The 118,401-nt window shown below is 41.3% G+C and overlaps 3 protein-coding genes and 1 long non-coding RNA gene across 10 annotated transcripts; 2 read left to right on the top strand and 2 right to left on the bottom strand.

Annotated features, from left to right (window-relative positions):
• Positions 1–3,551: 3,551 nt before the first annotated feature.
• Positions 3,552–13,998, bottom strand: Ctxn2 (cortexin 2). 4 transcript variants are annotated; one of them, XM_075963803.1, is made up of 3 exons: positions 12,778–13,293; positions 4,079–4,196; positions 3,552–3,989 (listed from the first exon to the last, which is right to left on the bottom strand). In XM_075963803.1, the coding sequence occupies exon 3, from the start codon at positions 3,930–3,932 to the stop codon at positions 3,687–3,689; it is 246 nt and encodes an 81-aa protein (XP_075819918.1). In that variant the 5' UTR covers positions 3,933–3,989; positions 4,079–4,196; positions 12,778–13,293; the 3' UTR covers positions 3,552–3,686. The 4 variants fall into 4 exon arrangements, with proteins under 4 accessions (XP_075819918.1, XP_075819920.1, XP_075819917.1 ...); XM_075963805.1 differs by having other exon boundaries at positions 13,015–13,293; XM_075963802.1 differs by lacking the exons at positions 4,079–4,196; positions 12,778–13,293 and adding an exon at positions 13,362–13,998.
• On the top strand, positions 13,451–16,811 carry LOC142845046 (uncharacterized). The gene is made up of 3 exons (XR_012909795.1): positions 13,451–13,495; positions 14,104–14,191; positions 16,018–16,811. It is a non-coding gene; the product is annotated as an uncharacterized LOC142845046 (long non-coding RNA).
• Positions 16,812–25,528: 8,717 nt separating this feature from the next.
• Positions 25,529–62,555, top strand: Myef2 (myelin expression factor 2). Of its 4 annotated transcripts, XM_075962012.1 has the most exons (17): positions 25,529–25,801; positions 32,748–32,956; positions 34,157–34,209; positions 35,608–35,615; positions 35,716–35,809; positions 40,060–40,251; positions 40,823–40,976; positions 41,427–41,476; positions 41,584–41,647; positions 50,506–50,607; positions 52,036–52,086; positions 52,347–52,415; positions 52,721–52,819; positions 53,102–53,173; positions 54,683–54,891; positions 55,073–55,124; positions 61,283–62,555. In XM_075962012.1, exons 1-17 carry the CDS (start codon positions 25,668–25,670, stop codon positions 61,444–61,446), a joined length of 1,776 nt encoding a protein of 591 aa, XP_075818127.1. In that variant the 5' UTR covers positions 25,529–25,667; the 3' UTR covers positions 61,447–62,555. The 4 variants fall into 4 exon arrangements, with proteins under 4 accessions (XP_075818127.1, XP_075818128.1, XP_075818129.1 ...); XM_075962013.1 differs by lacking the exon at positions 52,036–52,086; XM_075962014.1 differs by lacking the exon at positions 53,102–53,173.
• Slc24a5 (solute carrier family 24 member 5) lies at positions 61,947–82,413 on the bottom strand. The gene is made up of 9 exons (XM_075962010.1): positions 82,293–82,413; positions 81,523–81,702; positions 69,557–69,640; positions 69,364–69,467; positions 68,946–69,046; positions 66,926–67,206; positions 64,520–64,726; positions 62,806–62,907; positions 61,947–62,335 (listed from the first exon to the last, which is right to left on the bottom strand). Exons 1-9 carry the CDS (start codon positions 82,411–82,413, stop codon positions 62,013–62,015), a joined length of 1,503 nt encoding a protein of 500 aa, XP_075818125.1. The 3' UTR covers positions 61,947–62,012.
• Positions 82,414–118,401: the final 35,988 nt, after the last annotated feature.

The raw sequence follows: 118,401 nt of genomic DNA, 5'->3' as shown, positions 1-118,401 counted from the left end.
TACCCAATCTTCTTTCTCTTTTTCTGTTTTTACAATTGTTTGTTTCTGTGTGGGTGTGTGCTCACACATAGGTGGTATGTATGGAGAGCAGAGGACAACTTCAGGGAGTCGGTGCTCTTCTGCTACGTTTGTCCCAGGGTTCAAAATCACGTGTTCGGCCTGGCAGCAAGTGCCTTTGCCCTCTGAGCATTTGTCAGCCCTCATCTTCATAACGACCGCTCTAATAGAGGAGAATTATTCACCAAGTGAGGATTCCACCTGTCATGTAGAAGAAGGACTCAGCTTAAGAAGTTGTGGGACGTCAGATTCAGTCGGGGATGGGGGGGGCGGCTAGGCTACTGACTTAATAGATCAGAACACTGCCAAGATGATACTGGGACCCCAAGCAAGTTCCATCCCCTGTACCAGGATGATTGACATTACCAAGCCCTCGCGCACCGTCGGGACTCCCTTTCCTTATTCAATCTTTAGTCTTTTTCCTTCACCAGAGGCCGAGTGCCTCTGAAGCCAGTCTCTGCTTCCTGCTGCATGTTTGTCTGACTCCAGTGTGGATGAATTAGTTTCGCTCTCCGTCTTCCATCATGTAGACATTTTCATTCGAAGCTGTTATCTCAGACCTGGAAACGATGGCCTTTGTCCTAGAGTGGCTGAGGGATGTTTGGGGGATATGGATGAAGTGACACCATCCATAAAGTCAGCCTTGGATGTGAGCTTCATCGAAGCCTTTGCGGTAGGTCAGAGACCAGAACATGTTGTCCGGAGTACACTACCTTTCCTCCTGTTCTCCCTAACAGGCTCTGGAGTGTGGAACTGGGGCTGATCTGGGTATGATATTGGCTGCCTATTTGTAGGAACATTAACATTTCTTGAAGTTTCCATGTTCTATCCCAACTCTAACCAGCCATTTATAGTTATCACTTCTCACTCTGAAAATATAGATGATGACCATTCTCCTTCCCCCATCTTCACAAAAGACTAAGATGTACCAATAAAATAAAAATAAAAGCCACCGGTGAAGCACTTTCTGTCAGTGCATTCTCTTCCTAGTGAGACTGGGAATGGCAGTGTGCTGGGAGCTGATGCCCTGAAATGGTGCGTTCTTTATGAATGTGTCTGGCTTACCTTTCTTCCTTCCTTCCTTCCTTCCTTCCTTCCTTCCTTCCTTCCTTCCTTCCTTCCTTCCTTCTTTCCTCTCTTCATTCTTTCCTCCCTCTCTCCCACCATTCTTCCTTCCTTTCTTCCTTTTTCCCTTTCTTCCTTCTTCCCTTCCTTCCTTTCTCTCTTTCCCTCCCCCTTCTCCTTCCTCCCTCTCTTTCTTTCCTTCTTTTCTGCCTATCTCTCCTTTTTCTTTTTTTGAAATAAAAATTTGATCTTGTGAAATGGAAAGTCTTAGTGAATGATGTCTCTGGAACAAACGGAACCTCTGCATGAAGTTGGCCATGAATCTTAGAGAGCCTTTCAGAAGCCCATGTTGCAAAGATGATGCCCGGTGTTCGGGCACAGATACCTTTCAGCCAGGTCAGTTGAGCCCAACTTACTGAATTATTCTTGGGCCAGATTATCAATAGCATGTGAGGTATCTTTGTCCCAGCTGGGGCACCAAGAGCCTCCTTGATGTGAAGGCTTGACCACAACAAACACATAGGTTTTAAAATTCCACTAGGAGAGAAAACATCTAAACAACAACAAAAATCTCTACCGGGAATCTCTCTGTGGCTGCTGTTTTGGAATGCCACAGACTTGAATGGAAGTTTCGGTAAAAATAAATAAATAAATAAATAAATAAATAATTTTAAAAAAAGTTGTAGAGGTCAGGGTGTTGGTTCAGTGGGAAAAGTGCCTGCCTTGCAAGCAAAGGCACCTGAATTCAGATGCCCAACACCCATGTAGAACTCAGGTGTGGCAGAGGCACGTGTAACTCAGTGCTGGGTTGGAGCAGTAAGGAGACAGATAGAGGGCATGGTGTTTTTACATGTTCCATGGTTTCCCAAGTGCTTTTCTATCCTGTACATCTCTGTCCTCTTGCCAGCATCCCTTAGTGACACAGGATGAATTTCTCATCCTAGTTTCACAGATGTGGAAAGCTGTCTACCCTGAGATCACTTTCTAGGTTATAAAGCTTGATGAAGCTAGTTGTTGCGTGAGCCAATATCAGAACCCTGACTCCTGACCTAGAAAACTGTGCATCGTCAAACCTCATCTTGGCTCTCTGGCTTTCCAGGGACGCGTGCGGCATTTTTAGGCTGTTAGTTTAAAGGGCCGTTCCACCCCTCCTGTCGTCTCTCCCTTGGGGTCCACAGAGATTAGACAACTGGCTCAGGGTTGCATGGCTCTGGTGGTGAAAGGGCCGGCTGGCTGACTGGAGTTCATGCTTCCATATGCTCGCCCTGCCTACTGGGCAGTGTTGGAGTTCTCTCATGAAGGAAGATGCAGCCAGTGTCCCCGTGAGGCAGGACTGGTGGGCACGCTAGACTACAGCATTTTATTATGGAAGAGCTTCAAGCCTCAGAAAAATGCTGGGCATGCATTCTAAGAACCCTCAGATGTCTGCAGAACTGGAAGGTTTGGGTGTTGGTTTTTTGAATTTGCCCCACTGTGAACTTTCCGACCTATGACCTCTGTTTGAGAAATGACAGTCTTTCCTTTTGGGGCCCAGAGGCCTTTGAGCCCAAGTGTTGTATAGCAATTTCCTCTGAGATAAGGCCCCATCTTGGAGGAAAGTCCCTCAAGACATGGAATGTTCTAAGGGGAGGGAAAACATTCCTCCCTCCAGCGAAGCTTGCTAAGTTTAGGGAATAACCCAACTAAAGGCTTCAGAAAGGCTCGGAAACTGACCAGATACCCTAGCTCCTGACTTCCCCAAACTTATAGAAGCAGTAAAATCTGCTGAGAGGCACTGTCAGGCAAGCTGGGCTGTCTTCAAGAGGAGCTCTCCCACCTGTGGAGCTGTGTAGGCTGTGCCCCAAGCTCCCGGTTTCCAGCTCTGTGAGTCGTCACCCATGCTGAGGTGGCCCTTTGCTGAGAAAGCTGTTGCTGAGTCATTTCTGCTCCTGGAAGTGACCGTTCACCCATAATTCCTACAAGTAACCGCAGTCTATCACTGGCTCTCTATCTGGGGTGAGCAGACATATGTTCATGTCTCTCTAAGAAAAGCGTCACACACCACAGAGTTCGCTAAAAGCTATGCTGTGGCTCCGGTGTGGTGCATGGAGAGGCTACAAGGGCTTGATGTGCTGAAGCCTCCGACCAGCTCAATAGCATCCAGAAAGGAGCAGACAGCAAGGACAGATATTAGAGGAGGAAATGAGGTGGCGTAGAAACCTCCGCGGAGGCCGGGCGGTGGTGGCGCACGCCTTTAATCCCAGCACTCGGGAGGCAGAGGCAGGAGGATCTCTGTGAGTTCGAGGCCAGCCTGGTCTACAGAGCTAGTTCCAGGACAGGAACCAAAAAGCTACGGAGAAACTCTGTCTCGAAAAAAAAAAAAGAAAGAAAAAAGAAAAAAGAAACCTCCGCGGCGGGAGACCAAGAAGAGCACAGGATTTTACCCAGCATGGTGGATAGGTCAATCACAGATGTTTATTGAATTTCGTGAATGAAATGATCCTCTCAGAGCAGCACAGTCAAGCTAATTACGAACGTGTCTACCATGTGTCCCAACTAGAAAAAGCGTGAAGCTTAGGACGCCATCAGGCAAGGGCATACTCAAAGGTCCCTTTATCAAACTCCTCCACTTCGTCTTCCCACGTCGAAGAGGGCATGCTACTATATGGGTCTAATAGGATTTTGAAGCATCTGATAATAAGAAGCCCCAAGAAAATGCACAGGATGCCCACAAAGGCAAAGCCAGTCTTTTGCTCCAGGGTCAGGGAGAAGGCAGAGACTTCGTTGACGCTCATCTTAGCTGAAGAATTGCCACAGTAGATGCTACTCATCCTTCACTGGTGCATTGTGGGGGTTCTCCAGCGTCCCTGCAGGAATCAGTTCTCCGCCTAGACACAGAATGGACCCAGTTTAGTTTCCTCCTTGTGCAGCATTGGGCAAGACATTATAAAAGCAGGTATGTTCAAGGTCTCTTAACTCATCAAAGATGTTTGAAGGTATCAGATATAGACCAGAATGAAATTGGCACTGGAGATGCTTATTCCACTGTAGTAAGGGTGGAGTTGTCTATGGACACAGAAGTCCATGCCTGCACACTGAAATAGAAAGGCAAGCATGAAAGTGATAGTCATCTGATTAACACTGAACGCCTTTGATTCGCTGGTCCCTGCTTTTTTGATCTGAATTTTCACTGCATTTTTGCATGTAGAGATCATAGCACAAGTACAAAGAGTATAAGCTGTTCCTGTGGTTTAAGGTCCTTGTGTTTAGGATCTCTCTCCAGGGCCATTTTATCTGAAACAAAACCTGATCCTTTAAACAGCGTGATAGACTCTGTTTCAACTCTTGTTTTCATAGCTGCATGCTTACAGTATCTTATCTATTATATGTACTCCCTCCGTGTGTGTGTGTGTGTGTGTGTGTGTGTGTGTGTGTGTGCATGTGCATGCACGCGCAAGAGAGAAATTCTCACTCTATAGTCCAAACTGTCCCAGAACTCATGGCCATCCCTCTGCCTCAGCTTTCCTGAATGCTGGGATTATAGGCAAGAGCTGCCACACCTGGTTAAATTATGTCTTGAAAATTGCCTGAGTGGAGGCATTCCCCAACATCACAACTACAAAGAGATTAAGCACAATATTTGTGTGCACTAGCTACTTCCCAACCATGTACATTTGTTTTCTGAACCTCTGAGCCAGTGGTTCTCAACCTGTGGGTTGAGACTCCTTGGAGGGTCAAAAGCCCTTTCACAAAAGTCACCGAGATCATCAGAAACATCAGATATTTACAATAATTCATAACAGTATCAAAATTACAATTATATAATGAAAATAATCTTATAGTTGGAGTCACCACAATATGAAGAACTGTATTAAAGAGTTGCAACATGAGGAAGGTTGAGAACCACTTCCCTAAATAAACATAAAATCCAAATTAAAATTGTGTGTTCTTTGTGATTCAGCTAACTTTAAGACAACTCCCTAGTCCTTCTAAACAAGTCTCATTCTCATTCCCCTATCTATGACTGATATTCTAAAACTACAGCTAAGATGTTAAAGAAGTTGGCTTTAAATACAACGGAGCTCCTTATCCGTTTTCAGAAAGCAACTGAGGGAGCGGAGAGATGGCTCAGTGGTTAAGAGCATTTGTTCTTGCAGAGGATGGAGGTTTGACTCCCAGCACCAGGGGATCTGACTCCCTCTTCTGGCCTCTGATGGCATCAGACATGCCCATGGTGCACATATAGGTGTGCAAAACATTCATACATATAAAATAAAATAAACTTAAAAAAGAACACTGAGATAGAACAAGGGATAGGTGGGAATGTGTGGAGAGAGTAATAAGGCTTATAACTTTCAAACTTAGAAACACTGATTTTATGTTGTTTTTTTTTTATTATTGGTTTTTGTTTTTGTTTTTTACAAAAGAGCTCAGTCTTCAAACTACCAGTGACAGACATACTCCCTACTTCTGGCATTGGTTGGTTGACATTTTGTTCAATAAAAGGGAAAAACATTTTAAAATTCCTTTGTGGAGATTCTTTCTACACATTGATTTTAATGTCCTAGTAAGTAAAAGTGCGCTTTGCCTGTTTAAAAAAATTACCTTTGTAGGCTTACATAAGTAACTCAGAATGACCTTGCCAGAGGCCGAGTTCTTTTGTTATTTACCCTGTAGGAGGCATAGGATACAGGATCAAACGACACTTTCTGTTTTGGAATTTGTAAAATGCTGTCGAGTTCATGGTCCTTGTATTGTAAGCTACATTTAACATTTGCAAAGGGGTGTGGGTAGAGGAGCCAATAATACCCAGCAGTTAGGAATGGGTCCTACTCTTGCAGAGTGTCAAAATTCAGTTCTCAGCTCCCATGTCAGGCAGCAACTCATAAACATAGGTAACTCCAGCTTCAAGACATCTAGCGCCTCTGTCTCTGAGGGTGGCATCACTCATGTGCATATATCCACACATATTCACATAAGTTTAGATAATAAAACTAAACCCCTGGAAACAGAAGGACCGATAACATTGGTTTACTGCAGACTCCATGGTGCACCCACAGTGCAGGACTTGTTGCCTAGCAGCTGGCAGCGTTCCCAGCAGTTGTTATTCTTTCGTTGCATGGGTTGCCTCGGCTGCAGAGAGCTGCCCTACCACGGGTGTGTCTCCCCCTGGGAAGGATGCTGTTCACTGAGTGAGCGATGTGACTCTGACCATCTTGACTCAAAGGGGAAGATGCTAAAGATGTAGTCTAGCTCTGGTACCACTGGGTATCAGCTGAGGTTGTTTTGGTGCAGATCACAGCTCAACTTTGTCTACACCTGCTTTATCCTCCATCCATCTCCAGGTTAGGAGCCCAAGGGCATTTCTTAATAAACATTTAGGCCACTAAACTCTTCCTCTGTGTCTGGTTGAGGAAAACAATTAGCCTCACAAATGTTAAAACACCTGGGAAGGTTTAATGATTTCTTCATTTTGCTGTCATGTAAAAATGGCCTAAGCATAATGTCATAAAATTAGCTAAATATAGTTACATATTTTAAAGACATCATAGAGTAAACATATGTGAGGTGTCATAGCTGGTCACAGAAGAAGCCAATTGAATTGCCCTTGGGCTAATAATTAACTCAATAGCAGTTTTTCAAGACAGAGTTTCTCTGTAGCTTTGGAGCCTGTCCTGGAACTCGCTTTTGTAGACCAGGCTGGCCTCGAACTCACAGACATCTGCTTGCCTCTGCCTCCCAAGTGCTGGGGTTAAAGGCGTGTGCCATCACCGCCCAGCGACTTTGTTATTTAGTCAAACCTACCAACCAACTAAACAAGCAAAGCAACAACAACAACAACAAAAACATTTTTCAGAAATAGCAATCAAACACGCAGCTCATATAATTCTACTAAATTAAAACAAAATGCCTTCCTCATCAGAGATACAAAAGCCCCCGCTCGGGGCTGGAGAGATGGCTCAGAGGTTAAGATCATTGCCTGCTCTTCCAAAGGTCCTGAGTTCAATTCCCAGCAACCACATGGTGGCTCACAACCATCTATAATGGGGTCTGGTGCCCTCTTCTGGCCTGCAGGCATACACACAGACAGAATATTGTATACATAATAAATAAATAAATAAATAAATTTAAAAAACAAAACAAAACAAAAAGCCCCCGCTCTTCATACACAATTTAGCTAAGATATGCCATATAACACTTTGTTCTTAGATTCTTGGACCGTAAGTGAGTTAATGAATTAATAGGAAAAAAACACACTTTCTAAGCTGGCATATCATCTTTATTCAATATGTACTGAACTGTAATAAGTTAAATATGTTGTTGGATACCATCATTAAAGAACAAAGTTCTTTTTTTAACCTAATCTTTCAATATTCAGAGAACTTGAAATTTCATTTATTAGTAATTGGCATGAACAAGAGGAATTCCATTTGCGTTCAAAAACTAACCATGAAGATAAGCAACAGTATTCAACATCTCTGCCAGCATTCCTGCTCTCTCTGGTTAAACTGATGTAATGTGGCCTTCTCAAAAAGACACGAGTTTTTATAGTAACTCTGTGAATTTCCCTTTGTTTTCTCAGGAGACTATATCTTAATTATCTTATATAGACATTTTTCTGTACCAGAAAGCACAGATGACAATTTTATATTTGTTCTCTGTTTGGTTTTTTGTTGTTTGTTTATTTTTTTAAAAGATTTATTTATTTATAATGTATACAGTATTCTGACTGTATGTATCCTTGCAGGCCAGAAAAGGGCATCAGATCATAATAGAGATGGTTGTAAGCCACCATGTGGTTGCTGGGAATTGAACTCAGGACCTCTGGAAGAACAACTAGTGTTCTTAACCCTTGAGCCATCTCTCCAGCCCCATTCGTTTATTTATTTATTTATTTATTTGTTTGTTTGTTTTTAGTTAGCTTAAATTTTCTGGTGTAGTACTCCATCTTCTTGATCGAATCCTTCGCTGTCAGCCTTAGTAAGGAAGGATGCTATGAAACACTTCAAAATCTTCTGAATGGAGTAGGGATGTGCATGGTGTGTGGATAGACAATTGTTTGTTAAATGAAAAAGGTTACCATGACAACAAACCTACTTTGTAGCACTCAATCTCTCAATTACTAAAAATATGACATGAAATGCAGTGCTATTTGAACACATGCTGGAAAGTGACCCAAAACCTTTAGGGCAGTGTCGGAAAGTCTAACGTGTTAAAGGAGCTTAAGTCAACATAGAATATTTTCTTAACTTTTTCGTTGAGAAAAAAAAAGTAGAAACTAACATATGTCAGCATTTTCCTTGGTGAACTTGGTACCGATATGCCGTACTGAGCAGTATGCCTTGTGGCAGAGGCAGACAGAATTATTTTAAAGTCATAAATGACAAACACAAGACTCCTTAACCTCCTTTGGTTTTTATAGTGTGGAGATACTCTTTTGGAAATGACTGACCATGGGAAAGTTACCAGAGTTGTGAGTCCAGACGAACGTTTTGTTTTTCAAAGAGCGGAAGAGGAAATTCTGTGTTGGCGATGTGTAGCTAAAAGACACAGGGTAAGCAATGGTTGGCACCGAAGGCACTGATGATAACACGGGTGAGAGGCCATGCTGCACTGCTCCGCTTTCCACTGTAGGCAAACATCAAAGTTCATTCTGGCCCTCTGCTTTGACAGTTTCAGCTGTGGTCATGTGAGCCTGATTTTGGTTCTAGAATGTGGCACAGGAGGGCTGTTCACTTGGTGGTTGGAGGGAGAGAAGGACCAGGGTCTCACTGTACTGTTCAAGGTCATCTCCACAGTGACTTAACTTCTTTTGACAAGGTACACCTCTTCCTAAGGTTTCACTGTCTCCCAGTAGCCCTGTAGCTGTAGCTAAGAGTCAGGACTTAACAGAAGGGCCTTTGAGAAAAACTTCAGATATCTACAGCTAATTCCACTTTTTTTTTTACTAGTTTGATGTTAACATGATGAACGAGGGACATGGGACAGCATGGTTTAGTGACGTTGGCAATTCATGGACCTTCTATTGTAATCTCTTTGTGAGGAATATGTGAGATATGCCTGGCTTACGGTGTTTTATGTAGATTCACAGTTACTGAGCTATCCTAATAATTACAGATTCTACAGTCACGAAGACAGTCTGCAGGGTGGGATCACAAAGATCTAGCCTTACCTATATATTCTTACATGCTTCATAACGATGACTAGGTTGGAGACCTACTAAGTTTGACATAAAACTTGGCTGAAATTATATATAGCTCCCAGTGTTGAAATTCAAAAGAATTCTAATGACTTAAGTTCTGAGATGAAACCTGAACATAATATCTGATAGAAACATTTAGAAAAGTCTTGCATTTGAGAATGAATGAGAGAAATATGTTAACTGAAAATTGGGGCGATAATGCTTGATAATTTGCATGAAATAAATATTCAAATTGAAATTAATCAAAAATCCATATAAGTTGAAGATATGAAGTGGTTTCTTGAAAAGCAGAAACAATCTTAACTTGAATGGAAACAAAAGGTCCAGAAAGGTAATACCATCATTATGGCTCAGTCAAACACAATAGATTGCATCGATAGTCATCATACGCATATTCAAAATATTTACTGCAGTGCTGTCACATGGTAAGAGATGCGGCCTCTCTACTCAAAGAGCTTCCAGCTAGCAAGAGAGAGGAGCCATACTCAAAATAAAATAAAATAAAAGCAAATCAGTCTTCTACTTGGGTATTGAAAAGGAAAAGCAACCAAGTTCAACATTTACTGCCTTTCTCTTATATAGTGCTTTACACATATTTTATCTCCTCAGCAGCCATATTGGGTTAATTTTATAAACTTCTACATATTTAGAAGAAATGGAAAACGATGCTTCATGTGAGCAGCAATGAAGGTCTGTATGAATAAGTATAAGGAAGAGAGTGTAGGTTTGAAAGTTCTTCATAAAGCTAGGATGGAATGTGGAGAGCCTTGAAAGGAGGTCCATCAATGGTAGCTCAACTCTGTTAAGCTTGAACAAATGTAAAAACAGCATTTTCCCTAAGCAAAAAATAAGCAACATTAGAGATTTACAAAGTAAATGTAAATTTGGGCATTGTAAACTCACGATTTTCACGTAAAGAGTCAACCCAGATAATTTTGTGCAACAGAAAGTTCCTAGTGGGAAGAACACTTTAGATTTGGTTATCAAGTAAAACTGATGAAGATGAATAAATGCAAGATAGAGAGACCACAGTACATAGAAGTATCTGCAGCCTTCAAGTTAAGAGGAGGAGACATTATTGAAAGAGAACACTGAAGAAGACAGTAGATACGTCCAGACATCTAAAGTGTTTTCTAGTATAGACTTGTTCTAGACTGATTCAGGATAATTTTCTTGTAAGTCCAGCAAGATGCTGTTTGCTATTACCAGACAGGATTTGAACATAAGAAAAAACCCACTATCAATAAACCACAATACATACCCTTCTTGCAGAGGGAAAATAAGATCTCCCAGTGGACTTACAAGAAGTAAGGATCATGAATTAATCCATAGTAGCAATGCATACAAAACTAAGAAAGCCAAGGTTTCCAGATGGACCATTGAAAAACTGTCTAATTCTGTGGGACGGAAACTAAGTACTGGCAAGCAAGGCCTGGTATCAGAATTTTTTCACCATACTAGAAAGTTCTAGAAGGCTAATAAATCGAAGGGAATTTTGGTATAATGGCTAAAGAGGAGATAGAATTGGATGGTAATAAAATTTGACAAAACAAGTTTTACTTCTGTGGAAATTAAAGGAGCAGAAGGATAATGCATTCAAATATGAATTGTTCTCAATAAGAAGGATTTAACCAGATATTTGGTTTTTAAAAGCAAGCCTAAGTCGATCCATTTCATGTTTGAAAAACTGTAGATTACATTTTTAAACAACAATTGAATTGAGAAAGGTTGGTTTTTGTTAATATCTTAAAAGGGAAAACTTAGATTTTAATGTTCATCTTTAAACAAAGTGCCATATAGGAGCATAGTTGAAAAGGAGACAGACAAAGCCCAAAGAAGCCTGCTTATTGGTGCAGTTCTGTATAAGTAGGCAGATAAATACAAAAACAGAAGCGCGTTAGCTTTCAGACTTAAGAGCGTCAAAACCACTGGTATTTGAGGCCTAGCTTTTTCAAATAATTTCCAAAACTTTCCTATATTATTTGACATATAAAATGAGTACATTGTCTCATTTCAATACTAACTAAGTCTGAAGTTTTTGAGAACATATCACCAAGTTTTCTGAAGTATGTGCCTTTCCATTGGTGTGGAGTACATTCTATAAAATATTGGTAATAATCATATCATAAACAAACAGAGGTCTTCAGTTACAGCACTGACTACTTCCTGGTGAAAAAGGTTTCAAAATCATGTTCACCTATGGAGTAAAGACAAATTTTCATTTTCCACAATTGGGAGAGAGAGAGAGAAGTGAGGACTTATTTGGTTCTGTAGAACAGATCTTATGAGGCTTACCTCAAAAGGAAATTAATATTTTAATACCTGAGAAATAGGTTCTCTGACAAATAGAAAATGGATGCAACATGAGAGAAATGAATTACAAAGGAACAAAACTACTAATGGATAAAAAGCCCTTGTGAAAAACGTAACTGTGAAAAGAAGAAGTGAATTTTTAAAAGGAATTTGAATCCAGGTAAAATTTACTTTAAATATGATATACCACAAAAATGGACAACATCACGAACACCACTCAGCTTAAATGTCAAAATGCTTCCATATAATGGCTGAAGTATTAAACTGTGTTTTTATACTACTTTTACTACTGATAGAATACTGCTCGGAACTCCAACTACTGGAGTTAATGGTTAGATACTTTGGTAGTGAGCAGCCAGATTCGAAGCGTCTCTTTTCTCTCATGGCAAATGCCATGTTTGCTCTGTAAGTCCTGATGAGTCATAGCATTGGGCCACGGCAGTACCTGTAGATATCAAAAGGCCCAATGTCATGGAGTTGTTTTGTAGTTAAACTGACGATGACGACAACAGCAACAAAGCCTCTGGGCTCAGTTATTGCCATCATGTCACTGCGAGTGACCCACCAACGAGAGCCGCTTTATACCTGCTTACGCATGTAGCCTTTCATGTCCATGAATGAATGCGGTAGGCAATGCTTTTTTTCCTCCATGAACTATTTACTGATTAAGAGCTATCAAATTTGCTTTTTGCAAACAGTTATTCAACGTGCACACAATAACATGCAATTGCAGACATCAGTGGTAAAATGTAGGTACCTCCTGAAAATACACAAGAGCATCCTATATCTTTTTAAAAATCAACAGGTTTTCCCTTCATGCTTATTTATCTAGTATTAGCATCACCAACATCAAATCTGAAATAGTTACAATTGGGGTGCAATAGGATATTCTAGGGAAAAAGTATTTTAGTAGTAGCCACTAGACAACAGTCTTTAGTGAGAAGATACTTGTCATTTCATGAAATGAGACATGCAACCTCTAGCTTAAAAAATAATGAGCCCGTCTGTACACAAACAACAGACTCTGCATCAAATACAAGGGTTGTTAAAGTCTATTAAATTAAGGAACAGCAGAAAGCATTATTGAGGCCATATCTTCACAGAGCTATCATTTAGGAATGGATGTGTTGGAATCAAAAGGAAATCCTTAAATTACAAACCCAGATGTCTTCATCATGCTGAAGCACATGCATGCTGGATTCCTAGAGTTCCAGAACCTCTGGATCTTCACGAATCTACCCCCAAAGACCCGAAGACATCAACCTTGAGAGATTTTCCTTAAGAGAATATTTGGGTGGCTCCTCAGACAACTATTCCTTCCAAAGCACTGGTAAGCTTGATCTGGAAATTCTCAACCTGTCTCACCAAAGATGCCTAGACCATCGTTATTATTCTACCTTATGTTGACTCCGGTTGTCTTCTACATATTAAGCTGCAGGAAGCATGGAAACTTCCTACAAGACATCATGGGAGAAACATCAGCAATCCGTATATACACAACACATTTTCGTTCTTTTTTTCTTTTTTTGACAGCATCAGCAGCTGCAGAGGCATTCTTTCCTTTTCAGAATTTGAGCTCACCCAAACCTACAGACTTTCCCTGCCCCCCACCCGGCTCTCTTGTCTCTGAAATCCAAGAGAATAAGGACACCTTCTCCTCAGGACTGGCGCTGGAACCCAGTTGCTGAATGCTGAGGAGGGGGGAGAAAGTTACTTCACAGGCAGCAGGGGTGGATGGGCTCACCTTCCATGTTTGTTGCCATGGAGATGAATTCCAGCCAGTAGACTTGTTGGTAGGTTTGTCTGTGCTCGCCGATCGGTTCAATGTAAACGGCGGCGGCGTGTTCCAAGGACCTGCGTGGAGGGAGTCACAGGACCGTGGGTTGCACTTTTCTGGCCTACGTGTATAAATGTCTGGGTCTGGGTGAGAGACAGGACACAGGCAGCCGCGGAAGGGCGTGCGCGAGAGTGTTTGCGGGAAAATGTGTGTGCATGTGTGCATTTCTCTGGTGTGGCGATGTGTAAATATTTGCGAGCAGGTGGATGTGCGAGCAAAGGAGGTGGGACGCGAGATGGGGAAGGGACTCCAACAACAGCAACAGGGTCTGTTCTTCAGGTCTTAGAAAGAGCGGAGACAAGGGCTCATTTTCATTCACATCGCACCCTGGAGCTTAGCAATCAGGGTTCGTCACTATTTGTGCTTCCTAGAGTAGTGAGGGTTTAATTAATTCGTTGCGAAAATCCTTGCCTCTGCTATGTCTCCAGCTGTGCCGAAGACATCTCGCTGTGCGTGGAAACAGCGGTCGCGAGTTGTTAGAATGCGCTACGGTTTTTATATTTCCTTTGATCAGACAAAGGGGGAAAAAAAAAACGAGTGAAAGGTGTACTGGTTTAACCGAAAACTGATGCGTCACTTAGTCATTTAGTGTTCGTTTGCGCTACCCACGCCCCTTTCTTCCTAAGCCCCACCCCACCCCTTTCCGCAGACGCCTGGAGCTGTCCGCAGTGCTGAACGCGGAGGCAGACCTCCCTCCTGCGAGAAGACGCCTAACTAGCTGTGACAGAACCCTTCAGGTAGAGTAAGGTTGGTTTTCTAAAGCGTTGAATATACACACTGCAAACAGACAGAACTGAAAGCAAAAGCAGAGCACATCAAAGCAACAGATACCTCGAGGTTTCTCCACACTCAGTTTTAATATTTCTGGACTGTGACTGTCCTTTGACTCTATTCCCAGAACCTACCCTTGGCAAGCACCTGTGGATCCCCTATAAGTGTAATTGCTCCTCTTATGAACTATTGAATTGTTAATATTTATGAGGCATGTAGATATGGAATTTTGACATTATTATTTCTGTTGTTGTTATTTAGCTGAGAACACTTAAGTGTGAGTGTGACCAGATTTAGTAATGAAGACAAATTTTATGGTCACCTTGAGTATTATTACTTAAGACATTTAATGATCTTACAAAAAAGTTGCACAGAAAATAAGTCTTAGTGGAGCGCCCAGCCACAAATGGAAAATCTGCATCACCCCCTTCAAAGCTTATAGGCCACTGAGCAAGAGGAAAAGAAAAGATTATAAGAACTGTGGTGGTGTGCGCCTTTAATCCCAGCTCTTGGGAGGCAGAGGCAGGCGGATCCCTGTGAGTCTGAGGACAGCATGGCCTACAAGAACTAGTTCCAGGACAGCCAGGGTTGCTACACAGAGAAACCCTGTCTCGAAAAAAGAAAAGAAAAGAAGCAGAGGGTGGACCCGAGCAAAACAGTGTTTTCTGAACAAGACAACTCTCTGCTTACTCATGAGCTCACAGCAGTCACACAAGACCTGCACAAGACCAAGCCAGTCCATTCTAACACTGTGTGGGGGAGGGGATCCTGAGCACCCACCCCTAATTGATGAGTTATTGACATTTGATAGCTTCTGTGGGGGGAGACAGTTTTTAAGGGTGTGGTTCCTGGTAGGTTGATCAAATTTCTGTAGTTAGCCTCATATCTAGGTGGGGGAGTATGAGGTTAGCACAAATTGAACTCAGTGGATCTTTTTAAAGGAGCGGAGAGGAAGTGAGGACATTATGGATGGTGGGCCTAGGAGGAGTTGGGGAGGGAAATGAATATGGTCATATGTTATATTAAATTCTCAAATAAATAATAACAATATCTTATGTTTTTTAAAACTTGCACAAAGCATATTGGGAGCTCATAGAAGGCCATCTTTTAAAAAAAATTGTTGCCCCTTTAAATGTAAAACAATCACGACATCTTAAGGAGTAGCTGACCTAATTGCCTGCCGTGAAAGAGCAGAGGCTGTCTCTTCTTTCAGGGGCATGCTCACAGCTGTACTGACTTTTCCAGATGTTTTAAGGGCTGCATCCTTTCTTAATGCTCTGAACTAAAACAGTTGCTTGAATTTTAATGTAGCTATGAATTTCACATTTGTGAGAATCAGAAGATGCTAATTCAGTAGGTGTAAGGTTATGTCCCAGATTCTTCATTCCTAAGATCTGTTTGAACTGACGGCAGAAGCTTCTAGTCTTAAAACCATACTTCAACTATCCAGGTACTAGAAGTATTGCATTCTAGCAATGCACTTCCTTATAGAGTCTAAACAGTGAGATAATTTTCTCTGACCTATATTTTAAGATTATGTAGATGGAGGTTTCTGTCCTGCCTGGTACCACAGCCATTCAGTTCCAAATAAATGCACAGAGACTTGTATTAATTATAAACTGTTTGGCCTATTGGCTCAGATTAATTATTAACTAGCTTTTACAACTTAAACTAACTCATAATTCTTATCTATGTTTAGCCACGTGGCTTGGTACTTCTCTCAATGAGGCATTCTCATCTTGCTTCCTCTGCATCTGGCTAATGACTGACTCTCTGCCTTTTCTCCTTTCAGAATTCTCTTAGTCTGATTGCCCTGCCTATACTTCCTGCCTGACTAATGGCCTACTAGTGCTTTATTAAACCAATATGAATGATGAATCTCTACAGTGTACAAGAGCATTATCTCACAGCAAGATTATTTCACTGGCTGGAGAGATGACTCAGTGCTCGAGAGCCCTTGCTGGTTGTGATGGTTTGAATGTGACTGTTTCCCATAGGCTCATGTATTTGAATAGATGGTCTTCAGTTGCTCTAACTGTTTTGGGAAGGATAATGAGGTGGCCTTGTAGGAGGAGGTGTGTCACTGAGGGTTAGCTTTGAGATGTCAAAATACTCTTTCCATTCCCAGTGTCTCATACTTGGGGATCAAGATTTGAGCTCTCTGGCTGACCAACCCTGCAACTACCCAGGCCAGGGTCAGGATTATGAGTTGGCCCACTCCAACATCCACCCAATCTGCGATCTGTTGAAGCACGGGAAGGGACAGGTCCTGCAGACCCAAAGCTGCAGGATATCCATGACATAGGACAACAACAGGATAAGCAAGAGGAGCTCCAGTGAGGGCCCAGCATTGATGATGTAGCAGAAACCAGAGGTCTTGAACCAGACCAATGACTCTTTGCAATGAACACTTGCAAGTAAAGATATATGGATAAAAGGTTTTATTGCATGTCTCCCTATGTCACACTACAGCTTCCATGATGAAATTGATTTTTTTCTTTTTGTCTTCTCCTTTCCTTCTTTCTTTTTTCTCTTAAATTTTATTTTATTTTTTTTGGGGGGGTGTTTGCAAGGGCAGAGGGCAGATGCGAAGGGATGGGGAAATGAATGGAATGGAGACGCGTGATGTGAAAGACACAAAGAATGAATAAAAAGAAAGTTTTGTTTTTGTTTTTTTTAAAAAAAGATGTGAGTTCTCAGTAACTTCTCCAGTGCTGCCATGCCCATTTGTCTGTTATCATGCTCCCTGCCATGATGGTCATGGACTCTAACCCTCTGGAACTGTAAGCCCAGCAGGAATTCTTTTCTTTTTTTAAAATATTTATTTATTTATTATGTATACAATATTCTGTCTGTGTGTATGCCTGCAGGCCAGAAGAGGGCACCAGACCCCATTACAGATGGTTGTGAGCCGCCATGTGGTTAGTGGGAATTGAACTCAGGACCTTTGGAAAAGCAGGCAATGCTCTTAACCTCTGAGCCATCTCTCCAGTCCCCAGGAATTCTTTTCTTTATGTGTTGCCTTGGTTGTGGTGTTTTATCCCAGCAATAGAAAAGTTCCTAAGACACTGCTCTTCCAGAGGACCCCAGTTTGGTTCCCAACATGCACATGACAGCTCACAGTCAACTGTAACCCCAGTTTCAGGGGATCAGAATCCCTTTGCACACATGTACATGGGTACACACATAATATACACGAGTGCAGACTATATTACACATAACTAAAAATAAAAATGAATCTTAAAGAAGAGGCTATTGTAAAAACCAATCTATTTAAATAAACCCAGAAACTATTCTTGTATCATTTTGTTTGTAGACCATTAATAAAATATTTGTGAAGTTGATTAATCTTATTCTAATTTTTGTGGTATATGAGCCCAGACTATGTTTGACAACCCTCCTCGTGTGTGTGTGTGTGTGTAGTGGGGACAAATATCCCATGGTACATATTTAGAGGTCAGTAGACAACTTGGAGGAGTCAGTTCTCTTCTTTATGATGTGAGTCCTGCAGACTGAACTTAGGTAGCAAGGTTTGAGAGCAAGTACCTTTAAGCACTAAACCATCATGCTAGCCCACTCTGTATTTCCTCAGTGTTCTCAAGGGCTCTTAAATACACAATCTTTTTTTTTTTTAAAGCCTGGCTTAAAGGGTCAGAACCAAGTGACATGGATCTGATATAGCGTCAAACTTCATTTCAGGAATGATTATCATAGCTAGAGATTTTTAATTGTTATTTTATGACTTTAAATATAGTTCTATGGTAAATGCCCATGAAGCCCTATGTTAAATACCAGTATGCTAGGGTTAAGGAGGTGGTTCAGCAGCTAAAGTGTGTACTGCAGCTCTAACAACCACCTGTAACTCCAGCTCCAGGGACTCTGATATCTTAGTGTTTCCTCTGTAGTCACCCACATGCAGGTGGCACACACACACACACACACACACACACACACACACACACACACAGAGAGAGAGAGAGAGAGAGAGAGAGAGAGAGAGAGAGACGACATAAATAAATAAAAATAAATCTTTAAAAGCACTTGGATGCTACACATCTAATTCTCACTCAGTTATAGAAGAACAGGAGAGTATTTTTGTTTGACCGTTGATGTCACAAGTCCATACACAGGTTTTGAAGGTTGCTCTGGGTGGTTGTCTGCCCTTTTTTAAGACTTATTTTATGTGTATGAGTGTTCTGCCAACATGTATGAATTTGCATCATGCATGCCTGGGGCCCACAGAGGTTGAAAGAGGGCATCGGATCCCCTGGAGTCGGAATTATGGGTGGTTGTAAACTACCATGTGGGTGCTGAAATCAAGCCCAGGTCCTATGCAGGGAAAAAAAAAAATACTCTTGGCTGCTGAGCCATCTCTTTAACCCCCTGGTTTTCTATTTTTAAAAATTATACATCATTTAATACAATCCTTCCAGTTAATGTTTTCGAATTGATGCCAAAGGAAAGCTTTAACTGCAAATTAGGTTCTTTGGTGTTAGTTGGCACATGACCTTGATCTTTTTAAGCTAGCTGGAAGAAGATGATGCTCTCAAAAGTCTGAAAAGTGGCCCATTCAGGAGCATGTGATTAGAAATCCATTCTGTTCCACTTCCTTTGCTAGGTGCTGGGATCTAAAATAAATTAGATTTGTTATCTGTCCTTGAGAAGATTTGTTATTGTAAAGCAGTGCAAAACTTTTACAAAGTTATACTTCTATAGAAATTAATATACGACTTATATTTTATTCTTTATTTTTTTGCAAAAGAACTGGTGAATTAATGCAACTGCAATGAACCTGTGCCCTTCACATTCTTGCACAACTTCCATAGAAGGTACTGAGAGAAACGAAACTCACTAATGGCTTTCTGAAGTAATGGGATTCACCTATGCTTTCAGAGACTATGATCTGTTTCCAGAATAGAAGACAAGTTGTGATTGACATTGTACAACCCCTGACAAAAATCACCTTTAACATGCTTTGGTGCTACATTGGACTTTATCTACAAATATTCTATTGGAAAGATTCCTGGTTTACATAAACTGCTTAATTTTTTTATAGAGTTATTATTAGATATTAGTTGACATACATACACCATTAATTTTATGTGTGTGTGTGTGTGTGTGTGTGTGTGTGTGTAGTTAGTCAACACATCGCCTACTACTTTATCTTTAAGATGCTGTGCAGTTTAGAAAGCTTGGAAATTTCCCAAGAAGCACTCCTTGAAATGCAAATGGAGCACTCCTACCCACTCCTCATTTAAATCAAACCGGAGCAGGAGCTGTGCTTTTTTTCTCATATATTGTGAAGACTGTGTGACTGATTGTGTTTATTGCTTCTTTTACCTCCCAGGGAGACCAGAGTCAAATTAATAACTAAAAATTATCACCTCATATATTTTTTAAAAATTTGTTTCTTTTCTCTATTTAGTTATTTGTCTTTGAATTGTTTTTTAAATTAATTCTTAAAAAAATTCAGATTATGGTCACCTATAAAATTAGTGTCATAAAGTCAGAAGTGGAGAAATAACTTAAAGTCATTTACTCACAGCCAAAACAATGACTGTTAGGTGAATGTGTATGACAGGTTTATGTACATATTTATATAATTTATTTTAGTAGGATATTGAAAGATAGGAAACTACATAATCTAATTATTATGGAAATAAAAATCTAAATTATAATCTTAAATATTAAAATGTTTTAAAATTGATTTTACTGAGCTATACATTTTTCTCTGTTCCTCTCCCCTACTCTCCCCTCCCCTTCAGCCCTCTCCCATGGTCCCCTTGCTCCCAATTTACTCAGGAGATCTTGTCTTTTTCTACTTCCCATGTAGATTAGATCCATGTATGTCTGTCTTAGGATCCTCATTGTCGTCTAGGTTATCTGGGATTGTGATTTGTTGGCTGGTTTTCTTTGCTTTATGTTTAAAAAGCACCTATGAGTGAGTACATATGATATTTGTCTTTCTGGGTCTGGGTTACCTCACGCAATATGATGTTTTCTAGCTCTATCCATTTTTCTGCAAATTTCAAGATGTCATTATTTTTCTCTGCTGTGTAGTACTCCATTGTGTAAATGTACCACGTTTCCTTATCCATTCTTTGGTTGAGGGGCATTTAGGTTGTTTCCAGGTTTTGACAATGACAAATAATGCTAAATGTTAAAATGTTAAGTTGGCAGAAAAGAGTTTCAAATTTATAATTACAAATTAGCTTAACCTTAAAGCACAGTGTATTCTGTTTCTTTTCTAGACCCTAAATATTGTCTTTTAATTAAGTTAGAGATCAGAAGCATTAATTTCTCTCTCTCTCTCTCTCTCTCTCTCTCTCTCTCTCTCTCTCTCTCTCTCTCTGTACTCTTGGTGTCTTCATTATTCTTTATATTATTGTTATTAATTATTTGAGACGTTGAGACAAAGTCTCTTATTGAACCTGGAACTCAGACTCAGCTAGGCTGACTGGTCAATGTGCTTCAGGGATCCTCCTGACTCCCCCCCCTCAGCACTGGGGCTACAGACATCTACCATCACCCCCTGCTTTTGCATGTATGCAGAGGATTCAAATTCGGGTCCTCCCATTCACATCATAATTGAACTTTGCAACCAAGCCAACTCCCCAGACCTGGGAAGTGTTCATTTCTACCTTGTAAAAAGATGTGATAACTTACAGGAATTAGCAAGCACAGAGGACAGCCTCACTCAGAATGTAATCTAGCAAGACCACATTGCAATAAAAGAGAAAGCAAGACCTTCTTCTATTGAATCAGTCTAGGGTCCTTCCTAGGGAGGTCTTGCTTGCCTGGAGCCTCTTCACTGGTAATTTTTTTTTTCACTGGTAATTTTTGCACCCAAGGTTTTTATATTGGGATGGCTTCCTGGAGTCATAGTAGAGCCAAGATGCTGCTTTCTTCTTCTTTGCAGAATCCACATTTTCTGGTTGATGGCTGAAATATGTAGAATCTTCAAATGTAATTCATTTTATTATGTAGTACAGTTAACGCAAACATTGAGTAACAAAAATTAATATGCTGAAGAAACATATAGATAATTTTGGTATAGTTACTTTATTCAATTTATTTTTTTACATTTAAAATTTTAATAATCTTGTGATTTTTAGAAAGTATTTAGATGATCATTTGTATTTCGAAGTTGATTGATTTTAAAAATATTTTCCTCTCAATCTTGAATGTCATTTTTACCTTTACACTCCATAAATTATTTTAATCTTTTTGGAGGAAGGGTTTGGAATGTTTTTGAAATTTTAGTAAGCAGTATCTGCTACTTCTCCAAAAAAAAAAAAAAAGACACAATTGCAGATATTCTGTTCCCAATGCAGGCACCTTCTGTACTTTCTAGAGGTTCATTCCTATCATCCCAGTGTAATTCAAGAGGGCCAATTAAAAGCTTCCGCGACGAATAAATGGAGCAGGCGCTCATCTCAAGTTTCTCAGCTCAGTATAGAGTGCTTTAAAGTTCTGTGGGTTTTGTTGTTGTGTCTATCACACTATTAGCTTCCTTCCTTTCTTTTCTCCTTAGCCTCCTCCCCCCAGGTCATTTTAGCATCTGGGGTCTCAGGAGTAGCCAGTGCTGAAATGGGACGGGAGAGTTTGATAACGGGATGACTGGTTTAGAAAATGACCGTGCTGGATTTTGTCAACAGTGAAGAGATTATCCGGGTGGACTCCTAAGTGAAATGAGCTGACGGTACTCCCGTGTGGATAATGACGTAAGCCTGGCCTATCTGATGAGTCTCATTGACAATATTACATTTTGCTAGAAATTCTTTTGGCAAAGATAGATGCACCCAATGTTTCAGCTCCAAGTGATGATTAAAATGAAGTTTTATTCAATGGGTTTTAATTTTACTCTCCACATGCTTCTAAATAGTCTCATTTAAACCATAATTCAAGCTCTTTTCTATGCGCATTGTTAAATAGAATAATAGGTTACTTTCAACACAGTCTCTGCAAATTTTTGAGCCATGAATAGTAGGAACTGACTGAATTTATTTCAAAAACCCATCCTTTTTCTGTTACAGTATATGATTCTATTGTATCAGTCAGTTAATACATAACTGACAAGTGGGGATGGCAACAGATTGAGGAAAATCATTGTTTTTTCCCCCAGTATGTTATGTCTTGACTACCAAGTTAAAAAATAGCTGAACTCTAAGTCCAGTTACAGAGCCGAATGAGGTAAGCTCTGAGGATATCAGTCTGATGCCTAGGTCACATTCATGCATTCCCCTTTCCCCTCAGCTATCTTGAAAATTCCTATTTCATAATTTTTCCTTCTCTTTGTATGAGCTTTTCATACCTTATCTTCCCGTTATTATGTTTGTTCTTAGTCAAATTTGTGAAATCTAAAAACATCATAAACTCATTTTAGCTTTCATGATTTAATTATGTTACCACTAGCCTTAGTTTGTAAATGCCTTTGTGTGTGTGTGTGTATTTATATATCAGGAACTGTGCTAAGTGGCTAGGAAATTGGGCTACATAGGACTCTTGACGATTCAGCATTGCCAAAAATCTGTCTCTAGTTGTATTCCAATATAAATTCTGCCAATGAACAACAGTGTTGCAACTTTTTGAGAAGGGAGAGGAGAAGCCATTTGACCCCGCAGCTGCTGCAGGTAACTTAGTGGTCACAGCAAAGGGCAGATGGGGTGTTGCTGGGCAGTAGGGGTCTTCAGACTTTCACAGTTCACAGGGGCTAATGCTGGCGAGTCCTCTCCATTCCTGCCCCTTCTAATTCTCCAAGCTCTAGCAATAACTCCGCAACTTCTGCTCTCCCAGCCTAGCTAGTTGTCATGAAAGCCTATAGGGCCCAGAATGAGGGCCTTCCTCCTACGACATGTCTAAATGGCTGTCACCTGACACAGAAATGAGAACAATGGAAATACACGCTATCAAGTTTGCTTTTACTCACATCACACAGTTTTATATATTTTTAACATATTTAAATGGTCTGTGAGTTGAAATACATTGACATGAAATAAATTCAACCTACTCCTCTGTAATGCAGTACAACAAGATAAGTCACATCTGCACACTACGGTAAGACCATTGCTTCCAGCCAGCTGTACCCATAAGTATCTGTCAGTAATGAATGCCTCTGTTGAAATGACTGCGATGGAGCTCAACTCCTTCAGAAATTTAACTGTACTCAAAGAAAAGTTCTTTTGATCCCCAAACACGAAGCCTGGTTATGAGCAGTCAAAGGCTCTATCAGCTTCTAATGATTATTTCCAAATATTCAGACCAGCATAGGGATTGAACCTCGCAAATCATCATCTAAGAAGTATTATTTTCTCTTCTAAATGTTATAATTAAAAATTGAAAACAATGCTGTAAAAATATAAATATTTAAATTAAAGACCACAACAATGAGAGGTAACCATCTCTTGGTGCTCTTAGAGTGAGGGTGCTGGACAAAATGGTTACCATTTGATATCCATGGCTTGGGATGGAGGAAGCCCAATTCTCCCACGTGTTAGGAAAAGGGAGTGTCTCTTCTTGTGCAAAGGAAAGTGAGCAGGCCTCTCCAGAACTCACTCTAATCTGCCTTTGGGTGGAGTTACTGGGTGGCACTGAGGGAAAGGTAGGCTGATGTAAGCTAAGGCATTAGAAAGTGGTTCAGATGTTTCTTTCTGCTATTTAGTGATAAGCATCTGTATTTCCATCATAGTACGAACTGCAAAACAGAACAGGGTACAGTCCTGTGGATTGAACCCTGTTAGACAAGTGCTCTCCCACTGAGATATAGTCTTAGATCAGTAAACACTTTGTTTAGAATCTTAGTGCATTCAAATTCAACCATTTAATTTGTCATATGTTCGGTTTTGCTGATTGTGTGTGTGTGTGCACATGTGTGTGTGTGTGATCATGGTATGATCTTTCTTCTTTTTATCCCCACCCCCCCAGGCAAGGTCTCCACGCCCTAGTTTGCTTCTCTGTCTCTGTGATAAAACACCAAGCAATTTGGTTTACAGCAAAAGAATAACGGGATGATGAATACCTGGAAAGGTATTGCAATTTAACCAACTATTTAAGGGAAAAGGCTTCTCCTTGACTGAAACAATGAGTCTTAAGAGATAGAGACCGGAATACTGTAGCACTTGGCTCCTCTGTGAAAGCTTTCTTTAAATCCTTTCCCTGCAAGGGAGGTATTGCTATCCTCGCTGCGAGGGAGGTTGAGAAGCGAGGAGACTTACCCAAGATGGTAGAAGCAGAAAGAGCAGAGGTGGGCTCCAGCTTCCACTGTCCCAGCCTGACTGCAAACACTAGCCCCCAGGGTTGATGGGAGAGAAACACAAACTGAGCGCAGTAGCAACTCCTGTGTTAGGACTCTATGTGGACAGTGCCCTAAAGGCAGCATTTTACAGAGCTTTTCATCGCTTATAAAATACGCTTGCAGTATGCCACTCACTTTTTAATGGAAGGAAACATTTGGAGAGGTCTTTGCATTTTTCAACTGAAAAGATCACTTTAGTGTAAAGTCCAATTATAGCACTGAAGTTAAATTTGTGTTTTCATAAGGAAAAAAATCTATAACCAAAACCCAGAATGTACATTTGTAGCTAATCTTGCAAAATTCTTTGTTTCGAGACAGGGTTTTACTGTGTCACAGCGTCAACTGGCGTGAACTCGCTCCGTGTATCAGGCTGACCTTGAACTCACAGAGACCCGCCCGTCTCTACCTCCCGGTTGACGGGATTAAAGGCGTGCACCACCACGCCTTTATTTGATAAATATTTACTTTTATTCCAGGCGTGCGTGTTTTGTTTTGCTTGCTTCTATTTACACGCGTACCAAGTGCACGCCTAGTTCCTGTGGGGTCAGAAGAGGGAGTTGGCGCTCCTCCATGTGGGTGCTGGGAACCGAATCTGGGTCCTCTGCAAGAGCAGCACGTTATCCTAACTGCGGGGCTCTCCCTCCGGGCTCCTTGTACAGCAGTTCTTAAGAAAATTACAGATTGTCCACAGGCTGCTGCCTCGAGAATTTGGAAACTTCAACTTCCTAGTTGATTGCTAAGGTCTACAGAGATCTTCAGACCTCAAAGAAAGTAGTCAATTGGTGCGGCCACCACTCACGGAGGCACCGGACTGAAGGTCTCCGGGTGACTCGGGGGCACGGCGGCTACGTAGAGCATCCCTCACCAGAGACGGTGCTGGCGTACTTCCTGTATCCAATCGCCCCTCCCCCTGAGGACCCCCACGCCCGCGCCCCTTGGCTGCCGGCGCGCTCTCCGCAGGTGGCCGCGCAGGAGCCCCGCCCCCCGCTCGCTCCCTAAGTCGCGGGGCCTCGTCCGCTCGCTCTCGCGAGATCCGGGCCGCCGAGCGCTCGGGGCCTTTTCAAATCGCGATCCGTTACCGCTCCGCCGGCCGCCGCCATTGTAGCTCTCGGAGCCCTCAGCGCGGCCGAGGCGGAGCCCGCGGCGGGATGGCCGATGCCGACAAGCCCGAGGCGGCCGCGGGTGACGACGGTCCGCAGCAGCAGCCGGCCGAGCCGCGGCGAGACCCGCACCCCGCCGAGTCCGAGAAGCCGCCGCGCAGCAGCGCCAACGGCGTTAAAATGTATTGTCTCCCCGGGCGGGCGGAGGGCCGGCGGGCCGGCGGGCGGGCGGGGCGGGAGGCGCGGGCGGCCCCGGTGTGGGAGCAGGTGCGGCGCGGGCGGCCCCGGCCTCCGGCGCGCGGAAAACGGTCCCCTTTAAAGGCCCGAGGTTAGGCTCATCTCGGGGGAGGACCTAGGGATGACATCATCGGACCTTTCCTCTCCCGGCCCGGTTCCGAGCCCCGCTGGGGGCCGCGTGAGCCGTGGTGGTGTCTGAAGTGTTAGAGCTCACCGAACCCATTGTGTTCCCCTTGATTGGCGCTCTTTAAAAGGGGGACTCTGTCTCCTCCACTCACCCGATGATGTTTGCTGTCTATGCAGGCTTTTTTTTTTAAAAAAAAAAACCCCACAAACTCTGTGTATGGTGGCCTTCATTTTACTATAATGCAGCATAAGGTGATACAATTAAATTACTAGAATATAAGTGTATTGACAGAGCTGGAACGGAACCCTGGGCCTCGTGTGTGCTAGGCAGGCGCTAGGCCACAAAATGACACCCCCCAACCCACAAAATACAGTGTTTTTTTGTCTTTTTTTTTTTTTAGAAGAAAACTCTCTACTTTAAGGTCGGATCTGTTATCTGTCACTGTAGAGAATTCAGTTGGCGTTAATCTATAAATACGGCGGTAGGATAGAGGCATCTTGCATTTGCCTCTCCTTGTCACGTGGGGTGATGTGAAGGCAAGCATTTTCTATGTCCCGTTCTATGAAATTGAAGTTAAATATGTCAGTAATGTAGTGAAAACACCCCGCACCTCTCAGTTCTGCCTCGATAGAAAACAGTGAACTCATGCGCTTATGGGGGAACGTCTGGCCTTTTTGTGTGGAAATACTTGGGGTAGTGATGGTACCCTTTGGACCAGTTTCTTGGAATGCACTGAATTGAATTGATTGCAAATTAGATGGGGTAGCTCTCCTCAGCATCATTACGACAGTCTTGCTCTTTGGATGACATCACTGGATATTTTCTCTTAACCACTGACAGTGTATTTAAGAGGAATTATCCCTTTTCCCTGGGGCCCATCCTGAACTTTGGAAGTTCAGTGGTTGGTGTTTGCTGAAGCATATATTCATTTTTGAAATGATGTATGTTGAGAAGCATCTTACTAATGTGCCATTATTTAGAATGCATTGTGTTACCTTTGAGTTGGCTAGACATTAACTGGGGACTTTAGCTTCCCTACCCTCCTGGTGACATTTGGACAGGCAGCATTTTCAGAGCAGAACCGAGTTTAGCAGGTATCCAAGATTAGAACTCAGTGCAGTTTGTTCCCTGGTGGAATGTGTGCATGTTGCTCCACCATCGAGAAGTCAGGGCGCAAGTGAGGCTCAGAGCCTCACTTAGATCGTGGGCCTTTATGGACATGCAATTAAAAATAGAAAGAAAAAAAACATTGGAATAACTACCAATACTAGTCAGCCTGCATGTCTTTGGGTTCTGTCTCCATAGATTTGGTCATGATTTGAAAATACCCCCATATTGTATCTGTATGGAAAGTAAGCATAAGTAACAAAGAGCTTAGAGTATGTGCGATCCTGTGTTTTAAGTCGCATGTAAACACTGCCATTTTGGGTAAAGGTACTAGAGCTTATGTGAACTTTATCTATGGGGCGGAATGGGGCCCAGGGATGGCAGATGTGTATCATTAATTTCTGTCTTAAGCATGGGAGTGCCACCCCTTACTCTGGAAGAGAATAATTTTTGAGTCCTATGATGTTGGCACTTGTGAAGCTGGTCTGTAAAACCTCTATTAGATCTGAAAATATTCGCCAACAACAGTTGTATTGCAGGATGGGAAAAGGTGGGAAAGAACCATTTTCTAATTTCAGTAGACAAAATATGGGGGGTGGGGTGTCAACAGTAAATACAGAATGCTTCCATTTTCCAATTCATTCTTTCCCTTTCTTCCCAATGTTGAGTAGAGATCAGTATGCTCCTAAAGGATTTATTGTTATCTGATGGGCCATCATGAGATACTCACAGTGAAAAAGTAGGGCCTTAAATCTTAATGTCCATCTACTGAGAACCATAGGGATGGTTGACAACCCTAAACTTTGGGCTGATTGCCATGCTTTTTTTTTTTTTTTAAATTTATTTATTATGTATACAACATTCCTTCCATGTATGCCTGCAGGCCAGAAGGGGCACCAGACCTCATTACAGATGGTTGTGAGCCACCATGTGGTTGCTGGGAATTGAACTCAGGACCTTTGGAAGAGCAGGCAATGCTCTTAACCACTGAGCCATCTCTCCAGCCCTGATTGCCATGCTTTTAATGATAACAATTCATTAAAATAATTGTGATGACCAGATGCTGCTTTACAACATGCGCTGCTTAGAAGTGAACTAAGTGCTACTGTCATCAGGATTGAATTTAAATTAATCCATAGTCTTTTTCATTGTTGTACCTTGAGGCCTTAAATGTTAAAGATCCAGTGAGTATCTGTTGGAGACATACAGGGAGAACTTTTGGGATTATGAAACTCACGTAAAAGATTTAGTTGGCCAGGCAGTGGTGGCGCACGCCTTTAATCCCAGCACTCGGGAGGCAGAGGCAGGCGGATCTCTGTCAGTTCGAGGCCAGCCTGGTCTAGAAAAGCTAGTTCCAGGACAGGAACCAAAAGCTACGGAGAAACCCTGTCTCAAAAAAAAAAAAAGATTTAGACAGGAATTAAAGATATTTGTTTCCTTCCCAAAATTAAATAATTTGGAAGAAAAGCAGCAATTGTATTGTGACTCTTCGTTAGTTTTGTGTAATTATAAATGTGTTTCTGTTGTGCTACTTAAAAATATATCCAGCTTTGGGGCACTGTGAAGTGTTTACTAATAAAGCATCAGTTTTTTCATGAGTGAAGATCACAACTGTGATCTTTGTTCCTTAGCTTTGCTGAGTTATAATTAGAAAATAAAAACTGTATATTGAAGATAAATAGCATGTTTTGGTTTGTTCTAAACATTATATGATTATTATAATTGAGCTAATATAAAAGTGTTGCAAATATTTATGATGTGATGTATTCTCTGATTTTCTAGTGTACAATGTGTCATTATTAACTATAGTTATTGTACTATAATTGGCTCTAGAACTCACTTGGTAACTGGAACTTTATTTTCTTAGGCAGACATCTTATACTTCTGGTGATGATCGTTGTACTTTGATTTAGTTATCATGCAGTATTTGGTTTTCTGTGTCTGGTTTACTTCACTTAGCACATGGTCTTCCAGGCTTTCCTTCTAAAGACTGGGTGTCTGTCTGTCTGTCTGTCTCTGTCTCTGTCTCTGTCTCTCTCTCTCTCTCTCTCTCTCTCTCTCTCTCTCTCTCGTGTATGTGTGTCAGTTTGCGCCTGCGCCTGTATGTATACATCCAGAATATATACATTCTCACACCTTTCTTTTCTTTAACCATTAATTAACGGATTAGCAGACTTTTGGTTCAGTTTCACATCTTAAGTTACTGTGAGTGACACAGTATGAGTTCAGAATGGTGAGATGATTTTATTTCCTTTGTTTATATTAAAAAAGTGGGCCGGGCGGTGGTGGCGCACGCCTTTAATCCCAGCACTCGGGAGGCAGAGGCAGGCGGATCTCTGTGAGTTCGAGACCAGCCTGGTCTACAGAGCTAGTTCCAGGACAGGCTCCAAAGCCACAGAGAAACCCTGTCTTGAAAAACCAAAAAAAAGTGGGATTACTAGGTTGGTTATTTGATAGTTCGGTTTCTGTTTTTTTGAGAAACCTTTAGTTGCTCCCTGGTTATCCTTTAAGTAAACAAAAAATTCCTCAATAATATATTTTTTTAATGAATGACCAAGAGCAAATGGTTGTCACCGTCACTTAACCTTCAGCAAGATGAATAAGGGAGGAACTTAGTACTTTAGAATTCTGTGCATATTTTGATTTCATCAAGGATAAAAGCAGCTTGGAAGGATACTTATCAAAAGGCTAGATATCTTCTTACCTGACCCCAGACTGGAAACATTCAGTGAATTCAGTGGAAGCACATTATTATGCAGATAGTTCTTCAGGGGAATTAAAAAGAAAGGTTTGTTATGTCTGCTGTAGCTAGGAACCAGAGAAGAGGCCTTGTAAATTTTGGCTGCTTGCTTCTATTCTCAGAAATGCCACTCTGTTCACACACAGATGCATTCTAGAGTTGAACAATGAGAAGACACCTTTCAGGTCTTGCCATTTTTTATGAAAGAATAAGATTGATAGAGAAATGTCCCTGTCAAAATATAAATAGGTGGTGAAGCAAGTTTGGTACTAATGTTTCTTTTTTTTTTTTTTTTTTTTTTTTTTTTGGTTTTTCAAGACAGGGTTTCTCTGTGGCTTTGGAGCCTGTCCTGGAACTAGCTCTTGTAGACCAGGCTGGTCTCGAACTCACAGAGATCCGCCTGCCTCTGCCTCCCGAGTGCAAGGCGTGCGCCACCACCACCCGGCTAATGTTTCTTTCTTGATTGTTTGAGCTTTTCTCTTTGTTTTTGAGATCGAGATCAGGTCCTGGCTAGGTTGGGCTGCATAGTCCAGACTGGTCTTCAGCTCTTGGCAGTCTTTTTGCTTCTACCTCTTGAGTGCTGGTATTACAGTCATGTATCACCATTTTCAGTGAGTTTAGGTGTGTGCTTGTGTGTGTGTGTGTCTCAGGAGAGAGGTTTTTCACTGTACCTAAAGCTCACTGATTTGGCTATGGCTAGCCTGGCTGGACAGTGAGGTTCAGGAATCCACCTGTCTCTCCCCCCCCCAGCTGTGGAGTTACAGATGTGTATTTCCACGTCCAGCTTCTTATGTGTGTGAGGGAGAGCCAAACCTTGGCACTCAGTTTTGCATATCAAGAGTTTACCGACTGAGCCTTGAGCCATCTTCCCAGTCTCCAGAGTCTGGGTTTTTAACTGATAATAGGAAATTGCAGTTTATCCAGCACAAGTCATAGTCAGTCACCATGCTAGATACAGTGTGGATACCAAAGGATATAGGTTTTATTCTCATAGACCTTTATTTATGGCAATATTGTTACCCTTCAGGAGAGTGGTGTCTTAAGAAGTAAAATTCCCATATTAATGCTGTAAGAAGTTTGTTTATAGCTTTCTAAAATTGCTCATTTTAGACTTCATAGCCTAGATTATGATATTTGGTTTGTTGTTAGCATAATCCATTGTTTTAAAAAAATCTGTTTTCTTGCTCGTTATTCTTAGAGATTTTGACACATTAAAGTTTATAAAAATTGCCTTAAAATGGTTTTGTTCATCTTAGATTGACTAAAGCAATCCGTGAGTTAAATCCACTGTTGTTTATGTAATACGATTGCTTTCACTGCTTGGGGAGCTAGCCCAGTTGAAAAGTGCTTGCCTTATGTGCAGTGAAGACCTAAGTGTGAGCTCCAGTGTAAAGTTCTGGGCATGGAAGTGTATCCTTGTAATACCAGTACTGGGGAGAAGGATACAGGAGGATGCCTGCATCTCCCTGGCTAGCCAGTCTTGCCAATTTGGTGAGCATCAGTCCAAAGGCAGACATTATCTCAAAGACAAGAATGATATTCCTGAGGCTGTCCTCTGGTCTCCATACACTTGCTCATAGGTGTGCATGTGCACTTGCATACTTGTAAATTTATTACTATAAAAATATAAATTGCATTTTAAATCTAACCCAGATTTTTATCTGCAAGGATTGCTATATATATATATATATATATATATACACACACACATATATATATATATATACACACACACACACACATACCCATATCTTATCTATTTCTATGTTGATATGTGACATCATAAAACTTGCATTGCAAGAAAAGTCTTAAAAATTAATTTTTCCCAATTAGCCCCATTTAAAAAATTGGTAGATTCTGCCTCATGATGTGTTTAATTATCTCCCCCTCCTCAACTCTATCCTTGCATTATAAATAGCATTACTAGTAAAAGATAATTCTATCAAGTGTCCTAGCCTATGTTCAACATGAAGATATTAGGATACCTTTTACATTTTTTGTTTATCAAAGTAGGGAATAAATAAAACTTGACATGTAGTGACTATGAGTACATGCATGTATTAAATAGGTAGATAGAGGTGATTGTATTTTGATTATGATTTTACGGGAAGGAGAAAATTCTAGGGAAAACTTAGTAATCTGTAAGTAATAAAATTTTCAGTTAATCATTTTAGTTTGTTTATTCATTTATTTTCTTTTAGGGAGAGGGGTGCAGAATCTTGACTATATAGCTCTGGTTTGGCTGGTTAGCTTAGAACTTAGTGTATAGACCAGGCTGTCTTGAAACTTGTGGTAATCTTTCTGTTTCTGTCTCCCTGAGTGCTAGAATTATAAGTATCACCATGCATCAAGTAGGAGCTAGTTTTTAAATTTTAATTTAGTTAAAATACTAATTTTTTTTATCATTTTGCACAGTGTGTGAGTGGGGATGTTAGTATATATGATGTATGTGTATGACGTGTGAACATATTGACATCAGAGGAAAGATTTGTATAGTCAATTCTCTCCTTCCATCTTTAACATGGGTTCTGGTTTTGAACTCAGATCATCAGGTTCCTGCTCAAGTGTCCTCTTGATGGCCCGAATTGGGTTTTAGAGTTGAATGAATCTCAAAATTAATTCTTCCGTAAATGTGATGTTGAGATAACTCACATGCCTCTGCTTTAGGGTCTAATAATATTTATTGAATAGTATGCTGGGAAAAACTGGGTTTGGGGATGCTTACACCTATTAACAGAGAAGAAAACTGCCAACTGTTAACTGAAAAATTGATATGCTTGAACAGCATGGGGCCCCAGGCTGACCTCCAGCTTCTAGCTTAAGTGAGAGATTTGTGAAGCCATAGATGTGAGTGATTGAAGAGCTCTGTTCTTAGAAGTTCAGTTGAAGACGCTTTTATTTGTCTTATAATTCACAGGGAGAATGATGAATCAGTGAAAGAAGAAAAATCTGATTTAAAAGAAAAGTCGACGGGAAATAAGAAGGCCAATCGATTTCATCCCTATTCAAAAGATAAGAATTCGGGTACTGGAGAAAAGAAAGGTCCAAATCGGAACCGAGTGTTTATTAGCAACATCCCCTATGACATGAAATGGCAGGCTATTAAAGACCTGATGAGAGAAAAAGGTAACGATTTCTGCAGTAACTTACTGTTGTAATCGTCATCTAAGAAGGGGAGGAGATAAGCAAACTTTTTATTCCTCTTAGCCACACAGACTCAGAAAAAAAAAGACTTTTCTTTCTTGACATGTGAATTAATCTTTTCTTTTTCTTCCACTTGGCAATTTCGTTACAAGGAAGTATGGATAAATGAAGTACTTTTCTTTTTGCCATTTTAGTGGATAGTGAAGCCAGCATCTGCATGCCACCAAGAATTTTGTTAAAGTGATTGCTTTGTCTAGTTGAAGTTTTTATAGATTTTAAAGGACTGTTGCATTAGTTAAGCAATGCATCTCGCTTGTTAATGTATGTATAATAAGGTTGATTCTTTTTTTCCCCCAAAGATGTTTTTGGTGGAGTCTGGAATCTGGCTGTGGAATTCATTTTGCTTGCATTGTCACGACTGCCATGATGCTGTCTTTGCAGTTCTGTACTAAATTTGTGTTACTGCTGCTGCAGTTTTGTTTTCAGGATGACCTGAAAACCTTCATCTTATGCACATGCTTGGTTTTGGGGGAAAATAATTTCAATACTTGATCTTGTAAAAGTTAGTTCTGTTATCTCTTGAAAAATTGAGGTTCAACAGTCCTGCAAACTATGTACTTGGCTTTGAGGGTGATCTTCTCTAATAATTTTTTTAATTGCATTGGTGTATCTGTTGTAAGGTGACAACTATTTGACTGGTTTTATTCACTGACTTTATTTAGAAGTGTGTGGCTTGCTGTGAAGCATGACTTGTAAATTTAGTTTACTGATGGCAAACATGATTGAAGACATTCAGGTAGGAAGTCACCTTAAAACAGCTGTTGTGTGTAGGCTGACCAAAGCTATTTGAAAAGTGCTAATGTTGTTAATATGACAGGCTGAGGGGTCATTTGTATGTATATGTGCATTTGTTCACCAACCACATCATGCTGGCCAAATATGATCTGCTGTATGAATTGGGTTAATACGGTTGTTAGCTTTTTTAGAGAATGTGGATGATGTAATTTCTGAAAATTAGTTAAATTTCTATAGCTATTGATAGGAGGTACGTTGATCTGGTCCTGATTGCTGGTGAATAATAGGTGCTTTTCTGTAGAGTTGTGCACAGGTGTGCAGTAAAGCAAGATACTGGTGTTTAAATGTATTGTTTCTTGGTATCTTCCTTTTGTATGTCTTATGTAGTTGGTGAGGTTACATACGTGGAGCTCTTTAAGGATGCGGAAGGAAAATCAAGGGTAAGTGCTATGGGCCACAATCTGCTCGAGGTTTAAAAGTTCCTCAGCAGTTTACTTTTGTATAATACTCTATCAGACTTTTGGAAACTTAAGTTTCATTTTGTTTTACTTTAAGATTTGAGGTTTTTATACTAGCAAGTCTTGACATGCCAACCAAACCAGCTTCCTGAAAGGGATGATGGGTTTTGCAAATATTCATAAAGGGCATTCATTTTCCTAATGCTTTAAGGTATGCTTTTCTTAGCTAATAAAACTTTAATATAGTTATTTTTGTTGTATTTTGATGTCTTCAGGGATATTTTACAAGTCACTGAATTGATAATATTTCCAAGAGTTTCATGAGAGGCCTGTGGCTTAAAGGTGTTAATTTCGAATATAATTTTGAAACTTTTTTGAAAAGCTTAATTTGGTAGCCTTCAGGACCATACAAGAGGCAGTGCTCTGACCAATTGTTAGGATGATGTCTATGATTAAGTTGACCTAGAAGGCTGATGATAGATTTTGACTTAGCAGCATGTGCATACGGAAGAATATAATGGAAAACTCTTCTAGCGTCTCATCATATTCATAAAATGATTGGGTACATGAGAGATACAAACTTTGTCATCACATTCAAATGGCACTTTGAATAGTAATCACAGGAATTGTTTTTAAAGAATGATTTTGTACATTCCCTTAGCATGGGTAATTTGTTTTACATGCTTCCAACTAGATGCTCCTCAATTGTGTGCAGCCAGTTTTAATCTAATAGATAACTTTATTTAACATAAAATTCATGGGGGCTGGAGAGATGGCTCATCATTTAAGAGTACTGGCTGCTCTTCCAGGGGACCTGGGCTCAATTTCTAATAGCACATGGCAGCTCACAACCATCTGAAACTCAAGTTCCAGGGTATTTGACATCCTCATCCAGCCTCTCTTGGCACTAGACCCATATATTATGTATAGCCCTACATGCAGGCAAAACATCCATACACATAAAATAATAATTTTTTTAAAAATTCATGTTGATTTGCTAATTTAATTAGATTTCAATACATATTGTATGCATTGCATCTTTTTGAAATACTCGTGTAAGAACATTGTATACTGGAACCTTCAGTTTCTTCCTTTATTTACTGTTGATTAAATTTGTACAGTGGTACTAGTCTTAATTTTAAGCAGAGTCACTTGAAAATAGAAGTGTACTCCAAGCTTGTAATGTATTAGATGGATTTAAAAATTTGTAGAAAATGCATGGTCACTTGCCTATTACTTTCTGGAGGTGAAAAAAAAAAGAAAAGAAAACATGTTCTTGATTACGTGTGATGACTTAAATATTAGAGTCTTCCAATAACTTCAATTACTGACCTAAAATGTTTTTTTCTTTTGCATATATTGACAATCTACTGGATATAGGGTTGTGGGTAAGATTTTTTTTTAAAGTATCTTAAGTCAAATTAATCTTATGATTAGAATAAGAAATCTTTTTACATAAGCATTTCTTATATATTTTTCCCTATTAAGTGTGGTTGAATTCAAAGATGAAGAATTTGTAAAGAAAGCACTAGAAACTATGAACAAATATGACCTTAGTGGAAGACCTCTGAATATTAAAGAGGTGAGTTATTTTTTTGTATTTGGAATTTAAATATTACATGGACATGCTTCCTTTCACTTTTCATTTTTTTTCTCATTTAGTTCTGGCAACTTGTCTTTTAAGGATAGAATCTTATTAAAGAGTTGTAGCTAGTGATAATTTCTCTTATAGATGATTTGCTAGTACTCCTAATAAGAGTTATTCTTTATATTTAATTAATTTTGTGTCACAGCTAAATAGATGCCCCCAATTAAGAAAATAATCAGGACCCATAAATTTAAAGATGATAAACTTAAGATGAAGACTTTATTTTCTATAAACATTTTTAGTTTTAGACTATTGTTTAATTTGAAAATTCAATAGGTATTATAATTGATTACTGGTTGCTTGATAATACACTAGCTTGTGAATTTGAATAAGATTGGTGTTCATCTTTAATCAAATTAATTTAGATTCTATAAGATTAGCATATAGAGTCTAGGATTTAGAATAATCTATAATGGGAATTTTGTTGTAGTAGTATGAATGGATTGAAAAATGACCAGAAGGTACTTTACATATACCACTTATAGGAGTCATTGATCTTGGTAATAATTAGCTTGAATAACCCTCAATTTCATGAATTTTTTTATTTTATGTTGTTAATTTTACCATAATAGTTTGAACATAGATGCATTTGCATACATATCCTTACTAAGTCTGTATTGAAAGAAATAGGCAGCCCCGCGATGGGGTGCACACCTTTAATCCTAGATCTTTGTGAGTTTGAGGCTAGCCTGATCTACAGAGTGAGTTTCAGGACAGCCAGGGCTACATAGAGATATCCTGTCTTGAAAAACTGAAAGAAAACAGAAAGAAGGAAGGAAAGAAAGAGGTAATGTTATTTTGAGTATTTGAAATGTTGTGCTAATACTGATTCTGTTCGTTCGTTGACTGGCATTCAACAGGAGAATAGTGATTTTGAGTTCCAGCTTATCCTTTTCTTTTCTTGCCAGGTGACAGGGTATATGACCGCTCTTCTCTAGTCTCTAGAACTTATACCACCACCAATAATACCTATGGGAATTGTATGAAGTGTGATAAGTAGGTTGTAACTCATTCTCTGTCACTAGAACAGCCAGATGACCCAGGCAGAGCAATTCACTTAACCTTTGTTAAGTTTCCTTGTCACTGAGATAGGAGAAATATTAGAAATTCTCTGGAAGTGTTGTAAAGACTCAAAGTGTTAACTAGTGTTTTCTAATTACTATACTCGTGATATTATATAAAGCTGTTAGCACAGTGCTTAAAATAGTCTTAACTATATTGTAAATGTAAACTGTAAAAATTATTCCTGTTAGTGATTGTTGATATCTTGTTCTTTAGTGTGATGATAGTTTGAATGGCTTGATACCAAAATATTCGTGTGTCCTCTATTCTTTACTGGAATTAACTTCCAAATTCCTTGAATCCTGTTTGATCCTGGGATTATGATTATCCAAAAAAAAACAAAAACAAAAACAAAAAACAACTGACAGAGAGCTGAGATTTGGTAGGGAGTGTTTTAAGCTTTGTGCTTCGACTAGTCATTTATTTGCTGCTTTTATGAATAAGCCAGGGCTAAGGTTTTAGAAATGTGCTGGCATCCTAAATAATTTGTCACAATTTATAATCCTCTAATAATTTAATGATCATAATTTGCTATTTTATGGACCTGCTTATCTTTAAAGGAAACGAGTATTATTAAGACTCCATAGAGACACTATAGACATTAAGCATACTGTGTTTATAGTATCTTTCTATTTTTAGTTGACAAAATTGACTGAGTGTTAAAGGCTTAGGTCATGTGATTGTTGCAGCATATTGTAGAGCCCAGATCTGTTGTGGAAACCCTAGAATGAATTTGTAGGATACCTCTATTTTTAACTATTTTAGAAGGTTATAACAAAAGGTCAAGTTTAACTTTACTAAGTAATGAAGGGTTTATTTACCTCTTCAGCTAATGTTCAGTAAAGGTAGTCATTTTCCTGGGAATACCTGATTTACAAACTAGTGACTGATAAAACTGCTGAGGACTGCTTACATGGTTATCTAATGAAGGGGTGTTTGCAGCGTTCTTTAGCAGGTCTTTAGAATTCTATCCAGTTGCATGAAGATCAGTAGGAGTTGTTCATGTATTATTAGTAGATCCACTAATAGCATTAACAGTTAATGATTGGCAGGCTGGACAGCAAGGAGGAAAGAGGAATAAAAACTAAGTAAGATCATAATGCGATTTGTTTATGTGTGTGTAATGTATATATAGTGCTTACTTACATGTGACAAAACAAATGTACGACTGTTAATACAAACAATCTATGTGCTTTAATAGTTGAAGGAGCTTGCTCTCTTTTTAAATCCTCCTGTGTAGGTAACCATTATTCTCAATTTTTTTTTGGTACACGTTTTTCACTTTTTAAACCTGAAACATTTATGGCTGTCTTAATTTCTTTTCTGTCACTGTAACAAAATACTCGACTAAAATCAACTTAGGAGAATTTATTTTGGCTTTCACTTTGAAGTGTGGTCCATCATTGTGGGGAGTTGAAGGCAGCAGGAGCCTGCAACAGCCGAGTTCATAGTCAGGAAGCAGATATATGAATGCATGCTCTGCTCACTTTCTTTATTCCATGCGTTTCAGGAACCAGTACAGGGAATGGTCCTGCTCACAATTAAAAGCAGTTATTATTAGTCTAATCCAGTTTGTTCCCCACAAGCATGCCCAGAAATCATTCCTCGGGTGATCCTAGATCCTGTCAAGTGACAGAGTGAGCAGTAACAATCCCAACTATTTATTAACTGAAAGTTTTAGAGCATTCTTGGGTCAACAGTTTCTTTACTTTTGTATTCCTTTTAATTTCTTCATTATGAAGAAACACATTAGAGTCTAGCATACTTTTATTCTTCCGTTCATTCTTTTTCCTTCTTTTGTTCTTCCAACTATGCTGGAGAATTTCTTAAAGTTATCCTTCCTTATTTTATTTCACTTTTTTTTATCAGTATTTACAGACTGAACACAGCAGGAAAGATTTTGATAGAATATTTTTATTCTTTGAGAATCTCACTTAATGTATTTTGATCACTTTTACTCCCTTCTCCCCCAACTCCTAGATCCACTCCTACCTCCTTGCTCTCCCAGCTTTCTTTGTGTCCCTCCCAAATAATTTTTAAAACCTGAGTCTGATTTGTGCTAACCATATTCTCCTGTGAGTGTTTGGTGGTGGGGAGTCATCCACTGTTGCATGACTGGCCTGCCAGGGATTAGACCCTTTAAGAAAATTGAGTCTCTTCCCCAGAAGCTGACAGCTGCTGCTGATAGATCCCTCCTGGTAGGAGCTCTGAGTCCGTTATCCTTCCATGTTAGAATGTTGGCTGGACTGATCTTATACAGGCAAGCACAAGTGCTGTGAGTTCATGAATGAGAAAGTAGAATTTTTGGCATAATAATTTACATGCAAATGATAGCCCTCTCATTTTATATAGTCTTAATGTGAGTTTTGTTGTTGGCCTTCTACTTAGTGGAATGAGTGGGTGAAATATATTTGTATTTGCCTTTTGTTTTAATAAAAGATATTTCTTCTAAAAGTGAATGAACTAAAAATATTCGCTATAATTCCTTACTTGGATACTTGGCCTTCTGTTATTCCTCCTCTTTTCCTGTCACAGGTCCTTTTCATTGTTGAGGAAGCTATTATAAAATGGATTATTGTGTTTTGTTCAGGAGTGATGTTAACCGGTGATAGTAAACCTTCCTTTATCTCTGTATTCCTTAGTTTACAGTAGTCTGTTCTGCTAGGTAGAGGCTGTGAATTAGTCTGAATCTGACATTTTGACTATCTAGTGGTGAGAGTTCACTTTTGCTGTATTGTGTAAAGAGACACAGAGGCACAGAAAGTGTTTTGCTACTCTTTGAGTTAAGGGTATATATATATGCAGCACACTTCTGCATCAGTATAAGAACAAAACAAAACGAAACTAATTAACTAATTTCAGGTTTCTATGTGGCCTCAGTGACTGGAAAAAAGTACTTAAAACTCCCAGCTTTTGAGTCTGAAATCTTTTGTCCTTAGGTTTTTTTATGGGACTCACTTCCTGGGGGCGGGGGCGGGGAGAACCCAATAAACAAAACCTTAGTCCTCAAAGATGTCAGTACTTTGATCCAACAACTTTAGCTGTTGTTGAGTTTAAACCACTTGAATTATATATATTCACTGATGTATTTGCTAGCAGTTAACATTTAGTGTGCATTGTAGGATCCCGATGGAGAAAATGCTCGCCGGGCACTGCAACGAACAGGAACATCATTTCAAGGATCACATACCTCTGATGTGGGGTCTGGGTTGGTGAATTTGCCACCTTCCATTCTCAATAATCCGAACATTCCTCCTGAGGTTATCAGCAATTTGCAGGCTGGTAGACTTGGTTCCACAATTTTTGTTGCTAATGTAAGTTTAAGCTTTTGTTGTTCTGATACTGTATTGTATGCTGATAGGTTTGTAGGTCATTCTGTTTATTTTTAGCTTAAGTAAGTAAATACATAACTATTCTAAACGCAAACGTAAATTATGAAGTAGTCTGAGGTTAGACTTTAAATGCTAAGCGGTTGCTTAACATTTTAAGACAGAACTGTGGCATTCTTAGATATTTAACTTTAAGTCAGTTATATGTGTTTTATTCATCTTCATAGTTTAATTTTGTTCTTGTAGTCTTGGTGTTTTAAGTGCCTATTGTGGTTGGTTTGCCATTTGTTTTATGCTCTTGAAAGTTAGTGAAATGGACAATGTTTTCCAAACACAAATTTTCCTTAGTCAAAATAGATGCCAAGTTTCATGTGTACACAACAGGATAGAGGAATTTAAAGATTTGGGGAATTTCAATGAAGGTAGATATAGGTGAACTGATTTTTAAGCAAGACCTTTTTTATTTTATATTATTGAGCAAGAATTAGTTTATAGTTTTATAAGTTTGGAAAATATAATTTTGTTTGTGTGTAACTTTATACAATTTTATGTTAAGCTTGACTTCAAAGTTGGTTGGAAGAAGCTAAAAGAAGTGTTCAGCATAGCTGGAACTGTAAAGCGGGCAGATATTAAAGAAGACAAGGATGGCAAGAGCAGAGGCATGGGCACTGTCACTTTTGAGCAAGCAATTGAAGCAGTTCAAGCAATTTGTATCCTGATCTGTATTTTAGCATTAAATGAAGTTGATGAGACTTAATACCTTTGCATGTTTCTTGTTCATGTTCTGTAATGTTGCATCGTTTAGAAATTAGGCTTTTGTCTGCAGTTCTAGGTCTTGTTCCTAGTTAGGTACTAGAGTCCCTCTTCAAACTTGAACTAGTCATGCTGTCGAGGGCTGTATGATCTTGTTTTCTGCTCTTCCTTCCTGCTGCAGCATGGGTGTGTGCATACTTTGACACTCCATTGTATGTCAGTGCAGTGGCTTTTGATGAAACCTAGTCAGTCTTGGTGAATTAAGGTGTAATTCAGAGGAAGAGACTAGTATGAGTAAAGTCTAATGATAAAATAGTAGAGAGTTTCAGACTCTTTAGATATGAGGATTTTTCTGCAAGTATAATTTTGCTGTCATCTTAACTGGCTTTCCTTGACTGACTCAACAGCCATGTTTAATGGGCAGTTTTTATTTGATAGACCTATGCATGTGAAAATGGTGAGTTTCTCCTTCTCATCTCGGCCTTCATTGCTTCAGACGTGTTCCTAGCACAGCAGCTCTTAGGAGCTGTTTTTTAACTATAATAATTTTTCTTTTGTAATTAGGATGACAAATCTGTCCCTCACGAAGACTACCGTTCACATGATAGTAAGACATCACAGTTACCACGTAAGTAGAAACTTGTTAGAAAACAGCCGGAGTTTTTTGTTTGTGTCTTTGTTTGTTTTAAATTAAGTACAAAGCAGAAGTTTGTTTTTATGCCCAGATTGAAGTCGCTCTCACACTCCTTTGAGATTAGTTTAGAATTTTGCGCAGTTTGCTGCTTCTGATTAGGTAAAGAGTAAAAAGATAAATATGAGATTTATTAATGAATTTTTAAATTTTTTATTTGTTTGCTTTTGACCACCTAGTTAATAAGTACTAATGTATTTGGTGAGTTCATATACAAGAAATGGAAAGAAAAACCCTATAGTTTTACCATAAGATATCCACCATTTTTAACAGTTTTTAACATATATTCTTGCTATCTTATGTGTATGTATGTATATGCATTTAAGTAGCTTCAGACTATTATATCAGTTATTTAGAAGTTGGGCTGAACAATAAATTATAACCATTTTTCCATGTTGAAAATTCGTCCCAGATATTTTTATTGGTATTCTATGATCATTTTGCTGTTCTGTGTTTTACATGCTTTAACCTTTATTTCTCTAATAATCAATTGAGTATGATGCAATCTTATGAATATACTTTGCATTTAAAGAGAGTGAACTTTTATTGGACTTTAATTCCCCTCATGAACATTTAAGACTATTTACTTAACCTGTTGTCCTACTTTGTACTCAGCCAGATTTTTAACCTGTCTTTAAGAGAATAGTGCAACAACCAATCTTATTATATGTTGGATCTCTCATGCAATCAGCTTTTACAACTTAATCTACCTTTAATCTTAAATTTTGTATTCTTTCATGTCCTTAATCCAGAATAGTGTGTCTGTAGACACTGGTAATCGTTTCTGAAAGTAGCCAACAGGTTGAAATCACCCTTAAAACAAATATCCACCATAAATGTTGGAGCAACATAGAATATTGTTTGATAATAAATGTTTGCAGTGTTGTTTACTATTCTGGGTCAGTTAAGTCTCTTTCCTTGTACAAGTTCTGTTAAAGATTTCTGAAGAACCTTTTATCCTCATTCCATACTTTTTGTGTTGGTTGATGAATACAGGGCAAAAATCTGTGTTGAAGAAAGGCAGACATAGGGATAATCAGACATCAGAACAGTATTCAGACAGACACAGACTGTAGATAGTCTAGTAACTACAAACTACAGACAGGTGGAAGATACAGAGACAAGTGGAGAATTCAAATTTGGTCTCACTGTTGGTCAGATTAATTCAAGAGAAAGTCTGTGTTTTCATTCCTTAATGTGACATTGATACATTTTCTTATCTCCGAGATTATCTTAAATATATTAGCCAGCACAACAGTGAATTACACTTTTTTTATATAAAACTGTTATTTTTCATATTTTCTTTAGATGTCCTTAGCCATACCCTGCAGCACAGGCCTATGATCTTTAGGAGGCTATGGCAGGAGAATCTGAAGTCTGCCTCATCTGTAGAGTTAGTTCCAAGCCAGCCTGAACAACTTAGTGTGACCTGGAGCTGGACTCAGTGTAGAGCTAGCACTTCAAAGTGTCTGTCGGGATAGTGCTGGTATACGTCAATGGTAGAGCACTTGATTAGCGTGCATGGGGTCCCGAGTTCAATCCCAGTAGTGAAAACAAATCCTGGAGTAGATTTAGATCTACAGATTCTCAAGACATGCCCACTGATTGCTATATTCTAAAGCATTATAAAAGAGCAGTGTAAGCACTCTGTAGTCGCTATGGCTCTTGCAACATTACTGGACGTTGCTGTTTTTCTTCATGTTCTTTTATTATTATTATTATTATTAAAGCTTTTAACAATATTTTAAATATGCAGTCAGAAGTAAAATTATTTTTGTAACTCTTGTATGGCATACATTTACTAGATTTTTCTAATTAAATAAAATTTTATCAATAAACTTGAAATGCCCCAACTCCACATCCACTTCTCAATGTCTTCCTCTTAATGAGAGGACAACTCATGAATATGTTTATTATATAAATTTTAGTAATGTGAGTGCATATTTGTACATCCATAAACATAAAAATAGCTTCCCTGACTTTAAGATTTAGTGTAACATCATATGTTATTTCACGGTTCACTGTTTTGTGTTTTGTTCTTGATTCTGTTTTATTAATAAAGCTGATATCTTCATTTTAATGCATGATACTGCTTTTATACATTTTTCTGCTTTTCAGATAGATTTACATTTTAAAGTATTAGAAGTAATACTAAATTAAAATATTCTTTTTCTTTAAGAATTACCTATTTTTTAATATTTGCTAAAAATTGTGTAAAACTGGCCTTTACATATGTTTGGGGGCGACTTATTTACTGTTAATTTTTTTTTTTTTTTTTTTTGCTTTTTCGAGACAGGGTTTCTCTGTGGTTTTGGAGCCTGTCCTGGAACTAGCTCTTGTAGACCAGGCTGGTCTCGAACTCACAGAGATCCACCTGCCTCTGCCTCCCAAGTGCTGGGATTAAAGGCGTGCGCCACCACCGCCCGGCTACTGTTAATATTTTTTATTGCTGCTTGATATCTTCTATTTCTCTAAGGGTTTCTCCCACTTTTGTCTATCTTCAACATTAAAGTGTTTACTGTTTTAAACATGGATTTTGTGTATGTGCTTGCTGTGGCACATGTGGGGAAGTCAGAGGACAGCCCTTGGTAATCAGGTCTCTTCTAGTTTATGGGTTTCAGAGATTGAATTTAGGGTGTCAGGATTAGCAGCAAGCACCTTTACCCACTGATACTTGGTGTTAAACTTTATTAGTATAGCACTATCTTAAATTTTCTCTCTATTCATAGTTCTCTTTGCTCTTGATGAAGATGTTATTTTAATTATGTGTATATAGCAGTACGTAGGTTTGTGCATATTATTTTAGTGCTTGCAGAGGCCAGAAGAGGATGTTGGATCCCCTGGTGCTGGAGGTGCAGGTGGTTGTGAGTGGTACAGTGTGGGTGCTGGGACCCAAACTTGGGTCTTCTGTAAAAGCACTACGTGCTCTTTATGGCTGAGCTGTCTCTCTTGCCCAATATTGTTTTTCCATTTACTGGCTCATTATTAGAAATTGCCAGTTCATTAGTGTTTGTGAAGAATGAGCTTTGTTTCCAGTATATTTAATTTCTTTATTATTTCTTCCCTTCCTTTTTTTAGGTTTAGTCTAATTTTTGCCCTGACTCTTAAGTTGATTACTTATTTCACTAATTTTCATTCTCTCTTTTCTAACATAAGCAATTAGGATTATAAATCTAACTACTGTACCTTGGTCCTTCTATGGATTAATTTTTATTGTAGTTTAGTGTTTAAAAATTACTACTACAATATTCTTGCATCTTGTATATTTTAAAATATAAAATTTGAATTTCCAAATGCATGAGTTCTTTATTTTGTACTAGTTTCTAACTTAGGTTCAATACGGTAATATAACATAGTCCATATAATTGCGATTCTGTGAAACAATTAAATTTTACTGTAGGTGGTATACCATAGGCCCCTTTTTATGTCTTCTATGTTTACTAAGTCAGGCTTGTTAATCATTTAAATTGTTTTCTGTCCTTTCTCATAATTTTACCTTTTTGGGTTATCAGTTACTGAGAAGTGTTTAATGGTAAATTTCTTAGTACATTGATAGATGTACCATTTTTTTTCTTGTTGAAAATATTTTGAAGGTCAATTATCAAGTGCATCCAAGATTAGAATTGATGAATAGAGATTGGAATTGATAAATAATGAAAAATTCTTGGTGAATAAAGTAATTTATTATGAGGTAATTTTATAATTACTTTGTCCTTGTATAATATTCAATATAATAGTTGTGTGTTGTTTCTTCATTTTATTTTATATTACTGTTTTTGATGTATATGTATGTAAATGTTATAGGTATAATTATATTTTTGAGTCTTTATGTGATGTTGGATTCAGTTTCCTCACATTGGTCATTTTGTTGAATTTGCATTTTCTTATTTTGTGTTTCACTTTTGGTACTTAATAAATACTTGTCTTTCTCTGCTTTTGTTATGTATGTATAAATCTTGAAGTTAGCGTTCATGTCCTCTTACTTTAATTCTAATGGACCGCATGCTGTTATCATTCAGGGTTTTCATTCTGTTACTTTTTCAGATCTCATAAAGTAGATGTTATTTTTATTTTTTCTATTATCATTTCTCTACCCTTAGGCCTGGTATTGCTCACTTTCTTTTGGAGCATCTATTAAGCTTTTAATTTTGTCAGTGAGGAGTTACTATAGGTAAAGTCTCCCAGTGTTGACTGCTCTGTAAATGTTTCTGAAATAGTTTGACTTGTTAGAGGGTTTAAGGTCAAGTTTCTGTGTCTTAGCACTTTGAAAATAGTTTATTCTGGTTTCCATTGTTGAGAATTCATAGTTCAGATAAACTCTTTGTTAAATTGCCCCTCCCCCCTTTTATTGGTCTGTTTTTCATGGAGCTATTTTAAAGTCGTCGTCTCTGATAGACAGCTTCTCTGCAGTGTGAGTGTGACTTGCTGTTTATCGAGATTTTACAATGATTGAAGATTTAAAAGATAAATTCTGGAAAAAATGACCAACCACGTGTCGTTGAACACTGCCCTTTCTCCCTTTGTGAGGCAGCCTTCTTCCCTCCCAGTTACCTGGTCAGCGTCACTATACCTCCATCAGTTAGTTACCTGGTCAGCGTCACTATACCTCCATCAGTTAGTTACCTGGTCAGCGTCACTATACCTCCATCAGTTAGTTACCTGGTCAGCGTCACTGTACCTCCATCAGTTAGTTACCTGGTCAGCGTCACTATACCTCCATCAGTTAGTTACCTGGTCAGCGTCACTATACCTCCATCAGTTAGTTACCTGGTCAGCGTCACTATACCTCCATCAGTTAGTTACCTGGTCAGCGTCACTATACCTCCATCAGTTAGTTACCTGGTCAGCGTCACTATACCTCCATCAGCAGTAAATTGTAGTGCTCAAGCCCTGCCCAGATCTCAGCCTGGTGATTGCTGAAGGAGCACATGCACCCCACCCCAGCGGAGTGACTAATGGTTGCTGAGGAAGAGAAAATTGGTTTCCTTCAGGAATGCAGCCCCTCAGAGAATTCCCAGTCTCCAGTGGATGTCCTTACACCCACGCCCATAGATATGAAGTAAACAGTGGGGTTAACAACAACAAAAGATGTGATGTTGGGAGGGAAAAGTTATGGGGGAGTTGAAAGGCGAGTGGGGTAGTGATTTGATCAAAGCATGTTTATGAAATTCTCAATAAATGAAAAAATCTGTCCTATTATGTGTACTTTACATTTTTAAGCAATTTGTATTTTCTTTTCTCTTGAGATATGAGGTGATGAGCTTTTCTTGGTTTTTCGAGTCAGGGTTTCTCCCTGTCCTGGAAATAGCTCTTGTAGACCAGGCTGGCTTTGAATTCCCAAGTGCTGGGATTAAAGGCGTGTGCCACCACCGCCTAGCGAGGGGATGAACTTTAAATAGGTGATGATTTTTAAACTTTGTTCTGTTTCTTCCTTCCTTCCTTCCTTCCTTCCTTCCTTCCTTCCTTCCTTCCTTCCTTCCTTCCTTCCTTCCTTCCTTCCTTCATCTGTTTCACTCAAATTTTATTACAAATTTGCAAGTGGGAAGTTTCTCATTTCACATAACTCTCATATTAAGATTTTTTTCTTTGCTTTTTTATAACTCTTTGAGTTAATGTAATTACTGAGCCGTCAGAAGCGACAAAATGGTGTGAGCCTGACTGTGCTGTTAGGCGTAGGAACACATTTACTTCATATTGACCTGTGCAGTTTAAAATATGTGTCTGTATCTTTCTCATCCTCAAGCCCTAATTGCTACATTAGTGAGAATTTGAAAAAAAGACTCAGGTTAATTAAATAGCCATCAAGAATTTAGTTTTGCTATCTTTAAGCTGCCGTCAATCAACTTAATCCTCCCTCTATTCATAGCCAGAATTCAAAGTGGGTTTTATTGAGTCATTTTCATATATCTCTTGTCTCCCTTTGTTGTCTCTCACTCCTCCTTGGCCTCTCACTGGACCTCTTCCTCCCCAGATAGTCTCTTTCGTGCCACACCTGTGTGTTGTGTGTATGGAGAATTAAATTTGTACTAGACATATGAGAAAAGACCTGCAGTGTTTTATCTTTCACTCCCATTACTTCTTTTACTCCTCCTTCATAGCCCTCTTCTACTTCATATCACATGTTTATGTTTAAAATCTTCAGGAAAGAAAAGTGTATTTATTCGAGTCTAGTTATTTCCTTTAACATTCTAATGTCCAGTTCTGTTATCCTGAAAATAATTTCATTCTTCTCTGTGGATGAGTAAAACTTCATTGTGTGTATGTGCCATGCTTTTCATTTCAGCAAAAATCTCCATACTTTGTCTATAGTGGTACCGTTTTTACCTTGGACAGCACTTTAATAGAGTTTTAAGCATAAGGAGAAGCAAGTTTTCATTCTGGTTACAGATCTCTATCCCTTAAAAAAAAAATTAGCCTTTTTTTTTTCTAAATGAGTCAATGCAGTGTAGCTGATACACTTAGTGACTAGTCATATCTGCTTCCTTTTGTGTTAGTGACCAGCAGCATTACAAAAATCCCAACTTCCATAATCATTGTCTCAAGGGAATAACACATGCTGGACTCTGGGAATGCATGAATGGTTATTGCTGCCTCAGTGCACAGAAAGTTGAATCCACGTACACATCTTGAAAAATAGGAAATAGCTTTATAACCTCTTTCTTAGCTGATGTGTCCTTTTGTCTATACTCTGTCCCCCTTTGTCACCTAATATTACCTTTTAATAATAGGAAATTATTTAATGATAACATTATTAAGTATTTAATAATAGTTAAATATTCACTATATAATAATATTTAACTTATTAAATATTAAATATTTGATATTCTGCAGTTTTGACTTGACCCCGCTTACCCTGTCTACTTTGATTATGTTCACAGTATGGGCTGGGGTCTGCTGATGAGGGAGAAACATGAAGGGCTTGTTGTTCTGAGTTGGCTCACCACATTTAATATTAGACTTTACAGGGTCACCAGGTTTTTTCTTTCTCCAGATTTCATTTTTCTTTACAGCCAAATAAATCTCCATTGTGTATATTAGCATGTTTTTTATTATCTCTCTTTTGGTGGATATTTAGGCCAGTTCCTTTTTCTATGTTTATTTTCTTTCTTCCCATGGTAAATAGAGCAGTAATAAACATGGATGTGCAAGGATTTGAAGTTCTTTGGATATATGCCCAGTAGTAGTTATAGCTCCGGTTTTCTAAAGTTGGTTTTCAGTATCTTTATTTACTTAAAGAGTATCAGTACAAAACAAAAAACTTGAATTTAAATATAAGACATAAAATCTAAATTTAATCACATAGGTAAATGGCAGTGTCAGGCAACTTAAGGTCTCAAGAATTTCTTATATTTGCTTCATAGATATGAGAACATTTATTTTGTAAGTATAAATAAATGTTCATGATAAAGCTAGGCAATTAATATTGGTTTTTTTTCAATGTTATGGGTTTCTAAAAGATGTTTTATGTATATGGGCATTTTTCTCCATCAGCTGTGTACTTATCTGTGGAGGCCAGAAGAGGGCATCTGACCCTCGAACTGGAGTTATATGTGCTTGTGATCTGCTATGTGGGTGCTGAGAACTGAACCCAGGTCCTCTGCAAGAGTAACAAGTGCTCTTAATCACTGAGCCTGCTCTCTAGACCCTCATTATTAGGAACTTTAAAAGTGGATTTAGTGTTGGTTGTTTGAGACGGGTCTTGTTAATGTATCTCTGGCCAGCCCTGAACTCACAGTTGTCTTGTGTCTCTACCTTTGAGAGTGCTGACTAGAGGCTGTCTCCACTGCACGAGCTCAGTCTTAGGTCTTCAGTCATTGCCAACTTTTTCATTTGTACTATTTTGAAAGTAATACTGTTTTATTGGTTCTAAAATCTGGGCGAGATGCTCATTTTCTGGTGTGAAATGCCTGACAAATCTCTCTTCATCCCAGAGAGGGTACCAGCAATAGACAAATTTACCCAAAGACTTCACCCAAGTCTTATTTGGTAAATTGGTGAATTTAATTGTGGTTATTTACAGAAGCACAGAAGGAAGAGGAACTTGCCAGCAAGAAATTGTCATGTGTGTTATCCTCCCTTCCATTTCCCAAGCCAGTGGGTAACTTTTGTGGGGTATAAATGCCGTTTTGTGTGGTCTCTTCCTTACACAAAAGAGTATTAGTAATTTTGAAGCGTCTGCAGTAATCACAGTTGCTTTGACCTTAGGGTGCCGATGGCCCCGTCGTCCTGAAGAAGAGCACAACAATGGGGCACGAAGCAGTGTATTTCACATTTTCCTGGGGTGCGTGTGTGTGTGTTTCAGGGGTTAGAAATGAATAAGTGTGGAAGTAAGGCCAGAAAACAGCCTCCGGTATTTTTTTCTTTAAGCAATGTCTACTATGTCTCTACCTAGAACTTGCCAAGTAAGTTAGACTAGCTGGCCAGCGAGTCCTAGCAGTCTGTTATCTTACTAGCACCGAGAACACATGTCTAATACCATTCCTGGCTTTAAAAATGTGTGCATTCTGGGTATTTAAGTCAGGTTTTCGTGTTTGCAAGGCAAGCCCTTTACTTACAGAGCCATTTCCTCAGCCCAGCTCTTGCGAGTTTGTTAGGCCTCTCCCAGTACCTTAAAGTGGAACATAAGCTGTCCTTGCTTCATAAAATTCTGTTCATTTATAAATGATGTTACAGTCTTTTTATATGGTGTTTTGTAAATGAACACAAGAACCCCTGCTATTTGTATGTAACCTTTTAGGGTAAAGGTTAGTAACAGTTTTGTATGAGTCTCAGTAATGTTGGTGTTTGTGATTTAGGCGGTCTTGGAGGCATTGGAATGGGACTTGGTCCAGGTGGACAACCTATTAGTGCCAGCCAGTTGAACATAAGTGGTGTCATGGGAAATTTGGGTCCAAGTGGTAAGTTTTTTCCTAAAACATTTCTGATTTATTTGCTATTTAATAAAGCTTATATGTATTAGTTCCATTTTTCTAGAGAACTCTGTTTTAGAGATGTGGAGGATGTCAGTTGAGTTTGAAAAAGGAGATGAAGAAACCTTGAAAGCAGCTGACAGGAAAAAAGGGAGGATGCAGGTGGGGACTGCCTCTGGGGCCAGGCGTGGGAAAGCTAGCCCTGGAGCGCCAGGCATATTGAAGTGCTTTAAGGGAGATGAATTCTTAGCTTACTACTCTGCACATCGTGGAATACAGGGTTTGTGGGATAGGTAGCACCGTGCCATAGCACAGGCTGTTTGAATTGATTACATTTGGAAGGGAGCTTTGAAGTAGCTATTTGCCTGCTCCTTGGACCCAATTATCTTTAGAGATTGGTTTTCCGACTTTTAATTTTAAGTTCAGCAAACTTTATTCTTTCAGGTTTGAAAACTGTAACATGATTTTGCTAATGTTATGTTTCTGAATATTTACTGTATTTTAAAAAACTTAAAATTGTAAAAATTGACTTATTTAAAAGTCATAATTAACCCTGATGCCAATCTTAACCTTAAAAATTATATTTAAAGCATATAATATGAAACATGTAATTAACATAAGTACTATTTTTAAGAAAATAAAGTATTTCTAATAAAAAAGGAAGAGTGATTCTGTTTTTGGCATCTCTATAGTGTTTGGGTTAATGTAGATAGCTGTACTGCTTGCTGTGTCTGCATCTGTTTGCTGTGATAGCATGCACCTTGTAGTTTATGAGAGGATGAGAGGAAGCAGCCCTATAACCCAGCAGTATTTAGTCATGGAGTTTATTTTGATCTCTTGGCCTTTCAAAGGTTCCCAGACCATCCTTTGAGAATTACATTGCATTTTAGGGGCAGATAAACTTGTCATAGTCTTCTTTTTGTTGAGTTGATACATATTTTATAAATTATAAGGTAGTGATGGAAATCATTCTCATTCTGAGGCAAAAATCATGTTTTCCTGTTTATTTTAGGATATCGTGCCTTTCCCTTCTAAACTTAGGCTATTTGTTATTAATTTGACCAGCCTGTTAACTGCTGTGTTTAGAGGAGACTTTGCTTTGTATTCCATTGCTAAATCTGCTATCGTGACATCACTGTATCTGAAAGAGTGCACACTGGTTCTAAATGCTCTCCAACTGGGTGTTGTGTATGACCAGTAAACTCTTTTTTTTCTTGTCTGATGTTCAGAGGCCTGTTTTGAAGACTGGTGACTAGTCAGCCACTATGACGTAGCTCTATAAACCATCCTATAACCTGCACGTGCTTCTCTAGTGTTCCATTGTGACTAAACCAATGGTATTTATTTTGCTGTATTGTCATTAGTTAGTCACAAAGTAAGATTTACTGAAAGTACATACTGTGTATTTTATTTGAGGTATGGGAATGGATGGTCCGGGTTTTGGAGGAATGAATAGAATTGGAGGAGGTATGTATAAGTATTTGTTTTTGCATGTACTCATCTAGAAACTGTTGAGAAATCTAGAAAAAAGTTATAGTTTATTGTTGGCTCATGTTCTAAATGCTGTTGACCAAAATTGAGCGTAATATACCCTTAAAGGAAGGTGATGTGTTAAGTACCTGCAAAAGGTGGAATGGAGGAAGCACTTACTGGTGACTTAACATTTCTAGAATGTACTGTTTATCTACAGAGCTACACTCAAGTCTCAAAATTACTCTATTTCATAGGAGTTGGGTTTGGTGGTCTGGAAGCAATGAATAGCATGGCAGGATTTGGTGGAGTTGGCCGAATGGGAGGTAAGTGGATGTACTCAGGGAGTTTCTCTTATCTTTACTTTCCCTTTTACTGAGATATGTACCTTCACACAGATGTAGGAATAGATGCTGTAGGGTCTTCAAAAGGCAGTTTGGCACTAGAGGACACTTGCAGGGAGCGGGGTGGGTTGTGTAGTGAGTGTATGAGGTAAGTTGGTATGCTACAGACTGTTTTGTATTGATAACTTTTGCTTTTTTTTCTTCAGTTTAGCTTAGACGTATTCCTGAATGGTTTTCCATGCATTGATGTACTTGAAGAAGGGTTAATTTGTTGCACATCTTTTCAGAGCTATACCGTGGTGCAATGACTAGTAGCATGGAGCGAGATTTCGGACGTGGTGATATTGGAATAAATCGAGGCTTTGGCGATTCCTTTGGTAGACTTGGTAGGGCTGGTTGCATACTTTTTTCCTTTTGCAGGTCATATTCTTAAAAGCTGATCTTTTTGGTGAAAAATTTTTTAAAAGTTATGTACATAGTTTGTTACTAGAAGAAAAACACTTTAGGATTTTATTTTCATGGCTGTCTTTTATAGTATTTTAAATACTTGAACTCTTATTTCCAAAAAATTTCATAAATGTTTAGTTATTTGTGAGTATAGTACCTTGGGCATTTTGAAGTGTCATTATTTAAATTAATTAGTATATTATCTTTCCATCCTTGTTTAGGCAGTGCAATGATTGGAGGGTTTGCAGGAAGAATAGGAGCTTCTAACATGGGTCCAGTAGGAACTGGAATAAGTAGGTTTAAATTTTAATAGACCTTACTGAGTAGTATTTGAGTGCTTGCAAGGAATTTGCAAGAGTAGTTACTGTAGTGCAGTAAATGTGTTAATGTGTCTTATCATATTTTGAGAAACTTTAATGAGTTAAAACATTTCTGTTGTTTGAAAATTAACTTTGTTTTTGTTATTTCTCAACTAATACCAGAATGTGTATTCAGTAGCCAGTTCAAGAACTGTCTTTGCACATCCCGTGTCACAAACAGCTGTTGCTTATACACTGGCCCTACTTCTGTTTTATTTTGCACAGCAGCTACTAGTTTGCTTCATCTTTAAGCCTTATGCCTTCTGGCAGGTGGAGACAAAACACCAAATTTTAGGGACTTTCTGAAGTTGAGGGATAAAGATGAAGAGATGATTTTTTTCCTCTCTTAGAACCTTCAAAACCATGAGTGTGTTGCAGCACTAGAGAGTGCCAAATACCTCCCCTCAGTCCCCACGTAGTAAACCTCACATAAAGCCTGCACACATGACTGAGATCTACCTGGTATTGCCAACTTGGCTGTGCCTGAGAAATAAATCTCCATACCCTACTAACTTCCTTTGGGTGCTGAAATTTCAGGAAATAGGAAGCAAACTTACTAAACAGATTCTAAAATTCTGTCCGCTGGATACATTTGCTTACCATGTGCTTCTCGTCTTATTTCTTGCTCTGCCATCTTTCAACATTCATTTTCCTCTCAGTAACATCCTTCCCTTCCTCCTTTATCTCAGTGTTTGCATCTCTGTTTCCCCAGTTAAATTTGTTATCAACAGAAAACCAGCTGGAAAGTCACAGCACTGGATTTTCATGTAGAGATAATAGGTATGAGAACAGAGTTACATTTTGAGGATGCGATCAGGATAATTAAGGGAAACAGGAAGTAAACCCAGTACATAAGAAGATGAATGAGGAAATAAATTCTCAAGCCTTGTTTAAAGGAGAGTAATAATAGTTTTTGTTTTTCTCTTTGCAAGTTCTGTGTAATATTGAGTTACTGTTGTCTATGATTACTGAAAGTTGAATTGGTAGCAAAGTAGAAGTTGTGTGGGAAACAGAGGTGCACATACTGCGGTACAGGGTGAGCAAGGAAAGGAGTGATGTGTAGGGAGTGTGATGTGGGAGCAACATGTGTGCTAAGTTAACAATTTGTATTTCTAAATTTTGTTTTCAAGTTGTTATATTTGCTATTATTGCAAAAATAAATATAAGAATTAAAAGTATTACATGTAACTGATGGAGGATTTAAGTATTTATGTGATATTTTAAGATTATATTTTATAAAGGCACATATATTGTGACTAAAGTTAACTTTTCTCAACTAACCAAATGTATACCAAACTATTACTTGTTTTGTTTTCTGTTATAAAAATAAATTTTTCTCACCTTTTCAAAAACTAATTGTTCTTTTTCCTTTTGTCTTTCTTTTTAATTTTTTTTTTTTAAACTTGAAACTCCCAAATCCTCCTGCCCTTCCCCACACTGCAGGTGGCAGTATGGGCGGCATGAGCAGTGTGACTGGAGGCATGGGGATGGGGCTGGACCGCATGAGCTCCAGCTTTGACAGGATGGGGCCGGGAATTGGAGCAATACTGGAAAGGAGCATCGACGTAGATCGAGGTTTTTTATCGGGTCCCATGGGAAGTGGAATGAGAGACAGATTAGCCTCCAAAGGCAACCAGATATTTGTTAGAAATGTAAGCAAATAAATATATTGGAAAGTTAAAATTCTTTTTATATCTTTACACACACAAGCACACACACAAATTTGGAGACTATTGTTAATAATTGTTCATTTTATTTCCATATGTATGGAAAATATAAGTATTATGTAATATATATATATATATATGTTACTAATTTCTCTTTTCATTCCAGCTGCCTTTTGACTTGACTTGGCAGAAACTAAAAGAGAAATTCAGCCAGTGTGGTAAGTATACAAGTAGCTACAGATTATGCTGATATTTTGGGGGTGGGTCATTTTGAATCCTAAACTTTAAAACACCGTGATTAGATTTTGGCTTATCCCAGTCGTATTTTTGTCTGACTCAGCTTTAGATAAGTAATAGTTTTGCTGTCTGGTGACTTGGAACAAACAACAGGGCTTAGTGCAGACTTGGCAGGATCATTACCTGTTGTAAAGAAGTTTTGTTTATTACCATATTTTAAAGAGGTTGATATGTTTTTCCATTAGAATATTTTTTTTCTCATGAGAAACTTAGTAAAAGGCATGTTTACTTCCTTCCTGATGCATAGTTGACGGGACAATCCATTCTGTACGCTTCATTGCCTGTATAACAGGAACCTTAAGGTAGTAAGAAGCACAGAACCCAGCTAGACACAGATTTTGGTGGCTCTTCTAGTCCTTTGGAAACTCTTTTTGGCTATAAGGAGACTAGCTACAGACCTTAGTTATTCATTAGGCCTGTTTGTTATTGGCTGGTTTATTACTTTCAAATAAAGCCTTTTCTGTGCCATACTCATAGGTAAAGTGTTCCCTGTCCTCCCTCCGCTCCCTCTCCTGGTGTATGGTAATGGAGTAATAGTGTGATATGGGGTAATTGTGTGACTCACCCAGAGCCACAGTTTTCTTTCTAAAATCACAGTAAGATACTTCTGCAGTATGTTACATTGAAAGTAGTGCATTTCACCTCTTACAGTTAACAGAAAACTAAGATCTATTCGCTTGCCTCTTCTCTAGAGTTCTGGTATTAAAGGCATATGCCACCATGCCAGCATCTTTAGTATTTTAAGGCACAAAAAAAACAAAAGCAAAACAAGTTTAGTGTTCTTCCACAAAAGAAACCTTTCTAATTGATTACAGCCTGTAATTTCAGCTACTTGGGAGGCTAAGACAGGATGCCACAGGTTCAAGATGTGCCTGGGCTACAGAGTCAATTCAAAGTCAGCTTGGACAGTTTATTGAGATTGTCTCATAAAAAAAAACAAAGCACCAAGAGGGAATGGAGGACACTAGGAAAACATGGCCCATGGAATCAACTAAGTAGGGCTCATGTGGACTCCCAGAGACGGAAACAACAGACCTGGGGCATGCATGGGTCTGCATCAGGTCTCTGCATGTATGTTATGGTTGTTTGGTCAGTGTTTTTGTAGGACTCATAACGGTGGAAGCGGTTGTATCCCTGACTGTTTGCCTGCTGTTGGGTTGCCTTGTCCAGCCCCTATATAAGGGCTTTTCCCCTGCCTTGCCTTATTGTGTCTTGCTTTGTCCTGTTTGGTTTTTGTCTCTTGGAGGCCTGCTGTTTTCTGAAGAGGAAGTGGAGGAGGAGTGGATGTGGAAGAGGGAAAGGAGGTGGAGGGAAGGTTGAGGAATTGAGAGACTCTGATTGGGATGTATTGAATGAGAGAAGAATCTCTTCAATAGATAAAACAACAACAAAAAGTTACTCAGAATAAAAAAATTAGGTAAAAAAACCAAGAGAGACTGGATGTTGCTCAGTGGTAGGGTGCTTGCCTATCATGCACGAGTCTTGAGGCAGTTCCCCATACTGGAGGCAAAGAAAGAAAAAAGAAAAGAAAAGGAAAAAGTCTTTGTGGATTACTGCCAGGAATACTATTGCTATATATAGTTCTTTATATTTAATTTCCTGTTAACTTTTCTTATAATCTACTAATTTTCTTTCACCCTGGATGAGTCTCTTTAGGGTAATTCTCACCTATTTAAGCTAGCACTTTTTATTTCTGTACAGATAGAAGAGTTATAAAATGTTCATAAGCACTCTGATTAAATCTTCATTGAGTTACTCATTTACTCATTAAATCTAGGATCATTGGTGTTTTAGCAGTCTGCTAGACCTTTGGAGATGAACAGAATCAGATATTGAAGTTTTTAAAGAACTTGCACTATGAATCTGTCTAGGATGTTCTGTTGATGACCTTTTTACATAAACTTAAAATTCGAAGAAGAGACAGTTCTTACAAAAACCTTGTTAAATACAAGTGACTTGCCCGTTGTTCACTACTGAGAGAAAGCAGCATAGTGCATTATTTGGAAGGATGTTGGTAGCTTGTGTAAAGTAAGTACATATACTGAAAGCAGGCAATCTCTTGAGGTCAGGCAGGAGTAACATTGAATAGCTAGGGCTGGGGTAGCATTGACAGTAATGGAAGGTATTTTGTAAGAAGAGAAAGTATCCAAGTCTGCATTTAAAATAGTGGCTCACTTATATAGGACTCCTATTTCCCTCTCTTCTTTCCCTTTTGAATTATCTGATAGTTAAAAGGTTAATGAGTTTGGTCTTTTACTTCCAAATTAGTATAAAAACTGCTTTTCAATTTTATATTTAATGCCATGCTTACAAAACTCCTTATCATTCCATGTTCTAATAGGAGTTACATTGATGGCAAAGAAAATAATTTATAGTAATACAGAACTAAATCTCCATTATTGCCAGAGTACTATCTAACATGTTTGAACTGAACCATCTGTTTCCTGCCATCTTACATTATTTATAAGTATTAGGGTTTTTCTGTTTTAATAGTGTTTTTAACCTGACAAACAAATACTGACCTTTAGCCATAAAAGCAGGTTTGTTTGATTGCTGATTTGCTGTGTTTTGTTTTCCTGAGCCCAAGCTAGCTAAGTAAATGTTTTCCCTTTCTTATCAGGAATCTAGTGGTACTCTAGACACAACATCTGCCAGGAAATAACTCACTGGCAGGTGTCTTACTAACATAAACCCCAAAGGCAACATTCCAGATAGCAATGCCATAGTTTTATTTTGACAGATTTTGTTAATTATTTATGAATGTATTAATTTGGCTTATTTTTAGTTATGGTCTATGCCAGCATTTCCCCAAATATATACCATTTCCAAAAGCAATAGCCTGGACTAAATAAAGTGGAAAGCTTTCTTTCATTGTGTGCTAAGCAGTTCCCACACCTGCTCTATGACCACAGTGTGTCTGATCTCCTTATGGCAGAGCTTAGTCCTATACAACTGATAAAATGCTGGTCTGGTTGGTTTTGTTTTTCCTTAAAATTTTGCTAAACAGGCCATTTGAAGACTTCTTCAGCATGTAAAAAGTTAGGCAGATTAAGTTTAATTATTTGAAACTTTCCCTCCTAAATTCCTTTTTTTTTTTTAGAAAGAAAATACTTTAATTTATGTTTCCATAGGGTCAGAAAATGCAGAATCTCACCTCAGTGTGGCTGTGAATGTCTGTATTCTTAGCACTCAGAGTGGCTGAGTTGGGAAGGCTGCTTGGGCTGTTCGATAAATTACAGACCATCCTGGGTGGGCATGTTAGTGAGACTGTCTCAAAAAGTTAAAAAAAAAAAATTAAAACTAATCCAGAAGTTGACACTGTCACGTGGCTCAGCATTTTAGCATTTGCCTGGTGTGTGCATGGCCCTGATGTGTCTCAACCCCCAGGTTCTAGAAATAACCAAGCCAGCCAGCAACTTGGGATTCTTTTCCTTCTTGGGGTAGTCTAACAGTGGAAACAGGTGTGTAGGGGCTGACTCTAGAATCTAAGTCTCCAAACTGAGAAGGTTCTGATATCCTAGCTGAGAGGTCAGAGGGAAGGTGAAACCACTGTGAGATGAGGAGTTCGGATGCCTAAATGATGACTTCCTGAGCTGCGCCAGTTTAAGAGGAATGTGAAAGAAAATCTTGTCTGAATATGGAAAGATGGTTATGCAAAGAGATAGAAACTTGTTTTCAAGAATCTAGCTCAAGTAAAACCCATTGTTGATTATCACCCTATGCTGTAGAACTTAGAAAAATCTAAATTTTTAGGTAAAGCTAGCATAGCTTCAAAGCTTGTAAAATTATCCATGGCCCTTGGAGATAACTGTAAGTGCCACCATGTGCCAGAGCATTCTGCCTTAATGGAGTTGCTCCTTCCTGGGTGCCAGTTCCCTACATGCTGGTGGATTTGGGGAGTTGCTGTGTTTACCACTGTCTGTACTGGCTAATTTTGTGTCAACTTGACAAAAGCTGGAATCATTTGAGAGAAAGGAGCCTCAGTTGAAAAGTGAGTGGGCTGGAGGCAGCCATATAGGGCACTTTCTTAATTAGTAATTGATGTGGGAGGGCCCAGCCCATTATGTATAGTTTTATCCCTGGGCTGCTGGTTTTGGGTTCTATAAGCAAGCAGGCTGAGCAAGCTGCAAGCCAGTAAATAGCACCCTTCCGTGGCCTCCACAAAGCTCTTACCTCCAGGTCCCTGCTCTGCTTCAGTTCCTGTCCTGACTTTGATGATGAACACTTGTAGCATGACTAATAAAAACCCAGAGACAGAAATGGGGGTTAAAGCTGAAAGATCAGAGAAAGAAAGCAGCCAACCACTAGAGCACTTTTACCTCTACAAAATCTTCAGACTGAAAGAGGACATTTTCCTGTCTCATCCTGTCTTATCTTCCTCTTCAGTGCTTGGACTAAAGGTGTGTACCACCACGGCCTGACTTATATGATTGACTAGTGTGACTAGCTTGCACTCTGATCTTCAGGCAGACTTTGTTAGATCATAAATAAAATATCACTATAAATCAGTGATTTGAAAATACAAACTAAATAAATCCCTTTTCTCTCCAACTTGTCTTTTGGTCTTGTGTTTCATTGTAGCAATAGTAACCCTGACTAAGACAACCACTAATGTTTCTTTTAGCATATATCTCTCAGTGCCATTCTGTGGGGGGGGTTTTGTTTTGTTTTTCCACTAGAAAATAAGATTACCATTTTTCTTTCCTGTTTTATTAGTTGTGGGCTAAATATTATTTCAATCTACTTTAATTATGCATTTTTTCTGGGATTAGTATGTTTTACAACTTTTAGGGGTATACTCAAGAATTTTCTGATTTGCTTTATAAGACATGGTTTTGAATCAGTCTGACATTGTCTTTGCATATTTAGTGTTCAGAAGGTAAAAGATTGCTTATCAGTTCACTTTGAAAGGAAATGCAATAACAGGAAGTGAATGGAAACACAGAAGTAGCCTAGGATCGTGTAAATCAGAGTCCCTCAGCTCATGCCCTTAACAGGAAAGCAATCTAGCTTATTCATTCGGAATAATACTCATTTTCTTCATCTGGAACGGTCTTCACTTGACAGACCCTTGCCCTTTACTTTTCTCTTTCTTCTTTTTTATCCCTTTTGGCCTTAAATGTGTCTGATTGTCTGGTTTGATTGAGAGACTAAAATTAACACATAGTAATCTAGCTGCTGTAGTATTCAAAGTCTAGCATGATTTGGTAACAGGTACATCCTGGGAGGGGGAAGTATTACATAAATAGTGGTGCCCTTAAGTTACGGTCTGTTTGGATTGGTCATATGCATCCCAGTTGACCTGAGCTGTGGTTTTACTGCTCTGTCTTTGCTTACATGTGCTTATCACTCACTCCTCTTTCTTTACTCTTAGAAGTACTCTGCTTTCACTGATGGGTTTTCATGCTACTTTGTGTTTCAGTGTTACTGATGATACAGTAACTATAGATTTATTCTAGAGTTAGCAGTGATGTTAATTGTATAAAAACAGTTGTCCGGTTTCGTTGTCCTTTCTAGAACATCATTTTTAGCTTTACTGTTTTAAATCTGCTGTCTTTTATAACCATTTTCTTATTTGGTGCCATCTTTAAGATTTCAGTGCAAATTGTGATACTGAATAAAAAGTAGAATTGATGGTGGAACTTAGATTTATGAATATTTGCTCTTGTAAAGATAAAAGTGAAATGAAGATAAAAGAGAAGGAAGAAGATTCAGGAGTTTGAACAGTGAGCAACTGTATAATTTTGATTAAAAGTGTCATCTTGTTAGGGGCCGTAGTGAGTTGGTAGTATTTGTGCTACCTAGCCTTATTGTTGTAACATCCACTTCAGAAATTGGGGATTTAAAATCAAACTCAGTGTCCAATCCAATTTTATGTAATATATATGTATTCATAGTCATTATATAGGAATTGTATTCAGAGTATAAATTGATAATTCTCATATATATTTTTATATTATTAATATGTTTAACCAAATTACCTGTGATCTCCATTGCTATGAGGAGTTCAAAACTTGTCTAGTGAACTGACTGGAATCCATTTAAATGGACTAGTAATTGTGTAACTCTCGTTTTACAGGTCATGTAATGTTTGCAGAAATAAAGATGGAGAATGGCAAGTCAAAAGGCTGTGGGACAGTTAGGTTTGAATCCCCAGAATCAGCAGAAAAGGCCTGCAGAATAATGAACGGCATCAAAATCAGTGGCAGGGAAATCGATGTTCGCTTGGATCGTAACGCGTAATTTCAAGCATGGTTGGAACATTCCTTCATCTGTTTATTGAATCTCCTAGTAAAAGTCATTTTTTAGTAATGTTGTATGCTTACAAATGCTGTAAAAATGAACTTTTAAAACTCCCACCAGCTTTTAACAGTATAATGTTGAAAAATATATTGTGATTTTCGTTATCTCAAGTTTGCGTTTCTAAAGTCGGCAAGTCTGGTCATTCAGTTTCAATGGATGGACACACCATTTTTTATCAAATAAGCCATTTAATTGTTCCCAGTAGTAGGGTTTGTTTGTTCTAATTTTCCCAGTCTTATTGTAAGTTATCAGGATACCCTCACCCCCACCCCCAGTCTCTGCTCTATATCTAGTTATTAATGAAAAGAAAGGGCTCAGACAAATTAGGATGTGGTTTTGGTTTGGTGTGAATCACTTTTCTCTGCCTATAAAGAATAGTAGTTAAAGGTTACACTATAAAGTCAAGGGTGTTTTTTATTTGACCTAAATGAAGACATGGGGTTTTTGTTTTTTCTTTTTTGCCCCTCTACCAGTTCCACCTTTCCCACATAACACTATTAAAAGTATCAAACTCCACAGCCCCTTATTCTGTTACTTCCAATAATTCCAAGTTCATTTAGAACTGATAAGGTAGCAAGTCCTAAGTATAACATTAGGCAGACCACCCCCAACTTTCGGTCTAATTTCCAGCCATTAAAATGAACTGCTAAGAACAAAAAAATAATTGAAATGTTGAGAGAGATGGTTACATAAGTGAGTCCCTTGCTATTCACTTCTACAGGAGCAGATGCATTTGTAAATGCAGTCTTAATAAACCAGGGAAGACCTAGGCATAGCATATCAAACACATTGGATCCCACGATGTTAGATATAGCCATGTCTCCTTTACCTGCAAAAGAACAGCATGTTGTTAAAATGTGCACACTGATACTATATTTTATTAATAATCTTCATAAGAAAGACACTGGATACTTTTTGTTGGTTAGTTTTAGAAAACTGTTATTGTTAGAGCAAGACTCTTCCTGAATTTGTATTTCCTTGAGTTAGTATTTAAAGTCTTAACATTTATTTAATAATTACCTTTATTTATTAAACCATTTTTAATAAGGTATGCAGCTTATTTGTTGCTTTTCATTCTCATTTGACAATGAATTACCATCTAATGCACATTTTAGGTAAGCAGTCTTTGGGGGACTGGGTCCGTGGAATTAACCTGCTATTAAAAACTAAATGCTTCCCGTGAGTCACTTCTTTTTTCTTCAAAGTATGCTACTGAGGAAGTGTTATTTACTTTCACTTGCCTTATGGCAATCAAACTTAAAGGCCCAGCCAGTGCATCTGGGAGTCCTCCAGTCTTACCTTTTCTTGCAACTAACACACTTGCGACTGTGTCTGGTATGCTTGTACCTGCTGCCAATAAAGTAAGGCCCATTACTGTGTCTGGGATTCCTAGTATTTCCCCTGTAATAGGCAGAGAGACTACAGGTTACAAATCATAAATCTTATATGAACCAGTTTTTGAAGACAGCTTGAATGCTTCCCTATTCAGGAAAAATATTTAGGTATGTTTAGATTTTTGACCCAATATATGTTTGTGTGGCTTCTAAATGGTAAAGTATTGAAACAGGTTGATAGTTTGGGTAACCAGAGCAGCACACATTTTTAATGACAGATATCAGAAGATACCAAGCAACCAAAATTCTTCCAATGAGAAATCCTCATATTTGGTATCTGGGGGAAGCTATGGGTGTCACTGTTTCTTGCTGTATAGTGAAACTGATCTTTTACTTATTTTCTCTTTGCTTGAAGTTTCTTAAAGTAGTCGAGAGTTAAGTATCTTACCCCTCTTTATCCATTATTAGATTGAAGTGAAGACTTTGAAAGTGCTACTTCGTTTACTGGGGTTTTTGTTTGTTTTGTTTCAGGGATCTCTGAGGTAGACAGGGACCTCCTTTCCTGCCTGAGTCTTAACATATCCCCAATTTCTTAATACTTGTGCGAAATTGATAACAGTTCATTCTGAGAAATAAAACCAGAGGGCATATTTAAAGGGTGGGGACAGGTAACTTTTCTCTTAATATTGTAATAGAAAACATGGTTTAGAGTAAGTAGAGTGTTGTTTTTCATTTTAGTTACTCATCTGTGATCTTGTATTTGATTCTCCTCTCTTCCTTTTGTCAAATATTCTTGGATACAGTGAATATGCAAGCTACCTGGACATTCTTATCATTTCACAAAAAGAAAACTATTCAGTTTTTGTTTGTTGGTATACAGTTATAATAAAGTTATCTGGGAGAAGTCAAGGTCAGACAGTTTGGAGAAGGGGCCAGGTAGTAATTATTTCACCTTTGCAGGCTTTGTGGTTTCTGTTGTAATTCTTTAGTCCCACCAGTGTAAAAACAGCAGTCTATACATATAAGTAGATGACTGGGTTCAACTGTGCTCAGTGAGTTTCAGTGCTACAAACAGATTGGGTAACTTAGGCATGGCAGGATTGTTCATTTCTAATGTAAATTAGTTCAGGTTAATCTTTTTGAGAGAAAGACCCTCATTTTCTTTTCTATTTATAATCAGTATTTCATGGGGGGGGGGGGCAGAACATATGGCTAAGCATTAAAACTTATTTGCATAGATACTCGAAACCTTAAACAAGACTTAGTCACTTAGTCATCTGCATTGTATTGCCATTGCCATATTGTAAAACAAAAGAAAACACCATCTAGTTAAACAGCAAGCACCTACCTCTTACCCCAAACCCAGTCAGTTTCTTTCTCTCTTTTCCACCGTGAATCTAGAATTCAGTATGAAGAGTTCTTATAAACCCTGTGTAATTATAAAGATAGCCCATGAATTATACTCTAGACTGTGTAATAATGGGAAATGCCCTTGGTATTCAAAGCCTGAATGAACTTGTTGGGTTGTGATATTAACCTTTTTATCTTTTGTAAAACAACACCAGGTTTTAGTCTTGCTGAAAAGATGTGTGCTCCCTAGACTACTTTAAATGAATATTTGCAGTTTCTTCTTACATGAAGTAATTTTCTTGTTGTGCTGTTATACTTAAAATACATACCTGTTACTGTGACCATCCAAACCAGGATGTATGTGAATGCAGATATCCATAGTGCAGACATGAAAAAGGTTATCACAAAGTAATTTTTCCAAAACTTTCTTCTGCAATCTGGTGTTGTCAGAAAAAGTAATGTAATAATAGGAAGAGAGAGTACCCAAAAAATTCTTTTCAAGTCTGCTTCAGGCATGCTGAAAACACTTGGTGGATCTATTGTGGAAAAAAAAATTAAACAATTTTGAGTTTTCTCAATGAACGGTTATGTGAGAAAGGCCCATTTAGAGGCTGTGTTGAAATAATTTCACTGTATACGTTTTTTTAAAGACTGTCTACAACAGTGGTTCTCAACTTGTGGGTTATGAACCCTTTCATAGGGTTTGCCTAAGATCATTGGAAAGCACAGTTATTTATGTTGTGATTCATAATAGTAGCAAAGTTACCGCTATGAAGTAGCAATAAAATGTTTAGGGGTCACCACAACAGTGAGGAACTGTATTAAGGGGTTGGAACATTAGGAAGGTTAGAACCACGGATCCTAGAACGTTTGAATACTTCATTACTGTTATTGCTAGTCAAAAGAAGCTTAACTGAAACTACGCAGACAACATTAGCTGTGATGTTCAACTTCCTCTTCACTGAAGGCTTGACTTACGTCTTGAACTGTTTGCTGAATGTTCTGTGACATTGTTTACAGAGTAGGAGTTAAGACTCTTGCTTCACTGCTATGTGCATCGTTAGGATTAACCTGCCCCCAGCTGTTTCACCCCTCCCTTTTCCAAAATTGATGGGGCTTATGGTTTTTTGTATATTAATACATGCTTAGGGAATGTTCCCTCTATTTCTCATTGTATCTTATCATTTACTAAATTCATGCTTCACAGTTACTAGAAGGAATCTAGAGAAAGCTGGGCCTAGTAGTCACCTGGGATAGCTCCAGAGTGTGTGCTCAGGGGACAGGATGAAAAGAATGGATAAAAGTGGGACCAGGCTGTGGACTAATTTATATAGGGCTTATGCAAAAACTGGATCAAATCACACAAACAGTGCACCATGAATTTAGATACAATTTTAGCATGAACAGTTTGACTGGTGCTTTTGAGGTTTTGTTGTTATAAATCTCTTCTTCCTTAAAGATTGCAAAGTATATTTTGTAAGGATGAAAAAAGCCATGTGTCATTTTTTTTTTAAAGTGATAAACTAGAAGCGTCCTTCCCAATCACTGAACTGAAATTGGAATTGCTTTTATAAAGTTTTCTGGTCAGGATGTCATTGTCATAGTGGACATACCAAGCTCATGTTTAACTTCCGCTCCACACATTTCAGTCTCACCTGCTGTTTTTCTTTCTGTTCATCCCAACCATTCCCTTTTCCTCAGCTGCCGGTTGTTACAGAGATGGTCTCATTTTTCTCAGTGAAGATGCACGCCCTAGCCTTATGTCTTCTCCTGGTTCTGCCTGGTCCTCCTTCTTGCTGCTGATGTTGGGTGATGCTTTTCCATGGTCTCGCCTGGGTTTGCTTTGTCCCCACTGCCTTCTCTGTGTGGTCCATGTCCTATCATTTCAGTTCAGTACCCTGTGAACACTGTGTGCAGCTCTGTGACTTCCCTCATAACCTGCCTTGCTGTGCTTCCCTCCTCTCAACCCGTTCCTGTGCTTCCTCATTGTGCCTGTGTTGCCTTAGCTCTGTCTATGCCCGCGTGCAAGCAAGTCTTTCAAAGTGTCCACTGACCTCATTCCATAGAGCGTGCTCACATCCCTGGATCATCTGAGCAGTAAAGGTGCCAATTGTTGCTTCCTGACTACAATATCAGATTCTTGAGTTAAAACCATTTCTATCCTACAAGACCCAGTTCAAATGCTCTTTCTCCATGTGTTATCTAAGTTTATTTACTGCCTAATGTATGAACCATAGTAGTAACAGTTTATTTTTTATGGTACTTAAACTTTGGAATTTTAGCTGATTTTGGATCTGGGGAGGTGACTCAGTAGGTAAAGTGTTTGGGGCATAGGCATATGGAATTCAGCTTCCCATCACCCATGTGAAAAGCATGACAGCCCATCTGTGTAATCCCAGTGCTCTGACGGCAGAGACAGATTTCTAGAGGTCGGTGGCAGCTGGTCTAGCCTAATGAGTGAGCTCCAGGCTCAGTGGAAGACTGGTCTCTGAGGTAGAGAAGGACTGAGGTGCAGCATCCGGTACTGTCCTGACTTCTGTCCTCCACATCTGTGTGTATTCCCCTTCCCCCACACTTTTAGCTGATCGTAAAAATGCTTATTGGAAGCTCTTAAAAGGCCAGGATTTACACTTCATTATCTTTGACTCCAAAGTGTGTTTCATAAGCATGTGCTAATTACTAACTTGAAATGAGAACTTTTTCTAGTGGCTGGGTGGGCCGGATGTTGTCGTTACCTTCAGAAGCATGACTAAGACCATGTAAACTTAGAGAAAGTTGGGAGTAACCAGAATCTTCCTGAAATATTCCACTGTCTGTCCTTGATTGGCGACGAGTAAAGAATTGGCTCTCGTCTTCCCATCCCAGCAGTGTCTGTTGTTCACTTCTCTCCATAGTTCTGGCAAGGCAGGGACAGCAAGGACTGCATTTCTTCATGACACATCGGCTGATCTTAGTGTCAAAACACAGCAGCAAAACATAGAGCCCATAAATCAGCAGCAACAGTGCTCCTTCGTACCTATAAATGAGAAGTTTGTGTGTGATTGAAACCAATCTAGAATAATTTTAAACAGCATTTTCTAACAAAAACAGCATTCGAAAAATCAAGGAACCATTCTAAAACACTTTTATTTGCCTAGCCTTGTTTATACAAACTCATTGTTAAAAGCCTGACACTTTCTTTTTAAAAAAAGAGGATTATAAGATCCGGTACAGATTCCTGTTTTAAAAAAAATGCCTTTGAAAATAGAGATTTTTCAAACTAAAACTAAATTTATGGACATTTTCCAACATTTTTTCATTGGCATACATAATACCTTCCCCAGATATTTAATAATTAGAAAAGAATACACTGTTATATTTTAGTATGTAGTAATTTTGTGTGACATATTCAAAATATGTTAGATTTTAGATGGAACTTTGCTCTAGCGATCTTTAGAAGAAAGAGGTAGGGAATTGTTAGCCTTTGAGACAGGGTTTCACTGTATAGCTTGGTCTTGAACACTGTATACCTTTTACTGGCCTCAAATACTCAAATTCACAATCCTACCTCTTCTCCTTGTTTTGGGATTTCAGCTCTGATCCCTTTTGGTGATTTTTTTTCAAAGCTGAATTTGGCTTATATCACAAGAAATCAAAGATGTTTTCAAAAAATGAAATTTCGAATAAGGCACCAAGAATTGTCTATGACTTGGTTTCTCAATTTACTATAATTTCATCACATTGGAATATTTTTATTTTATTTCATTGCCAATGAATCACTTTTCTGTTGCAGCTAAAAAAAATTGTTTCTGATTTCCTTAATAAGAGAATGTTTATGTACTTGGATATTTTCATGGCCCCTGTCGCTTATAGATTACAGCTGAATCCCAGGGTCTGTGCTGTACTAGCAGCCTGGCTTTTTATTTATCTTGATTTTCTCCCTGTTTGGATACCCTCTGGACACATACACGTGTGGCCATGTGTGTTATATTTCTTTATTTTATGGTGCCCAACATAGTGATAAGCACCTAGGACCTTTTGGTGTTGAATAACCCTATCACAGGGGTCTCCTAAGACAACCTGCTTATCAGGTATTTACATTATGATTCATAACAGTAGCAAAATCACAGTTACAAAGTAATAAAATAATTTTATGGTTGAGGATCACCACAACATGAACTATGTTATGGGGCTACAGCATTGGGAAGGTTGACCATCGGCCTAGGAGATGCTTGGGCCTATTTGGGAAGTTTGTTTGCTCACTGAGTCACTTGCTCTTTTCATTTTCTTGGGCCAGCTGGATGTGGAGAGATTTTTGGAAAGCAATAGTTTTTTAGTAATGGCATGTAACATTCTTGGTTGTTAGCCAAGGCTGCGTGGTTCTTCTGTTCTGGGAGGATAGGAGAAATTGTAGGAATGAAGGGGCTACTACTTGTTCTGCAAGCTTTTATGGCTCTGAGCACTTCAAGGCCAGGCAAGCAACAATGTAGTGTAAGAGAACACCAGCAGTGCAGCTGTAAGTGACAGCAAGCAAAGTTGTGAGCAGGGAGGCCATGGTAAGAGAAGAGTGCTGTCTTCAGGGGCTAGGAGAGGGAAGCTGGCTGATGACGGGGAGGACATGACACAGGAGAAGGAAGAAGCCATGACTGGAGTAGCTGCTGAAGTGAGAAGTGAGTTGAAGTAACATTTTTGAAAAACTATCCTACTAAGCCATCAGGCTTGAAGCATTCTCTTTGTAATTATGTTTTACATTAGAGTGAGTTACTTGAAGCTTACCAGTAAACTCGGTTGTCAAATATTATGCCGAAAACTGCCCCAACGCTGACCGCATACACTGCACTGTCTCGGAACAGGGGCCAACATGAGAGTGTTGAAACCTGGAAAATGGTGGTTTGATTGTCTGCATTACAGCGTAAGTTATTCAAGAACAGTGCTTAGTATAGTAACAAAATGCTTGTATATTTGTGGGAATATATTGTTATGTTTTACATATTATATAGAGAAAAAAATTAAAAATTGTTCTAAACCTGTACTGACTTTATAAATTTGATTAATAAAAGGTATTTGTGGGTTAAATAAATTGAATAAATGTTTTTCTACTGGTTATTATTTTGATTGAATACATTTTCAGTGCTATATTGTTCATCCAGACAGTTTAATTTTAGAATCTGTCAAAACAATGCATCTTACTTACCATGTTGGATAGCAAGCCACAGGCAGCACAGATGCCAAGCAGATTGTAAATTGCAGATCCAAGAATGGTGCTGATACCAATGTCTCCCTTTGTGATAAAAACACCTAGGAGCAGGTATTAGGAGCTCAGTTAAAGCTGATTTGAAAGAAACTAAAATCACACCAAATAAGCAGCAAGTCAAAGGAATATTTACCCAAGAACGCAGTAACTAGTTCAGGGGCAGAGCTACCTGCTGCCATGAAAGTTGCACCTGCAACGTCCTGCGACAGTCCAAGGGCTAAAGACAAAGAAAATGATTACTTTGGCTGACAGAATGACAAGAAGGATACAACAAAGCTGCATACAGTAGTCAGAAATCATGCCTTTACACTACCCCAGTACTGACCAAAGCTGGAATGGGAAACATTTTGGGTTAGTAAATGGAGGAATCTTGTTTTCTTATGAATTCATGAAAGGAGAAGAAGGCAGGTGAGATGGCTCAGTGGATGAAGACGCTTGCCATGCAAACCTGGCAACCTGAGTTCAATTCCCAGTTGCACCATGACGTGTGTACATATACGCACACACAAAAATTAACATTAAAGGACCAGAGATGGCTTGGGGTAAGGTTTGCCACTAAAACCCTGATACCCTGAATTCTATTCCCAGAACCCACATAGCAGGAGATAACTGACTCTGCAAAATGGTGTCCTCTGACCTAAATACGTATGACAGCCTGCTTCTACTTCCAAACAAATGTAAAATAAAAAGAGGAGACAGAAAATTTGGGACTATTAGCCAGTTGAGAGTTGATGGCTTCCAGCACCTGAGCTGCAAAACAACTTCTTTGAAAAAGATTGCTAATTTAACTGGGAAGAAGAAAAGTTCTTAAGATCTACAATGAGTTTGGGTTGAGTTCTTTTATACACTTACACTATCTAATGGAAAATAAGGAGTCAATAAACTAAAAGCTCAGTCTAGTATTACAGGAAATACACAAAAGCAGGAGAAAGTACTGTGCTATTTGAATAGTTTGTGGGTATCTTCCATCCAGGTTGGCCTGCAAATCTGTTCATGTAATTGATGTTGGGAAGTCACGTGTAACTCTTCAGTATTACAGTTGAGAGACCTATTTAAGGAGGGAAAGAGAAAGCCATGTTGAATGAACAGCTCATCCTTTTTTTCAGAAATCTCTAGCACTGGTTATGTTTGCCAGTGGAGGTAGGTATGCTAGATGGTAAATACTTCAACTGGGACTCGGTTGTGCGGGCAAGTACCTGTATGTGTACATGTTTATGAATGCATGTGAAGGCCAATGTCCCTTTCAGGTGTCTTTCCTCAAACTCAGAGAGTCTCACTGAACCTGAAGCTCATTGCGAGGCTCAGGAAGCTTCAGGGATCCTGTTTTTCGCATCCCCAGTGTTGGGATTACAATAAGCTATAACACTCCTGGCTTTTCATTTGATCCTGGGGATTTAAACTCAAGCTTGTGTGCTAAGTATACCATCCCCAGCCACTAGAATTCCAATTTCTTTTTTTTTTTAATATTTATTTATTTATTATGTATACAATGTTCTGTCTGTGCATATGCCTGCAGGCCAGAAGAGGGCACCAGACCCCATTACAGATGGTTGTGAGCCACCATGTGGTTGCTGGGAATTGAACTCAGGACCTTTGGAAGAGCAGGCAATGCTCTTAACCTCTGAGCCATCTCTCCAGCCCTAGAATTCCAATTTCTAAGACTTGATGGCAGTCTCTCCTTGATGGTAACTCCTTTGACTGTTCCTGCTGCTTTGTGATTAGACCTTTTTTTCCTCATATTTTGGTGTACTTGGATCAGTCTGCTGCAGCTAACAGTGTTTCCCTAGGCTTGCCTATGAAGACCGCTCTTAAGTACACATTTCTTCTCTGCTGGGACATTGATATTTGGCCTTAGAAATACCTTGTTTGGAATGTAGCAGATTGAATTTTCTAAAACTCAAAACAATATTTCTATTCCACATCCTTTCTAATAACTTTTCTGTCTCTCATTAAAGACGGGGACTAGCATATGGTTCGGCAGTAAGAGCACCTGGCTAGCATGTGTGAACGAACACAGATGAGCCTTTGTGACTGCTTTGACTAATTGGGGCCATGCAGAGTAGTAATGTTTTCAAGGCCAGGACACTAAAAGATGATAGAATTTCCTCAAGTGTCCTCTCTTTGAGACAGTCCCACTGAACCTGCAGCTCATTGGCTAGACTGGCTGCTTAGGAAGCCTCAGGGATCCATCTGTGTTTTGCCTCCCCTGTGTTGGGATTATGGTTGAGCATTAGGGCTCCTGGCTTGGTTGGATCCTGGGGAATCTGAACTCCTCTTCAAGCCTGTGTGCTAAGCATACCATCCCCGGCCACATGTCCCAGTCGTGGCACATTTGTTTTGTGGTGCCCTAGACACATAAGTCAGGCTACCTTGAAACCTCCATAGAGGAGAGACCTCATGAACTCATATTGAAAGACAGACAAACTGTTAACATCCTTGCTTTCTTTTCCTCCAGGTTTTGAGTCTTCCAGACTTAGGTACCAGGCATGTGGTAGAGCAAGGCTTCATTGGTTCCCTATCAATCCTCCCACTATAACTGCAGTAGGGACCCTAAGCAGGAACCAGCTAGCTCAGCTCAGCACAACCCCACACACTATGAAGGACAATAAAAATGGTGCTTCTTCATTTTAACTACTAGTTTTGGAGGCAGTTTGTTAGACAGCTATAATCACCTGACTTTCACTGCTGAGTAGCAATACCAACTATGCCAGACGCTTGTGTGCCAGAACGTGACAGTGAACGGACAAAAGCTGCTGCTGTAGCTTTGTAGTGTGTGTGTGTGTGTGTGTGTGTGTGTGTGTGTGTGTGTGTGTGTGTGTGTGTGTTTGGGGTTAAGGGACAGACAAAATATGTAGGTTTTAGAAGCGGCAAGGAATGAAAATAGAGATCTAAAATGTCATGGAATGAAAAGTAACTTTGGAAGAGAGGCTTCGAAATGAAGGTTTCTTAGCCCATGCATGTGGGTAAGAGTATTATAGGCAGGTTAAGTGGTTATAGTATCGTGAGGCAGCATCTGTACAGCCTGTCTGTATATTTGAAACACCCAGGTCTGGAATGAAGCACCAAGGGAGAACAATAGGTGGTTAGAAGGCACATTGTGTGGACCCTAAAAGCTAAGGACTTCGGCTTTTCTTCCAAAACACAGAAAAAGTGGAAAGGCCCCAGCCACCATTTTTATCCTTTGGAACTATTTGTTATGAGGCTCTAAACAGCTACTCGTGAGTCTTCTGCCACCTTATAAGTGAGTTGTGAACAGGGTTGAGAACAGTTGGGAGGAGACAATGCCAGGCCCCATCTATTTCTATTTGTGTTTGTGTCACTTAAACATTTGACTTTAGCAAACAATGAGGGGACAAAAAAGCAGTGACCTGTGGGCTTTCATAATGTTTCTTAATGCTTAAGAGTGGCCTACATAGGGGACATATATAAATCATACATACTTATCCCTGTTCCCACAGGTGTCATAGCCTCAAATTCAACCACCCGTGCATCAAAAATATTCAAAGAAAAAATTACCTTCCTTCTGAATTGGACAAGACACTTATTTTCCCCTGAACAATACAGTATAGAGCTATTTGCACACTATGCATATTGTATTAGTTATAAATCATTTAGAAATTATGTGAAGTACGCAGGAGAGTGCTGAATACCATGCACGCAAAATAGACAATTTTATATGCCGGACCTGAGTGTCCTCGGAATTTGGTGTTCTTGGAGATGTCCCAGGACCAAACCCCCAGGGATCCTGACCTATGTTTGTTTGTCTTAATGTGTATCAACATGTACATATATAGATGTACACACATGTTGGAGGAGACAGCCACTTGGTTCCCGGCCACTTAGCCCTGAAATAACACAGAAACTATTCATTAAATCACTGCTTGCCCTCTGGGCTCTAGCTTCTTATTGGCTAGCTCTTACATATTAATTTAACCCATTTTTATTAATCTGTGTATGGCCACGTGGCTGTGGCTTACTGGTTAAAGTTCCGAGTCTGTCTTTGACCGGGCTACATAGTGTCTCACTCTGCCCTTCTTCCTCCCAGCATACAGCCTAGCTTTCCCTGCCATGGACTCAAATTAGCCAATAAAATTTATTAACCAATTATTTATTAACCAATAAAAGCAACACATAGAAGAACCTCCCACACCACATATACACAGACATATATAAATATATTACTAACTTGCTGTAGAATCTTAAACTTCAACAAAAAGGCAAAGCAAATTGCTCTATAACTCAACGTTTCATTTTAGAAATGAAGGAACTATTTTATAATATGGCATTCAACTTACTTTCATATTCATAATGTCAACTCTCAGATGTGAGTTTGGGACTTTATATTTTACAAAGAAACAGCATTTGCCTACTATGCATGAGTTCCTGGCTTTAATACCCAGCACATCTGAACAGAAAAATCAGGACCTGGGAATAAAGAAACAAAGTCTAGTCTTGTAAATTGTAAAGACTGTAAATGTGGGAATTAGGTGCAGATATGTGGGCAATAGAGTTGCCATGGCTTCATGCTATTGGTACCATTAACTCTATTTGATGCTTTTTTGAATATATGTGTGTTATACACACATCACATACACTCTTTGGAATGATCTCAAGTATCCCACGTTGGCCTAGAATTGACTGTGTTGCCAAAGATGGCCTTTAACCTCTGATCTCCCTGCCTCTGCCTCCCAAATGCTTGGACTGTAGTCAGGCAATACTGGATTGTGCAGTGCTGGAGATTGAATGCAGGGTTTTGTGCAAGTGAGGCAAGCACTCTACCAACTGAGCCCATCCCAGCCCCCCCACCCCCCACCCCACTTCTGTTCTTAAGTAGGAGAAAATTAGTTATTGGGAGCCAAGAACCCTTGACAGTTTTCCAGCCCATTTCCAAGAACTTAAAAATTTATGTCACAAATTCTTAGGCTTTGCCTTCCAAAGGCAGTGAGGAAGACCCTGGAGTGATGACAGCGTTTCATCCTACAGCGATGGTATACGCTCAGTGACCGCTCTTCCCTTACTGCTCCCTGAGGACTGCCTCATTACACAAACCGTTCCAGAGAGAAACGGTGCTGGATTGTTCTCTATCAAAGTGGGTAAAGCAGTGGCCTTTTGGAATTTTTCTGATCATAAAAGGCATTGTTGCTATTCCCTGGGCTCTAATTATAGTTATGAAAGGAAGGATTCTGTTAGATGGCTGAATAAAACTTAAAGGGTATTTTTACAAACCCTATTGTATTGTAAGAATATCTTGTAAAGTGGTTTATACCTCTGAACTTTACAGTAGATTGGCATTGTCTTTCTTGACCTTTGGGTAACATTTTCCTCTGCTGTAGTTTATTATTAAAGATAAATGGTTCGGTTTTCCCCCTGTTGCTATTATTCTTTTTCTCTGAAAGAGCAACCACATTTACTTCAAGATATAGTAGATATAGATGTCCGATGAAGCCTTTTTTTTTTTTATAGGTTCAGGTGCCAGCATATTGTTTACATAGTGTACAGCATTGTGGGAATGAGATGGTTTTAAAATCCACCAGATTTTCTCCTAAGTGTATTCTGTAAGGCCCAGTTGGAAATTCTGTGATAGTTTTTTGGAAATAAGCTTCCATATCATGTAGTACAAAGAGCAAAACTAAAATGGAGCCCCAGATTTTGGTGTTGCCAAATAATTTGATGGGAGACTTTAGAGAGGTCTCTTAGCGAAGCCTTATATTCATCACTTCATATTGTAAACAGTGAATTCTGAAATATATCTATAATGCTTTTAAAGGTCTGATTCTTCTGAAAAGAGATTTCCCCTAAACCACTAGCTGCTCATTACAGTACATTCACCTGTCCTCTGAACCTTGTGGTTACTGTTGCCCAAGGTCAGAGATGGAATAGGACCTGCATCTTTCTGCTGCCAAAGAAATGGTCCTTTTGGCCACTTACTGAGAAAGCGATTAGTACACAGCCCGATTTTTATCATTTCTGACTGCTCCTGCACCGGCATTTTGGAAGTACACAGAATACTTAGCTCCTACTATAGAAGCAGACGCAGTGCACGAATATCACAGTTCAGGGCAGAGTGGGGGGAAACACCAGTGGAGCTTCCGCCAGGCTCCCGGGAATCTGAGCTCACACAGCAGGGAAGCGGAAGAGGCTCTATGCTGCCTCTTTGTTCTTTGAGACTGCCTTTGCCTCTGTAAATTTCATGAGGCTTAAAAGCCAGATAATCCCCGCAAACAGTAGACTATCCAAATGTCAGATTCAGAGTTACTAAATCCTAGTATCACCAGTTAGAGTCGGCTCTATCTGGAATTAAAACTTACCTTTTTAAAAAATCATCTATCTCTGAAACATAGTGTAGAAACATTGGCAAACATTGATTCAAGGCAGAGGTAGTGAAAGTAATTTTTAAAAAAAACAAAAAGCAAATATTTGAAGTGTTTTTCTAAAACAGGAAGATCATTTTCGCTTAGAACGCGTTAGCATGGTGGGGAGATTAGATGCTGTAATTGAATAGCATCTTGGAGTAACATTCGAATGAAAGGTTTTATAGCTAGCTCCCTGGAATTTGGGCTGAAGCAAGTGACTATAAAGAGCTTCACTCTACTTTCCATGTAGCTATTTTAACCTGTAAAGGAAGGGGCTCAAGAGCGATTCTGTATACCGAGATGCCTGTGATACAGCAAAAGGATACTGCTTTTATACTGTGTTCTGTTTCGACAGAGATGCGTATCTCATTGGTGTAGACAGGAGAGGGATCTTAGTTGAGCTGTGTATTCATGTGTGTACTATAAAGATGTATGTTAGTTTATATTTAGAGATAGCTTTTTGAACAAAGATTACTAAAAAACAATAATATGATATTCAAGAAAAAACCCCAAAGGAACTGTCTTATAGTGTAAAGTTGCCACATAGGTTGTTAGGTAAAGGTTTTATAAGTTTGCATCTTGCCCTGTGAGACTGTCTGATGTTCTCTACCCTAAGATGGGCTTCAGGCTGTCATAGATGCACCGTAGATTTGGTATTTGCTCTAAGCATATTTTTATTGACTTATTTCCTTTCTACACCTTGATTTTTCCTTGGTAAGGAAGTCTTAACAGCCTTCTAAGTACATTCTGAGATAGCACTCAGTGGCTGTTGCCTTTGTTCCCTTTATTGATACCGCTCATGTACATAGGACAGAGTTCTTTGAACTAAACCATAATTGCCTGTTTCCCAGCTGACATACCCAGGGAAGACAGATGTTAAATCTTGCCCAAGAGCTAGCACCTTGCACAGCTGGGAGTTAGACTCAGACGTGTCTGTCTTCAGGCTGGATGCCTCCAGCCATTTCCACTCAAGAAATTATGCTGCCACTACATGTGGTCACCAGGGCTCCCCCTCCAGCCCTCCTGTATGCTCAGCAGTGTCGTAGGCCTTTCGGGGAGCACATGAGCATATAGGAGGAAAAGAGAGAGGGGAAAAAGCCCCAAGCAAGTAAGACACAGTTTCAGGTGAGTGTAACTAACTTCACAAACCAAGTGTGACAGTCATTGACATAGCTTCTTGAGCCAGTCTTACTTAACGACCAGATGCCACCGAGGCCCCATTCCTCCTTGTCATCTTGAGTCCCTTACCTCTTCGCTCTCTCTTGCATCCCCACCCACTCCTTAGCCTCCTCCAAGTCCAGATCTAGAAAGCATAACTGGTGGGGATGAGAAGAGTCTTTGAGGTTATGACATCATGTCCTAGTTCCTTGGCTCTAGGCTGAACTGATCTTTTACCTCCCTTTGCAGAGTCTACATTCTGCTTCTCCCCCACAGAAGCCAGGTCTTTTCTCCAGTTAAAACATCATGGACAGCTCTTCTCCCTGTATAGTAACGTAGCCCTCTGTGTTCAGAGAATCTTCTGTAATTCCCCTTACACACCAACCTAAATGAGAGGGAGAAGATGCCGAATTGGAATCCATGTCAGAATGGGCAGAGGAGGAGGGCGATGATGACAGTATCAGAGGAAGGGATAGAGCCAGCCGCACTTTCTTGCAGTGGTTTCACACAACCGAGATACCAGCAGGCTGTTTCTGCTGTCCAGTAGAGATAAATACATGTTTTTCTAGGGTTGAAGGTTATGGAAGGGGCTGTGTGGCTTTTATGACTCTCCTTGCTGGAAGTCTCTAGTGGTAGCAGCTCTAGGAGAAATTGCCAGCATACCATAGCTAGGCAGAATGAACAAGAGCACCTGTTGACTGGGGTCTTGCCATATTGTCAGGAAGAGGCTCTGTTTCCCATGGCTTCTGACCCTTCCTTTGTACGGAGTCTAGTCTTGAGGCCCCTACACTTTCACCTGACTGAAGACTGCTGCTATCCCAGGAACTCACTGGGGATTAGAGGAGAGAGAACACTGGGATGATGGCACTGGACTGGACAGGGGCCCATCACTTCTTCACCACGGCCTTATTTGAGCTATAGCATATATGCCAACAGGAAGTCACAACATTATATGTGACCATTCAACTCCATACTATTGTACAGTAATCCCATCTGTATTTTAGGCATCATGCTAGGTTGAGAACCTAAGATATCTTGGAAAATGTTTATAAAATTAATTTATAACCCTTACTAGGTTTCTAAGAGTCCAAATCTACTTCAGAAAACAACTCTTGCTTTTGTAGCGTGCTTCATAGTTACAGTGAATGTCTCAGACATTGTTTTGTTAAAATTTTCTGTGCCCTTGGGCAGAAAATTGCTTATGAAATTGTTCAAATAGAACTGGCCTTCTGAAACAACCATATGATGGTAACTAATCTCAAGAGAGGATGTGGAAAATCACAGCACCTAGCATGTGACATCATGCTTGGATTGTGGAACATGGGGGGGGGGGGGAGGGAGCTCTCTTTGTCCTGGCTGTGTACTTGGCTTCACTTTCCTCCTCAGCAGTAGTCCCTATTTTGTAAGACTTTTATGTAGCTGAAACCACACACACACACGCACGCACACACATACACACGCACACACACACATATACAACTGCATGCTGTGCTTGGGCTTCCAGGATTGCACCCTGACAGGTATCCGAGTAAGGGACTGCGCAGTTGAATGTGGAGTATCCGTGGGAGACTCTGAGGGTTGTTATTGCTCGTTAGCTAATGAGATGATTGGAAATGTACAAGTCTGCTTGTCAAGAAGCGTGGAGGAAAGGCTTGCTGACTCCGGAAGTCAGGTCCCTGTGGCTAGAAGCAAACTGTGGGGATTGTTTCTTAGGTCGCTCAACATTTCAAAGCAGACCTTGAAAGAGGAATGATAAGATTTTAACAAATGGGTTGGACAACCACTATTTCTATCTCATGTTGTTGGTGGTCATTTTAATACTAAAGAGCGGAGTCACCTGTTACAGCTGAGGAAGCCTGTCTTCTTCCTGTGTCGTGTCATGTGGGCGTCTATCGGTCACACATTCCTAATAGCTACTGTGCTGTGTGGCTAACACAGATTTTCTTGAGAAATGCATATTTGCCGAGGTTTCGAAGATTGTGCAAGGGGTGTTGTGGGCGTGTTATGAGAGATGGAGGAAGTCACCTCACCAAGAATATGTGAAGAGCATGATCTAACTTCAGTGCAGTAAGTTATGTCTTCTGCAGGACTGGATTTTTTTTTTTACTATTTTGCCTCTTACAGGCAACTTTTATAAACTGAAATCTTGCTAGATTTATTCCATCAACTCAGCTGGGTTATAGAACTTTACAGTTCTTAGTGGAGGTGTGAACAATATTTTGCATTTTCCGTTTTTCCCATTTTCTAATTAAATGTGTAGTGCTGACATAAAAATGAAAAGATTATTACAGTTAGGAGTATGGAAACATACATACATATACATATACACTTCATATGTGAGAACTGATCGAGTTTGTAAGATGATGTATTCTACGAAGATGAGGTTTGGGCTAGAGGACTAAATGTAGAAGAAAAACAAGTAAGCAGAAGCAGCAGCTTTTAGAGGCGCAGCTAAAGAGATCTTTTCATATGTAAGACCAAAGGAAAGTCAGGCAGGCGTCCTAATTTTAAAATATCTCAACTTCAACACTATGAATGCGTACAACTTAAAAGGAAGAGACATACTATGAAAAATTATACAAATTACGTTAGTATTAATATCTGTGTAAACTTTTTAAAATCCTGAACTGGAAAAGTTAGTAAGAAAAACAAGATAAATACTCCCCAACCAAATGCAGGCAAGAAAGCGCATAAGTAAGGCTATGGTTTTCAATAAACACAACCAATCTTACAAATGGGAGAATTACGAGTTCTATAGCATGAAGTTTTAGCTTAACATAATTAACAAATATTTTTAAAGTGATGCAGGGCGGTATTGGTGCATGCCTTTAATCTCAGCCCTCAGGGAGGCAGGCAGGCAGATCTCTGTGAGTTTGAGGCCAACTTGGTCTCTAGTGTGAGTTCCAGGACAGCCAGGGCTACACAGAGAAACCCTGTCCCAAAAAACAAACAAACAAAAAAGTTGTCCTCATTTCCAGGAATGGACAGTGCTGTGTGCTATGGAGGTTCAAATTGGCACACCCTTCATGGAATATGTATGGCAATGTTTATCACAAGGCTTAAATATGCATAGCTTTGTCCTTTAATTAAAAAAGAATCAGAATTGTGCTAAGAATTCATACAATATGGACACAATATTGTTTAAAGCAATCCTATGATATTAGTAGCTTAAAATGATAAATTTTCACTGAACACTATAATAAGTAAAATCTAATGTTAGGTTCTCAAATTGCTTATAGGATCATGGACTGTCATGCTAGCATTCAAAATCATTGTTTTGAAGATATGCAATATGGGAAAATCTGTACCAGAAAATATATAAGAAAATATATAGAAAAGTAAATACCCTTGAATGGATGGATGGATGGATGGATGCATGCATGCATGGATAGGCATATAATAGCAGTACTCAAGGCTGACAGAAAATACTCGTGCAAAATGGTGGGCTCAGAAATCCTTGGGGATCTTCAAGAGATGAAAATGTAGGTGGTTTGGCTTACTGCATTTCATTAAGTAAAAATAATGTACTAAAATGATCTACTATTAAAGTAATAATGTATTATCAACATGAAATATACTACTGATATAAAAAAACTTCACTTTCATCTACTTAAATATTAATCATTATGATAAGCTTCTTACTCTTCTTGAACAAATAGAGGTTTCATTCCTCTGCCGTTACAGGTACTGTTTTAGTTCTTAAAGATACTGCTGGTGTACGTAAAAGGGAAAATAATTTGTCTAACATTCCAGCATGTGTGGAGAATGGAAGGATGGGAAAAAGAGAATCGAGAGTTAGTGTGTGTGTGTGTGTGTGTGTGTGCGCGCGCATGTGCGCGCGCATGCATGCGTGTGTGGGATGGAGTTGGGGAGGATGCTGTTCCCTGTAGTCTTACAATAGGACCCAGCTCTTAACTTTGATTTTGTTGTGAGATGAAAATACTTAATGATTTAGCCAACTTTGAGACAGACTGCAGACACTGACCGTCACATAACTGCAGACACATAACCATTGCTTTCCCTTGTTCAGGAAAGAATGCACCGAATGCACCCACAAAAGCCTATGCTCAGTTCTGGGAAATCTACAGTGAGAGGCTCTGACTATCTCATCTTGTTTCTAGAAGCTACCAACACTTAATATCTAAATCTTTTGTTATCTGATGGCTAAGATCACTTTACATGGAATTTAGGATTTATTTATTTATTGGTTCATGAATATTCATTTTCTTAGTGGCAGGATGCCAGCAAAGGAGCAGAGAGTCAAATCTGCTTATCATCAACTCGGAATAAAAAACGAAGAAGGTTTTGACATAGGAAACTGAGTACCAGGAGCACATTGAGGACACATTCTTGGGGCCATTCTCTAACAGCCACCTAGGTTCTAAGACAGACAGGAAGCTTCTGGAAGTGGGCAGTGCATAATAACTGCAAGCTGCGCCCCTGCCTACACTCCCAGGATGAAGCACACAGGACCCCAGGAGGCACTCTGTAGCCAGCTGAGACGGACAGAGCTGTTACTGAGCTGTTTCGACCCCATCTGGATGACAGCCCTTCTGGAAGGTCCCAGGAGAGCGTCCCAGCCACTTACCATCACTGATGATTTCCAGGGAGGGCAGGAAGTACTTGTCACAGACGATAGACACTGCCATGAGCATGTAGACAATAATGAGGAAGTAGATTACTATGCCTCCGTCCGTGCTCTCCTGCCTTGTGAAGAACCCTGCAGGAAACTCCGATGCTGGGGAGGTCGCACACTGTGTGTTGTTTTCTACGGAGGAAAAGGAGAAGATGGCAAGATGTTGGAGTCACACATCTCAAGTCCACAAAGACCGAAGTGGGGCTTTTGGTTGGAATATGGAGAAACTGGTGGAAATGTGAAGTGTGACCATGATTATAATAAGCCTTACATAGTCCTTGAAAGACATTATTTCATGAAATGAGCTGGTCAGGGAGAATTAAAGGAAAGAATGCTTAGAGCGCTTTTGCGTGTTGCCTCTAAACGGTTCTTCTGAAACTGCCTGCGTCCCCAAGAAGAAACCAGAGCCCCTATGAATAAATATTTCTGGCCACTAGCCTCTGTCATTTTCTGTGTCAGAGCCCAAGCTGTCCTCAGACCTCCAAAGAGTCATCCCCTGCTGCAGAGTTTCTAGGAGAGAACGCTCTGATCATTTCTCCAACAAATCAACGTGCAGCGCAGTCTGCCCTGGTCTGTGAACGACCGCAGGAGAGTGGGGAGCACACCCTGGCTTGTCAAGAAGTGGAGCAGAGCCAGGAAGCAGAAAGACAGAGCAGGAGCGAGGGCATTCCCCTCTCATATTCAGATGTGAGGCCTGCGTGTCTAACCCACGGTCCACCTACCTGTGGCCCTTCGGAGGCGCTTGGGCGGGGAGACACCCCGGACAGGCAGGTGTGCGGAGACCCAGCAGATGCCCAGCAGCAGGACCCTTCTTCTCCAACTTGCACCCCATTTTGTCTGCATTTCCAGCGTGCTCTTTGCAGTGTGTGGTTCAGGAAGGGAGCAACCGAGGCTTATGCTGAATCATGTGAGGAGTGGCCTTCCTGCCCAGTGCCTGCCCGGGGGGTGGGGGGCACAGCTTAGGAGGCCAGCACAGGAGCCCAGCTCTTCTGATCAGAAGACCCAAGCCCCAGGGAGGTTGGAGGAGTTAGGGAGGGGCACAGACAAACGTCTACAGCTGTTTCCAGGCTGGGTCTCTGAGGGCAGGCCCAGAAAGTCTGTGTCTGTGCCCAGGATGGATCATATGTAATGTCTTCATACTGACTCTGCCTTTGACTTCCTCTAGACTTGTGAGAATCTGGCTTTGCCTGACGCTGCAGCCCTTGCTTCGAGGAATTGTTTGGGCTGGCGTATGCATACCTCTTGGCTACCGTGGCATCTTTTGTGTTTTTATTTGGATCGCTCCATCTTCATCCGCAGTTCCGCAGTTAGAGCTAGAGGCAGAAAGGTCAATAAGGAGGGGACTATAACAGCTGAACCGGGAAATGAGGGCGGCATGAGAGAAGTCAGCAGTGGTGGGGATGGCGGGAAGCCCGCACGCCACGAACTATTAAGGAGACAGAATGGATGCTGTTTGATCGTAGATCAGCTGTGCCTTTTTGCCAGAAGGAGCTGTATGAAACGCTAATTGGACAAGGCAGCCAGCATCCAAAGACACCCTGCAGCTTGCCAAGATTCTGGAAAACCTGTGGCAGGGGCACAACCTGTGGCTGATGGCAGAGGGCCTGGAGGAGACCTCACAAGTTAACTCTAGCAATGTTTATGAGCTGTGTGACCTAGGGCAAGGTAATTAACCTCTCTGTGCCTCCTTCCCACTCTCTGTAAAGCCCGTTTGGGCTGGGTGAGTACCGCATCACACATGCATGTAACCTGTTGAGGACATGTCTTTCGTGTGGTCAGTGTTCTGTCATCCTGTCACTGTCGTCTGTCTGTCTGTCTGTCATGATTTCTTGGGTTGAGATAAAAGCTGTCACAGAGAAATCCTGTAGCTTTGCAACTGCCATGGTTCCTTTGCTTAGCACATAAAAGTGGTGTGGTGAGAGTGTACCATATACACGTATGCAATTATCAAATAGAAAATTAACTGAAAAAGCTTCGAAAATCGATGTGCCGAGCCTTTGTTGGAGAAACGGCTTCATCTGGTGAAGAGAGCAAACCGCCTCCCGCTTCTCATGAGCTTGTGTTGTTTAAAAACACCCTGACACGCTGTGGCTTTGCTGGGAGCCTTCCTGGTGTAAACTCTCTGCCCCTCAGCTCTCCGGATGTGCAACGTGGTGCTCAGGCTGGGGTGTCATCCAAATGTCGACGAGAAGGGTCCGTTCTCCACAAGTGCAACAGCAGCTGCCCGCATGCTCACAGAAGCCGGACCAGGAAATAACGGGGGCGGGGCCAAGTCGTGATGGGGCGGGGCCAGGGAAGCAGGCCAGCAGGCGCTGGCTGGATGTCCTTAATGGCCTCTGAAACATACAAACCAGTTCATGCAACAAAGCCTCACTCACAGTTGGAGTGTCAGCGATAGCAGGAGCCCAGACACAGAGAGACCTTTCAGCGCATGTCAGCGATAGCAGGATCCCAGACACAGAGAGACCGTTCAGCGCATGTCAGCGATAGCAGGAGCCCAGACACAGAGAGACCGTTCAGCGCATGTCCACCAAGCTAAGAAAGGAAGCCAGAAGGTCCAAGCTCATGCATGACAGAGCAGAAATTCGTGGCACACAGTAGGCATACAGGGAACATGAGCTGGTTGCTCAAACACTAATGATTCTTGGGAAAAGTCCCAGAAACGTGCAAGTGCCCAGTCTAAATAAAGTAACCTATTAAACGTGAATTTACCAAGAAAAAGGCACTGGAGCTTAGATTTGCTTTAGATCCTTATTACTGCCTTTGCATTCGTCTAAAAAACCTGTGAACCCAAACAGATAAAGCCACAAAAGTAAAGTGTACAGCTTCTGTTATAGTATTATATATGACAAAGACCTAGGTGAAGAAATAGAACTTGGCAGTCACCCAAAGTGCCCCTTCATGCGCCTCAATGTGTGCTTTGCCAAAGAAACCACTCTCCTGATCTGTGCAATGGGTAGTGTGCGTGTGTCTAGTCAGCAGTATCATGCCCACTGGGGACACCCCCAGGAAGCCACAGTCTAGTCTTGTCTCCCTCAATGCCCTCTATGTGCAGTTTGGGCTGCTGCCCCCCCCCCCCTACAGCTTACCCAGCAGCCTCCCGTTGTTCTTACTCCGGTATCCGTGTGCCATCCTTCAGGCTGCTCCTGTGCGTGTCCTCGCTGCAGGTGGGCAGCTGCATGCAGAGTCAGCTTCACACGCACTCCCACTGTCCCAGCGGTGCAGAGGCGGCATGCTTGCGGGAAGCACACACACCAGGTCTGCTGCTGTCTGTCTCTGCAGCGTGAACAGCCCATTTGTGCTCATTTGTTAGATGCTGGAGTTCTTTGGAGTTTGCTAGAAGGGAAGGTTTCAAGATCCTGCAGCATTTTTCAGAGATGGCTCCTACTACCATCTGCTCTTTGTACCAAAAGCTGAGCAGTGAAAGATAAAGCATGCTCGAGTCTTTCCCGCCAGCCACTACTTCTCAAAACCTTTATCTTCCTCCAAAATAGCTAGCCAGATTAAAATGATTTGAATTAACTAATTCGTTTAGAATTGATGGGGTCTGATCAACTGCATTGGTTACTCCTTTTGAAGGCTGAGTTGTCTCGGCTATGGGGAGCCTCTTCATCATGCCTCAGGAAAGTCCTGACGTGGTCTCAACTGTGTTCGGTAGCTTCCCTTGTCAACTGGTAGAAAAAGATGTCCCAAGCTTACCTTAGAGATTGACCCTTTCCTCCAAAATGCTTTTTTACTTTTTCAATTGAACACATTTCAAGGTCAGGGGCTGGTGAGAGGGCAGGTGGTGATGCCTGCCACCATCCCTGATCATCTGACTGTGATCCTGGGAACCATATGATGCAAGGAGGGAATGGATTCTTCCGGTTGTCCTCTGACTGCCACGTGTGCACCGTGACGCACGCATATGCACACCGACAAATATTGCAATTGAGACAATTTAAGAAGCATGGCAAGAGCGGGATCTAAGTGTATGTTGTTAGAGGTGCTTATTGCTGCTTTGTTTCCAGTCTCTCTTCATTTTCCTTCTCTGTGTCTCTGTATGTATCTCTCTCACATGAAAACGCAAAGCCCTCTTTTTCTGTTGGTTTTTGGGACACAGGCTTCACTATGTAGCCTAGCCTGGCTTGTCATTTGGCATGTAGCCCAGACTGGCCTGGCACCCATGACCCTCCTGCCTTTTCTGACAACTCTGCTTTCTAATAAAGACACCCCATGACACCTCGCTTTGGGTTCACAACTAAAACTGTAAATTGAGTCTTTTCTGTTCTTATCTGTATGCCCCTTCTTTCATTTATATTATATTTTTTTATTGAGCTATATATTTTCCTTCACTCCCCTCCCTTCCTCTCCACCCCTCCTTTCCCATGATCCCCATGCTCCCAATTTACTCAGGAGATCTTGTCTATTTCTACTCCCCGTGAAGATTAGATCTATGCATGTCTCTCTTTGGATTTCTTCTTTCACAGACTTCTATAATTTCAGTAATTCTTATCATAGGTATTTGAGTACCCAGCCTTCAAACTTGCTCACTGATGCTTTCTCTTTATCTCCTTCTCCATTCTCTTCCCCACACTCCCTTCTGTGTTTTCCTTTCAGATGAGGTCTCCCATGCAGCACAGGCTAGCCCACTCGCTCCCCTTCTGCCTCTACCCTACTCTCCCAGTGTTGTGGTCCTGTTTTGTGACACACACTCATTTTGTTTACCTACCTTTCTCCTCTCTATTTTCCCTAAGATGGCTTATGATAGCGTCTGTTGTGTCTGTTTCTCTTGAGTTTCTTCTGGCTTGAGATTCATTTTTGAAGTCCTCCTCTACTTTTTACCCCACCTCATTTCTGAGTTTTCCTCTATCACATTCTGGTTCATATTCATGTCTTTTGATTTCTTTTGTGTCTTGGAGTGCAGACCCCACAGCTATGACTGTGCCAGGGCGTGCCTCTTACTAAGGCACTATTGCTTAGCTCCTATTCTCATACGTTTTGTGGGATTTCACCAGTTCTGGTTTTTTACACAGGACTATTATTTTCCCCTACACTTATAGAAGAATGTCTTTGTTCAGCCTGGCTTTTCTTAATTCATGGGACGCCCTCTTTCATTGTTTTCCTAGCGTGTTTATCTTGTTTAGAGAGGCCATCTACTGGAGCCCAGGCTTTCCTGGATCTTGCTGGGTAGCAGAGGATGCCTTTGGACTTTGGCTTCTTTTGCCTCCACCTCCCATGTGCTAGGATTACAGGAATGAACCACATCTCCTGGTTTATGTTCCGAAGCTCGGTCCCCACCTAGCTGGGGACACTGTTTGGAAAGGTTATGCAATCCCTAGGGGTAGAGCCTTGTTGGAGGATGTGCCTCATTGGATATGAGCTTCGAGTTTTTGTAGCCTGGTCCCCTTCCTCCCCCCCCCCCCCCCCCGCTTCCTGTGTGTGCATGCGGTGTGACCTGCTAGCCCCTGTTTCTGCCATTCCTTCCCCGCAATTGTAATCCAAAGCAAAAGCCCTGTCTCATAAAGTTCCTTTCTTTAGAGTATTTGATGACAGCCGCAGAAATGAACGATGCAAGACGTCACTGCATTTTGATCAGGTTGTAAAAGGGAAGGTCTTTTTTTTCCCTTGGTAAGAAAGTTATCAGAATTCAGGCTCTCTGCTCATTGATCTGTTTTGTATAAAGGCTCTGGGCACCTCACATTTACTGACGTAGAAAACCACTATTTGTGCTTGGACATCGAAGCCAACTGCTGCACGTTCATTAAGCAGGCGGTGCTGGTGTGTATTGCTCAACACCCAACTCTGAAAAGGAAAGGATTTCTCACTGCTCCTCAGTAGACATACATGTGACTTTGGAAACCACTGGCGATTTGGTATTTACTTAGGCCAACTGAACCAAAATTTATAAGGGGCCCAGGCATGAAGCTTAGAGTAAAACCTCCATGTGACATTAGAAGATGGAGAACTCCTGGGGTGGGCTTTCCAATCCTTGCTTCATGTGTGATGAGAAATCTGTTCCCTGAAATCTGAGAGTGCATTCTCCACATGGCAGTCAGGATGAGAACAAGTCCTGCCTGGTGCCAGAGTACTCGAAAGAAGACTGTCTTGTGCTCCTTAGTGATGAGCGTCGCCAGGGCAGGGCTTGTCTACTTGCCTTCCTGCAGCTCCTCGGCGTTCAGTCTGGTGCCCTGCAATTGTGGGTGAGCAAGTGAAAGGACAAATGAATTGGGTGATGCCCTCATTTCTCCCCGGGTTTCTCTAGAAGACATCCACAGGGCCTGTAGGAATACGTCAGGTCTTCCTGCCATTTATCTGACATAAAATGCCATCAGAGCTGTCTTTGAATTGTTGTCTGGGATGTCCCCTAACTCAGTGGCTCAGACAGCTCTTCAGCTCCACCTGCTGATGCATCAAGTAGGTGCTGGGCTTTGTGACGGAGAGCTGACTCACATGGAGGAAAGGTAGCACGCTGGTCACCCCTGCTTTTAGTACCTGCTCACTAGTCTCTGAAATGAAGGTTCTCAGTGGCTGCCCTATGACAATGAGGAATGAGCCAGGCAGAGGGAGGGGAGGTTATACCTATGTCTAAGCTAGATTCAGCTTGTTAATATCTCCTTTTTATTTCCTAACTCCTAGTTAGTATAGATAATGCATCATGTAAAAGGGCACATATTTCTTGTCGTTTGCTATTTAAACATGTGGATTCAAGACTCACATTTAATGTGCTGAGTGATTGTCGCCATGTCATGCCCAGCCTGAGAAGATAGATGTGGAGTCAGCCCTGAATGTAAGAGCACCGCTCCCTGGATCTTCATTGTCTCCACTGCTCCTTACCTGAAGCTCGTTCTCTTGTATTCTTCACTAGGAAGCAGCTTGGGTCCAGGATGAATAGGAGCTTGGGACCCGACTTCTCAGGATCTTTGATCCTTGTGGCATTGCTAGCTCAAGCCACAGCCAAAGCTGAAAGGGAGTAAACATTTCTACTCAGTGTTCACCTTCCCCAGACGCCCGTTCTTAGTGAGCTAGCCAGAAAACCCACTGACGTTGAGCCCTGACCTTGGGCATGAGTGAGCATCCACAGCTTGCAACTCAAAATGGGTTTCCTTGTTATGTCTTTGTGCAGTGGGTGGTAGTTAACTCGGAAACTCACTTCTGGTTACAAGTGTCAGTACACTGATGAGCCTTTAGTGGAACATCTGTACATCCCCCCCCCAAGGTTTAGGGACCATCACACAGGAGGGGGAACATCTGTACACCCCCCCCAAGGTTTAGGGACCATCACACAGGAGGGGGAAAATCTGTACCCCCCAAAGTTTAGGGACCATCACACAAGAGGGGGAACATTTGTACCACCCAAAGTTTAGGGACCATCACACAGGAGGGAGAACATCTGTATTCCCCCCCAGGTTTAGGGAGCATCACACAGGAGGGGGAACATCTGTACCCCCCTAAGGTTTAGGGACCATCACACAGGAGGGGGAACATCTGTATCCCCCCAAGGTTTAGGGACCATCACACAGGAGGGGGAACATCTGTACCCCCCCAAGGTTTAGGGACCATCACCCAGGAGGGGGAAGAAAGGACGAGAAGAGCCAGAGGGCAGAGAGAAGTGAAACAAGATAGCATCTTCTATACATGTCAGCAGGACAGGAGGGTTGTACTCAGGAACTCACAGAAGCTGTGGTTTCTCATACAAGGATCAAATCAGTCAACACTCTAGAATGGAGTGGGAGAGGTTCACGAGCCCCCACCTTGGAGGGCTGCAGACAACTGACAGTTTCTCTGGGAGAAATTGTACTCCAGCGATGGCCTCCCAGCTGTGAGCAGCTGGGCAGCACAAATTAGACTCAGTGGTGATGGAATCTGAACAGGGGGCAGGAAGCTGAGGAGGCCGGGAGGTGCGGGTCGTTCTGGGAGGAGCTGGAGGGAGTAGCGAGGAGGGCGAAGTTGACCAAAAAGCATTGTATAAAAGGCTCAAAAATTAATAAAAATACCAAAAAGTAAAGGGAATTATAGGGAGAAGGGAAGATTAGTACGGATAGGAAGGAGATAGGACCTGGAAGCTACCGTAGTCAGAATGCAATACATACATGCATAAAATTGTCAAAAAATTCAGTAAAAGATAAAACAAGACAAAAATTTCAAGTAAACCAAGCTAATAACTCTTAGGCCTTCTCAAAGTTTGCTCTCCGCCCCCTCCCAGATGAAGTTTCCCTGTGAAACTCTCTCTGTAGACCAGGCTGGCCTCAAACTCAGAGAATCACCTGCCTCTGCCTCCCGAGTGCTGAGATGAAAGGCATGTGTTTCCACTCCCTGATTAAGAATGCACTTTTTTCATTTCTCTCCCACGGTAGGGCACATCCTGGCCTCTGAATGACTGGGAACTATCCCATCTTTGGGAATCAGGTATTATTTAAAATAAACAGTACAGTTCTGGGGAGGTGGTGCAGTGGTTAAGACTGTTCTTCCGAGGACCAGGATTCAGTACCCAGCACCCATGTGACAGCTCATAGCTAGCTATTTGTCCCTCCAGGTTCTGGGGTTCTGATGCCCCCTTCTGGCCTCTCTCAGCACTGCACACACATGGTGCACAGACATACATGCAGACAAAAGACAAATGCACTTTTAAAAAAATGAACATTTTAGAGCTGAAAGAATTTTAAAATTAGCAGAATCCTGGTTAAATGCCTCTCCCCCACCCTTTCCGAGGTAGTGCACGAGGGGAGCACCTTTTGCCCTTGGTGATTCCTGGTAGCCTAGCTCCCGGCGAAACTGAATGTGCTGGGCACAAAACTTCAACCGGGGAAAATTCAGCAGACTTTTGTTGGCTGTATTTAAATTCAGTGAAATTTGACGTTTTTGATACTTGTTCCTCTCAGTTCATCTGGGCCCATCTCACTCAATCTTAGCTTTCAGGGCTCAAACAGTGCTCTCCCAGGGCTTCACTATTTTGGGGTTTAATGAGTGATCTGGAAAATGGCCTGTCTCCAGCATGGTGTTATCATTTTCTCCTCCTTTTCTACTTCATTGTGAGTCCAGGGGAGGGGCTGAGGGCACAAAGAAGCCGAGACCCTGAGCCGAGCACGCTGGGGTGTGGAGATTTATTTTCTTTGCTTTAATATAATAACGCCCTCAGGGTCTAAGTTAGCATAATCGTTTTTTCCTCCGGCTGCTGTGAAGGCTGCCATCCCTCCGAGGGGAGATTGATGCTCCCTCTGCTCAGGATGAAGGAGTTCGGCAGGGATTCTTCAGAATTTTCTAGGCTTGGACGTTCTCCCTTAGGTTTGGCACTCAAAAAGTCACAGAGCTCATCCAGGCTGAATGGAAGAGATTCTGGTCCAGAAAAGAGACACCCAACATAGGCTTTGTAATTCTCTCCACGCTACTCAGCTTCTGCAAGTTCTTAATATTCCCCCAAAGACCTTCCTTTGCAATCAGCTGCAGGTCGGCCTTGTGTCTATTGTTTGGAGGTGGCGGGCAAGGAGCTGGAGGAGAAGGGAATTGATTTGAAACACCCCACGACCAGTGCACTAGGCCTTGCAGGCCAACACTCTTCTCGGAATGGAACTATTGCTACTAAATCAACTTCCTGAATGCACTGTCTGAAGAACTATCTGAGAAGAACCCTTGCATTCCATGTTGCCGGCATACCATCTGGCTGCCCAGATGAGAACTAAATTGCTTATTTTAGAACATGAAGGCACATATACCTTCGCTGCTCCCAGCCCCCATCTCTTGTCTTCCTGTTCTTCAAACTGGAAGGGGTTTGGAGAATATATTCCTGGACAAGTGCCTCCTTGACCCCTTGGAGGGATGCTATCCCAGCAGCTGGATGGACAGGCAACACATGGACTCCAGCATCCGAGCCCTTCAGGTAAGGGTGCAGCTGCAGGAGGCCACCTCACCTGAGATCATACTAGCACAGGCAGCTGGCTGTTGGAACCCAATGGGAGGTGTTCTTTAGCCTGGTTGTAGCCCAAAAGTCCTAGCTGGCCTCCTTGTTTCTTTGTCCATATTGTCTTGGGTATCGTGGGAGGCTACTATGCCTGGTGAGGGAGAGCCAACAGCCACGATGGTGGATGTAGAATGGTTACAGTCTTGTTTCAGCCTCTCTTTTACTTACTGTTTCCCATCTTCCCTCCAACACACACAACTATTTTTGAGGCTTTTGGACATCCTTCTAATTCTGAGACTGGCAGATTGGCCAGTGGGATACAAAAGGAACAAGAGGTTCAGCAGGGCGGTGGTGGCGCACGCCTTTAATCCCAGCACTCGGGAGGCAGAAAAAGGAGGATCTCTGTGAGTTCTAGGCCAGCCTGGTCTACAAGAGCTAGTTCCAGGACCAGAACCAAAAAAAAAAGCTATGGAGAAGCCCTGTCTCGAAAATTCAAAAAAAAAAAAAAAAAAGGAACAAGAGGTCAAGTTCAAAACCAGCCTCTCCTCTAGCCCCTTCTGGGCTTACTTTTGAGTGTGATGGTTTGGCCATTAGCCTGCCTGCATACAGATTCACCCTCATGGGCCTGGACGTGTGGCTAGCGGTGACCCTCCACCCACCATCACTTGGCTTTCCCACTGAAGCAGAGTGATTTAGCTGTACCCCACCTAACATTCACACAGCCAGTAATTCCAAACAAGCTCAGTTTCTGCTATGCGAAGTCATAAGCAGGGCTGTCAAGAGGGCGAGGCTTTCCGCTACTGTTTTTGGGGAGACGAAAGTAAAACCTAAGGTCTCTAGACGTGTCTTTGGAGTCTTATATTCCCTGAAGACTCGTGTTATTTTTGTTTGTTTGTTTTCTGTTTCTTTTTCTTCAAAAACTGGCAGAAAATCATTTGGTCTTTCCACAGGAAAAAGCAAAAGTTTCTAAGGCAAATATTATTTATTTTAGAAATATATTACTCTAAAGTTATTTACACACATATGCATGATTTGGGAATTTCATCTGTATGAACAATGTATTTCAGTCACATCCCCCCCCACCTCCTCCTAGATCCCTCTCCATGTCTCCTTCCCAATGTAATGTTCTATACTTTGTTTATTTTGCACAGTACTGAGTCCAGTTAGTGCATCCATATACCCTTGGATGCGGTCACCCACTAGAGCCCCTCCAGAAAGCACAACACTAAAGAAAGCTGACTTTCCTCCTCTAGCAGCTGTTAACTGTCAACCTCAGCTAGAGGCTGGATATTAGTCTAGGATTCTATGGTAGGAAGGCCTGTGCTTCGCCTATGTAAGGTGACATATTCTTTAAAAAGTTATTTATGTAGTTATTGTGTGTGTGTGTGTAGACACGTGTGTGACCATGCATCTGGGTTCCAGAAACATAGGATGAGCTGGAATTGCAGGTAGTTGGCAGCTGCCTGACATACATATGTGCTAGGACTCGATCTCAGGTCCTCTGGAAGAGCAGCAAATGTCAGAACTGTTAAGCCAGCCCACCTCCCCTCTACCGTATAAGTTGATACATTTTTGTGAATCTTTTAAATGAGTTTTTCTTTTTGCTTTAGAGCCAGCTATACGCTTCAGATTAAACTTTAACTAATATTCAGAAGAACATAGCAACTATTTTTTCCCAATAAGATAACCTGGGTATTACTGAGGTTTACTTGAAAACTGTTTAGTGAGCGAATTTGTATTTTATTGTAGATTATTCATTTAATTTAAATTTTAAATATTTCAATCAAAATATAATTGCAACATATTCCTCCTTCCCTTTCTTCCTTCCAGTTGTTCATTCTCTTGACCTCTTAGCCCAACTCTTCCTATATCTCTCCTACTCCCTCTCAATGGATGGCCTCTTTATATTATTATTGTTACCTATACGTAAACACATAAATATAAAAATGTAACCTGCTGAATCTGCTTGGCGTTGCTTATGTGTGTGTGATCTCAGGGATGACCACTGGAACTGGATGACTACCGAGGGGGCTCATCCCTCGGAGACACTATTTCTCCCCGTCTTTATTTGCCTGTAGTTCTTGTTTAGGGGTGGGGGCTGTACTTTTTTAAAAACTAATTTTATCCCATGTATATCCGATTATCTTTTTTGACTTCCTCCATCTTTGCTATTTTTCTTGTGCGTCTTTTCCTGTTCTTTAATATTTCTCTAAAGTTAACTGTGAGGCATGTTTGCTAGGACGGCTGGGTGGCATGTTCCACTGACCCCGGCTTCCCCCGCTCAACTGTCTGGTGGGCATACGTGTCCTGGTCCAGCTTCAGCTTCAGGCACCATGAGTGCAGATCTAGAGTAGAACTTGCTAAACCAACTCCCGTTCCTGAGGATTCGGCCAGCCACTTTTCTGAAGGAGAACTTCAAATTTTTACAGCCCAAAATGTTGAATGTGCACCAAAGCTACACAGAGAAACCCTGCCTCAAAACACTCCCTGACAGCCCCCTCCTCCCCCAAATGTTGATCGCGTCACCCAGGTTTCACAGATCACCAGAAAGAAAAGCATTTCTTCACCAATCTATTACATCAGAGGCCCCTGTCAGAGACTTCACTGAGCTAATCAGGGGGTTCATAAATTTTGGAGCATGTATTTGCTGAGGTCATTTCACGGGTGCATAGACATAAGGACTGAAAGGGCCCTTAAAGGATTGCAAATGCATAAGGATGCAGAAACCAAGAGGACAAACGTGAGCAGAGGCCATGGGAGGTGACACCTGTTCACAGGAAATAAAAAAGATGCTATTACAGGGTGCTAGATTTTGATAAGCCCCAGAAGAGATACTGACCCTTAGATGTAAAAAAGGATGGTCTTCTAGTGATTTTTGAGTAAGTCTCTCAGGTCTTTAGAGAAGTCACAGATGAAGCAAGACAATACATAACCTATTCATTCATTGCTGTTGCATATTTATCAACTACATATTAAGCATCTCTTATGGCATAGGAAAATTCTAAATCCAGAAAATATTGAGAATTCATTGCCATGAGGAAGAGACAGGCATGAATAATATTTTTCTTTTCAGTGTGATAAATATTGCAAAATAGTCATAAACAGAATGATGTGTGTGGCGGGGAACAGAGTGACTGCTGGGAAATGAAAAATAAGCTTCATGAATATGATATTGTAACAATTGGACTTTCGCAGATGAGTAGAACTGTCAGGCGAGCTAGGAAGGACAGCAGTGTTCAGACATGGAATTCAGAGCTGACCAAGTTCATTCAGGAAGCAAGACAGTGGCTTCAAGATTCCCTGAAAGAGAAGTAGAGGGTGGAGCTAAAAGAGGAGGCTGGGCCAGATGGAGGGCTGGAGCCCTTGCCCCCTTTGAAGGGTTGAGGCACAGACTTCCTAACAGAAGGGTGCCAGGGCAGACCCGGTTGACAGAGAACTGAGGTTCAGATGGTGATTTGATGAAACAAGGCTTTAGATTTTGGAGTTAACGGCAAATACCAAATCCATTGCTACAGATTTTTGTTTTAGTTGATAAATGTATATATAGGTATATATGTATTTAGGTTTTGTTAGGATTTATTTATTTATTATATGAGTGCTCTATCTGCATGTACGACATTATGCCAGAAGAGGTCCCAGATCTCATTATAGATGGCTGTGAGCCACCATGTGATTGCTGGGAATTGAACTCAGGACCTCTGGAAGAGCAGCCAGTGCTCTTGACTGCTGAGCCATCTCTCCAGGCCCCGTGTATATGGTTTATTAATGTGATCATTTTACTCATGGGTGTGCTCATGGGCATGGTGGACAGTGTGTTCTAAGGGCTTCAGATCCTTAAATCACCAGTTCCCTCTGTCAGTGAGCTGGAGTCACAGCATTGGGATTTATGTTCTGGATCCTCACCCCGACAACGTGGGGGTGTAAATTGGAATGACTCTTCTGAAGGGCAATTCTGAAGCTTGGATCAAAACAGCTTTTGAGATCTGGATCGCTTCCACCATAACTTCCTGACCACAAACACATCTACAGTGTGCTCACTCATTGTGATGTGGCTAGCAATGTTAAACACGGGCAAGAATCTGCATTTTCTAATATGACATAACCGAATGCCCTCTAAATAGGAACCTGGTTAGATGGGAGTTTGTTTGTTTATATGAGAATAGATTCCTATACTTAAAAGTAAGCTAAGAAGTCAATATTTCTGTAAAAACTAGAAATGTGTTCTATGTGCATGTAAAAATATATACCAAGTCATTAATCATGGTTTTTACCAGATAATAAGATAGTAGCAAGTCTTCTCTTCTACTATTAGCTAATCTACATGGTTTCTAGGATTCTTTAACAATAAACATGTGCTAATGATGACCCGTGCAAGGCAAAGTTCCACCGCATCATTTCTCACATGTGTGTAGTCTTGCTGGTTGCCTGGCCACCAAACCTGGTTAAGATTCTTCCGTTCTTCCACTCAGGACCATTTTGCAAATAACTGCATGGGGAAAATATTAAAGTCTTGAGACCATACGCTGTGGTTGGAAGATCTGTGTCTGTGCTGATGGGGTATGTGTTGGGCATGGCAAGCTGGGCTTATCTCCACTCCTTTCTGGCAAGTGCTAATCTCTGTATTAAATATAGATGACGGATTTTCAAGATTTCAGTCTCTCGAGTAACTGAGTATCATAATAAACTGGATAAAGGGTGGACTATTTTTCAAATCATCTGTGCTATGTGAAAGCTGTACCCAACATCTGGATGGCAATAGTCCTGGCCAAGACAGTCCTCTGGGCGCAACTGTATATCTGGCCTGCCTCCTGTTTGACTTCGTGATTAAGTGAGCATTACACAAACCCAGTGTCTAGCACCTAGTAACATAGACCCAGTGTCTAACATGCAGTAAGTGCTCTGTAGCTTGAGTTTTAGGACAATCCTAAATGTGCTGTGCAGAGGGGTCAACTCACCATTCACTGTGTGCAGAGCTCAGGCTGAGAAGAAATGGCATTCAGCCCTCCACCCTCTTTTTATCCCCTCTGCCCCCCAAACCTTAGAGATCATCTTTTTCTAGACTAATTCTGGTACACATTGATTTCTTCTCTGCCTGTCTCAGGTCACTCTTATCTGAGATCTGATCTGCCCTTGGTCCCCGCATCCTATTTATATCTCCACTGTGGAATAAGATATAGAGATATCAATTGCTGTGCACATTCCGCTATTTTTTTTTTTTTTTGCCTCCCAGTTTCACGGGATACAAGGTTATTTGTGTTTCCTAGAAAAGTTTTTCTTTCCTGGAAAGTTTTGCAAGCTTATAGGAGAAGCTGCAGGAAGGCCAACGTTCCCTAGTGTGTTAGAAACTCTTCAAAGGCAGTGTCGAGTGGAGCAGAATGTTGAGGCGCAGGGTGAGAGGGGCAGAGTCTGAGATCCCAGGAGTGTCTGAGGAGTGGATAGTCCAGACAGCACTGAGAACTAATGCTTGGCGGTGTGTGTGTGTGTGTGTGTGTGTGTGTGTGTGTGTGTGCACGCGTACACGCATGTGTGAGAGTGTGTGTGCATGCGTGCACATGCATTAGAGTGTGTGTGTGTGTGTGTGTGTGTGTATTTCTTCTGAAGAAAAGGCTGTTGGGGCAGCTGGGAAATATGGGCTGAGTGTTCTGTTGTTGGTTAGTCAGACTCTGAGAATTGTGTTAGATGAGAGGGAGAGAGAGAGGAGGAGGAGGAGGAGGAGGAAGGGAGGGAGGGAGAGAGAAAGATTTGGCTCTCTTTCCAAGATTTCTTGTAAATCTTGTTCCTCCTGGAGGAGGAGGCAGTGGACCCACATACCCATCCTGGAGGACTTGAGTGTTGAGTTGGTTTAAGTGGATGAAAACAGAATGTTTCTATTTTCGGTGTCATCGGCTCTGAATCCCTCAGATACACTTTGTAGACTCTGTTTCTCATCAATACTGCCCCAACATGCTGCCTATGGTCATATAGATTCCTGGCTTTTGTGGCTCCAAAGATAGATTGATTGGGCCGCTGCATTCCCTCTGTGAGGATTAGTAATTTGGGAGCCAGAAGCAAAAATTTAAAGGATTGCAGTTATTGATGAGGTCTGCAATTCTTATGTGTGAGAAAAGTCATTTTCAGGTTCTAACTAAGAATAGCTAATCCATTTTGAGGCGTCTCGAGATTTCCGGTATCACATTATTAAAAGAACACCCCCTCCACCCGGCGTGCCTGCCACCATAACAGCTCCAACGTTGCCTTTTTCCTTATGCTTAGCTGCAATGTCAAAAACAACGCCGTTGCTTATGGTTTGGTCGATGCCATGGCTGTGGAAATATAATGTCATTTTGGATGAGTCACTATAGGTCTGGGTCTCTCTCAGTCGTTATTGTTCATATAGCAAATGGGGCTATTAGTGTGCGCTGGTGTCATAAGGATGACACAGTGTGAAAAGGAATATGGATTATATGCTGTGGATAAGAAACGAAAGCAGGAGCTCTGGCTTCAGATTGGATGAGCTACCACACAGTCAGCAACTTCTAGAGTACCTGACTAACTTCAGCTCAAGTCTTGAATTAACAAGGACTAGCGGGAAGTCCATGGCACCATTATGTGTGTTCATTCTCTGAAGGAACATAAATAACACAATCTAGAATGGTGAGTGGGATTTGAGTAGAGAGGAAGAGGGAAAATGCAACCCACAAGCATTGAAATTAAAGTAATTTGATACTGTAAGATATCACGTAAGTAACCCAATCCATGATATGTTTCCATTACACTTTAAGCCCGTGTTCAAGGTAGTGTGGGCAAGGTAAACTCTTGCCTTTTTCTTAAAAAGGGGACTTAGTTTCATTTACTTTCTCTTTCATTACCTTTAACGGAAGATTTAACAGACCCAGTGCTGTAAGTCTGAGCCTTCTTCAGAGATGAGGGATGAGCTCATTTCTGAGACAACACTGGTCTTCCTAGTCTGCCTGTGTGGAAGAGCAGCACCAACAAGGAAGAGGAGGACACAGCATAGAGTCATGGTCCAAGCTGTCTGCTGTAAGATCCTGGATACTAGCAATGTGATGGCATCTAGAGATGGAGACTTCAGTGAGGACACTAAGTCCCCACTGGTGCCACAAACAGGTTGGCAGCCCTGTATTTCCTCGTTCTGCTCTATGAACATAGTGTTCTTTCCTTCTGCCCAAAGTGCCATCTTGAAAGTGAGGAGCAGGTACTACCAGATGTCGTCAGCAGCTTGCTCTTGGCCCCTTTCTCCTTCCCAAACTGTAAGGAGTAAAGTTTTGTTCTTAACAGGTGCCCAGTATCAGACATTTTTTTTTTAAAAAAAAAAAGCAGTGTGAAGAGATTAATGTTAGGTTCCAAGGCAGAATGAGGCCATGGGATGTGAAGGACTTGGAGATCAACAGGCTCTTGCTGTCCATGCGTGAACCAGGAATGAAGCCACCACTGAAAAGAGAAGGGGCCCAAGATGCAGCCAGACAACCAGGCTGTTGCAAGCCCACGTTGCACAGAAACAGCTGATGCTGTGGATCTCTTCTGCTGCTGGGATCCTGTTCCTCCAAGTACCCACCCCCAAGAGACGTACACCCGACAGCCTGCATTTTCCAAACAGAAACTTAGAAGGGTTAAGAAAACTGGCCAAGGTTGTTAGCTGGCAATCAGTACAACGTTAAAGTCTCAGCCCAGAGCCACGAGTGTCATTCTGGCATCAACCCTGACTGGGAGAGAAGAGAAGAGATGTTTACAGGGAATCTCTGCCAGGGTTACTGTGTTTCCTTGAGGAGGAAGATAATTTAGTGACGGATATCAGGATGAAGCAATGACTGTATTCAGAGGATTTGCGCCTTGTATTTCCCAAGACACTGTTTTTTTTTTGTCCTTTGTCATCAGTAGTGCGGTGACTAGAGAGTGGCATTTTTAAAAAGCATCAATAATGAGTTAAAATAGCTTTCTGATGAAAATAATTATTGATAGTCTCTAAAAGAATCACACTCTGTCCCTTGCCTGCAGTTGACCCAAGAGAGCAAATGAAACAAAAGTTTCCAGCATGGGCTCTTTTGTTGGCCTGGTGTCTGAAAACGACTAAGCCAATGAAGTCCTAGTGCGAGCTTGTGGGGTGTGTGTCAGGACTGTTATTCAGCAGTCGAGATGCACGAGCTCGCATCCTTAAAGTGCTGTGCTTTCCGGGCACATATTTTAAAATAATTCTTTAACTTATCATAGGAGGAGTAATGCTGAATTCACATCCTGGGTTCAGCTGTCATTCTCAAGTTCACAGCTACCAGAAGGGGAAGCACTTCTAACAGAGAAGCTGTGATAGAGTGCAGTGTAATGAACTGCTTCCCTCTGACCCTCTGGGACGCCAGTGAAATGATCTGCAGAGGACTTTCTTGGCTTTAAAGAAAACATACTTGTGTTTTGATAAAAGGCAACACGGGCACACGGCAGGTAATAATCATAGCTACTGTAAACTAATGCTTTTATCCCTTACCACCTCACCTCTTGCTGGTGGGTATTAACTAGTCCTTCCTGGTGTTACCTGGTCTCTGGGTCAGATGATTCGTTATTGCCGTACTTTGACCTGACAGGGTATCAGATTACTGAACTCCTGCTTTTCCAGCAGCACCCACTGCACCCCTGAGATATGTCCTTTCTAAGACTTGTGATGTGGGAGTCCTCTCTGTGTGCTGTCATTACTATTAATGAATAAAGAAACTGCCTTGACCTGTTGATAGGGCAGAACTTAAATAGGCAGGGAAGACAGAACTGAATGCTGGGAGAAAGAAAGGCGGAGTCAGAGAGACGCCATGGATCTGCCACCAGAGTAAGACATGCTGCCAGAACTTAGCCGGGTAAGCCTCTGCCACGTGGCGATACACAGATTAATAGAAATGGGTTAAACTAAGATGTAAGAGTTAGCCAATGAGAAATGAGAGGTAATGGGCTAATCAGTGTTTTAACTAACACAGTTTCTGTATGGTTATTTTGGGACTAAGCTAGCCGGGTGGCTAGGACAAACAAGCAGCCCTCTCCTTGCCCACTTAAAGAGGAGCTCCCCTCAGGTTCGGGCACAGGCACAGGCTCAGCTAGGGAAGAGTCACGGGATGGGAAGGAATCCGTTTTGTGCACTGTGCCAATTGATGGTTTCGTTTCTGGATTTTTATTTTAGTGTTATTTTGTAAAAATATTTTATTTTTGAGATTATCATATAATTATATCATCATCTCCTCTCCTTTCTGTCCTCCAAATCCTCATATATCCTCTTCGCTCTTCAACTTCTCTTTTCACTGTTGATGCATATGTATATGTATATACAAGTATCTTCCTAAATATAGCCTGCTCCATCTGTATAATGCTACCCGCAGGCATGTTTTCGGGCTGATAGTTTGGTTATTGTGTAACCAGCCGCTGTGCTCCTCCCTGGGGAAGACTATGTCTCCCACGCTCAGCCTTTCTTACTTGCCCATAGTCCTTTGCATAGGCTTGAGGCCTTGTGCTTTTTTCCTCCTCCACTTTAGCACGTTTATTGCTGTTTTTCTTGGTCTCATGTTTTGGCAGCCAGGTTGGTGAGGCCGTATGGGCACAATTTCTGACATTATTAGAAGACACAGTCTCACAGCAAATTCCTTGTTCCTCTGGCTCGGACAATCTTTCCAAACCCCTTTACCATGCTCCCCGGGCCTTAGGTCTGGAGGTTGTTTTGTAGATGTTTACATCAGCACTGGGCTCCGAAACTCTGCATTTTGGTTGGTTGTGGTTTCTGCAGTGCTCTCCTTCTCTGGCAAAGAGAAGCTTCCTGGATGAGGACAGAGGTTGTCTGAAGCTGTGAAGTGGAGGAAACGGCAGTCCTGTTGCAAGGACGTTTCAGACGTGACGGGAACGGGTCATAACGGATTTGGGTAGGCTCTGCGTCTAATGGTGGTACATTTCTAAGGAAAGGTAACCTTTAGCCCAAGAGCTTCAGAGAGACAGAGCCAGGATGTGTGTGAGCATAGACAGGATTACTTGAAGGAACAGGCTCATGATATGGCTCAAATCTACAGGCCAAGGAGCAAGCTTCAGACCCAGAGAAGAGAGGAGCTGGTACGACAGCTCGGCTTTTGGTAGCACAGTCCCTTCTGGTTTCAGGACTCAGTCTCCTGTTCTATTCCAGCTTCCTGCTAATCAGTCGTGGTCCACCTACATTAGAATGGGCAACCTGCTTTACTCCAAGTATTGACCACTGTCGCAAACACTGGTCTTCTCCCAATACTCTCATAGAATCGTTCGGATTAGCACTCGATTAAGCATCTGAGGAGCATGGTTCAGTCAAGTCGGTACAGAAGCTAACCATCCCAGAGACATACAGACCAAGCTGAAGGCGGCGTGAAGACTGAAGCAGAGACTAGCAAGGCAGATGCCAAGGAAGTGATGCAGGACCCGAGAGGCAGGATGTTTTCTCCCTAAGGGACTCTAAGCAATCCTCTCTCAGTATTTTCATTTTGAAGAGCTGACATGCAGAACTGTGAATAAACATGCTTGTGCTGTAAGCTACCAGGCTGCTGGCATCTTGTTGCTGTAAAACCTGGGAAAACAACATGTAGATAAACTCCTGAGAGCCATAGCTGCCTTCCCTGTTAGAGGAAGAGTCTCGGGCACTGCTGAGAATGATCTGAGACTAATGCAGGCCCACAGCTTAGTGTGGAACTGGGAAGAACTACGGAGGACAAAGATTAGCTTTGATGTGGGCTTCTCAGGGTCGACCACACAAAATTCAAAGGCAAGCCTTCCCGAAAAGAATGGCAGTATCTATACCAGAAAAGCAGGGTCAGCTTTCTTAAGTGGGAAGCCGTGTTTCAAAGTCAATAAGAAAAATATGGCATTTGAAAGGCATAATTGGGAAACAATATACAAAAGGAATAATGAATGACCAGTAGACAGACATGTGATTGGTCCAGCTCCTTGGGAGGCTGGCTGCCTAGAATCACACTCAGGATTTCCTCCCCACCGATGCCTGTAAAGATCTGTCACCAGGGGAGCAGAGGGAAGGCCTTCACTGAGCCAGATCCAGCAAAGTGGGTACTGTGTGGCTTGATCTCTCAGTGGGAGGAACCGGTGCAAAACTGGAGTAGAGATATTTGGAAATGGAAACAAACAATCAGCTAAAGGAAAGCCATGGGTCTGTGGAAGTCCACTTCACCTCAGCACGTGTATGAGAAAAATGTAAGAATTCCAGGGAGGAAGACTCACTGGAGGCTAAGAATAGTTCAAGCTCTAGGGAACTGTTTGGTTCAGGTTGTTATACCAGTGCTTTCCACTTGGGGCTGTCATGTGGAATATTTAACTATGTAAAAATGTGTTACATTTGTTTATGCTGCAGAATAGGAGTTTAACTATGTGAAGGTGTGTGACGTTTGTTTCTGCTGCCTTTGTTAATGATCTAAAGATGTGTTTCATTTGTTTATGCTGCATTTGTTCAGTTAAATAAATATGTGTTGCTGTTTCATCTTGCCTGCCTAAGGCACCTGATTGGTCTAATAAAAAGTGGACTGACCAATTGCTAGGCAGAAGAGTGATAGGAAGGGAAGGAAGGTGGAGAGAATAAATAGGAGGAGAAATCTAGGCCAAGCATTCATAACTAATGAGAAGTCTCCATGTCATGATTTGGGAGCTGGTTAGTGGCCCAAAAGAAAAGAAAAAAGAAAAAAAGCTTGGTACAGGACTAGACTCTAGAATCCTCAAAAAGCCTTTTACATGCTCCATGTCTACCAGACTGTTGGTAACAGCACTATTTGCAAAGACTCTGAATTGGGAGCTATCCAAAAATACATCCATGGTAGTCTGGATAAATAACTAGGGAGATGTCCCTTAATGAAGCACCGTTCAACAATGAGGATGGAGTACCAACCTCTCAACAGGAGGGAAATCTCTGAAATAAAATGTTCAGGAAAAGCCACTTTTAAATTTCCATAGTTAGGCAACATGTCAATGAGAAGAGGGCCTGGGGGTGAACTACGTGCACAAACACTCTGCCATCTGTATTCCTTTCTGTAAAGCCAATCTAAAACTCCAAAGTCTTACAAGGGGTGTGGATGTAGTTCTGTGGCAGAGTGTCTCCTTAGCAGGCTCCAGAGTCAGTTTCCAGAAGTGTCAAGCAGAAGCTTATATATTAAAGAGCTGTCTGGGTTGTTTCCTATGATAAAAATATCCCAACAAAAGCAAATGAAGAGAAAAAGGGATTTATTGTAGCTCACCATTGCAGGTTACAGTCTACTGTGGGTTGGATGGCACAGCTTTGGGCACTTTGAAGAACTGATCACAGTCGAGATCCGAGAGCAACGAGTTAACCAACATAACTAGTTATCAGCTGGCTTTCACTACCCTTACAGTTCAGAATCCTATGCCTAAGGAACAGTGCCACCCACCGTGGGCAGGTCTATCCCACTTCAGTGTGTTTAAGATGATCCCCAGCAGACATGCCCACAGGCCCACTTGATCTAGACAATGTCCCATTGAGACATTTCCCTGGTGATTCTTGACATGTCAAGTTGACAACTGGAACAACCATCCCAATAGTATACTGTATGCGCGATTGAGTCTACATCATCCACAAAGATGGACAAAGTTAGTCTGCTATTAGAAGCTGAGCTAGTTACCATTGGGCAGTGGTATGCCTGGAAGGGCAAATGAGGAGACTTTCATTGTGATGTTCCATCTACTGATCTCTGTGGTAGTCATGTCACATTGCTCTGTGCTTTTGTGAAAATGTATTGAGCTGTACGCCTGTGGGCTTTTTTTTCTGTGCATATATTTTGTGACAAAAAGCTTAATGCTCTTTTAACTCCTAGTCCTATCAAGACTAAATTAGAACGTGTATGTGAGTGTGGGGGTCCTTAGTAATTTTTACTATGTCCCAGCTTAACTTGTATCTGAGATTGTCGCAGCTGTTCGTCTTGTAGGCAGAGGAGTTAGACACCAGTATTGCATAGCATCACACATTCCAGCTTCTCCCCCAAGAGGTAGAGCTCAGAGCTCTTGGATCCCCAAAGATGGGAGGGATTGAGGCTAGCAGGGCTCCACAAGAGGTGTGCATTTTCAGCCCAGGAAACACTCACCTTCTGATTCTCATTTTCTCTTTTTCTGGGGATGTCTATGCTTCTGCAAGGGAATTTAATTCTCCATCTTAAATGCCCTTGTCTAATGTTGGACCATTAGGGGCAAGTGCTGTGAACAAGGCCTCGCCATGCTTCCCACAAACAGTTAGGGAGCAAATAGTCTCATGCATCTTGAGAGTTATATTTTAACTAATTTGTTCTTTCTTGAGTCTCTACTTGAGATTTCAGGAAAGTGTGGAGGAACTAAATGGCAGAAGAAGCATTCTCCTGCTTTCCTGATGGGCACCCTCAGAGTGTGGAAGTTAGCGTCTAGTGTGTAACATATCCACATGTGGAAATCTGGGGAGAGCGAGGTTTCTAAGGGGCAAGGACTAACGGGTTCTGGACTTACGGAAGGGCTGTGCTCCGTGGGCAAGTGTGTGTGTTGAGTCATCCCTTCATTCTTCCAGACAGTTCAGTGGACTCCCCAATGGGGCCCCTACTATTAGCTATCCATTGTGAGCATGGATGAATTCATGCTGATACATCCCTTTCCTTGGTCTCATACTGGGTTAGAACACACCAACACCAACTAATGACAACTGACATTTGCTGAGTGGCCAAGTCATACCATGTACTTTCTGCAAATTATTTAATTTAAGCTCACTTCAGTCCTATGAGTACCTACTTTCTGGTTGAGGATGTGGATGCCCAGAATAAATAACTTCTCAAGGTCCCAGCACCCATGTCAGAAGCACAGTAGGCTGTGCTGAAGCAATTGAGTTCCGCAGCACACGCCCTTCCTGTGGTGGGGTTCTTCTTCTGAAGGGATGATACATCTTGCTCTGGTTTGATCCCTTCTCTCCATCCACACTCCTCTAAGTGACAGACCTTATCATCTTGCTCATTCTTTTTCTCCTTCTTCCCTCTCTCCCTGCTTCCTCCCTCCCTCCCTCCCTCCCTCCCTCCCTCCCTCCCTCCCTCCCTCCCTCCCTTCCTTTCTTCCTTCCTTCTTTCCTTCCTTCCTTCCTTCCTTCCTTCCTTCCTTCCTTCCTTCCTTCCTTCCTTCCTATCTTCTCACAGTTAGTTTGAAAGGATACCTCCTATTTCCCCCACTTCTCATTTCTATGAAGAGTACCTAGTAAGTTCAACAATGCTAGGATGCTTGGGACTTGCTGTGTCATTTCTTTGCAGAGTATTTGGACTTGAGGAAAAACTCCACAGTATGGACAATACATCACCCTGGTATGTTCATGAAGGTGACAAGAATTCATCTAGGTCAATCAGGACGTGATCTATTTGGGTAAATTTTATGGCGATGCAGGTGTATCCGTTTGTGTTTCTATTGGACACTCGCAGAGTGGAATGATTCCACACAAGACTGTATAGACCACAGTGACTAACACTTTGGGTCGCTGGCCTGGGGAAGAAGACTCTGGCCATCCTGTGTCTAACTCAGGGTGGGCCCAGGGCAAAGCTGATGTACAGGTGTTCTACAGTGCCCATTTCTTCTTCTGGGCATTCAGGTCCTTCCTGTCAGTGAATGTGAGGCTGGGGTCACAGGGAAATTGCATCACTTGGGTCATTACTGACTCTGCTAGCACGTGGTGTGCCATGGTGGGGTAGGGGGCAGCATCCTCACTGAATAGTCACTGGCGCTTTGGCAGTGGAAGGGTCATTGTCCTCCTCCCAAAAACAAGTGATATATTATGCACCAAGTTTTCCCATGTACAAGCATTAGGGCAGCTCCAGCGGATGAGGCTGACATCTCTGCCGGGACATATGAGGAGGCAGGTTGGGATGCTTGACACGCCACAGCACAGGGGATATAAGATGTGAGTTTTGTTTTCTGTATTGCACGTGGATTTTGCATTGAAGAAGACACTTAAGGTCTCTGTGCTCAAAACAATAAAATCTGACATTGACCTGAAACACTTAAAGTTAGCCACAGTGTCTGTGCTTTTATTTCCTTTTTGATAAGGGCCCATTCTACTGCTGTTTCATGGTAAGGATGGTATGCGATTGCAGATAACAATAGAACGTAAGGATGCTGCTTCTAGCTCCACTCTGGAAGCCACTAAAGAGGAATGCTCGGCTCCTCTACAAATTCTACTGATTACTATGCAGAAGCAGGAACTTCACAACAGTGGCGCATGATCCATAGGGTCAGGATTTCTCTGGCTGGGGCTTACTCAAGTACGAGGATTTCACATTTTCTCCTGGATGTTGTGGCCTCAGTCACTCAGTAGGTGCCCATGTGACTTCATGCCTCACGCTGTGCCTCTGGGCTCTGTGAAGTTGGGACAGCAATGGGAATTCAGAAATTCGCAATGGAGACAATGCTAACTCATGTTAGCCTGGGTTCCCTGGAAAGAAAAGTTAAGGTTCAAGCTGGTTAGCACAGCTTGGTTTTAGGGAGCAGGGGCTGAGGACTGTGGGAGTGGGACAGAACAGAGAAGGAGCCAGAAGGGTGCTAGTAGAACTAATTTCCTCCAACTGAGTGAGGTATTTTGCTCGATTTCACAAGATAATTTAAGAAAGAGTATCAGCTGGATTTCGGGATGATCCACCCTGAGGAGATAAATGGGGGCTTATCCACCACTTCCTGTTTTCCCCATCAGCTCCAGAAGAGTTCTGCCATGTGTTCTTTACTGCCTGTGGATCCTTAGCTATACGCACAGCCCCTGAGTCTAGCAAACTCCTGGAGCAGAATGGGGAAGTCAAAGCTGCTGCATCTGTGTCTTCCTCTGGCTCTCAGAATTCCCGCATTCTGTATAAACTTGGCTCTCCAGTCAGCACCTGCAGCTATCTGTGGCTTTCTCTGGGAAGAGAAGTGTGCTAAGTCCACATGCCAGGGTGCTAACAACCCTGGGAGTTGAGAGGTGATGGACGGATGCTTTGCTACCTTACTGGATATGCTCATTAGAATGCATGCGCTGTGCGGTCTTCTGAGACTCTGGGTAGTGTCTAAGTTAGCTACAGCAGCAACTTATCCACCAATGCATTCTTCATCTGCTGCCTTCTGGTTCCTCTCTCATCTTGCTATCCCTTCATCAATGGTCCTGGGGTTTCTGGAGCTGTGACTTGGTTATAGAGGTGATGGAGCACTGCCTAGCAGATGTGAGACCCTGGTGTAGTAGGAGGCTGCTTGTTTGTTTCCCAGCTGCCCAGCAGTTCAGCCCTGACATAACCACACAGAATCTATATTAATTAAATCACTGCTTGGTCCATTAGCTCTAGCTTCTTATTGGCTAACTCTTACATAGTAATTTAATCCATTTCTATTAACCTGTGTATTGCCGTGAGGCTGTGGCTCACCCGGCAAAGTTCTGGCATCTGTCTCCAGCAGGGCTACATGGCATCTCTCCTGACTCCGCCTTTCTTCTCCCAGCATTCAGTTTAGTTTTCCCTGCCTAGCTCTGTTCTACCCTATCAGGCCAAGCCAGTTTCTTTATTAACCGGTGGTATTCACAGCATACAGAGGGGAATCCTACATAACCCTAGATTCAATCTCTCTCTCTCTCATACACACACACACACACATACACACATACACATACACGGTGACTAGGAAAGAAAGGTGGAGGGTGGAAGGGAGAGAGAGATGGGGACAGAGAGATTTAAATTAAAATTTAGAGTAACCTGGCACTGTGGTACACACCTTCAATACTAGCACTTGGGAAGTAGGGCAAGGTGGATCAGGAGTTCAAAGTCATCTTTGGCAACATAATGAGCTGAGGGCAGCCTGGGCTTCCTGGGTATTAAGACTCGATCGGGAAACAACAGCCAAATATTACTAGAATCACCTCTCAACACTTCTCTTAGCACCTGATCCAGGCAGAGCCCAACCTTAGGGAATGAAGAGGCCCCTGTGGAGGTGAGAGTATTGTAGTTCAGGCCAGTGGCAAGTGCTGCAGTATTATGTCTCTGTAAAGTTGCTCGAGGGCACTAGAACTGGTCGCTAATGGCCACTGAGGCAGTGGTCAGGGGAAGCTGAGGGGATTAAAGGTATCATAGGCATCAATAAAGTATCATACACACTGGAAAAAGAATCATAGCTCAGTAGCATAAGTAGTATTTACCATCGTAGTGACCACGCTAAACACAATGTGACATGTGACCAGTGCCATAAGTCTCACCATCTGTCAGATGATATCCTAAAACCTCCGAAGATTAAGTCCCTGGGGGCGGGTGTGGAGAAATGATTCGGCTTTTAAGCATACTAACTGCCCTTACAGAGGTCTGGAATCCCATCCCCAGCACCCACAGGGTGGTTTGCAAACATTTATAACACCCGCTCCAGGAGTTCTGACACCCTCTTCTGGCCCCCACAAGCACCTGGCATGCATATGCTATGTAGACATGCATGCAGGCGTCGTACCCATACACAAGAAATAAATATAAAATATAAAAAGATCAAGTCATTTTCTAAGGAAAGGACAGCAGTGGTACCGGAACCCGTGTCCCCATGCCCCACCCCCACCCCAGGGAGAATGTCTGTGTTCTTGGTTCAGGCTGATGAGTCTTAGTCACAGCTATGTAGGTGCTCATGGCCATGGTAGCCAGCCAGCCAGCCTGTTCCACTGATGTCTGCCAGATCCAGTCCCTTAGGTGGGTGTGTCAGTGAGTATACACAGGATATAGGGAGTGTGAGAGGTGGGGGAATATGAAGATATAGACCATTTCCCTGAGAGAGAGAGAGAGAGAGAGAGAGAGAGAGAGAGAGAGAGAGAGAGAGAGAGAGAGAACAGAGAGAGAAAGAGAGAGCAAGCAAGCCTATTTCTGCAAGCAAAAACCCGGCTGGACGCTGGTTCTCGGTTTGGGTGTTTTTCCAGGCCCAGGGGCTGTTTCTAAATTAAACTCTTAACTAGCCATCTAGTAACACAGAACAAAGCAACTCTTGGTTGACTTGAGTCTAAATGGGTCAAAGGAGGTGAGATTAAAGTTTCACACACACACACACACACACACACACACACACACACACACACACACTAAAAAGTGCAACTGGACTATGACTGAAAAAGCAGTCATAGATAAAACCGGACTCTCTGAACATGGCGAACAATGAGGGCTGATGAGAAGCCAAGGACAATGGCATGGGGTTTTGATCCTACTTCATGTTCTGGCTTTGTGGGAGCCTAGCCAGGTTGGATGTTCACCTTCCTAGACATGGACGGAGGGGGGAGGACCTTGGACTTTCCACAGGGCAGGGAACCCTGACTGCTCTTTGGACTGGAGAGGGAGGGGGAGAGGAGTGGGGGGAGGGGGAGAAGGGTGGGGGGAGGGGAATGGGAGGAGGGGGAAACTTTTTTTTCCTTTTCTCAATAAAAAAAAAAAGTGCAGTCTCCAGAGAGGCTGGCCCCTGTGGACAGTTCCCACGGAGGCAGCACGTCAGAGAAAGACTGCCTCAGCCAAACCCCAAGCCCCATTGGCCTTCTTGCCAGGGCTTCTTACTGAACTCGGGAGGAGCCCGTCTTCCTAAATCCCTGCTGTCTGTCAGAGCCGAGGGCCCATTTCTGTGCAAATGATTCACTGTTAGAATTTATGCCACTTCATCGCAGTCTCAGGGACTCTATTTTTTTATGTCTGTTCCTGTGTAGTGTTTCAATGAGTCTTTTTTCTTCTGTCTGTCTCTCTAACCCACCTTTGCCAACACATTTGAAACAGCAGCCGCGGGCTGGCTTTGCGCCTCACCCCAACCTCTCTCTGCCTCTAGCAATCATTCGTGACAAGTGCGGAGCAGGCAGGCGCGATGACGTCATCACGGAGGATGAGAGGAAAGGGAGCTTTTGGTCCTCCAGCCGCCACATGCTGTGAGTTCAGCAAAATCGCATCGTACCCCCGCTGTCTTCTCTTCTGTTTGAACATAAAAGTCTCTGTGGCTATCAGTCCCTCTCCAGGGCCCTGCTTTTAAGAACACAAGAGTGAGGAAAGGATTAGAACGGTTTAGAGTATCCGGAGTCTTCTCATTCATAAGCGTTCTCAGTAAAAATTTGTCCTTGTGGCAGTTCAGTTAAAAAGGCAAAACCACATAGGACCAGCACTGTGTCCCCAAGTGTGTGGCAGAGGGACAGCGTTTATAAGGAGCAGACAGGCTGACTGATACGTGGACACATCACAAATGGGGCCACCTAGCCTTGGTGTGCTCAGCTGCAGACATTCTAGTCTCAAGGTAGGGGAAGGATCCAGAGTCGGGAAAATAGACTTCTCTCTGCATTTTAATGCCAGTGGATACAGTTTCCAAAGCCTGGCTACGGCGCCTGCCAGTTCCTTTGCATTTGGCTTTGGGTTTTAACGAGCACCCAGAGTGTCATCTCGCAAGCTTTTTGCTGAGCATCTAGACAATGCCTCCAGGGCGCCGTGCTGTGGCAGCGATTGCCGGACTGCCTGGGACGTTACAGAGGCTTCTACTCAGCCACTTTGGTTCTGTGGCTCCTGGCAGGCAGTTGGATCTGGGAGTGGAACAGATTTCCAAGAACGTGCATCGCAACCTGCGAAGCGTTCTGCTGCGCTGGTGGCATATGCTGACTGAGAATAGTGCCCACTTAACAGGCTGTGCAGGCTCAGGAAAGGAATCTGATGTGTGCTCACTCTGACATGCTGCTGTACGTGTGGAAGCCGGGATAAAGTTGAGCAGCAGATGGAAAACTCCGAACCTTTTATTGGCCATATGTCACTTTTGAGTGTTGGCCAACAAACCAAATTTGTAGCTAATATATAATGATTTAAGCAGAAAAAAAAGAGCAGCCGTGCTTTGATTCTTGAGGCTGCTCCTCCTCCAGCTCCCTTAGCTGGTCGGAGTTCCTGGATGCTCTTCTTCAGCCTTGTACTGCCTCCCTGTATCATCCCCAGGTGGTTTCATCTCCCCAGCCCCATGTGTGAGCCACCTCCAGCTTGACCTGTTTCTCTGCTGCTTCTTCCTTGAAGACTGAACCATCAGACTTTTTGTTATTACAACGATTTTTCAGTTTGATAGAAGATGCTCCAAGGAACGGACATCAATGTTCTGCCGGCTGGACAGAGTCTTTGGTTTTCTCCGATGTCTCCTCCAGTGCCAGCATCTCGCCATCCCTTCTGGGTGCCTGGGATGGCTTCCTGTTCAACCCAAAGTGCTTGTCCTTGGCATAGACTCGTGGGAGGGCAGCCCTTCCTGATTTATGAGGTTGTGACCTAGGAGGGAACTCCCCTGGAAAAATGCCACTCTCTTCCTGTCAGAGTCATCTAGGAGGAAATGATGGATGTTAGGAATAAAGAGACCGGGCCATCTTCTGGCTCTTTATTCTTTTTGGCTCTTCTGTCTCATGCATGGAAGTGCCAAGACGCCATTCTCAGCAGCCACGGACAGACTGGCTGGCTTCATGCTTGTGGCCCGGGAGAAGACGGTCCCTGTCTTAAAGTGTGAGTTAGGTACTTGTGCCGGGAAAAGCCAAGAAAGGAGAGAGGGCCATGGGAATTTAAGCCTGCAGACCTGCCAACAACTCAGCGGTTCAGTCAGGAGTGTGTCATTGCTGCAGCTGTCTCAAAGCGACTCTACAGTTGACATCTTAACCAACCCCATCCCAAGTTTCTGTACATTAATTTCCACAAAATTCAGCCTTCTCCCAATGTTATTCAAAAGTCATGGAGCAGCATCGTGACTAAAACTACAGCAGAGTGTGTCAAACGCAACGATTTCCGCAACATCTGGAGGAAAGCCCATTAAATAGGGAATAAAATTCACATTCATCATGGATGCTTGCACTGCTTTTGTGTTTTTATGAAGAGAGGAAATAGAAGCATCTTTCCTGTGGGGAGCTTCAGCTATCTGTTCCTGTGCTGCACTGGACACCCCACAAAGAACTGGAGTTTGGTTTATGTATTTGCAGGAGTTGACTGTCCTTTTAGTCTGATTAAGATTTTCATCTCGAAGCAACTTTACTTTGGGGAGTTTCCAGGGAGGCTAGAAGGGCTGTGTGAACCGCCAGGTGTGCATGGCTAACCATCAGAGCATCTTTTACACGGGAGAAGATTGGAGAGCACCCAAGTGCTCATCGTTGGAGAGCCAAGTGATTGCATGGCCACACGGCAGAGTGCAGCTGTGCAGAGCAACGGTGGTCTCCAGACCCAGAGGACTGAACTCCAGGGCACATGCCAGAGGAAGCCAGGCACAGAGCAGAGTGTATGTGTCCAGACGGTATTTGTTCATGCTCAGAAAAGGATTGTTTGGAAGGCTATAGAAGGGAGCAGGCTGGGGAGACCCAAGGAAAGGGCATAGAGGAGGCAACACGCTGGTGATGTCTTTATCTCTTGGGATCTACTCTTTGTACCCTCTGCTCTGAGGAATCTCTCTCTCCTGGCTCACCTCTGACATATTCTAAATGCCAAAGCCTCCAGCTTCCTCGATTTCTCTGTGCACTGTGAACCACACACTCCTTTAGCATAAAGCCACTCCAGTCCAGTCTACCAAAATTCTGTTCGGTAGCCCTGTGTGCTAGAGGTGGAGCCGAGCTCTCGGACTGCCTGCCATCTTTGCATGGTTGTTAGAGTGGTTGTACTGCGATCTCCATTTTCCAAATGAAGACGTGGGTTGATTTATGTGGGTCTGAAGTACTGAACTCCACAGAGCTTATCTCCAGGGCAAGTTTATCATGATGTTTTACCTGCAGGCCACACAGCAACACTTTCCCACCCCGTCTGCTGTCTGTTCGCCTCAGCTCCCCTCAGCTCCGCGTTGACTTGTTTCTACCACACACATGCAGACATGCTAATGTGCACACATCTTTACTGGTTCTACTTTCTTCCCAAACAAGAGTGTATTCAAGGTCCCACCTCCATCCTTGTCTCTCTAGTACCTACCTCCCATCTTCTCAGAAGAGTTTTGACTCACCCAATGGGTTTGCCTTCCAAGCCTGTGCCTATGTAAGCAGGTACTCATTTCCTCCCATCTGTTGGACATTTCATCTTGTTGAAACCAAAGAACCACCTTGCCTGGAAAGTAGTCTCCTCACTGACCTTTACCCCCAAGAAATCAGCAGAGTATTCAGGCCACATTGAAAGCATAAAAAAGCTGGTTCTGAGATCAGTGAACACATCAGAAATAGCAGCAACAGAGTAGATGAACTTGGAAGCAAGAATAAAGGGCAAGCAGGTAAAAAAGCAAAATGATCTCCTTCTTTCTTGTCCTTTTATCCGGGCTGTCACCATGAGCTGCTTCCCGAATTCAGGCCAGACTTCCTGCATCGACTGAGGATTCTTACAGACATGTCCACAGGCCAACCTGATGTAGACAAACCTTCACTGAAGCTCTCTTCTCAGGGAAGTGTAGGCTCATTCAATTAAATTTAAGCCCAGCTCCACCCCTTATCAACATGACATACAAACATATCACTTAAAAGCCAAAACCTTTCACCCCTTTCTCTTCTCATCTTAGTTACCTCATTCTCTCTCTCTCTCTCTCTCTCTCTCTCTCTCTCTCTCTCTCTCTCTCTCTCTCTCTCTCCCTCTCCCTCTCCCTCTCCCCCTCCCCCTCTCCCTCTCCCTCTCCCTCCCCCCCCCCCTCTCTCTCTCTCCCTCCCTCCCTCCCTCCTTCCCTCTGATCCTGGAGGAGGGAACCCAGTGCCCCACCACTGATCTCCATCTCATTTGTTTCCCCTTCTAAGTCAAGACAGAAAAACAAGGGGGAAAAGTGTGCCTAAGTTGCCCAATCAGGCTTGGAACTTTAGGCCTCTGAAACTTGTAATCCTCCTGCCTCAGCCTTCATGAGCTGCCATGCCCCACTCCAGCTTTAGTCTTGCTCTTCTCCAACAATAAGTACCCCTCGTATGGTATGGTACCTGTGAAATCAGCACGAGCACTGTCAAGCACTAACCAGGATCTTAAAAATGAAACTCCACAAATGAAAAGGCTAAGACTACATGCTACTATAAAGCCGCCAATTCTCCATGAATTAACTATAAAACTAACAGACTCTGAGTAAAATTACTAAGTGTTATTAAATATTTTCGTGAAATTGGATACACTGGGATAAGAGTTTCAGTGGAGAAGCAAGCATGCCAGAGTATCCAGGAAAATTTGGAAAAGGAGGACTGAATGGGAGGAGCCACCCCCTCCACTACTCCCTTGTAAAGCAGGGGACAGTAACCTAAGTAATACAGATTCATATCTGTGCATGGATATACAGAACCACAGGATCAACAGAGCTGAAGCTGACCTTGCTACTGGTGAGGATTTAGGGCTTAATAAAGGTTGAATATCTTCGTAAGTACAGAGTAGTTTTACAATTCAATAAATAATGCTGGGACAATTGAGTAGCCATCTGGAAAATAATAGAGTTGTATTTCTAAAACTCTTCCTAACAAAATGAGCGCCAGATGGACTATCAACACGGAAGTTTAACTGTCAAGGGTCTAGAAAAACACTGAAAAACTATTTAATGGTCTTGCAGTTGAAAAGGCCTTTTGAAGCATGATAAAATTCAGGAGTCATGAAAGAAAAGATGAATACATTTGGCCATAAAAATCAAACATTTCTCCATGGTAGAAACACTAAATAAAGTCAAAAGACAATTCAGGTACAGGTTAAAAAAAATATTTGTAACAACCAAGTCAGATGAAGGGCTAAATCTGTTAAAATACAACAAACTTCTAGAAATCAATAGAAAAAGAATCAGCATTGTATTGGAAAACATGCCTGGGTCCCTCACAACTGGCATGCATGATTCAAATAGCATTTTAAAACTGACAGTCCAAGATTTCACGAATGTTTTTTTTTTTTTTTTTTTGGATTTTCGAGACAGGGTTTCTCCGTAGCTTTTGGTTCCTGTCCTGGAACTAGCTCTTGTAGACCAGGCTGGCCTCGAACTCAGAGATCTGCCTGCCTCTGCCTCCCGAGTGCTGGGAATAAAGGCGTGCGCCACCACTTGCCAGGCCCGAATGTATTTTTGACCAGCTTGTTTTGACAAGCCCATAGGGAACTATACACTGGGATGAAAACTAGAACTCTGAAGGCTGCAACTTCAGAATCTCCACCAAAATCTACTGTGTGAAACCCTTTACACGTCACCTGCATACTGTGATGGGAATGTCTCCTCCAATCACATAGACTCTCACAATTAAAAACCCGTGTCTGAATAAATATAGAAATATTTCAATGCATTTCCTGTACCATTGACCATGGTAGTGCGCTTTATCATGAAAAAGATTAAAGAAAAAGTAAAAGAAAACAGAAAAACAAAGCACAGAGACTATGGTGCTAACTCTCTGTTGTCGGTTGTTTGGTGTCAGGATGGCAAAGCCTGGGCTCTTTCACCCGTCTTCTCTGCCCTCTACACTCCTTATGCTCTGGTTGTGTTGTTAGCCTGTGTGTTCCCATTTGAACTTCCTGTTCCTTTCTGTGCTGTCCCTCCCTGCCGTCCTTCACGTGCTGAGCCCTCATCTGGCCTCCATGCATCCTCATCGTGAAGGGCTGCTGGGTCCTCCTCTGTTGCTCATCCCAACTACAGTCTGTCTGCATTCACCTTTTTTTTTGTTGTTGTTTGTTTAAACAAGGAATTTTGCATTTTTGCTTAGTTGGTGTCTATGTGACAGGGGAGGGGCACAAACATACCGTGGCCTGGATGTGGAGTTTAGAGGACAACTTCCCTGTGGAAATCCATTCTTGTCTTCCACCTTGCGTGTCCATGTCATCAGGCTTGGTGGCAAGTCTCTTTACCAGAGGAGCCATCTCACTGGCCCCTGCTCTTACATTTGACACCATCCTTTTGCCACAGGAATTTGGGGTAACCTCTTTAAAAAAATAATGATATCTTGAGACTCTTCCTTTGATGAACTACAACAGATATTAGACAAAATTGGCTTACATTTTATACCCAAGACAAAAATACCTCCTTTGTTCTTCTTTGATTACATAAATAATATGCACATATTTTTAAAAAATGGAAAACGTCAGACCTGTGTGTACATGTCTGTGATGTATGTGGTATGCATGTAAAAGATAAAAGAAAAATAAGTTTCTTTGAGTAGGATTCTTAGACAAAGAATATACTTATGTCAAAAAGTTGAAATGTGTTATCAAAATGATCTCTGGAAAGATTCACAGTTTATTCAATACCATTGACCGAGACCCCAGTATGTGCCAAGAGCCTCATGTTGGGTTGTTGTGGAGTCTGGTATGTTGTTGAAGGAAGATTCATAGCATTGTTGAGTCGGTAGACATGATTTGACTCAGTTGGAAGTTCAAGGGTGACTTCCCGAAGAAGGAGGAATTAAAGGTAAGGCCTGATGATCAAACAGGTGTCAACCAGCTAACGAGGGAAGTGAGTGCTCACTGGCTCATATAAACACAACTGGACCGGAAGTGAAGAGAGCTTGCTTGGAAATGGGTGAGGGGTGTGCATGGACTGACGAGGCTGTAAGGAAAAAGAACCAACCAGAGGTGGGCTTAGAGGTCATGACAAAGATCCTACTTGAATTTTTAATTTTTTTATTTAATTTTTTATGTTTTTTTGGTTTATTCGAGACAGGGTTTCTCTGTGGTTTTGGAGCCTGTCCTGGAACTAGCTCTTGTAGACCAGGCTGGTCTCGAACTCACAGAGATCCGCTTGCCTCTGCCTCCCGAGTGCTGGGATTAAAAGCATGCGCCACCACCGCCCGGCTTTAATTTTTTTTAAAGATTTATTTCCTTATTTTATGTATATGTGTACTCTATCTGCATGTATGACTTTAAGCCAGACAAGGGTACCAGATTCCACTACAGATGGTTGAGAGTCACCATGTGGGTGCTGAGAATTGAACTCAGGTCCTCTGAATGAGCAGCCAGTGCTCTTAACCTCTGAGCCACCTCTCCAGCCCCCTGCTTTATTTTTAACAGGAAGAAGAGATATAAGTAGAGTCTGAAGATCATCTTTATATCTTGAAAGATAATTTTGGCTGAGTAGAGGGAACTGAGTAGCAGAAGCAAGATGGAAGACAAGTTGATAAGGTAGGAGGTCGTTGCAGGAATCCAAGTGGCAAGTGAAAATAGCGTAAACAGTTACAGACAGGCACAGTCAAGGCAGAAGTACAGGAGAGCAGGTGTTTTTCTGAGTTTTAAAAAAATGAATATATTTCATTATTTTTTGCCTTTGCCAATCTAAAGGTGTATGCATCGTTTACAACATATAGTATATAAATACAGTATATGCATATATATTATAATATTATATATAAATGTGTTTTTGATAATGATTGAGGTTGAACATCTTTTTGTATTATATTGACTGTTTTCATTTTCACTTCTTTCTTTTGAATTACTTATGAGTGCCCTTCAGCCATTTTCTTCCTGAGGCATGTAATCTCTTTCCTTCCAGAAGGTAGTCCAAGGTCCCAGGCTGCATTTTCATTACCATGTGTTTGCTGTCCCACTGACAGATGAGACTTCCTTAGCTTTGATTTATCATTTAATTAAATATGCAAATAAATTATTATCATGTTGATAAAAGACAGAACTTAATAAGAATCCCTGTGCAAAATCAAAGCAAGGTTAAACCAACCTAAAATACCTAATGAATAACTGACCGTCAACAACATACACGATATAGGTTGTCTGATTTGGGGTGTGTGTGCGTATACCATAGCTAAATAAGACCGTCTTTTCCTTCATTATTTCTGGTTTGGTATGATGCCTAAAAGTTTCCATCTGAAAGATACAGAAAGTTATCTTGTGCTGCTTTTACAGCCATATATTTTCAGGTTCTATCAAAGACCATGCAAACCAGACATCTTTAGCCCGTTCTCCATCCTCTCTACCCCCAGCTTTACCAGATGGACAATAAAAAACAGTGTTGAGTTAGTGCTTTGGATATAAAACCAGCAATGTAAAACTGGCCCTGTGTCAGCTTTTGCTACCCCAAATGGCTTTGACTTTGCAGCTAACATG

The sequence above is a fragment of the Microtus pennsylvanicus genome, chromosome 2 (genome assembly GCF_037038515.1).
Source record: "Microtus pennsylvanicus isolate mMicPen1 chromosome 2, mMicPen1.hap1, whole genome shotgun sequence".
In the NCBI taxonomy this organism is placed as follows: Eukaryota; Metazoa; Chordata; class Mammalia; order Rodentia; family Cricetidae; genus Microtus; species Microtus pennsylvanicus.
Note: the sequence above shows the minus strand (reverse complement) of the source record. Positions and strands in the feature narration are given on the sequence as shown.

Excerpts from the sequence above, each read along its gene's own strand:
- Ctxn2 (XM_075963802.1), bottom strand. The coding sequence starts at position 3,932 with ATGAGTAGCATCTACTGTGGCAATTCTTCAGCTAAGATGAGCGTCAAC.
- Myef2 (XM_075962012.1), top strand. The coding sequence starts at position 25,668 with ATGGCCGATGCCGACAAGCCCGAGGCGGCCGCGGGTGACGACGGTCCG. Across the intron at positions 40,977-41,426 it reads TGAAGCAGTTCAAGCAATTT|CCATGTTTAATGGGCAGTTT; the intron begins GTATCCTGATCT and ends CTGACTCAACAG. Across the intron at positions 54,892-55,072 it reads ACCAGATATTTGTTAGAAAT|CTGCCTTTTGACTTGACTTG; the intron begins GTAAGCAAATAA and ends TTTTCATTCCAG.
- Slc24a5 (XM_075962010.1), bottom strand. The coding sequence starts at position 82,413 with ATGCAGACAAAATGGGGTGCAAGTTGGAGAAGAAGGGTCCTGCTGCTG. Across the intron at positions 69,047-69,363 it reads GTGGCTTGCTATCCAACATG|GTTTCAACACTCTCATGTTG; the intron begins GTAAGTAAGATG and ends ACCATTTTCCAG. Across the intron at positions 62,336-62,805 it reads TGTGTTAGTTGCAAGAAAAG|GTAAAGGAGACATGGCTATA; the intron begins GTAAGACTGGAG and ends GTTCTTTTGCAG.